Source organism: Rhyacophila brunnea, unplaced genomic scaffold, assembly GCF_057557595.1.
Source record: "Rhyacophila brunnea isolate RB1 unplaced genomic scaffold, BYU_Rbru_1.0 scaffold_15, whole genome shotgun sequence".
Lineage (NCBI taxonomy): Eukaryota > Metazoa > Arthropoda > Insecta > Trichoptera > Rhyacophilidae > Rhyacophila > Rhyacophila brunnea.
This window is the reverse complement of record NW_028232806.1, coordinates 30,338,692-30,482,870: the sequence shown is the minus strand read 5'-3', so window position 1 is coordinate 30,482,870 and position 144,179 is coordinate 30,338,692. Positions and strand designations below refer to the sequence as shown.

General features: G+C 31.3%; 1 protein-coding gene across 1 annotated transcript; it reads right to left on the bottom strand.

Moving 5' to 3' along the window:
• Nucleotides 1-82,204: 82,204 nt before the first annotated feature.
• LOC147075233 (uncharacterized) lies at nucleotides 82,205-130,019 on the bottom strand. Its single transcript, XM_085942900.1, has 4 exons — nucleotides 129,887-130,019; nucleotides 116,583-116,875; nucleotides 97,710-97,797; nucleotides 82,205-82,722 (listed from the first exon to the last, which is right to left on the bottom strand). The coding sequence occupies exons 1-4, from the start codon at nucleotides 130,017-130,019 to the stop codon at nucleotides 82,205-82,207; spliced, it is 1,032 nt and encodes a 343-aa protein (XP_085799026.1).
• Nucleotides 130,020-144,179: the final 14,160 nt, after the last annotated feature.

Sequence of the window (144,179 nt, the reverse complement as noted above, 5' to 3'; positions counted from 1 at the left end):
ACTAAGCTAGCGTTCACTATAATTTGAAATACCTAGTGTATAGTCTAATATTACGTTTCGTGTATCTTTGTGCTTTTAATAGTGGTAGAATAATTTTAGTGGTGTTAGGGTAAAACTGCATAGTCTTTTTTTATCGAAAATTAGCTCTAAAACCAAATTCATTCATTATATTATTTGCTATACGTTTAATTAAAAGTACGTAAATAATTGGTAAATTAAATGCTGTTGGTGCAAATAAAATAGAACGATTTTCATGTTTAGTATAAATCTACTTAATATTATATTGTTTCACACATTTCAAGTGAATAAAAATTGGAATAAGTGGTCAACGTAGATACGGACATTTTTAATTTAGCATTACGTATTAATTATGTAAAGTTTATTGTATTAAATATACTGGTACCATTAAGTGACATTAATATATATTTGGGAAATATGTAGATTTACCCAAACGTCAAAAAAGTATTGATATATAATTTTTAACCACCTTCTATCCTAAGTAGATCATTATGGACCTCCAAAAATTAGAGTGTATGAACAGATTTTTAATTTTTACGAGAAATTGATGTATGCAACTGGCTCGATTCTCTGGGTCTAAACACACATTGCATTTAAACCCACGACATTATAAGCCTAACAGCTAATTGCTTAGCCATCGTGAGTATATTAGGTGTCATTATTTCTATTCCATTTCTGCTAATTAGATGGAATATATGGATTCCAAAAACACCTTTGATCTTACGTTTTCCCATGTCAAGCCACCATCCCGTAGCTCTGTCGAAGATAGTATTTATTGTTTAGTCAATATGCCAAATTTTATTCAATTGTGAATAAGTTAATATACTATAAAACTTTTCGAATGTTTTATCAAAACCGTTAATGACTATTTAAAATGTTCCAATACAAATGTTCACGCTGCAGACGTAAAACATTGTTCATATATAACTCATGTTCATAGACTGGGCTAGGAAGAAAGAAGAGGCAGCCAAGTTGAGACAATCTTGAGGCATCCAAGTCAAGTCCAACTCTTAAATGATCCAATCTTTTATGTCTGAGTTAATACAACGTTATATTTATTTCGATCTTATTAAAAAAAACCTTTCTATATGTATCCATTACTGTATCATTTATATTGCATACCTAAGTAATATATCGTATACATTGCATGTCATCGTTTTGGCCACCCATTACAAAACTCTTCTACCCTTTGATGTAATAATGGATATTTATTCACTTTTCCTTGTGCAATATTGTATCCAGTCAACCACTTTCACTCCCCTTCCGGTCACTATAATTATAATTTGATTCATAAATTAATTAACTACATTAACATGACATAATTTGAAGAGATGAATGAATTTGCATTATAACAACAAAATGTACCTATTCCTTAAAGTATGTACAACTAAATGATATAATAAACCATTTCTTTTATTCAACGAATAATTTATAAGACTTTAGAATATAATATTCTATATTTTGAACATACATAATTTGAAAACATCTCATGCATATTTATAGCTACTAGAAAATAATTACAAGATAAAAAGAACTTTTTATATACCACGTTTTTAAATTTTCTGTTGAATCATATAAACTTGACGATTCTATGTATTAATAATTTAGAACACATAAGGCAATTGTCAACAAATCATTTTTTTGCTATTATGCAACAAACAAACAAATATAGAATACTGAAATTTCATTTTGATTTCCATAGTAACGCACGTATATATTAATAATTTAGTTGCTAGGACCACCCCCTTAGCAACCAATAATAGTGGATTGGATTACGGATTTCTTCCGAAATAACTTTTCATACAAAACAGAATTAACTGAAAATGAATTCAATTTTACTTAAATATGGCTAAAAGTATTAAAAGAATGCATTGACATCGTGTTCTGATATATTCTAAAAGTTTCAAATGTCTAGCTCATCGGGAAGTTTGTTGAAAATCGACTGCAAGATTTGTACTAGATAAACAACCACCGGACAAACAAGAATGCGAGTTAAGAAAAACGTGGTAAAATACGACATCTCTGATATCTCTTGATAATGGCCTCTGCAATGAATCCAAATCGTCGAGGAAAGAAGGAAGAAGTACACGCGATGAAAACCCAAGAATCTATTATGATAATACGATACCCGACAGGACTTGAACCTGTAACGGTTGGATTCGCGCCAGTGTGATATTGTATTACACGAAATGCTTATCAAATTGCATTAATAATCGGCTATCGGTTTTTGTATATTAAATCAAGGTAGGTATGTATCAATTAGATGCCTTAATTACTAACTGAGGTCACGGATAACTCCAACTATTTAGTATTTGAACACAAGTATTTTGAATTATTCGTTGAATAAAATAAGTAGTTTATTAAATTATTAGCAAGTGCAAGTACGTAAAAACTAAATATCTGGAGTGATCCGTTATTTTTATTTGTTTCATTTGACCTCAAAATATTGTTTAACTGACCAGACTGGTCTTCAAGTTTCACAATTTGGAAATTGTGAAATAATGTAATATAAGATAACTCTATTTGACCAATTTATTACATGGTTGGTATTATTAGGCTTATAAATCTGTTTTACCCCATGGTGGCTAATATAACTAATAATAGTTTACTCGAACGGGATTATAGAACCTGAATAGTCGCGTGCCGCAGCGCTGGCCATGCGTTACGTCCTATTTGTTTTGCAGAAAAATCAAAGGAAATCTGACACAAATGTAGGGAGGGTAGTTATTCCCCGATCGGTACTACCGGCTTATTAGCTTTGCCAGGGGTGAGAAACAGAATTATTTTTACAAAATTCTACTGCGATACCAAGTATATTGATTGTCTGCTAATTTTAAGTCAAAGTTTGTAGTTATACCTACATACTACACAGTCTATATAAGGAAGATATGAAAGCAAGAAGGCATTTAAAATTGTAAGAAATAATTTTGCAATGAAACATAAGTATGGGCACTCGTTGGAGATCGATTTGGTGCTATATTAAATCTATACTGATCCTTCTTTTCTTCTTTTGACCATATCCGATCTGAATAGAATCATATGGGCTTCCACAGAGTAGAGGTTTGTATTAACAGATTTTTGTTTTTACAAGAAATGGATGTTAGCCACTTGCTCAACCTATTAGGTCCATACTCTGACTCCAAATACAAATTGAAAAACAAAATGTGTATTTATCAGACCAAGGATTCGAACCTGGGACCCATGACATTGTAAGCCAACGTTTAAGCCGCTTGACCATCGTGGACATTTGCGGAGTCAAAACCCAACCGTAAGTATTGGGCTGATTACATTACCAATGCTTCTTCTTATCATGCCACCCTTTAACGGAGACAGCCACTATCACGATGATCTTCGCTTTATCATCTGCTACCCGGAAAAGTTCAGTGGAGCTGCACTCGTACCAATTAAGAAGCTTATTAAACCAAGAAATGCGGCGTCGTGCTCTGCTACGTTTACCATTGATTTTTCTTTGGATGACAAGATGGGAGGTGCTGTACTTTTTGTACTCTCATAACGTGGCCAAGATAATGTAGTTTTCTAGTTTTGTTACTACGCAAAACTCATCGGTCTTTCTTCATTAGATTGAGTACGTTAATATTAGTTACACAGACAGTCCAAGGAATTTTGAGGATGCGTCTATACAGCCATATCTCGAAAGCCTCAATCCTTAGTGACATTTCCTGTTTTAGCGCCTATACCTCGAAAGGAGAGAACATAAAAGCTAGGGTTTGCAATATCGGTATTTGAAAACCGGTATTTTAGTATTTATCAATACCGAAATACTGGTTTTAAAATTCCAAACTACCGGAATTTTCGGTATTAAGAAATCACACTAATTTACGTTTTTGAAAATGAATTATAAGTTATGTGCTGATAAAATGCAGATTTAATGCAACAGATGTGAAATAATGAAAAAAAAATGTATCAATAATATGATATTAATTATATAATTGTCGCGATGAATTATCATAATATTATTTCGAAATAGTAAACATCTGTGACAAATGTTGAATTATTCTATAATTATTAGTACAAGCGTTGAATTTAAGAAGCTTTTCTTGCAGCCTAACTTATTTGCACCTGATGAACACTAGCTTTTTTGAGGGCTTTAGTTAAAATTATCAATATCAATACAAAAACCACCACATCTACAATATTATGACCAATACATATTTTTAAATGTCAACATAATAACTGTAGGTATTATCAATAATGAATTATATTATTACACTTTACTATTATAAGTTTTATACAACTATAGATTATCTCGTTAAATGGTGTATATATTATTAAACTCAAAACGTCTAGAAAAAAAGAAGACTAAACAGCAATAATCGAAAAACCAAATGGAATATACTCAGCTTACATCTGGTATCCTGATATATTATAATATCTAAAAATGAAAGTTTCTTTTCAACTAAAAATCTTCTTTTGCGTACTCCTGAATGAACTACATAAATTAAAATAGGTATGCCTGGAATATGTGTTCTGTCAAAGTGTAATAGAATTTTATCTGCTTTTAATACGTTCGGTTTGTTAGCGTCGTTATTATTAGATCTGTTAGGGGGAGAAATTAGGAACATTAAATTCAATGGGTACATTTTCTGTCCCACATTATATTGTGTTATTTGTATTAAATATACTTTATATCATCATCAGTTTGTCGCAATCCACTGCTCGATGAAGGCCTCCTTAAAGTCTATCCACTGTCATAGGATTCTTGTTTTTTTCTGCCACGTAATTCCGCTAAACGTTTTTTTTTATCTATTCTATGTAACTTGGGAGCTTGAAGCCATCTTTAAGCTCTGTTATATCCCTTATAACATGTAAGAATTTGTTTATAATATATTATAATATATTTGATATAATTAAGTATGCCAAGCCCCTAGTAGATGGGTTGGACATATAGCTCATAAATAAGATAGCCGCCGCTGGACAGATCCAGTAATATCCACGCATCTATTTACAACGTATCGGCGGCTATCGAGGGTTGCTTATCATATTTATGCATGGAGGCAGTTCATTATTACAATAAGTTGACCGTCTGAACTGTCAAAAAGTGATGTTTTAACAGCACCTTTCTTGAATGTGTTAACTTTTAGAGCGAGATAGACAGTTTTGCCAGTTTAGACGGCTTATTGAAACTTATTGAAATAATTATAATACCTTATTGCATAAATATGATAAACTACCCTACTACTAAATAATTATAATTATTTCAATAAGTTTCAATAAGCCGTCTAAACTGGCAAAACTGTCTATCTCGCTCTAAAAGTTAACACATTCAAGAAAGGTGCTGTTAAAACATCACTTTTTGACAGTTCAGACGGTCAACTTACTGTAATAATGAACCGCCTCCATGCATAAATATGATAAGGAACCCTCGATAGCCGCCGATAGTAGCGTTGTAAATAGATGCGCGGATATTACTGGATCTGTCCAGCGGCTATCTTATTTATGCGTTATATCTCCAACCCATCTACTAGGGGCTTGGCATACTTAATTATATCAAATATATAATATATTATAAACAAATTCCTACATGTTCATGTTATTCATTCATATTCGTAATTGTCATGTCCATTTTATGCCTAGCTAGATACAAAATATGTATAAATTAAATTAAAAATAAATCTGCTTTCACACCTAATTTAATTATTTTCTTCAGTAAATATATGAACTACACATTATTTTTTATTCAACGAATAATTCACAATATGTAAGTATGTATCATTTTTATCGGATTTACGTAATTTTAAAATACTTTTGATAAATATTTAACCACTAGATAAAATATTTTTGAAATCAAATACGACACACAGCAGACGCTTCAGAGAGTTAAAAAACTTAGTTTACTTGATCGCAATTATAAAGTACACGACTATAGCTTAGTGCTCAGACATATGAGCGTGAATCCCGTTGAGTGCAGGTTTGAATCATGCTGAATGTCGTATTTAAAAAAAACCATGTATATTCAACATTAAACAAAACATTGCTTACTACTTGTGATGATTCAATTATAAATATGTAATTTTAAAATGGGGACTAAATGCGTTGGAAAATGTTGTATAAAAAATACACGTAAACACGATATCATCCAAAGCCACACCAGTCAATCATGGTATGACAGTGTCAACTTGTAACTGAGTATAATTTTTGTAATTGAATGTACATTTAATCTTGTAGATAGTTATGCGTAATATCTTCACATTGAAACCGAAGAATATTTTGAACAAATCAACAATATCTACAGAAACCTTTTCGTTGTTGAGGCCCGTGGCATCCGCAGGTATTCAGGATCTTAACAATTCATTACTGAACCTAGATAGTCAAAAATAAATTAACATTAATTTTGTTAAAACTGTGCTTTTCTATGTTAGAAAATTAGTAAAATCTTGGCATCCGTTTATTTTTTGCTCGGAAAAACCGGATCTTCAATATGATAATGCGTGAAAAACACCGATTGTGATCTAAAAATAACGAATTGAAAAGAAAACATACGGAAACGAATCTCCGAGCTAGTTGTGTGCTATTGCCCTCATTCGACGCGAATAATATGTGAGAATTTTATGATGTCATAAATTCAAAATAAAACGGTCAGATGGAAATATTTTGAAAGCACACTTTATTAGAATGAATTAATATTAAACATCCTTATGCATTTTTAATGATTGTATATTGAAGTTAATATCATCACCAAGTCACAACATCCCGCATCACACCCAGTCTTAATCGGGCATATCACTGGAGCATACATTTGTTGTGAAGCATATTTTTTTTTTATGACTGGGAATATCTCAGGAGCAGTTACCCTAAACTGAGGTCACCATGCATCAGTGGTGAGAGGTAGGCTGTTAAAATCAGACATAAATAGTGCAGACTAAACTTTATCAGTCATACGTATTTGTTTTAATTGAACTAAGAATACAATTTGCAGTTGGTGCTGGTTAGTTTTTAAAATTCAATGAAACCCTGTCGACTCCAAACCAAAATAATTTAGGTATTCTATAGGCGATCTGACAAAAATAGTGCGCACCTTTCCAGTCATACTTATTTGTTACTTGTTACAGCTGGTGATGGTTGGTTTTTTTTAAATTCATTAAGTCATGCCTATACCAAACCATACTAGATTTGATAGAAAATATTCTTGTAAGTATCTATAAAATATATAATATTAACATGTATGGTTTAATGCCATAATTTAATATATTTTATAGATAAATGAATATTTTTTGACTATTATCTACTATATGGCTAAAAACTAACAATCACTTTCTACACATTGTAGTCTTAGTTGAATGAAAATACATAAGTATGACTAAAGTTTAGTGTGCAATATTTATGTCGGATATTAACAGTCTTACTCCACCCTTCACCACTGTCATGCACTCACATGTGCTTTGACTAAATTTACATGACTTTAAGGTTAAGAGTATGTAGAGTTCATATTAAAAATTGTTTTCAGTAACAATATCTTATACAAAACTGCCTAACAATCTAAGTGAAGAGGTCTTTATGCAATTTTTTAAATGCAAGAAAATTTGCATTTTTGTGATGACTAGGCCAGACTGTCCGATAGCGCTTAAACAGCTGGTTCAACCAGTCATTATGAATTACATAATTCTCTTTTACCACTGTCGGTTTTAAATAATATTTACCTCAATCTCATCTACCAATTTACTTTTGAATATTATACTTGTAAGACAGTACCTACAAAGTCGCAATAACTGAATGATACTTTCGGATCATAAAGTTTTTTTTACTAATGATTTCAAAATATTTGTAAGTACAATATTCGAACATTTCTATCTGTTATTTTAAAGAATTATTTACTCACGCGCACACATCTGTTGAGATATATTATTTGTATAGGTATATACCCGGTGTGTTGCGGATATTGTGATGACCTATTTAGTAATTCGATTTAATAAAATATTTTAAAAACCTTTGATTGCTCCATACCACATTAATGAATAAATAGTTGGTTTAAAAACGCATCTAAATGTAAATATTTTACCAATTTTAACCAAACAAATACGTTTGGTTACTTTTAGATGAAAGATTTTTGAAGGGCCTATGAAAGTTTAAAATGTAAACACGACTTCCAACGGCAAAAAAATTGTATACAAACTTTATATTTTATAAGGTTATTATTTTTCAGTCTAAGCACTTATGTTTTTCCATTTGCCATTTATATAGGCATCGATTTTAAGACGCAACCTTATTTTTAAATACCATTAATAATAATACCCACCATGGCCGTGTGGTTTAAGCGTCGTGGGTCCCAGGTTCGAATCCTGGGTCTGGCAAATACACATATTGTTTTTCAATTCGTGTTTGAGTCAGGGTATGGACCTAATAGGTTGAGCAAGTGGCTGACATTCATTTCTCGTAAAAACAAAATCTGTTAATACAAACCTCCACCCTGTGGAGGCCCATATGATCTTATTAGCATCGTACATGGTCGAAAAAAAAAATCTGATGATGAACTTTATGGTTACGTGTAAATTGTATGTATTATATTAAGATTAAGCTATATAACAGTTCAGCATGAGCTATCTTACTGGAGTGAGGTGAAGATATCACGAGCTTTTTTCTTGCAAAAGCTCTCAGTATTGCAGAGTGCAGAAATTTCATAGGTCACATCAGCAGTGAATGAATAAAAGTGCAAAATAAATTGCCTTGTTCACCCCTAAAGAAAATAATATAGGTAGTAGAAGTTATATTAACACTGTTTTTTTACAATAAAAGGTCTTCAGCTATACGTCCAATCCATTAGATTCTTACAGTGGATCAAATAAGCATTAATTATTATTTATGTCAATTTATGGGATCGAATTTCTCTATCAACCAAGCTTCCGTAGGTTAAATTTATACATTATATTTTCTTTATTTCTTTGTTGGCAATATCGTTCCTCAGTTAGAACATATTGTGAATACCACACAACTTCTCCAATGATCCATGTCGATTGCCAGTCATCTTGCATCTTTCAAGGTAGTGTCAGCATTTCGTAGCTTTACCTTATACACTCGTGGAGACTATTTAGTGGATGTTCAGGTCGCCTGAAACCGTTGATTTGAAGAGCAGGTAGGCCAGCCTAAAATTATCTTGAATTATCCGTAACACTTAGTCCGTTCTCTTTTTTGTTATTTGTTCTTAAGACCCAGTACTTAATACCCAGTATCCACCAAAAACATCTATTCACAAAGTATGTAGTCATGACTACTGTAAAACAGTACTATCAAAATGCAAGCGTTGTATAGGCTGCGTTTGACTATAAGTATTATAACTCATTACAGTTGTGAGTCTAAGGGTCGTATGCATGAGATTCCTAAATACTTTATAGGCTAAATACTGCTCATTTGTATGCATGAGTTCAAATGTAATCCATTGTTTAGCGACGCCACGATGGGACGTCATAATGTATCATGGCGTCCATAGAATGGAAAACTTATAAAATTTCATTCCCCGACATTGATTTAAAATTTTGAAATTGTAAATGTGTCTGAAAGTGTGCGAACGGTACCATATAAATTTAATTATTATAAATGAATAATTATTATGAACTATAAATAATTTATCAGTTATTTTATCACATTTATTTTATAATTCTACTGTACGAAAGGATAGAGTATTCCCAGTAAATATTTCCATTTTGTGGCAATACATACAGTTATAATATAATGACTAACTTCACTTCAATCACTTTTATTATGAGATGTCAAAACGGAATAAGAATTAATTAATGACAGAAATGAAAATGGATTTAGATAATAAGTAATGATCTATGTATAATATTATCATTTAAACCAATCACCGTAATATGACGCTATAGATGTTACCAGTGTCATTGAGAGTTAGGCCTTGCTTATTACAGTTGTCTTACAATTAACTAGGTAGGTAGGTACCATAATATTTTGAAAAAATGCAGAATGCTTCCAATTGCATATTTCTATGCCAGATACAACAGTAGGTACATATCTTTGCGGTCTTTTAGCGGAGGTATTTTATTCTAATCTTACGTAAATCCATCTTATCTCTCCATAAGAAATACTGCGTTTTTGATGTAAGCAAAATACGAGAGCATTGTATCAGCTACCTACTATCTAGATTATAGACTATGGATCAAAATCATACGTATTTTGTAAACAGCACGATTAGGAACTGTTTTTAAAGTTCGCAGATGTTTTACAGAGTCTACAAACGAGGGCCTCAACCAAACGTTTGTTGTAATGAATGCATTATTAAAATGACATTTGAAAGTGACAGATGAAGCAGCCATTTTGAATGACGTGTGAAATTGCTTACGTCACAAAGAGTGCTATACGCTATATGGTGAAAAATCGGTTAACTAGTTCATAAAGAATTTGGGAACGTACGGCCCTAAGTATGCATAATATACATCATAGAAGTAGATTAAAATAATTTTTATTGTAATAATGAAACCATGATGAACACAGGTTATTAATTTTAATAATATTCCTAATTGACTAGATTGTTACCAGATTCATAGCTCGTGGCGCAAAGTAACATGTGGCATATCGCATGTGGCCACTGACAAATTGTAGCTCGAGATCACTGTGAAGCTGTGAATAACTATTTTTAGAAAAATTCACGTCACATAATATTGAGTATGAACTTTTTACACAGCTGTTCTTGCTACTAGGATAATATAAGTAATATTATTATGAAGTTTCCGCTTCTTTATGATTTTAATAATAAAAAAACAGTTATAAACTTTAAGGCGACGTGTAACGCAACTAGGAGTAGGTATCCTATTGGCAGAATACTATATAATATACAATTTAATATAGTACCTACCTATATTACTGACATTTTGTAACTAAAACTTTAGGTACAGTGAAACCTAGGAGTAGCAAGTTATATGAAAGTATGGTGAGGCAGGCTGGTAATCAATTTGCAGCTAAATTAACCTTAACACTATTAATTATATGGGTACGTTATAATGAAAAAAGTAAATCCTCCGTAATGCCCTGCATTTTTTTTATCCCGTCACTATTTCTCGTAAGTTGTCGGCTATTGTTGTCCTGCTTCATTCAGTTGTATGAGAAAGATACCTCTATGAGTGAAACATTTTAATGTTTTTTTTTTAAATATTAAAAACACAGATTGTTATAGAAAAACGACTAAGTATATTTGATTTGATATTCTTTGTATTTTCAATAAAATTGTATTGTTTTTAATTTAAAAAATGTATTTTTAAAACGATGAATTAGGTTTTCACAAATCTTGCCGGTACATCTGTGAAAACTTATCAAACGACGTTTTAAGGATTTGAATACCTACCCATTACTTCCGTATATTTTTTTAATGATGTTTCTGTTTACTTTTCTAATTACTCTGTTTTTGTATAAATATTTTTACATTGTTACACTTTGTCCTCCCCCATATTACATGTTGTGAACGTTTTGAATTTAGAGTTTGTAAAGTTCACAGTACGTGTAAATGTAAATAAATTTAAATTAGAATAAAATAAAATAAAATAATACGAGTATGCATGTAATCATAATTAATTATAAAGATGTTCAACGATCACGGACTTAAAACAGTTTTTTTTAATAACAAACAGAGAGTCTAATATTATAACACCCGATAAGTCACACATGCTAACAATAGCTAACAAAAAAAATATATCTATAAAATGGTAACCGGACAAAACAGAATAAACAACCAGGGGAAAAATGAAACATTAATTTTTGTGGAATCTATTTAGGTTAGGTTAGGCCATTATTTCGATGTACCTAGTCACCCAATCATTTTGAACATATTATATTGATTAATATGAGATATTATCCTAAGCTTGCCGGCAAATTCCCAATTATTTGAGGCTTTCTAGCGATTGAGAATGCAGAAATTAGGTATATAATTTGATTTATTATGGCATATTGAAAATCCGTAGTATTAAAAATCTATCAACATAATAGATGTAGGATAATCTCAATATTAAATTTATATTTTTCCTGAAAGGTCATAGTTATATTTATCGTTGTTCTGTGTTGTCACTGTTCTGTTTTGTCACTGTTCTGTTTTGTCACGGAACCCTATAAAATATATAATATGTACAATCATCTCACAACATGTAATGCACTCGCCAAAACCATGCAAAAAAAAATATTTGAAAACCTAACGATTTACAGAAACTGATTATTTAAAATATGCAAATAATTGTACACAAATACGCCCAAGATAGCCAACCTGTTACTGCGTCGGCTTATAATTTCGTGGGTCCATATTTAAATCCTGGTTTTGGAACCAGGTTGAGAAAGTAGCTAATATTCATTTCTCGTTAAAACGAAAACCTGTTAATACAACTTTAACTCTGTGAAGTCCCATATTACAATCTTCTTAGGATCGGACATATTGATATCTCAAATTGTATTAATTGGGTATTGCATGTATCGGAAGTGAGATGGAATAGGAAACCGGAAGGTAGTTTGGTTTGACTCCAATAATAAAAAGGTTGATGCGTGCATTAAACGAACCCTGGTTTTATTATCTCCTTCCAAATAAATATTAATTTAATTATTACAGATACGTTTACAGATTATAATTTAGCTGAGTGAATCTCGAGTACGCGTTCTGATGGATTACGAGTTCAACCGGGCGAAGCGCACGATAACCTTATGGTTGAATCTTTGATAACTGAATGACCATGTTACTTTCTTCTACTGAGTGTTTTATACTGATTCGATACTATAGAAAATGCTGCTATCAACTACTTGAATATTTTTGATAATCATGCTTATGAAGTTTATTGTGCAATGCATGATTCGTTTCGTAAATTATAATAAATTGATTTTAATTTGAACAATTATGCAGTTTTAATAATTGCGCAAGATTGATTTTCATACAAACAACTTGTGTGCATATCATGGTAAACTTACATAGCATTATTTCTTAATTTGCGATATTATTGATTAATTGAATTATTATATTATTTTGCTAAATTATCTTTCTGTTGAAATTTGATTGACTCACATAAATCGCTTGTTTTGCAATGTTAACAATATTATGTTGCAAGATACGTTGTAGTTATACATTAATGGTTTCCTGCCAAGTCATGCTGGATGGTAGGGTATTCACCCTACACATGTTTATAGTTGAAATAAAAAAGGATGTTTTTAGATAAGTACGTATCAATTATTTAAAAGACAAAATATTATGTATTATTAGTTCATAAATGAATACTCCATCGCACTTCGCCTAAAGTAGATTGACTAAAAATCTATTGAATGAAAACAAAAAAATTATGAAAGATTTTCCATAATCATCAATAATATTATACATAATAACAATAATAAACAAATCCTGATTAATCTATGGGGACCAAATCCCGTACCAATAAAAAAAAAAAAAATTTAGGGGAAATGAAAACAGGAAAATAGATTACTCATCATTAATTTTTTTTATATGGCTACATACATAAATACTCTTTCAAATGTCACATATATAATTTTTAAATTTAATGTAGATAGCTATCTAAATTTAGTATGCATCGCATAGATACTATTTAATTAGAGAACACATAAGCAGTAGGTACATTTAAAAAAAAAGGAAATTTCCTATTAATAATACATAACAGAATGTAACTGCTTTTATAATAGTTGTATTGTGAAATATTAGTGCATCGAATTCTTGTACTTCTATTTTGTAATCTGGAAGTGCATACGCATCGTGACTAATTTTGGACTTTCCTGATATAACTTTGTACAATAAAATAGAAACGAAAAGATACATTGCCTACCTCAAACTTTTGGATTCTCTATATCTCTATAATAATAGTACACTCACTCTATAGCGACTCCAAAAATAAGGCAGTTTAGTTATTTTTTTCTAACTGGTAATACAAAGAGCTTAAAATATTTCGGTAGCTAATGGCACTGAAAATTATTAAAAGTCCACAAACGTAAACAAGATTACACGGTTTATATAAATTTAATTAATTCAGTCACACTAAGCTTGACTGATTTTGCTTATTTTCACCACAGTGTTTATGTATCAACGATAAAGTGCCTCATTACTTGTATATAAATAAGTAAACTTCTCGAACTCTTTTATATCACCTCATAATATACAATCATTATTCATTGTATATATAATTTTTATCACAAAATAAATGATAACTTGTATTCTATTAATGAAATGAGTGTCTAATTTTTTTAATAATCTAAAGTTTTTTTATTTACCTGTCGAAGTGATAATTAAATTACATAATATATAAAACTGTTTCTTTTACTGTCGTAGTGTATTTAAACTCTATTATATATATATATATATTAAAAGATACATTGTATATTACACAATAAGACGGAGCTTATAGAAGAAATATGAAACATTAGCTATAAACCTTAGCTAAGTACTAAAACAATAGGTATTTCTTTAAGTAGCAAAGGCTGCGATAGCTGACTTATATCAAGGAAATATCAAATGGCAGGACACTTAAGATCCTGACTGGGCGGGTATCTCAGTAGATGCAAACTAAAAGCAGATTTTGAAAAAGATGAAGCGATGGTGTGGAAAATAATTTCAAAAGATTTCCAAGAAGACGTTTTTGAAAGAACCTAAATTCCGTTCTGGACCGACAAACCAGCAGTAAGTCAGTGACAGTCAATCTTGTCACTATCAAAGTACTATGCTTTTTTATTTTTCTTTACATTATTAAAAACTACTAGGTAAGTATAGGTGTATATAGTATTTTCAACTTGAAATGCGCATGTCAAATGTCACGTTAGATTAATTATAACGTAATAACATTAATTATATTCAAATAGACTACATTTTTTGTGTACACTAACATCACCATCCAATTCCGGCATGCGCCCATGTATAGTGCCAGCCCATGTAAGGCGGACGCATCAGGCGTACACAATCTAAACCCTCAATTAATACAGTGCTACTATATACGATTGCACGTTTTGATCCCGCTTACCGTCGATCTGTGGGCGAATACATAACATTGAAATCATCAATCGTAACGGTTACATCACGTAAGATTGTAGTTTTTGATTCTGTGGCAGCTCGTCCGACGTCTGGCGTCGCTCATTCGACGTCGATCTGGGGGCGTCGTGCATCTCTAGCGTCGCGTGACGTCACGGTGAGGGTATTTCAAGTCGCTGACTGCGGCCGTGAGGGAAAATAGAAGGACCGGGGTCAAAACTGTTAACCTTATATGACTTCGCGTCAGTAATAGTTTTTTCGTTGGGTCGACTTTCTTTTTTCATTATTTCAAAATAGTTACGTCTGTTTTGTAAAACGAACATTAAACATTTTGTTGAAAATAAATGATAATATTTCACAAATATTTTTATTAGTTTATGAAATACTGGGTCTAAAATATTAATATTAAGCAAAAATATTTTCCCCATCATTAAAAATATTAGTTTATGTATTATGAATAGGATATTTTAGACACATATTTATATATATACATTCTCAGTTTGTAGCAGGGACTGATTATTCCGGCTGATTGTGGGAGATGTTTTTTTTTATCTCAAATGGACTTCCCTCCAATATTCCAAATATTATAACCATGTCCCATCAAAGGGGGGGCTGACAGGGCTCAAGCCTGGGGGCCCGGGCTCAGGAAGGGCCCGGTGTGGCGAATCGACCAGATAAGTGATTTAAACACACATCACAAATTATCTCGAATAGTAAAAAAAATCGCCTGCGGCGCTATTTTTCTTCAATATTATTATAATTTAAAATTGTGTGGTTGTACAATAATAAAATTTTTAATTGTGTATCGATACTCGACAACTCCATGATTCAAATATACAAAAACACTAATTATAAAATATAGGTACACATTAATTTTACCGCGTACACCATTTGGAAAACGCTACTGTCGAGCATCGCACTGCCTTTATCTTTAGCGATAGGTAGGGGGCCCGTCAAAAATCGTAACCTAAGGGGCCGCTTCAGGATGTGGGGGCCATGATTATGACAATTATTGAATCTGCTGAATGAGAATTATAGCGACTTATGGTGCTGTGTTTATTACGTTTGTGTAGTTATCTAAGCAATTTAATATTCCACAATAGGTTTTAGTTTTAAACAAAAATTTGTTTTGACAAAAGTATTTTTTCAATAAAACACAAAGTTTTCAGAGTCGGGCGAAAGCCACTAATCATATTCAAGAAACTCAATATATGAGATTAAAACCGATCATTAAAACGATGTTTCTATCTAAAAATATATAAAATTAACCAACCAAAATTCTTATTGATTTGAATGTAAAGTATAAAATTTGAAGCCAGTACTATTATTATAAGTTAGGTACTATTTCTATATTAACTACGCAATGAATTAGATAAGTACCTACTTGGTTTTCTAATGGTTTAAAGATTTAATTCAAAGCTTTGTCAATTATAACGTGTAAGCTTCACAAAAAAAATGGACACAGTGGAAAACGAATATCATATCACTAAGCCACCGACATAAGTATTAAAAAATATTTAAATTATTCAATGAATATTAAATACACAATATTTAAGAATGAAAAACTCTTTATTGATTAAATTAATTATAAGAGTGGTGAGCTTTACCGATTTTGCTATCGATATAACTGCTAATCATTGGGAAAATTCGTAACAACTTTCATCTCATATCCAGTATTAAATAAATAATAACATAATTATTAAACGTTGTTGTAGTTTAAAAATTATTTGTTATGTTATAAATATGCAACTTGTTTCAATATTATCCAACAGCGATAAGTTTTATCTAAAAGCTTTGTCAATTATAGCTTTGAAAAATTAAACATAGTGGAAAACGAATATCATATGAATAAGCTAACAAATATTTTAATAATTATAAGATGACTATTTCACAGTATTTAAGAATGCAAAATTATTTATTGATTAAATTATAAAAGTGGTGAGCTTTACCGAGTAAGTTATCGATATAATTACTAATCATTGGCAAAATTCTCAACAACTTTCATCTCATATCCGGTCTTGAATAAATAATAATATAAAATTATTAATAACTGTTGTTGTTTAAATTATTTGTAATGTTATAAATATGCAAATTGTTAATTGTGATAAAAGACACGTATTAATTATCTTGCCTCCTATCCATTGACTCAAAACACAGGCAAATCATCTTCTGTTTATGTCTTCCTGTGGATTCATAATAACTCATCACGCGTTTAGGAAAACACTTTCCCTCGCACGTCCGGGTCCGCCGAAACGACGCTCAGTCGCCTTCTTATAAGGCCAGGCGTCGAATCGACGGACGGTTCGCCTCTCGACGTCCATCGGCCGGCGTCGCTGCCAAAAATCGACGTCGCTTTCCTTCACTCATAATAATAAACATTCAACAAGCTTACCGCAACACAATTTTGAAGAATCAACTTTACTTCAAACCTGTTTACCTGGATTTTACATCTGATGATTTTTAAGCCAAGACAATTGTGCATTTATAATAAAAAATAAATTAATCTTCTTCCATGACCGATGATCGTACGTTGGATAATTTAGCTACCTGACAGTCTTGGTTATACACATTTTAACATTAAGCAGCATTGATAACGTACACTATGCCAGTTAGTAGAAAGCCCATTGTATTTTTGTGATTTCGGCTGTATATTTGTACGGAAAAAGTCCTTTCTCTTCTTTTACGATCAACTCAACCAGTTTTTTCAGATTTTCGCCCTCCCTGTGGGAAAAAAACACAATATTTTAATTTACTTATTCACATCACTCATATTATTAACAGTTATACTCCATTATTTTTTATAAAAATAAAGGTTGGCTTTATTCACTTAGCAGTAAATCCTAATCTTTGTAACTACATTCCAATATACATCTCAGTCTTGTCTCAAAAGAGTTTTTGTCGCAGATGTTTAAATAAAAATGGTTAACCACTTGCAAAATGTATTAAGCCCATGATCTGAACGTAGATCTAATACTTATATTAAAAAACCACTTGTAAATTTGGAAGAAGTGTGATTCGAATCCACGACCTACAACTTCATAAATAAATACTGTACCACTCATTCATCGCGGGCGATATTCTCATCACAGTTAATACAATAAAAGAAATATTTTCATCAGTTATTTCAATTAGTATCTACAATGAATTTTCACCAATAACTGTCAATTCGCAATCCCCCCTCTGGGCGCCCGTGGATATCCCCCTGTGCGACGCGGACGCCATCGAGGAGTTAGTTCACCAGCACAACCTGGTCGTCCTCAACGACCCCACCAGCATGCCGACTTTCGTGTCGCACGCAAACTCCGGAAGCACCCACATCGACATCACCCTGGCCACTGAATCCGTTGCGAGACGAATCAGCGGCTGGAGAGTCCATGAGAGCGCTTCCATGAGTGATCACCGGTTGATCACTTTTGAGCTGGCCTCTGTCTCCTCGCACGATGGCGGCTCTGACGTTTCCCCAACTCCGCCCGCGCGGTTTAGAACCCGCGACGGGAATTGGGAAAAGTTTGAAGAGGCGCTTTCCAAAAAGCTTGACAGGACATCCAGAATCCGATTTCCAGACGTACACTCGGCCGCCTCACGACTGACTGCAGACATCACCGGATCAGCCGAAGCTTCACTCGGACGCTGCAAGCCCAAGCCACCAAGCCAGTCGCCGTGGTGGACGCAGCATGTTTCGCGCCTGCGTGATCTTTTCAGAAAAGCGCGCAAGGTCCATCAACGTGCACGCCTGCGCAAGCAACCACCTGCCTCCATCGATCCCCTTGCAACCATGGCCAAATTCACCCGAACGGAATACAAGAAAGCAATCACTCAAGCCAAGAAAGACTACTGGCGTAATTTCGTTACCATTGAGGGAGGTTCGGACCCCTGGGGTCCTCCATACCGTGCATTGAGGCTGGGACTCAGACCGACGAGCCTCCTGTGCGGCATCGAGAAACCGGGTGGCGGATTCACCAGTACCGAGTCTGAAACGGCTGCGGTCCTACTCGAGGCTCTCATCCCTCTGGATGATGAGTCCAGGGATGATGACGCCATGAGGACGACCCGCTTTGAGGCTTCTCTTCCAATCGACACGGATCATTCATCGTTGCCTTCCGAACAGGAGATCAACCAAATCATGCGCACGTTGACTGCTGGCAAGGCCCCGGGCCCGGACTGCATTGACAACTTACTTGTCAAACGCACATGGGCCATCGCCGCGCCAGAGATTACAGCCCTCTTCAGTGACTGCATCAGAAGCGGCACGTTCCCCGACTGCTGGAAGAGGGGCTTACTTAAGGTAATCCCCAAAGCTGGCAGCCGAGAACCGTCAAGCCCCAAAGCCTACCGCCCTCTAACACTCCTGCCCGCCCTGGGCAAAGTGCTGGAGAAGCTACTGTGCCACAGGATTGAAGCCCACCTGGAGACACACTCGCCGCTTTCCGATAAGCAATTTGGATTCAGAAGAGGCAAATCAACAGTCGACGCCATTAGGAACGTGATTGCCATCTCTGAAAATTCTCGCCGTAAATACGTCCTAGGAGTTTTCCTGGACATTGCAGGTGCGTTTGATAGTGCGTCCTGGCCTCTTATACTTCGAAAGCTTCGGCTGAAGAGACTACCAGGAAATTTGTTCGCGTCGATTCAAAGTTACTTCACGAATAGATCGATCGAGTTTCGAGTTGGATCAACAACAATAGAGAGAAACACCAGCATGGGATGTCCCCAGGGCTCAGTCCTCGGGCCCCTTCTCTGGAACGTACTCTTCGACGATCTCCTTAGAATTCCGCTTCCAACCGACTGTACTGTCATTGCCTACGCAGACGATGCGCTGCTGTTGGTCGAGGCCGACAGCAGGGCGAAGATTGAGAGCACTGTTGGCGAAGCCTTAGCATCAATTGAGGCTTGGGGTAAACTAAATAGACTATCATTCGCACCTTCCAAGACAGAAGCCATTGTCCTCAAAGGACCGAGACGACTGAACTGCTCGAGACCACCCACAGTCCGATTCAGTGACACGAGAGTGAAAGTGTCGAAGATCGTCACCTATCTAGGCGTCAAGATGGACACCATGCTAAATTTCCAACACCATGCCGAAACCCAAGTCCACAAGGCTGGGGTGGCCTTCCAGAGGGTCGGCCGCATGGCTGGTGAAGGATGGGGCTTAAGAGTAAGGGCGCTCAAGATCGCCTACGGCGCCATTTTTATGGGAATCGCGGCTTACGGCGCCAGCGCTTGGTGCCCGCGCATTCCCAAGAGTGTCAAACTTAGAGCCTCTCTTTTAAGAGGACAGCGCAGCGTGCTCCTGTCCATTACCAAGGCCTACCGTACAACCTCAACTGACGCGCTCCCGGTCCTGGCCGGTATTCTCCCACTTGACCTGCACATTCAGGTCAGCGGCGCTTCAATGCTGCTCCTCAAAGGTGAGGAGGCTGACGTTGGTGATTTTCATCTCGTCCCCCCCCCTCGACAAGCCGGCGAGGGATTAGCACTATTGAAGCGCAAAATTAGACTCATGTCGCTTGACGCGGCCATTAAGACCTGGCAGCGAAAGTGGGACGAATCTACTAAGGGCCGGCTCACATACGCGTTTTTTCCAGACATACAGTGGCGAATGGAGATAACCAAGTATTTGACTCCAGACCATTACACCAGTCAATTTGTGACTGGCCATGGTGGTTTCGCTGGCAGGCTCTTTGAGCTTGGACTTGCAAGCCGTCCGACATGTCCATGCGGAGGGGAAATACAGGATGCCAATCACATCCTGTGGGAGTGTCTGAGTATGTGCTCCGAACGGGAGGAGATGCTCAGGTCGGTCCAACCAGTTGTTGGACCCATCGGCCCGTCCGACCTGGTTGCTACTAAGGCCAACTATCTTGCATTCAAAAAATTTGCGGCGTCTTACTACGGGCGTGAAGATCTCTTCACATAAATTTTGCTGCCTGTATGATTAGCTTCGTTCTTTGATATAATAAATAAGTAGCTTCATTTTCTTTTAAGTAATTTCTATGTGCTTTTTCTCTCCCTGGCACTTTGAATTAGAGTAAACTCAGTAAACTCAGTCAGAGCTCACTCTGAGCGTAGCAACCTAAGTCTTGGGCACCTTCTCCCAGGACACTCCCAGGCCAATTTTTAGATGCTTCACATCACCAATTGACGGGTCCCGTGATACTCTCGATTAAGACCGAGTGTGGTGCGGGGCGGGTTTGGTGGAGGGAATTTAACTTCAATGTCAATAATTATATTATTAAAGATTGTATGATAATACAATTGATAATATTAAGTGTCCGCCTGTCAGTGTGTTTAGTTATAATTAAAAAAAATACTGCAAGACCAATTAAAATATTCCTATAGTACACTTTCAATAATTTCATTCTTTATATCTCACAAATAACTTGCACCAATATGAGGTAATCATTATACGAAATACTATTCTTATTATATATTTTAATCGTGTATGTCTAATTGTTATTTCTCTAAATCAATCTCCTTTCCAATTAACACTTAAATATGTAAACTAAGTACTATAGATTTGCTTCGTTAAATAATATTATATAGGTTAAAATATCTTTAAATAATTAACTGAAACCTGCATCCAAATAATTGTAATGCAGTTGAAATTCACTCCATTAAAAATATCTTACAATGTTTTTTTAGATTAATCGCTGCAATGTATGATTATGCTTTTTCAATCTTTATAGATAGTTTGGCTAGCGGCCAGTAGAATATTGCAACTAGTGTTTGGACGAATGTTTTGTGTTGACAGAAATTGTGCAGTCTATTTATCTCTTAGAATCAGTTTAAGAACGTATCTTCTCATTTATTGATATAGGTTAAGTAAGTACTGGTAAATTAATTTAATTGAAAAATACTTATTTAATTTTAACAGCACTTGTTTTACTCACATATACAATATAAACCAATACTTAATTTAACGTAAATGATTTTTGTTCTCAATTTTCAGTCAAAATAAAATGCTAGTTTGCTACATGAATCTTTATATTACTGTGGCCTTTGTTGTCATCTCAACCTTCAATAAAATGTCTTAAATAAGCGCCAGATAAACGTACCAGTAGATAGGATGTAACTGCTTATGTAAGACGTCGTCAAACTGATGATATCATATAGGAATATCTAAAGGGCACTTCGCAGTCACATGTCCCTTGTACAACTATTTAGATCGATTAACTAATCATGTTCCGCGAAAAGCTAATGATCGTTAAAAGTGGAGAGAGCTAGGAGAGACCTTTATCTGGCATATGATTAACACCAGCTGATAATGATGGTATAAAAATATTGTACACAATTAGGTACTTCATTATTTAAAAGAACACAAATCCAAAAATCTAAATTAGGCAAAATACAAAATACGTTATTACTTCGTATCTTGAGGTAGTTTAAAAAGTGAAGGATGCATTATGTCATTTAATCAAAAACCAAATTGGATAAAAAGATATTTTTTAAATATTCAAAATGGTCGTTAGATAATTATTGTACTTTTTGAAGTTATACTTCTTTAGGCGCGTTTGTAAAATCAGATCAGAGTGTATTTTTGGGGTGTGACATGTAACACATAATTTATTTTTTCACACGACAAAAATCTCTCTCGATTGGATTCGAACCACTGATTGTTCGGTTATCAGCCGAACGCACTGCCTTTACGCCACAGTATGATAATGCAATCGTGACGATTATACAGTATATAGTATAGAATTGTTCCGTTGCTAGGCAGCGAATTTATTATTGTCGGCCATTTGCAATTCATTACGTAAACGATCAAAAGTCGGATTGACATTTGGTACTTTAAAAATAAAAACAATTAGAAACCATTATATAATTTAAAAATATAAGTTAAAGTGTATAGAAATAAAGCAACGGCGTTCCAATAAGCGGTCCTTTTTCTTGAGTGTGCAATTTAACAAGATAATTAAGAGCTAGTCGAATAATCTAGGTTATCACAAGTTATATTTTTGTTTTGTTACGCCAAAGAAGTATAACTTCTAACACGCGTACATAAGTAGGTAGGTACATACATCGATTTTTTTTTATATTAAAGTTTTCAAATTATCAGCAAAAATAGTGAAATAACTTCATCCAGCAGCAGATATAAAACATTCGACTACAAATTACAGCTTTTTTGGTATATTTCACTGAAATTTCTATCCGATCAAATTGTCATAATATTTATAATAAAACTGATTTAACTTTAAACTAACCTATCCTTTATTTTAAAACTAATTTAGAATGATTCTTATCAGTCAGAGTGCATTTATAAATTCATTATTTCATATACCGACGAAGAACGTAGGCATCCCAAACACCTCTCCGTGTTTGGATAGCTACCACACCTAAATAGCATACACACCCCCTCCACGCCTGAACCAACTTCTTTAATCATGTCTTGCCACTGGTCCATCCGCTTTTTCGGCATTCCGTTGTAGACCATCGGACACGACGGAAGGCTTGAAGAAAATTTGCAAGAAAATCGCACGAGATTTTCTATTGTGGAAAAACTAGACTCTGTAAATTCCCGTGGGTAGATAGCTGATACACGATGTAAATATTGACTTTGGCTGAGTTGTGTTTTGTATGCCCGCGTCTCCCGGTTTAGTTATTTTTGTTTTATTCATCATCTAGCGTGTTTCTGTTTATCATCAGTTCAGTTTTCCATACACTTTTACGGTGTTATTGATCAATAATCAAACATACTCTTGTTTAAATTATTCTAATCAATTTTTTACAAAAATTTACAGCATCCCATATGAACGATTTAATTCATTATAATTTTGTTACATCAACTTTATGTATCAATGTATATAACTTATTGAACATTGATATAGGTATATCGAAAATATTAAAGTATAATCTTGTAATGCATACTTTCTTTTAATAAGCAACTTTTAAATGCAGCTCTTAGATGCAATTAAAAATAAATAAAACTAAATTTAATACACCCATATTTAAATAAAAGGTTGTTCCAAATATTACTATTTAATTAATGGATATGGTTAAAATAATCCTTTTAGCAATTTATGCTCAATGTAAAATGAGTATTTGTTTAACAGTTATTTAGTGAATAGACCATGGTATTGATAAATACTTATTTAAGCCGGCGCTATAAACCATTCGGGTCTAGAGTCTATTGTTGACAGTACAACAGTTGTCTAAGTATCTATATCCTGAGCTACGAGTATCTATCGCTCTATTCAATCAATCACATTCAGTCTTCCTGCATCCTTCGTGATGCTATCCGCTCTAAGCGAGATCCATCGTATCCAACCATATCTGAGTTCTGAGTCACATTGACTGCTGAATAGATAATTACTAATTATATCTAATGGCCACCTAATCGTTACGCGCCTAGCGCATCTTTAGCGCTGAAAGACTTAACTATATTATTTGATAAACTACGTATTTTATTGAACAAATAGTTGACAAGATTTGACAATGTAATATTTTATATATTGAACATACAGAATTTGAAAACACCTCATGCATATAACCAATTATGTATGTTTAATATATAGAAACGTTACATTCTCAAATCTTGTAAATTATTCTTTGAATATAATAAGTAGTTTATTAAATTATTAGCAAGTGTAATTACGTTATAAAAAACTAAACAATGGAGTGATCTGTGACGTCTATGATTAGGTACTTTGATTTAATATACAAAAACCAATAGCCAACATTGTAACGCAATTTGATAAGCATTTCGTATAAGAACTACTAGTTAAAATTGTCATAATTCAGTAGGATTGATTAATTCTAAAAGTACACGTGCGCGATTTTCAGCGGTTATAGGTTCAAGTCCCGTCGGGTTAGATGTTTTTAAATTATATATAATATAGTATTTAACTTAAAATTGTCTAAAAGCTTAGCATTCATACAGATACAGAGCTCATCTCAGCATTTGTATGGACTAAGAAATAACAAACACTATTTTTACAACGTTTTTCTTAGCTCGTATTCTTATTTGTCCGGTGGTTCTTTGTCCGGTACAAATCTTGCAATCAATTTTTAACTAACTTCCCGACTAGCTAGACGTTTTAAACTTTTAGAATATATCAGAACACGTTGCCAATGCATTCTTTTAATACTTTTAGCCATCTTTAAGTAGAATTGAATTCATTTTCAGTTAATTCTGTTTTGTATGAATAGTTATTTCGACACCATTATTAGTTGCTAGGGGTCTGGGATCCTAGCAACTAAATTAATAATATATACGTGCATTACTATGGAAATCAATGTGACATGTCAAAATGACATTTCAGTATTATTTCTATCAAGTACAAATTTTTTTGATCGTTTAAGCTAGTCAAGTCAAGTTTATATGATTCAACAGAAAATTTAAAAACGTTGTATATAAAAAGTTCTTTCTATCTTGTAATTATTTTTATTATTAATTGAAGATGGTTTAATTTTAACTTTAATTAATATTTTTGGAATATGTAACAACTAATACGATATTCACCTTTCCGAACACACAGCGACTTCAAGTTTATAAAGAATTATTCATTTAACTTCTCACAAATATTATGAAAATCTACCGCGTAAGTGCTTGTTCAGTCAATATAATTTTACTACAATGTTTTTATTATGAAAATTATCGAACCTTAATCTTAAAATCATTTCCGTCCAATGTCGTTTCCGGTAGAGTACCCACCTGGTCAGAATTGTTGGTGTCTTATTGTCTGGCATTCTGTCAATATGGCCCGCCCATCTAAAAACATGATAAATACTACAGATACCTACCTATATTAGTTTTTAGTTATTTTTGTGTGTAAAATTTTGTATTCTACAAAATCTGTTAATTAAAGTCAATAGTTGTCTTTAACTTTTACAGTGGTTTGCAAAACTTAAGTACCCATCGATTTAAACTAAATATTATTTAGAATTTAAATCAATATCAAGTATATTTATCCATCATATAATTATAAATGAAACCTGTTTTATATTTATACGTGAAAATTTTATTATCTTTAAATATTTCTATGCAGTTTTTGTGCTGTATTTACTGTGAAAAATAAATTATCTTTATTTAAAAAATAGATTTAGTAGGTGGATTTTATTAGAATAAAGCGATATACTTTGCAAATATAATTATATATCGTTCATCGTAGAAACGAATCATAATTTTCAATATAACTAAAAAATATTTTTTACACATACCCTGGATTTTTTTAAAATTTACTTTAAATATGATTATTTATTTTATTATATGCAAAATTATTCTAACTTGCATTTGATTTTTTTATGTGAGACTTCTTTGAATCAACTTACTGAAATTATATATTATTTTTATGGATAAATGTATGCATCATAATTTTTTTAGGATTATTGATGAATAAAATGGTGCATTTTTTTCGACCATGTCCAATCCTAATAGGATCATATGGGCCTCCACAGAGTAGAGGTTTGTATTAACAGATTTTGTTTTTTACGAGAAATGGATATCAGCCACTTGCTCAACCTATTAGGTCCATATTCTGACTCACACACAAATTTAAAAACAATATGTGTACTTGCCAGACCCAAGATTCGTGGGTATTACCCACGTTAGCCGCGCGGCTTAGGCGTTGGACTATCACGCCGTGAATTTCATGTTCGAATCCTGGGTCTGGCAAGTACACATATTGTTTTTCAATTTGTGTGTGAGTCAGGGTATGGACTTAATAGGTTGAGCAAGTGGCTGATATCCATTTCTCGTAAAAAACAAAATCTGTTAATACAAAATGGTGCATACATTTACTTATATATTTTAAACAAAGAAAATTCATAATATACGTCATTAGAGTAATTTTAATATTGTTATTAACAATATTTAAATGACTATTATAATCATTACCATCATCTCAACTGCTCTCATTCCATTACTTAGTGAAGACCTTCTCTGCTGTCTTCTCAGTTTCGCGTTACTACTACTTACTTCCGTTGAAACCTTATATAAAAACTATAAATTATTAATACTTATGGCTATTCCGACCTATAGTTTCAAATGTAGGAGGCCTCAATTTTGCGTTTGCACCCAAGCGGCAAGCACCTTTGACGCGACACTGTGTACACGTGACCTAGCTATCGTAATCTTTAAATTCTAATTGATTAAAGTAAACTGAAATATTCGTACATATTATATAAAAATCCTTCACTGTGCATTGGTAATACATTAATTTGTTACCATTTGGCATTTACATTTATTTCACTTTCATTCTTCTTTTGCTACTGTCTTCTAAAAAAGGTTAGCAATCAAATTGAAGTGTATCTTCCTCTCCTGGGCCAGTCGTTACAAATCACCAACGCCTTTGACTTGAGTCCTTTGCTAAGGTTGGACAGCCAGGAGAATCTCTTTTTACTTACGCTCACGGCAACCCTTTATCTTTCCCTGTATTCTTCTTCTTCTTGGTCGTACACTCATGACTGAGGACTACTTTTAAATTTTGTCATCCTTTGAGCGACTAAGACTTTCCATCCTTCTCGATTTTCCGCTTCCCGCAGGGCAGAATGAATGTCAGCTCTTTCACTTGGTCGCTTCAGCGCGCAGACACTCTTCCTCTACTTCGCCTGCCCTGGAGATCACCCAAAACCACCAGTCTCTCCAGGTTGTCCGGTCCTTACAAATTTTAAAGACTTACACTTATTATTGCGTAGCCAATAATACCGTAGTATGCAGATTTATGGTTCATAGAATTTATAGGGTTTATTTACCTGCTTGATACCTGCACGTTAATCTTAATATGCACAATGAGCATGCTAAAAAAAATATGATAAAAATTTTAATATAGTTTTAACATTGAATGAAAAAGCTCCATAAAAACTTTGCAGAGCATCTGTCATTGTTTATGAAACCTACCTCAAGAGAAATAAAGTTCCGTGCTTGCCAAGTTTACAGTATGAAAGTTTTCCTTTTTTTATAATATGGCAGCTTATTATTTTGGCTGGCCAACAGTCAAAAATGTCTACAAGATGAGTGAGTCACCCACACGAGAAAAGTTCAGATATTATGCATTGGTGCATTGCATATTATTATGTTTTTTTTTATTATGAAATAAAAAGCTACTGCGCTCATAAAGTTAAGTAACAGAGCTTTACACTTTAAATGTTGTCATGTATACACTTTACTAACTAAAATATTGATTTTAATTTCAAATAATTGTTTTATATTTTAAAATCAGAATCCATGTCGGGGTTTGTTGAAATGTTCTATTTTTCCTTATTCCCCATTAATCTTTATATTAGCATAAATCACCCAGAAAAGTCTTAAATATATTTACATCGTAGACACAATCAATATTATATATATTACATACTATTCGATATGATAAAATAGAAAATTTACAGGACAGACAAAAAACTGTTGTATTAGCATAACAAATAAAGTAGATAAAGTAATATTATATAAAAAATATTATAAAGATCATTTTAATATATAAAGATTTTGAATATATAAATATATAAAGATTATTTTATCTAAATGACTGCTGATGATCATCATTATTGAATGTTTGTAATAGCTACACATTATGACTACCTATATTGAATGTATCGTAGTCTTATTTAAATGAAATATATTTGGAAGCTTATGGTATATTTAATTTTGAGAGTATTACTTACCCAAACGAGTTAGGTTATTAATTAATTACTTTTTTTATTCAACGATTAATTCACAAGATTCAAGAATGGTAACATTCTAATTATTGAACATACATATTTTTAAAAACACTTCTGAGAAAATATATTATAACCACGCACATAGATCACTATGCTAAAGGTGCCATAATAAATTACGACAAATTTTAACTAATGGCTCTTATAATACTCTCTGAAGCGCTTTCTAAAGGTTAGGTTATATCAACGAACAGATAATAAGGAAAAATCATTTCGACAAAATTGTCACATCGGAGGTCTTAACAGCTCACATCTGGGGTCGTCAAATCATCATGGAGCTTAAGCCACGAGAAAGCTCTCGGAGACGATGGTATCAATTTAGAATTCCTACTCTGTATATTGAGCACCATATCATCAATGTTGTGCCAAATAATATATATATATACATCAAATTATCCAGCCAGAAATTGATTTCTGAACATTTTTAAATTACTAGTTATATAGTTGTGTACCAAGACTATTACTAAAGTATCGTAACTTGTTATTGTCATTATCAGCTGTGGTTATTCTACTGCCAGATGAAAGTTTTCTCTGGCTCTTTTAATTCATCTCAAAATTAATCTAACGTTAACGAAAGTGTTATTTTATGTGTGTTAACCTTCATATTATAATTATATCTGGCAGGAATGTTTATATTGAAACACTGTAATATTTTAGTTTAGGGTTATTCTATTGTTTGATGTCTACGGGCGTTTAGTTTCTGTTTAAGAGTAAAATTAATTTTCTACACATTAAAGTATTTTTGGTGTACATAATAATGCTCTGTCTAGACTCGAAAGCGTATATGGTTTAAAAATTAACAGACTGATTATGGTATACTTAAAAATTCCAGAATTTTTTATCTGACAATTGTTTGATTATTTATTTTCTCTTCGCAGATGATCTTTTTTTTATTAATGGTACCCAATATTATTATTATATCCTTGAAAACAGATTTTATGAATACTTCAAAATACACTTGATAATTATTATATTGTTATACGATAATTATTATATTGTTATATATATAATTATTTTCTTTTTAAAACTATTTGAATTTAATATTGAACATAAATCATTGCAAAAAGAAAAACAAAAAATACTTAGCGAAAGTAAATTTTATTTGCTAACCTCAAGGTTGGTGTATCTTTATTTTTGTTTTGCTTAAAACTTATTTTATTCAATCAATTCTCAAGTTTTTTAGAATTATATAACATCTAAAATAAAATTGATTGTTATATATTTTTCAAATTACTTTTTCTTTTATTTATATGTGATCAACATTACGTCTGGCGTGGTGATAAAATTCTTTAAATAATTTTCCCAATCAGAAATGCTCATTGATAATAAAATTATTATCATTATCTTAAATTAGATTGCATTCTCTAAATCAGAATGCAATCACTTGATGTAGTAAGTATCACATATATACAAACACACACACACATATATGTATATATAATAACAGAAGGTTGTAAACAGAAAACACTGCATTCATGGGAACTGAAATACCTAACGGGTGTGAAAGATTATGGGACGAACTTAAACACGTATTAATAAATCGTCATTCTGCGTTTATACTTCGTTCTGACAACTGCTCTCGGTTTATGTACTGAAGCTCATTCAATGTTGGTGTATTTGAAGGTTGCAACACGCATTATCTCACGTCTATAATGTGTGTTTCATTTTCGTCGGACACATTCAAAACCCTGCTTCACAATGTAGTGTATTGGCATATAGCCTATTGGAAATCTATTTATTTATTCTGTTCTGTGGTTGTTACAATAACATTATAATTTACAATAATTATATAATTGTTATACAAATATATAGCATTTATGTGTTATATAAATAAAAATGTCAATTTTATAAATTCTACAATAGGTATATCACTTATAGCTTCAAATATCAGAAAAAAAACACGTAATGTTGTCTACTCGAGCTTTTTTGGGTACAGAATATATAAAATGGGGAGAGTTCCAATGAATCGAGAAAACTTTCTTAATAGTATTCAGTATAATATATAATATTGAAAAAATGTAAAGTATGTGTCCTTGAGAGTGATATATTATTATCTCTACTGAAGTAAAAAGATGTCACGTCTGGTGGTTGATTTGTTGTCTCGCCTACTAACGGACTCGCGGAAAATTCTATAATCACTTCGTTTGGGTAAAACACTATCGATTCACTAATAAATTTAAAACATATATATATCAAATCATTACTAGTGTTATGTTCTGTCCGTGCGGATATATTCAGACGTTAATTGAATACACTATAAACTCTTCACAGCGAAGTAAAAAGTCAAAAAATTTAATTTCGTCTCTAATTTGGATGGCCTGGACTTGAATCCAACACGTTGAATGAAAATCATATGGGTACAAGTAGATTTTAAAATAAATGTATATGTATACATTTGTCGGGTATTTTTATATCTTTATCTCTATTAAAAGATGGCAGACAACCAATACTCTGCTTACAAACAAACGTCCACATTCCGGGATTCATATAGGTAACTGCTTCTAAATTGGCATTTTTTTTTAAATTTATTCACTGATTCTTAATAATGGTTTCATATACGGCCACGATGGCTAGGCGGCTTACGCGTCTGCTTATAATATCGTGAATCTCAGTTTCGAATCATGGGTCTGTCAAATAAAAATATTGTTTCTCTATTTGTGTTTGGAGTCGGATAATGGACCTAATGGGTTGAGCAAATGACTAACATTCTTTTTTTGTAAAAACAAAAATCTGTTGATACAAACCTTTGCCCTGCAGAGGCCAATTATATTATGGTCTTGTTAGAATCAGACATGGTCAAAAAAATAATATTAAAATGCTGAAGTGAGGCAGAGTGTGATCGACTGGAGAGAAAGAGCTTGGGATAGAAATACTTACCTGAACAATATGTAGCACCAGCTTAAGTAATTAATTAAGTACCTATATATTGAATTCATTAGAGGTATTATGAGGTGTACCCATTTTGTCACACTGAATATTTCAATATGAAAAATACAATACTTCTACTAAATACCCAATTACAGGTTTTCAAAATAAATCAATTAAGTAATAAATATACTGATATTTTTATTACAAACACGATTCAAGGTTAATAAAATAATATATTTTTTTATCTTATACAAACAGCGTTTAACAGCAAACCACGACTTATAACACCTGAAATTATGTAAGCAAACTGCTAAAAAAATTGAGACAACCACTACCAGTATAATTAATTAAAATCAATATACAATGATACACATAGTTGAAAATCATTCAAACGCGACGTTTGTTATAAAACGTGCATTTAAAAATTATTTTATTTCAGTATTTAAATTAGTTAATAATATAATTCTTATAAATATGACTTAGTGCGTAGATGGTAGCCATTTTTATAGTTTTCACTTTTTGAGCAGAGGAGTTACCTTTTCCGCTCCTCCCGTTGTTGTCTACGAATGACCTGTAATTGCCTGGCATTATTCTAAGAGTGCTCACACTGACGCATCTGTCGTGTTCACACAGGGAATGGTTTGCTTTGGATATATGAGTTACATGATAAATTATAATTCAATTTAAAACGAGAAAGGGCGAATCAATATGTCAAGCAATCTGGGATCTGATTTTGACAGTTGAACAGTGGATCCATGGCCCCCACAAGGAGGGGGGCTGACAGGGCTCTAGGCTGGGGGGCCGGGCTTAGAGGAAGCCCGGCGCGGCAAGTCGACTAGTTAAATGAGAAAAATATTTACCACAAATTTGCTCTAGTAGTAAAAAAAAAAAAGTCGACTGTGCGATGCAATTTGATGTGGTTTGATGATTGATATAATTAAAAAATAGTCCATGCGTTTAATTTTATTTTATAATTATTTTATGCGTGTTTCCTTACTTACAAAATGGCTTTTTATCCGATATGCCGAAAGATTCCATATTACTTGGGTACCACACAAGAAGGTCGCGATCAGTGCTTCATAATATTATACTGAGTGCTGACAACTCAACAAATCAACTGGATTTATTTAAAATCGCTAAAAATACACGGAATACTCTTAACCCTGGGTTTCCGTAGAAACCACTTGGGGAACACTACTGTAAAAATCACACTGCCCTTAACCTTAGCGATATTTACGGGGGCCCGCCATATATACTGACCTGGGGGCCCGCTTCAAGATTTGGGGCCCATGAGTTGGACCACTCGTTGCTTGTGCAAAAAGATATGCTCAGGCTTTATTAATCTAAAGATGGCGCTGGCCGCAATCGTGTTACCACGGATATAGTTAATAGTTTCTAGTGCAGTGATTATACGATAGAGTTTGCGTAGTGGTCGAGTTTATACTCTAGTTCTAGTAGAAGCGTCCCGCCCACCCGGCGTCCGCCCACGTTCAAAATAGCCCCTCAACAAGCGCGGCCGTGGATGCCAAATAAGGCAGCCGATACATAAAATTAACTTCAAGACTTCGTGGCTTACTGATAAATTTTTAAGTAAAACTTTTTTAGCCGCGTTGGTACAAATTCACTGAATAAAGGAATGTGAGACCAAAATTCGACATGGAATATCGTAAAGAGCGATGGTGTCGGCTCATACAGTAGTGGTCCTCGGGTTTGAATCTCCTTGTCTCAGGAATCTCCAGTCTGTCAAGATAACAATATGTTAATCTTTGAACACGGAGCATGGATGTCATAGGTTGAGTAAGTGGCTAATATTCATTTCACGTAAAACAAAACCCAAGATCCACATCGTTTTATAGAACCAAAAAAAAATCAGGGCAGCATGATGTGCCAAAACTGTGACTATACTAAAATTATATTTGATATAAACAAAAAGGATTTCAAGTTATAAACATTTTTTTTAAATAAAAATAGACGTTTAGTATAAAAAAAGCATTAAATATATGAATTCATCAAGAATCTTTTAAATACATTTGAAAAAAACTTGATAAAATAAAAATAATATGGACTTACTAATAAGAAGTTTATCTTTGACTCCATTAAAAAAATATTGTTATTACTAATGTTTCTAGATAGGTAGGTAACTAATCTATAATGGTATACAATCTAAAATTGTAATTTTCGTAATTTCTCCTAGGTGCCTCTGGTATTCACCTTAATGATCATTAACACGCTTTATAAAGGTAAAATTTATTTATTTATTTTACTTCCTTACCGAGTATAAGAAATTTAATATAAATATATTATAATACACCAATGAAAATCTAAATATTCTTCACAAAATAAATGAACAAATATTTTACATTACATAATATAGATAATAGTAAGTAGTTAGTGACTACACATTATATTTTTAGAAGATAAACACTTATTTATTGTAAAGAAATATTGCAATAATTATTTATAATTTTAATAGATAAGAAGTAAAATCAGAAATATTGACGCAAACCATACAATATTAGATATTTATGATAAAAAGTATGTATTTATTCATTTATAGTGTCCCATTGTTTATTTTTTTTTTGTTTATGCAACCAAAATCCTACTACTTACTGGCCATTGTATATTATTTTAGATTCAAGAAATATATTTCCTGTTATTTTTGAATTTTTGAACACCTTGGCTGTCAATAACGATTGAATTTTACATTATAAAATGTACCCTCACAATAAAAGCTTAGAACAAATGAAGCGTAAAACTGTATCCAAATAGTTTTCTTTTGTATACAGATTTTCTAGTCGATTAGAGCTAAGGATGTCCTCGATATGTCGAACTATTTACCTGTAAATACCTGTGACAAGATGAGCGTATTATTTATGGTTTCGTATTTAGCATAATAATAAATTCTATGAACGTTTTCTGGAAAAGAAAGATTTTATTTAAAATAAATTTTAATTCAATCTTCTGGAGAGGTATCGACTTCTGTATTTGAATATGAAAAGAAAGATTCTAGGTAAGCAATTTCCGGTTAGAAGAAGAACTTTCTGGCTGCAGAATCTCGGGGACAAGTAGGTATTAGCTTAGTACTACATCCTTAATCAGAGTAATATACTGGTAAAAGGTTTCTAGAAAGAAGAAGAGAAAAACACTGCTAAACTAATCGACTGGGTTCATATACATAATAATACTTAATTGAATTTAAATTCTAATTGAAAGTTTTATTTCTATTCCATAACAACCTGTTTTAGCGAGACAGGTTACGTTTTTCTGCGTCTACAGGCTGTGTTATTCAATTCTATGTCGACTAGTTTAAATACTAAATAAAACATAATACTTATTTTCCATGTAACCGCTGAATCGAGGATCGATGCTGGTGTCGCACATTCAATATTTAATTATGACCGGTTTCACATATTATTATTATCAAGCATTCGTCAGTTAAAAATCTTATTCAGTGCTCACTTGCCAAGATGTATGTATAAGACAAATCATCGTCTTAGGTATATCGCATTATATCTTATGATTTATTGTTTTTAAGAGAATCTACATTTATGTTGAAATCGATATTCATGTTCAAATCGACATTCATGTTGAAATCGACATTCTTTTTTAATTCGACATAATAAATGTGATATGGTTACGTAAATAATATTATAACCATGCTTATTGTAGAAAGATCAAATGGTTACTATCATAGAAATAGGGAGCATTAGTTGTTTATTCTCCCAAGGTGCAGAACCAACCTGTCACTGGAAATGCCAATTGGGAGGGCGATAACTATGTTCAACCAAATTGCTTCGGGTGTTGATATATTCCACTTGCGTGAGGTGAGTTTAGATGGACGCTATTTTATAAATTCTTAAAATAGGGTCCCCTTAGTAAACTCGGTGTACTTTTTTGAAGTTATATTTGTATTTTCACTGCTTTTGTATGTTTATATTATGTTCTCTTTTTATATTTTCATTTTTATCACTTTTTTTTCTTTTCTTTTTCTTTCTTCTTTATAATAATGTGTCATGTCATGTAGTGAGCGTCTTAAACTTATAATTTGTAGTGTCCACAATATGTTAAAAAATAAATAAATTTAAATTGAAAAAAAAACTATTAATTGTAATAAATCAAGAATTGAGATTTTCCTTTACGATAAATTAATTATGAATAATGACTTATTATTATAAAGCATAAAAATGTATTGTCGTACCTACACGTTTTCCTCAGAGCATTGAAAGTTGGCGAGTACAAACTTCATGAATACTTATGTTCTGATTATTATAGTAATGTAAAGTTCACCTATACCACTAAATGCAGGTATGAATGATGTTTTATTCTACATACATTTATATTATTTGTATATAAAGTTTATCTGTGAAATTGGATGACACCTGGGTACTATTATGTTTAAAATACAATAGAAGAATTCTCTACACAATAAATAATAGATAGATACAAACTGTCAATACATATACGAGTATTTTTTTATCGATACCTATCGATTATAATTTAAAAACGGAGGAGATATATTTTGTTCCGTTCGTTCATTCATGTGAATAAGCAATAACGAATGAACAAGACGGCGATACTTTGTCTATATATGGACCGTGTTTAATAGGGCATATTAATAATGACATTTGCTACGCTTAGTGTGTCAATAAAAAAAATGGCAAGTGCACTAACGCCTATGGGTTGAAGTATTTTCTTATTTGGTAAGTTTCTACTTAAATCATAAAAATAACATCATCAAATATTATTTATCTGGTTTTTAATTAATACGAATTATTTATTTTTATTATTACTTGTAAAAAATCATTAAAAGGGATGGACGTGGATTGTTAAGATTATACATAAAAAGTGCACAATCATCTTTGTCAGTTATATTTATTTTTCATTGAACTAATAATACAATTTGCAAATGTTGCTTGTAAATTTTAAAAGTTCAATTAAATTCTGCCAAACCTAACCATTATAGGTCGGGTACGCGATGGGCGATCCGACAAAAATAGTGCACACTTTTTAGGAATACTTATCTGTTTTCGTTGATGTAAGAATACATGTTACATATTATGCTGTTGGTTAGTATTTCTAATTCATTAATAAGGCCCTACCTAACCAAACCATAATCGATAAAAAATATTTTTCTATCAATAAAATATCTAAAAATATTTTGCAGATGCCATACATAATTTTGGATATATTATAGATGAACGAATATTTTTTGACTAGTATCTACTATGGTTGGGATTAGGCGTAATTGAATTTTAAAAACTAACAAACACTATCTACTCATTGTAGTCTACATCAATGACGACAAATTTCAAATCCTAGGTCTGGCAAATACACATACTTATTGTTTTTTTTCAATTTGTGTATGAGTCAGAGTATGGACCTAATAGGTTGAGCAAGGGGCTGACATCCATTTCTCGTAAAAATAAAAATCTGTTAATACAAACCTCTACTCTGTATAGGCCCATATAATTATGATCTTATTAGGATCGGACATGGTCAGATTCGGATTCATCTTAATAGCCTACCTCTACCCTTCGCCGCTGAACATGGAGAAATGCATGTTGGGCATAACAAACAGGAATCTAAAATAAGTGAGGGATCAAACAAAAGTGTTGGACATAACACAACCTAGCAGGTAAGTACCTAGTGAAAATCGGCAGCCATATCTCTCGAATAACATACCATGCCGACGACGCTTGACAAGGTGTTGAGTGCAAAGAAATTCAAACCACTGAGAATGACGTTGGTATTTATCTCTCGTATGCCTTCTCGAATCGCACTAATTGCTTTATTAGTGCCTTTCTAGTGAGAACTATTTCTGACAATATGATTTGGGTTTAATTTCATATATAAACACTGCCCTCATACAAGTGTAGGGTATGAATTTATTATAATAATTATACTGAATAATAAACAGTAATGTTTACTATAATTTTAAATAATAGAATATACTTAGCAGATATTCATAAATTAAAAATATTTTTAAATGTTCTGAATTCATCTCACATATTTCGATTCGCTATAAAATTGTTATTAAAAGCTTTACAATGCATTTACGATACATTACACTTTAAGTACCATTATTGTAATATAAATGTCCTGTTTACGATACACAGATTAGACCTCCCGTGGTTATTCATGAAAAGGTTTGCGTCCTAGCTAGCCGCAAAAAAATGAAATTAAAACATTACGAACCAGAATGCGGTACGAATTTTCCGTAGTCGGTTACAAACATAATAAACAAAGTTGAAAATGTCCCTCTGAGGCGGACGAAACCGGTCCTAATCTATTGATTAAAAGTGGAATAAGTAGGTACTACTTAAACTAAATTAAAACAACAATACAATGCAGTTCCACCGTGAATAGACAGTTAACAAAATAAAAGATAAAAGACAATAATCAAACTTGTCTCGACTATTACAATACGTCAAATTTATAGATGTGATTTTGTTATTATTCTCAAAACGCATGTAACCTAATGTATTGCCGCACAGTGTCTGCAAAATAACTGCTTATCGCATGTAACAAATTCCACTTGTCATTTTTCACGTTGTTAGTCATTTGTACCTGTGACAATTTCGCAACATTGCCGGCCGTTTTGATTTATGACAATGCTGCAGTCGAAACATTTTTTTATGTGCCACCAGACTTACAGGCTATGGTCATTTTACTAGGAGTATCTTGCTGCAGAAAATAAAACATGCTATTTAATAATATATTGCATTATAATTTACGTCTCAAATGTGCGTTTATCAAAGGGTCTCATCTTAGTATTTCACAGCTATGTTCATTAATAAAATTTTGCTATATAATTTCTTTTGAAGGACATAAAGAGATTTTTTATTAATGAATACTTTAACGTACTTATTTTATATTTTAATTAAAAAAAACAATCGATTTAAAAAAAAAAATCGTATATCTTGAAATCATTTTTACTTACCTATATCGAATTAAACTTCAGTATTGTGACCGTATCTTTATAATTATATACATACTTAATTGTACTGCTTTCATCTTGAAAATAAGTAGATATGTGCCGTTCAGGCGATTTCGTAAGATAGTGTAGGTAAATTTAACAGTGTACAATAATTAGTTTCAATATAAATTGTTAATTTGTAATGCAAAAAAATTATAAGTTAAATTGTTATAGTTTGTGTGATATAAATTGTTCATAATAGAACGTATAATAATATTATCACGAAAACACGAGAGTGAAGGTGTTAAGTGGTTGAATATTATGAAATCAAATTTCGTAACACGATATTGTTAGATACCTAGCAATTTTTCATATTGTGTCAAAAACACGCCCGAACGATTTAAATTTAAGGCTTTTTTGCTGATTGATTTTGCAATCACAATATAGTATGTATGTATTTACACAGCAGATGTACGCAAATATACACTGTCAAAGAGTATTATTATTGAAAAATAGTTTATCAATTTAGAATATTAATACTTTTAGATTTTCTGGGTATGTTTGTATTGATAAAAATAAATTACAATATTGAACATAAAATGAGAGGAAAACAGATAATAAATGAATCAGTACTTACAATAATTATTATTGTACCTACAGATCTGGATATCAACTACACTTTGATATGTAAAATTTTAATTCAACTATATCCGAATTATACCAATATGTACGCGATGATCAGAAAACTTGTATAATATAAATAAATATAACTAGGTATATTGAGTGGAAAATTCTAACTCAAATGGAATAGGACAAAACTTAAATCTATAAGAATTAAAATTAAAATTCCATAAAACACTCTCGGTCGATAGCATTAATATTATAAACATAACTATATTGTGTCAATCACGTTGCAAAAGCGTCAATCTGAGATCGAAGATCTTGTCATAATATTTGACTCATTGGCTTCAACTATATCATCGATGGTGCAGTTGGTTGCAACAAGTGGACAGATTTTTTTACGGTTTCCTCGGCATCACATTCGCAGTTTAACGCATTAGCTGCTGAGTAGATAATGATTTTTTAAATTAGCACATTTAAAATGCACGTTAATTACATCGATCGGCCGCCTGGTCATTACGCACATGTGCGTCTTCAGCGTCCAAAGTATTAAAGGATCATCGAGGTATCCCAACCATATTGTTTTTAGTTCTATTTTAGCCTGTTCGTATTCAATTTTTGCGTGCCCCATGAGCCTACACCTAGTGCCTCTGCAATGATAAAAATTATATACGCCTTAATTAAGTCTATACGAAATCAGCTAAAAGCTTATCGTAAATCTATATGTTGTCATCGATATGTTCGAAAGTCTTGCATTGAGCTGCTACTGCCATATCATTAGCGTGAATGAACCAGCTGGTACTTTACCAGTAACTAGATGAACAGATTCCGTTAGAAGAGCCGCGAAGTTAATTTGGATGCACAAGACAAGACAAATACAATGGACAGACATATTATAAGTCTATAAATGTATGTCCATCAGTAGACGTCTGCACTATATAGACAAAAACTTATAATTTCTAATAATAGATACAGCATAGCACTTTTGAGTATGCTAGAAACGAAAATGATTTTTTCAATTATAAATGTTCGAAATAACAGTATTCTTGTGGGTGACAACCAAAATTTTATGTAATAGAAAATAAAAATAATTACAAGATAAAAAGAAGTTTTTATATACTTGCCACCTTTTTAAATTATCTATTGAATCATATAAACTTTCTAAAATTTAAAAAATTCTATGTATTAATAAATATTTTTTTTGTACTTGATAGAAATACTGAATAAATATATAATACTGAAATGTCAATTTGACATTTCATATTGATTTTAATAGTAACGCACGTATATATTAATAATTTAGTTGCTAGGACCCCCTTAGCAACCAACAATAATAACTTTCCATACAAAACAGAATTAACTGAAAATGAATTCAATTCTGCTTAAAAATGGCTAAAAGTATTAAAAGAATGCATTGTCGCCGTGTTCCGATATAATCTAAAAGTTTCAAATGTTTAGCTAGTCGGGAAGTTAGTTAAAAATCTTCAATCGTCCAATACAAATCTTGGACTAACAAGAAAAAATTTATACTGGACACACAAGAAAAAATCTGTACCGGACAAACAGGAATACGAGCCAATAAAAACGTGGTAATAAAATAATATTGTGTATACTTTATGACGTGTGAGCATGTCACAATACTCACAACAAGAGTATATTTTGTGTGCTAACAATAATTAGCTATATTTTGATCCTTTTTGAGCTATTAAATTTCAATTTGTATTTATTTTCATACAGCCGAGACCACATGCTGAGATAATTGTCGGTAATGGTTGACACTTAACAATGTGTTCGCGTCCCATTCACACGAGTCTATTTTTATTCGGAGGAAGTGGGACAAAGCAGCGCGGTTGTAAGTGATTGTCACAGAATGCATTTCAAAGGTGTAAAGAATTGAGTTTCATTCAAGAAATAAATAGGTAGGTAAGGGAGCTTTGCTGTGGTAGGACAGGTGTGAGAAATATTGGTCTGTGATTTTTTTAATAACTAATAAATATGACAATAATAATTATTGTAATGTTTTAATATTTTGTATAATTTTACATTTTACTAATGAGACAATAAAATCGGTTAATTAAAAATTATTTGCAAGTTCAAGTAAATTACAATACAAAATATCTGGGAGTAACCCGTGACGTCTGTTAGTAATCAAAGTAATACCTACTTTGATTTAAAGTACAAATCCAATGTAGCTCAATTTTGAAAATCGCTTCAGAGAGTATCATAAGAACCATTAGTTAAAATTTGTCGCAATTAAGTAGGGCGCCTTTAACATTGTGATCAATGTGCACGAGCGCGAAACCCAAGAGATGCAGGTTAGATTCCTGCGAGGTGTGTTACTTTTTTCATTTTTTTTGTTCTATTGGTTATAAATATATTTTCTCAGAAGTGTTTTCAGAATTATGTATGTTCAATACTTCGAATCAGTGTATATTTTATAAAATTTATCACGTCTTGGCATTCACCAAATGTATTAAGTACTTATATAAAAAAAATATTAAAAATGTAAATTCGAAAATTTTACGTTTGAGTGTACACATATTACGTATAAGTTATATCAATGCTGTGAAAAAGAAATAAAAAGCTGTCCCTTTCTCAAATTTTATAGCTTCTAGTGTTGTCCAATGGTAACCAAGGGGTAAAAAAAACTTTCAAAAGACTGTCCTTGAGGTCACTAGATGAAGTAGGTACGTAGCAATGCCATACACAAAACTATGAAGAATTTTTCATCCAGGCTGATGACATGATAAAGCTTCTGTTAGAGAAAAGCTTTTTTTTTAATGTGGTGATAAATATTTTTTTATAAAATAATAAATTAACATGAATCACCGAACACTCTGTTGAAAAAGTGTGTGTGTCCTGTCCATAACAAACGACAGATTTTAATCAATAATTATACCTAGCATTTATTTATTATAAACTTTTCTTTCCGCTTTTCAAATTGTCAGTATGTAATATGAAAGAAACATACATAGACCTTTTACTCATTTTTAACAACCCCTGAACTAAATTCATTATTCTCAAAATAAACCTTAATAGACCAACTTATATTAAAGATGCATACCGCAAAACATACCGAAAAGCTTTGTGTCACTGGCTGAATAACCATGGGCGTAATGTGATACGAAAATATTGGCATTATTCTCACAGGCATTGAGCTTTCGGGACAGCTTTTGAGCTTTTACGAAAGCTTTTGCGACAATTAGGTGCCGGCGGAGACTGGAGCTAGGCGGGCGTAAATGTGAAACTTCAAACATATCGACATGGGAAAAGCATTATGATTACAATTAAAGAAATTGAAAATATGTATCTATTACAGTGTTAGATTTAAATTCATTTTATTTTGCTAAAATAATAATCATCGTATATACTTGTGGTGGAAATCTCGATCATTTAAAAACTTGAATATTATCTGTCTGACATAAAGTTGGTGAGATGCTTCTTATTGAGATAATAGAATATAACTTCTTCTTCACCTTCGTGAAGATGAATAAAAATTTGGCTGTCGCCCACCCTTCTGAACGGGTTGGCTACTCTTCCTTTGGCATGCTAAAATGACACGTAACGCATGTGTCAGCGGAAGACACATAGTACTCGTGAAATATATGTGCAACCATCTAAGCTAAGGTATCATAATAATAATTATGTTTGTTTTAATATTCTGACGCACCAAACTAAAAGTCAAGACAGCACGGACGACACAAACAGACTTTAAATATCCTAATAATTATGACCTTTAAGCCACACGCACTCGATAGCCACTTTCTGATGCGATACATTGCTATATCTTGTAGGTGAGCACTTAAATTATAGCTGCAGGCTAGGTGTTCATCGCTAGAATGTGTTTGGGTATGAGGAATGTACCCAAAAAAATAGCAGGAGAAGGAGGTTTACGACTGAAGCTAGTAGGTGGGGTAAATTTAGAAGTACTATAAGTTTATGTACGGTCCCAATATTGAAGCTCGATATTTTTACAAAAATCGATGTTTTTTTTTAAATAAATATAAAAAAATATTAAAACTATGAATTAGTCAAAAATCTTTTCATGACATTATATAAAACTTAATAAACTATTTTTTAATTAAACATTATGACCATAAAATAATATGTAATAATAAGATGAGATCCTTTAACATTTTTTTTTAATATTTTTAGTTTATTTTTTAAAATAAAAAATATTTTTATTTTTTTGTTTGTTTTCAGATACATATTTAATAATACAGTTTAAATTATAAATTATCAAAAAAAATTACTCAAATTGTAAACTTCGTATTTTTCCGCTAGGTGCCTCTGATAGGTAGAGAATTTGCCTTAATGAGTGGTTTGACCTTAGCACTCCATCCATATTTAGAGCAGCGATAGGTGAGGAAAAAATTGACCCAAACGAAAAACACAAAATGAGTGTGCATAGTGCCGAAAGAAAGAAAAAACTCGGTCTCAAAAATAATTTCCCTTACTTTTATAACACTATCTTTACTAAACCTACCTACATATGTATTTTTAAAACAAACCTGTTACTAAAATCACGAAATAAAACTTCAAAAATTCTACAATATAATATCATGATCTTCTTCACATTCAAATAATATTAGGTACATATTTTCATAATGACCTATTACCAGTCATTATTGTATAACCTTATATATTATTACGAAAAACGATTCTATGGACTCGATAGCTAAATATGTTTACGTGAATTGATTTTATCCATTATTAAAAATGTGTTATGAAGAAAAGTCTCCCTTTCCACGAACTAATTTATTCGTACCATTTTTCAAAGGATATTTTACAATGAAAAATATTACAGCATCCTTATATGACAAGGCAACTTCTTTCAAAGATACTATACAAGCGATATTACTGGAAATTTCTTTGAATATATTATAAAAATGAACGTAGACGCAACACTCGAAATACCTCAACAGTTATAAAATCAATCATTTTAATATGTTTTATTTTACTCATCACAAATAAAAAGTTTCAATAAAAAAACGTAATTCCATTATAATTGTTATATTCCTAGGCCGTCCTATTAATATAAGAGTCCTAGGGACATCTGTATGTATTATTATCGTCTGTTGTTTATTTTCTTACATTGACAATTTCATCACCCATCATTAAAATTATTCGATGATGCCATCTCTCTAAAGACTAAAGTCACCAGTCTTTTTCTAATACTTTGTTTTAACGGCTAAATTCCAACTATATTATATCTATTACAATTATACTGATATCTCATAGTATGTCATCAGACGTTTTTAACAATTACAGCATAGATTTCCATACTATTTTTCAATAGGGAAACAACTCAAAAATCCTTGTTCCAAGATGAGTTACAATAGCGTTTGAATTTTTAGCAGAAATTCTCATTTTAATTTTGAAGACTTGATTTTGAGGATATGGTATGATTTTTATATTTAGTTTAATGGAATTCAGCAATGCACAATAAAATTTTACAATTTAATAACCCATAAATTTCAGTATATAACTGAATTAATGATTAATCTCACAAAGGATTTTTCGATTTTATGACACATTGAAGAAATTGTTTACTCTTTTTTTGCTGAATTGTAAAGATGTGACCTTTCTACATCGAATGGTTTTAATAGCGCAAAACCTTAAAATTTATTTCTATATTATTTATTTATAAGTATGCAATATTGGCCTACCAATTAATTTTAGATTGACATTTTAAGATTAGTCCTGTATCAAATTTATGGGTTTAGGTATATATTAAAAATCCAAGATCATTTTAAGATGTATGCATTGAATATATACGAATTTAACAGTTATAAGTTTATTATATAATAAATGTACACGAAATTATAAAATAAATAATAATTACAAGATAAAAATAACTTTTTATATATCACGTTTTGAAATTTTCTGTTGAATCATATAAACTTGACCATTCTATGTATTAATAATTTAGGACAAATAAGGCAATTGTCAACAAATCATTTTTTGCTATTTTGTAACAAACAAACAAATAAAGAATACTGAAATGTCATTTTGATTTCCATAGTAACGCACGTATATATTAATAATTTAGTTGCTAGGACCACCGCCTTAGCAACCAATAATAGTGGATTAGATTACGGATTTCTTCTGAAATAACTTTTCATACAAAACAGAATTAACTGAAAATGAATTCAATTCTATTTAAAGATGGCGAAAAGTTTTAAAAGAATGCATTGGCATCGTGTTCTGATATATTCTAAAAGTTTCAAATATCTAGATAGTCGGGAAGTTAGTTAAAATCGATTGCAAGATTTGTACTGGATAAACAACCACCGAACAAATCGTCACTGTTCTGGCAGAAGACATTAATTTGAAAAAATGACGTATTGATTTAGTACCAAAATGTTCCTTATTTCAAACTTTACCGTCTGGAAACATTCTTAATAAATGAACAGTCTTTATTTTAAAGTCATCCTTTTTACGATTACTTAATAAACTCAGATGATAGACCATTATTTCAAACATTTTAACAACTTCAAAATCAAATTAAACAAGAATGCGAGCTAAGAAAAACGTGGTAATAAAATAGAATATTCTGACATTTTGACTGTGGGTAGGCAATTTAAATAAATAATAACTTTAAATAAAACTCTCATGAGTAGATAACATAACCGCTGATGAAAAGAATTATGTAAGTCCTTAATAAAGATTAAATTTGAATATGCTTTAAATTCAATACATCTAATCATGTCAGTATATACGCCAAGTACGAAAGTCATGTCAGATCTACTAAATACACGCGACATACAAGAGTAGTCAAAGCGTGTCGCTAATCGATGCATTGAACACTTAATCAATTAAGATTCACTTCGGATAGGTCGCCGTGTCAAATGAACAACGATTCTAGAGATGTTAGCTAGGGCAACTGGCCAACCAGTTAAATAGTTGTAAGCAGCGCTATAGATTGTTGCACTGTGCTTTGACTGTTATAATTTTGGTAATCTTTGAACCGTTCTGATGATGGGTTTGTAAGCAAGCAAGATAATAGATTTTTGGCACATAAACGACACATAAATTAATAAATTTTAAACTGTATGCTCTTTACAGATATTGTAGGGGTGATTTTTTAAAGTGTGTGTGATTTCGGAAACATATACGCATTCGGCGATCCCGTTGATTCATATCCAAATGCAAATTTATTTGCTTTTACATAATATAGTAAACTAATAAATTATTCGAAACCTTCACTGTATGGTATGGGAGGAAGGCAAAAAATATGTAAAAGAATTGACAATAAAACATCAATAAACGGCAAATAAATTCAGTATTCAGCCTTTTGGTGAGTGTACACAATGCCTGAAGAATTGCCCTGAAGAAGAGCCTTGTGAAACCCGGGTCGCAAAAACGACTCAAATGGAATAGTACAAAACTTAAATCCATTAGAATTTAAATTCAAAATCCATCAAGTACCTTCGGTCGATAGTATTAATATTAATAACATAAATATTTGTTTGGTGTAATCCTTTGGTACTGGGCACCTAGGTGCGTGTTAGAACCTTTATCCCTTTGACCTTTGGACTGTGGAGTGGTCTTCAACATGTTTCCAGTTATATAGTGGATACTTACGCATAGTTACGTGGGAGTAGGCAGGTCATATATTGTTTAGGGATGGTAAATAAATGATAAAAAGACAATAATACAGTTTTTCTTTTATTGTGTTACTGTTAATTATTAATGGTGGAAATGCATAGTATTATTAATTTTATTTAATAAAACGAAAAAAAATATCGCACGTCTTTCACTTTTATTTAATATCTTGACCGGGTTCGTCGCCTCATAAGGACATTTTTAACCAAGTTGATAAAAATTTGCGATATATTAAATTAAATTAATAATACAACCATACAGCTTACGGGAGTACACTCCAAAAACAACACAAACATAGACCCCTCCAAACCAACCCGCCCCGGATCACACTCGGTCTCAATTGAGCGTATCACGAGGCCCTACGTTTTTATGTAAAGCATCAGCAGTTTTTTACGCCTGGGAATGTTTCAGGAGCAGATGCCCAAGTTTTGGCTCTCAAGTGAGCTTTGGCTGAGTTTACTGAAATACGTTATATGATTTTGAAAAATTCCATGGGAGAGAAAAGCACGGAGACAACAGAAATAAATGAATTTAATGATAAAGATACAAAAAAACAAAGCTAAAACAATACGAACAAATAAAATTACGTGATGAGATCTTCACGTCCGCAATAAGACGCCGCAATTTTTTTAGGTGCAATATCAGTCAATACCTTCCAAAAATAATAGAATAGTTTAATTGAAAAAAGCACCTTCTTCAAAAATTCTTGTAATATATCTAACAGTTTACCATATAACTGCGCAGCTCGCTGACGCTCTTCCTTTGCTTCCTCTTTACCCAAAATCACAAGTCTCTCCAGGCTGTCCGGTCTGCACTGAACAATATATCCAAAAAACTTCAGAATGCGTCTCAGACAAATTAATTGTCGAAAGTATAGATAATTCGATATAATATATCTTGCTTAGTGTAAACCGTATTCTAATTAATTATTTTATAATATTATTTCTCAGACGCAATGTAATCTTTATTATCTATAAAGAAGCCAAACGAAACACTGTGGACATTATTTTCACTTCAGGCTTAAAGTCTACTATAAATTATTACTGACGATATCGTACTAGGTGTTAGCAGGTCTTAAAGTACACGTGTAGCGTGCCAAGTCCTATTTGTTTGTAACCAATCATCCTGAATAATCGATTTCTGATGCGGAAGAGCTTTCAGGAATTACGGTGCATTAGCAGTAGACTTTAAACTGGTAAGGCAGCCAGCTTTGATAATATCTCGCGATGCATTTTGGTATTAAACGTACATATTATTTATTTCAATCTACATTAGTGGCCAATAGAATTTGGTAAGTATATCTTAATATCAACGTTTTGTCAAGACTGTGCAACAACTTTATAAGCGTCGGTGGCATTTTAATTTTAAAAGCAAGGACATATCTTGAGGATAGGCAGATTATTCGTTGCTTAGGGGTGGAAAACTAAAGAACGAATACGATCATTACAACTTTTGAAAGCAGTGATAGTTTTCCATGAAACGGTTGCTTTCTTAGAAATTACCAACAATGCTTTAAAAAAAAAAAACAAGGAATTATCTAAACGTGTCAGCGCCTCAGACCTCCACGTACCTAAAACCACTGCTGTTTGTGAGTAAGTTTCGAAATAATACTCTAATTTTTAGTAGATTATTTATGTAGGTGTGTCAGAGTTTAAGGTATTAAAATAGGTAGGTAAGCACATAATAATTTTTCATTCAATTCTAGACTAAGAATGAAAAGAGACGACATTCTATGTCTGCCTAAATGCGACATTTTGCTTGGGGACGTCATTGTTTAAAGGTTTACATTTTTTAAGTGTCGTGAATTATTCATAGTTAAATTACGTTAATTATGATGTATGGATGTTACATATTACGTTAAAGATACGTACACACAATGTTAGATACGTTAAAAGACAGCATGTCCAATTTAGCTATCTGATTTTTAAAAACGGAAATACTATAATGTGATTTTTTTTTAATATAAATGAATCCATAATAATCCGAAATGTTTTTGAATAAAACGTCTCTTATTGTGAACGTATTATCTATAATATGTACTGTAAAATTGACCGTTTTAATGATAGTTTCAACCAGTGTTACCAACTGTCGTAGACAAACATATGCCAGACAGAGTACGAAAACAAACTATTTAGCAGGAAAAAACTCGAGATTTTTTGAAAATAAAAATGAAAGTAAATTTACTTATTTTACCAAGAACGAAGTCAATACCTTTCCTCTCCAGTATCAAAAAGGTGCGAAAATCGAAAAAAATCTCTACGTGTAAAAACACACATTTTAACAAAAATATATTTCATAATAATTGACAACAAATTTAATGCCTATATATTGTCGCACCGTGAGTGTAAAACCAACGCATCTACAAATTTTTCAATTTCGAGATTAAATGCAAAACAACTGCAAAAGTCGTGAACCTGATAATGTAAAAGTGAAGTAACTGAAAGAACATGCAATATAATGTAGATATAAACCAAATATTATGGTTTTTTTTAGAAACTCTATTATTTCTCCTAACAAAACGAAGACTTCAAACCCTAATATATCCAAAATATGTCTATTGCAGACAATGACATTAATATGAACGAAGCATCTGGAAAAAAATGACACTCACTTTTTTGTCAGGTCTGCCGAATGGCATAATCTGTTCTAACGCCATTACAATAAAGGTGATATTGCTATAAATTCCCGATGCTTTTTGTCGGGTCCGCCGAATGGTTCGGTTCGAATGGGTTCGCTCAAATGAACATTGACACTAGAAACACTGTTCTAACGCCATCACAATAAAGGTGATATTGCTATAAATTCCCGATGCATGATATCGCATAATGGAAATTGCGTGACGTCTACCTATACATGTGCAAATGTGGCTATGCGTGAATTTACTTGCTAGCTACTGTATTGAGTGCGTTGTCCATTAATAATGTCATTGATTGCAGATACCTTGGTTTTACACTCACGGTGCGTTGTGTCAACGGCGTTCAATTTTCGTGTCATGTCATTACGATAATTAATTGTCAAACTGATGCCACATACATAAGCACACATTAAATTATATGATACCATTTCACTATAATCCATGAATGCTCCTATTGTTTAAGTGTTAAATTATGTTTTATTTTTCACGCTACTAAAATAGGTACCTACCGACCTAACTGCAGTAAGTATGTATCTGAGAAATTTGATGCGCATGAAAAAAAATAAACTAAATATCTAGCGTATTATCAGCACATTTAAAACTGTTGGAGGCATTAATAATGCTATTAAAAACGCCACAAGTCAGATGCGTTTTTTGCAAGCTAGATGCCTATCAAAAAATGCTAGATCTGGCAAGAAAACGCTAAATTTGGCAATGCTGGTCTATATCTTCGTCAAGTCTACCAATTCTAATAAATGTTTAATTACTGTAGGTAAATAGTATTACAAGAATACTAAACTTATTGATACCTACTGCCATTTCTTTTATTGAGTAATCTTCACGTCACTTTTTAATCGTCAAGATTTGACATAATATTTAAATGCCAGAAATGCTTTAAATTCTTTCAAATAATCCAAAAACATTTTTTAGATTCTTCCAAGCATACTGCAAATTCTCCACATCGCAGTGTATTATTTTTCAAAGGCGCGTTGAATGCTATCCAATAATAAATTTCTTCATTATTACAGGAGGCAATCTAAATTTAGTTTGAAAAATAATACTCATTAGAGCTTTCAACGTGTTTATTTTAAATCTGTGACTCTTTATTTATATGCTTTGTTGTGAATACAATAATTGTTAGGAGTTGTTTGTAGTTGAAAATATGTCATTGAAAAGGGTTTTGATAACATGAGCATATTTTCAATTTTATATTATAATTAATTATATATAATTAATTTAAAATATAGTATACTATTATACATATCATATTAACGTAAGTAGACGCACACACAGAAAAATGGTAAGGAGAGAAGTCTATTTCTAAAAAAATATGCATAATAATTTTGATTGGGGTCTACTACTTAACTTATAGCTTCTCGTCGCTTACACCATGGACCTCCGCACTTTTTCGCGCACACTCCCCATACTTAGATACTCCTCACTTTGGGTCTAGCGATGAACATTAGCCTACACTCTACAGCTATAACTACGGGTACCCACCGACGAGTTACAAATGCGCGTGGCTTACAGGTCATAATTGTTAAAATATTTCGTGTCCGTTTGTGTCATCGGCGCTGTCTTATCTTTTAGAGATGCTGCAGCAGAATATTAAAGCAAACATTAGATACCTCGAATGCTTGCACTATTTTATGAGTGCCACGGGTCTTCCACTAACACATGCATGTGGTTTAATTCCGAAAGGAGAGGGGTCAACCCGTTGATAAGACTGTACGACAGCCAATTCTTGCAGGTCACGATCATCAGTCATGGGGTCCTGGTGAAGAAAAAGAAGAAGGAAAACTCTATTTACCTAAATTTGTATTTTTTGGTCCTAGTGGGATCCGGACCCGTAATCCCCCACCTCTTTTTGTGCGCGCCTGAGCGTAAGGTCTGTTAGTTTTGTAAAAAAAAAAAACAAGACGGTGCTATTTGAAAGTCATGAGTTTGAAAATTATAGAGATGGGAATGGTACAAATTTGGCCATATGGATTCCCAGTTAGTCATTGATACAATAGTGTACTTTCCAGACTTCTTATAATATATCTGATAATATACATATTGTATACATAGTGAATCTAAATCAGAAAAATGTCTATACTTGTTTTCAGGCGAATAAATAAATGCTTATAACCAACTCAAAGAAACAACATATTATCTTGCGAGACCTTTATTCAATGAATTGACGACGCAGGGCATTTTAGTGATCGATATTAATATGTTCTTCGTAATGGATACTGTTTACAATATAAACAAATCCAGACTAATAATATTTGATATAAGAAAATAGCAGTAATTTTCCAGCCTAGGTACAATGAAAACTCTTATGAAATATCATGCTCACGCGTGCCTACGACTTAGTATTGCTTCCGCCATCTGTGTGATGTTGGTTCAAATTCTAAAACAAAAGTCAGCTTCGAAATTCAAACGATTTAGCGGCACTCTAATGCCAACACACAAAATGTAAAACTTTATTTTCTCTACTCAAATACTAATAAATCCCATTATTATTTCGGATGACTTATTTTCGTTTGTTTTTTTTTATTCTTGTCGAATTTTCTTTCGTAACTTGGATTTGTAAATAATATTACAAGGGACAAATTATTAATTGTATGTATTCTATAATATATAGGTTGAACACAGCTAATATCTATTTCTCGTAAAATAAAAATCTGTTCAAAATTCATGAGATAAACCAGATCTAGCCTTTAAAGCCACAACTTTAATAAATTTACACTAAGCCAGAGCCAACGACATGCTACTCGTACCTGATCAATGCTTGCATTCTGACTAGGGCATCCAATTAACCGGAAGAACTACCCGGTTAGTGGTATTTTTATCAATAACTAACCATTTAATGGAATGGGATGGAAATTTCATTTGTATTCTAAAAAAAGTTTTATGAGTGGCCTTCTAAGCTAGACTAGCTCTAAGTAATTAGTACTAATAGTAAATTGTAGGATAGTAATAAATTTAGTGAGTAATATTTTATTTTTTGTCATGCCGAACAGTGCAGTTGTTGATGTGTCTTTTCATATTTCTTTGTTAGTACAAATATCTACTAAGAATTCGATGAGTTAACCATGTAAAATTACCTGATTTTCGGTTAGTTTTGAAATACGCAGTTATCCAGTTAACTGGTCTTGGTTTAAACTGGTTTGGGTGCTCTACACGGAAACCTTTTATGATAGAGATGAGCTGGAAATACTGTCGCCAGTTTGTGTACTCAGGTTTACTACCCATACTCAGTATCTGTGGCCCAATAAACTTATTACAAAAAACTTGTGATTATATCATCGCGAATCGCTGTTCTGTGCACTCGCCAGTTGGTAGACATTCAACACTATTGACATTAAATGCGCGCGAACGAGATAGCACTTGAATATAGGTATATTTTAATTTATTAGTCTACTGCGTTCGACTGTATGAATAATAGGTCATAAATTTTGTGTCACAGCACAGTGGTGAGATGACGCACAGGCTTAGGCTTGCTATATGACCGCTCAAAACATGTTTAAACCTCTTTGATAGGCTTGCGAGATCTATGTCGGATTTTAAAGACGACGATGATGAATTTATCAACACCATAATCATAATTATATTTTTTAACTTTCTTTGGTAGGTAATTAAATTTCGCAAGTATAAATGTTGATGAGTGTACCTTTACTGATAAACTATGTTACTAATTGTTTACCTTCCACCAACAAGAAAAAAGGTGTGATTATAAGACAACATATTAATTTACAAATCTTTCAAACTTTTTAGTTTGAGAATAACTGTGTTTGATTTATAAATAAGTAAAAGATTTAGTTGGCACGGAGTTCATTCTATTCTATCAGGCTACGAGAAAACATGTGTTAGGGTTTAGTCTCGACACAATTCTTTTAATAACATTGTTTTTATTAGTACTGCCGACAAGTTAATCAATTAGTTTTTGGTAGAGCTGACTTGGTAATATTAAATTGATACTTGAGCCAGTGGTTAATTAAGACATTAGTAATAATTATACATAAACTGAGTTTGAGACATACAGAAAAGTAGTCAATGCTCCAATCAGAGGCAGAATATTTTAAATATAATATAAGAAATTAATCCAGGTGCTGAGATACTTTTTTATGATTAGGTACATAATATGAGAGATGCAATTTCTGTTGTAATTCGTTTACCTGAAACAATGGCATATATATAAATTTATTTTCATAGAAGTATGAGTATTCAATGTAGGAAAGGTGCATCTTAGGTATATCGCGCAAAGATCACAAAAGAAACCAATGTATAAGGAAACAGATAAGAGTATGCAATGTGATAGAGGTCGCTAAGTAGATGAAATAGCAATGGACTGGAATGTTGCTCGGCGAGTGGATAACCGCTGGAGAAATGCCGTCATACAGTGGTACCCAAGGGGCACTAAACGCCCACAGGGACACTCTAGAGCTCGCTGGAACTCATAATGTTCGGTGAATGTACGTGGCAGCAAAGAACTATGAACCTAGAAGAGTGAAGAGAGATGGGGGGGGGGCTTCATCCAGCAGTGGATCGACCCCAACTGGTGATGATGATGATAAGTAGTCAATGCTTCAATCCTCCTATGGGCTTCTGATAACATTTTAAAAACCCTTTTATTTTTAAATTCAGCATCCCCAAAAATACATAATTTGTGACTTAACATGCAAATATTACTTATGAGAATTAAAATTTTTTTAGAGGGAAATTTGGAAATGAGGCAATTTTGTGGGGAGGGGGGGTGGGTAAATTTCAGGTGGCTTTTCATCTTAAACGTTGACGATGGGTGTGGACATGGTGTATACCAAGTTTGATGCTCTCTTCAAATAATGCAATTTCTTTACTCCTTTTACAAACACTATCTAGACATTGTAGTCTTAGTTCAATGAAAAAAATACGTTTGACTGACAAAGTTTAATGTCCACTATTTACATCGGATGACAAATTACCTCCACCCTTCGCCACTGCTAGTTTGTTTGATGTCATTGGTTGTCATCAATGAAATAAAATAAAAAAATGCTTTGGGTTTAATTTTTAAGTTAATGTTTTTGCGATATATTTTAATAATTCAGAATTTCATTAATATCTTATACCAATATTTGAATAATTACATCAGTGTTTGAAAATTATACTATTATTTTGGTTTACTGTATTAGATTAATGCAAAGTAAATAAAAAATATTACCACTTCTCCCATGAAAGTAGTGACCATTAACTTAAAGAAATCGAATTATAATTTTCGCATTCGCCAAGGCATGAAAAATCTTTCACTGGAAGTCATGTGCAATGAAACATACATACGATAAAGCGAGACAAATACAATTATTATTGACTTCACAATAAATACGACAAAGACAACAATACAATAAAGTAAAGGTATGACACGAATTACGCGAATTGAGGGAGAAAAGAGTATTGCGAATTGAATTAGGGTGAAAAGGATAGATTACATTCTCACGAAAATATATGAGTTCACTGAAACAGATGAACATTTATAAAAAAAACTTCTCAAATTAAAAAAAAATATTCTGATTTAATTTCGCGGAGGTTGGGAATTATTTTCTTATATCGTTAAATTGAATTAAAATTATCCTTTTTGTGTGTACCTATATTGTAAAACACTTTATTAATTTCGAAATACAACAATGGTTCAAAGTTAGTGATTTGAAAATAATTAAATCAATATTACTTAAGTAGTTCCTAAAAAAGGATGTCGGAGAAAAAAACATAAATCTTTTAGAAAATTATTTGCTTGTTGCTAATATATATATAATATATATAAAGCCTTTTTATTTCTTACAGATAAAAAGTAAATGACAGTAAATTGACTATATCTAATGTATATATAACCTCTAATTATAAATGTTATGTATATATATATATATATATATCTATCTATCTATCTATGATTTTTTATATTTTATCTAAGTATATTTTTATATTTTTGTACAATACATAATTATATATTAAGATTTTTATTTTGTATATAATACTGATAAATAATGTTTATATATTAAACAGTGCTATGTATCGTTTATATAATATATATTTTTTTATTTGTAACTTAAATAATATTTTGGTTTGTAAGAACCCCTCTTCGGGTGAAGGCCTCCTCCAAAGAAAGAAATCCCACTGGACTCTGGGATAGATGCAAGGTTTGTTGTATTGCGTGGTTGTATTTTCCTTTGGAAGGTTATGGTCATGATCTTCCTCGGTGACCAGCCGTATTGGAATATGGTTTTTGTTTCTAATTATAACATGTTCATGTATGAGATCTTCGTGGGAGGGGTGGGTTGGTTGCTATGTGTTCTTGTTTTTGTTGACTTGGTTGTTTGTTATAATGTTGATATTTTTGTTGACTACGAAGTTCGGCATACCCGGTTTCGGGGCTCCTTCTAATAGGCTATTTGATTTTCGAAACTATGTCTGTGGTTGGAGCGTTTTGTTCTTTTTGGTGGCTTGAATGTTTCTATCGTTCTGTTGAAGGGGGTTATTTTCAGGTAATATAAGGAGTGTTCTTTTATTGTTAGGTTTTACTATGATCAGTTTACCATATTTTTTTTGCTTGTTTGCTTGTTGCTATATCTAGGTACAATAATAAAATTATATATTTTTACCATGGTTTCAAACTATCTAGGTAGATATACTTTTTGGTAAGACAATTATTATACTAGTATACACAGTTATGGGGGAGATGCATAGAAATTTACTATCAAATTATTTTTTTTATTTCATAGAGAAAGCGACAAATTAGAAAAATCGCAGTAAATTATATTAATAGATTTATACAAATTTAACCGAGTAATTTATAAATCCGATACTATTTTATATATCCATTGAATATTAAATAAATAATTAGGTTAATAAATCGCTAAAATGTATGCAATAAAGCTAAAATGTGTATTTTTCCAAACTGGGTAAAAGATTACTGGAAATTAAATATTGAAAAAAAACATTATAGATACACCTGAAATTTAAAAAAAAGTTTGAAACATATTAACATACTTAATACTACTACAAAATACTATAATATCGCACACTGAGATTTATAGGGTCATTACTGCAAATAACATGATCTTGAGTTATTTGAGTTTGAATGTTAAATAATTACTAATTACTACTAAAAAACTACAATTTAATTAATTGCAGTAGACTGCTGAAAATAATATTAAAGAAAGAATATTTTTTAGGCAAAAAGGCCTCATCTAAGGTAATGCCTCTCTATATACAGCTCTAAATTAAAATTTAAAATATAAAATTACCATGGACACAATTGTGTAGGATGAGGCTACTGCTTCCAAGTAGTGCCATATATGTTAATGCATTAAAAAATAAAAAATAAATTCTATCGAACTGCATTCATAAGTCATTTTTGGGTTTTTTACAGTTATGACCATATAGAACTCAGTGTGCGATATGTTTGTGAGTAGAAAGCATTTAATTAATGTTACTTAAATGCGACTTTATTATGTTGCATCTATTTTAATGCGGACTTCCAACATGAGGTTCCCGACTCCTGGACATAGTAAACAGATTCAACCTGGGAACACAAAAGAAATGGGATATAGGTTACTTTCTGGGTGAGATTGTAAGATTTAAGTTTTGAGTATGGAAAAATATGGGGTAAACTTACACGTGTGATAAAGAAGATTTTATTTTCATTAATTACGTAGGTAGGTACCTACTTTGTTTCTTGCGTTTTAAGTAATGAACCAGCTCTGACTTTAACCTCTTAGTTCACAGCGACTGGCTTTCATAGTTATCTTTTTGATCCATTATGTGGATTCAACCAATCTTCATAAATAGTGTATATTATTATTATTCTCCATTTCTATCTAGAGGAGAGTGACGAGTGACCTTTTACCATAAACAATTAATTATATCAAATATTAATATAAAATGGTGACCAGCATTATTTAACTGTCCGTGAGTATTTATTATGATAATCTGTGATTGGTATTTGATAGTATAACTTTCTACGTACAACTGATAACAATAAAATTATCTGTAATATAATTATAATATGTTAATTATGGTTGTTAATGATATCACAATAATTCCGTTACCAACAATATCGAGGAAAACCCGTAAATAACGGAAATACCTGTTATATATATATAATAATAAATATTAGATATTATGACCAGCATTTATTTTACCAAAGTTTTAATTTCCAAAATTTATTACAAAAATTACCACTCGACCTAATCAAATGTGTACGTAGGTATGCAATTGGCCGTATCATAAGTTCACCGTGTAATAGATGGCCGTATAGCAGATATTGAGATCAAATTCATGTCTAAATAAAACACTTAAAAATACGCAATAAAACCATGCAACTTAAAGACAGAAGAAAATAGGTAGGTAAGTAAATTATATATACTTACAATCAAAATAATTTATATAAAATTCTTGTTGGTGCTAATAATTATCGGATTTTTGATATCAATGAATATTAAATTATTGCTTGTATTTAAACTAATAAAATTGGAACATTACTGTCTGCTATGCTCCTCGAACAACGGGTGTGTTTTTATTTTATCTCAGTGTCATACGGCCGTCTATCTCCGGTATGACATCTCACGGTGAACTGTGCTACGGCGAAATGTAATACGTACAGTTAACACGTAACCGGCCCACAAAACCAACAATAATGAAAATTGGAAGAATATTAATGTCCAAACTCCACATACAATAGGCATGTAGTTTTTAGAATTGATAGCTGCAACTAAATTGGTCGTCCAGTGAACTCAAAATAATGCCACTGAAAATGGTACAGTAACACAAAGTTATGTACTTCCAGACAAAATTTTTGAAAAAATATCAGCTGTATTATGCAACACATTTTACTCGACATGGGCCGCATAGCAAAATGTTGCAGCGGCGCATGCGCAGACGCTTCTCTTTGCAGTTAACTATTTGTTTCGGCTAGTCGCGTGACGTCACTATCCCAGCATGAGCCCACCTGTGTGCATGGAAGAGATTTGCAACATTGATTTGCTGGCAGTTTTGATTTACGATAATATCGCAGTCGAGACTTTTTTAATGTGCGTCCGCGCTGAGGTCCAGGAAGATAGCGCATTTCTCAGCCAAACCATAAATAGAGTCACTTTTCAGAACCATAATGAAAAGCTTAGAGATTAAGGGGGGGCTGAAGAGCGCGACATTCAAATATAATTTAGTATAAAAAGGACCTCGGCGTCGTAAGTACGTTAAGTTAAATCGATCTTTTCGCAAAAATCACTAATCATCGGAGATTTTATTTCAAGAAACATTATTATTATTATTGATATTGTCTGCCGCTGAACATTATTATTATTTTATAAACACCTGCAAGATGTACGCCGATCAGAAAACAGGGCTGTCAAAGTAATATTATGAATTAATAATTTTAAAATGTTAATTTCATCATAGTTTTTAATCAAACCTGTGCAAGTACGTACTAATAATTTGGGTAGATTTTGTAGCAAATATACTATTGATATATATACGGGTATATTATTATTATAACCCAATTCAAATTGAACATAGGTTGATACTCAAATACTATTATAATAGTATGTTTATGATTTCGAGAAAAAAATACAATGGTATAATTAATCCATATCAATTATTTAAAACATTACATTCGCACTTTGTAAGATAACATCAAAATGTGTATATACTTATCTAAATGACGAATGACATTCATGAGTGAGCACGGCTGAAAGCTTGGAAATGTGTTTTTTTCTATTTCAAAATCTTTTAATTGTGTATTATTTAATTACAGATTCAAGGCCAACTTCATATAACTAATAAAAAATACTGTTTGTTTCTACGAATAAAAAAAGACAAGAAGGAAGATGTATACAAATCACGGCAATCAGAAAGGCCCGAAAATATGGCCGACAATGCGTGCAAACATAAAATACACAAAATTACAAACACATTCGAAGTTTGCAGCACACGTACAGACCACGTGATATTTGTTTACGCAAAATCGTCGCTTTTCAAAATGGCGAATTTGATTGCCAGATTTTACTGCGATGAATCAGTATGTTCCTTCTTGTCTTTTTTTATTCGTAGGTTTGTTTACTATGGACACCGAGAAATTTCCATTTATAAAATCGGAAACGATTTTTACAGAAGAGTTTTGGAATATAATGCAACCAAAACTGGAAAAAATTCTATCATGGGTGTTGACTTCCTGAATTAGTTAACCCCAGGTCCATGCCACTACGTGAACCACAGTGGATATTAAGCCATTTCCACACTGGCAACAAGTTACTGGCAACCTCATTAAATTTTACGATACTTACCATAATTGCTTAAGAAATTTTACGATAATCATCATAATTATCGTAAAATCTAACGAGGTTGCCAGTGTGGACCCGGCATTAGATGCACAAAACTTAAAAAATATACATTATAAATAAAAATTATAAATTATAAATATTTATGATTTATGTCTTCGACAGCCCCGATGAAATATGAGTCGGATCGAGTCATAGAGCAAATTTATTGACACAAACAACTTTGACGCGACCTTTTTATATTAACTAGTAGACCAGATATTATGGACCACATGTTAAGAAATCATATTTTCAATTCTCAAGGCCAATTCTGTAGAATGTACCCTTAACACAAATTAATGGTAATAACAGCATAAATGAAGGAATATTAAATTTTATTTTTATTAACGTTTAAAAAATTCTCACAGTTCTTTAAAAATATTTGAGACTGATCCATTATGAACAACAAAACGCGTGTCTCAGTTATATTAGTTTAATCTAATCTCTAGTGATTTTATAACGGGTGACACTTTGAATACCTATTAATATTCCGGTTCATTTAATCATAAGGGGTTCTAATATTGGTAAAAGGTAAAATGATCACTGATAGTGCTTTATTGTAAATTGTAACTGTTGTTTTATTTTGTCGTTTGCTTGTTAATTGTAAAAGAATATTTCTAATTATTTTCTGTCCAATCTAATTACATACATAAATTGAAAACATCTCATGCATATACACACCAAAAAAATCTTTTTGCAGATAGAAAAAAAATACTACACCCGACGGGACTTGAAAATATATCCGCTGGATTCGCGCCAGTGTGCTTTTCCTATCGACGTTGGTCAGTGATTAAGAAATTAATCGATACCTACTTTAATTTAATATACTTAAACCAATAGTTAACATTATAACGTAATTCGATAATCATGTCATGTATGTAACAACTACTGGTTTAAACGTCGTAATTAAGTAGGGTACATGTAGCTTAATTGTAAAAGCACACTGGCGCAAATCCAGCGGATACAAGTTCAAGTCCCGTCCGGTGTAGTATTTTTTTCAACAAACAGATTTCTTCTAGTGTGTATATGCATGAGATTATTTCAAATTTAATTATGTATGTTCAATATATTATAATATTACATAAATCTATTTATAATATTATAGTTTATTAATAGAAGCTTAATTCGATATAAATAAAGAAGATTTTAAATTAATCATATATTAAAACTGAAGTATGCAAGAATCTTTTGATCTTGTCGGTTTAAGGGAAGCCAGAGGCCAACATTTTTTTTTTTAAATAGCCGACGTACTAGATTATTTGTTAGGTTCGGTTAGGTTAGGTTAGGTTAGGTTGGGTTGTCATTCTTGAATTCATGAATTTTGCCAAAATCGGCTATGAAAATTGGCGCGGTTCCCGCCTGGCTTCCCGTAAACTGACTTGAACCGAATATTTTTATGGTCGTCTAAACACTCTAAGCCAGGGGTAATCAACCTGGTCCCTACCGCCGACTAGTGGGCGTTCCAGCTTTCATGGTGGGCGGTAGGGGTTTTAAAAACATTTTCATTATGCTTTCATATTTAGTTTCTCAGCATCAGCCTCAGGGATCTCATTAATAATTTAATTAATTAAATGTAATTTCATCACATTTCATGCTTCTACGTATGCAAAGTATAAAATATAAAAAGATAGATTTAACTACAGTTTTTATAAAGATTTATTCTTCCAAACTTAGCGAAAATCAGACATAAAGTATTCGGTAAGTAATTATTATTATATGCTTAAACTTGCTTTATAAATTTTATAAAGTAAAGTTACTTCCCTATTTTATAAAACACCATTACTGTGGAACCGGCAGGCAGGCATTTTACTACTAACAGAGATACAAAAGTGGGCGGTAGGTATAAAAAGGTTGACTACCTCTGCTCTAAATCATTTATTAAAATAGGTATATTTTAATTACAGAGTAATCATACAGTATACGTGACAACGTGGCATTGACGATAAGGTTAGTAAAAATAAATAATTTAATTACTTACCTACGTAAAATTTAAAATATATCCGAAAAATAGTTCTGCGTACATTCGACCCTCTTTACTCCTAACAATGTATAATGCTGTGGGTATCCATTTACCCCAACTATAAGCAAACTGGTATGTACTACTGAGCACTGTGTAATCAACCCCTCATCGGTTATCGAATCGGTAAATTTCAATAAAGCTGTCAAGTGATTTGCAGAACGGTTTTTTTACATCAAGCGGGTATTAATTGCTCAATTTCGTATTTGATTCTCACAAGTGCCCACTTGCACACGTGGACATGCTTGCAACGAACACGTGGAACCGGTACTTCGTCGGAGGGTGTCTCCCAGCGCCACTGCTAATGCAATGACGTCATTTTAATTTAATATTCATTAATTTCAACGAGATGGAAAGTCAATCTATGAAATTAAATTAAATAAAAATCAAGTGGCATATAATTCACACAATTTAATTTAACAACAATCAGTTAAAAATGTCCCGCATACCAGAACAAAATCGCACTTACTGGGTTTTTGTTTTATTTTATTTAATTCCATAATAATTTTAGACATTAGGCACCCACAATATACAGTAGAACTTTCCAACTGGTGTGTCTACTAAATTCACATAATACTCGTAGATAACAAAGCGAAATTAAATTTATTCCATATATTCATCAAAATAATAGCTTTAATTTTTATTATTCTACTGTTTAAAAAAAAATAGCAAAGATGCGCGTCCGAATTTCACCACTTCTTGATTGAAGTTATTATCCTCCATGCAGGTGAACTCTTTGATATAGTTATTTGTTTTCCGCGTTTTTTTAATATCTATCTCACCTGACTATATAACAGTGGCGAAGGGTGGAGGCAGACTGTTAAGATCCGACATAAATAGTCCAAAATAATTTTTGTCAGTCATTCAACTAAGTCTACAATTTACAGTGTTTCTTAGTTTTTAAAATTCAATTAAAGCTTGCCTAACCCAAGCCATAGTAGATAATAGTCAACAAATATTTTATAGATAGAAGATTTTTTTATTAATCATGACTTGGTTAAGGCAGGGGTTAATTAATATTTGCAAAACTAACCGACATCATCTGTAATATGTATTCTTAATTCAACGAAAAAAAGTAAGTATGAATGAAAAAGTGTGTACTATTTCGTCGAATCACCCACATACCAAAACTATAAGGCTAAGGCCAAATAAGCAGGTGCTTCGCTAGTCCTGAGCTAGATGCTATGTTTGTCACATTGCAGGCTACGTGATTAGGTACAAATTCATTTGACATTTGGGAGCGCTCAAGTCAACATCGATATGTCACTCTCAAAACTAACCACAAGGCTACTTCTCACAGAGAATTTAAGTTTAAAATTTCGAAACTCGCAAATTCGAAGTTGTTGGGTGAACAATGTCAATGCATCTCGGTGTACTCTTGGAGAGTTTCAACTGCTCTATGAAGAATTACGGCAGTACGATGAAATGTTTTTTGGTTATTTCAGGATGAACCAAAAACATTTGATATATTGTTTAATATATTAAAAAAGACGTTTCAAAAGGTAGATACGCATTTCAGATGCTCAATAACACTTGAGGAATAACTGGTTGTAACATTAAGGTATGTAAATCCTTTTGCACCTCTCTGCCTCGCAATATTTTGTCATCTATGAGCATACTACAAAATACGTTGTTTGACGTTTGTCATACTAAAGAAACATCCGCCATTTTGAAAAATCAATAGACAGTGGCAAAATCACCACACAGTAAAAATAACCAACACGTTGGTTCGCCGGGAGACTCAGGTAGCGAGGCGCGAAGCGTGCAGTGTGGCCATTGCGATAGAATAGTGTGCTTTCATTTATTAGGATATTCCACCTAGCACGTAGCCACCAAGCAAGCACCTGCCTATTTGGCCGTAGCCTAATGGTTTGGTGAGGTAAGTTTTAATTAATTTTTCTAAAACTAACCAACACCATCTGTAAATAATTGTAGTCTTAGTTCAATAAAAACAAATACTTATAAATTACTGACAAAGTTTAATGTGTACTGTCGGATCTTAACAACCTACTTCCCCATATATAGTAATTATATTAGCATGATTAATATTTTTCAAAGAGATAATACATTCGTTAATTCGATAATTTTACTTCGATACGACGACATTACTACAATTACAAAATAATATACCTACATATTATAGTAAAAATTTGTTTATTGCTATTCTTTAATCTTGTACTTATCTTCCCATAAAAATATATATAAGGCATAGGAAACAATGATTTTAGTCGCAATTATCTCAAGTTCGCTCCGCAAAAACTTGTAAATTGACCAACCATGTTCCTACTGTGGTTATAGAGTCATCAGAATATACCTACGCTTAATATAAAAAGCAAACTTTATTAACTTTTCTAGCTTGAATGGAAACAATGGCGACTTAAATCCGGCAAGAGCTTAATCCGGACTTTGCTTAACATATTAGCGAGGCTGTGGTTGAACTAAAGTCCTGTAAACAGATTATCCGAATGATCCTCATTGATTCTAGGTAAATCTAACAATTTACTAAATTAAACGAGTCATTCTAAAAATAAAAGCTTTTATTTTTAGAATGACTTACTTAAGCACTTGCCCAAAGTAATATTTTAGTAATCCATTGTCAACGATAATATGTAATGAAATTAATAATGCTATTTTTATAATATGTAGATAATTGCAATATAAGCAATATACGTTACAAATCACACGAAGGGTGTACACAGTGACGTCCCATGGGGGTAGACAGATTGAGCATTGCTTGGGGGTGGCAGTCACTCGAAGGGCGGAAAATCGAAGAGAATCATTTGGTGTTTATAGGAATAGCTACCTAAACTTAGTAATTTCAATTTTCAATTTCAATTTATTTTACATATTGTGGACATTACAAATTATAAGTTTAAGACGTTCACAACATGACATTTATAAACAAAGAAATATTATTAAATTAGTATTATGTAATACTATAATTATGTAATATTAAGTTATTCTACAGTATAAATGTGTAAATATAAAAAATATTAAGTATATAGGTACAAGGAAATACACCGGATGAGTTAAACAGACCCTATTTTAAGAATTTATAAAATAACATCCACCTATACTCATCCTCACGTAGATGGAATATATCAACATCCGAAGCGATTTGGTTGAACAGAGTTATTGCCCTCCCAATTGGCATCACCAATGGCAGGTTAGTTCTGTTCCTCGGGAGAACAAACAACTGATGCTCCCGATTTCTAAGATAGTTATCAGGGACACACAAGTCAATACTACCAAGAATGGCAGAGTCAGTAATAACGAAAATATCTTTCCATTGAAAAAATAAGCTCACTGGTTGGAAACAAAATGTATAAATATACATAAAAGATTTATTAGGGCCGTAATTGTTTGTCGGGTTCGCGATGTCTAGTTTACTTCCGTTGCCTTTCGACCTTCTTAGTGACCAGAAACGATAGTGTAGATTTGCGAATAATTACAGTTTGACTTTGGAAGTTGCGTTGGCCGTCTAAACTAAATATATAAGTACCCCCTCTTACAGAGCGTCCAACCTACCGCTCCTGTTCCACGATTTTAGTCTGTATCGAAGAATCGCGCCCTCATTATATCGATTATCGATTTAATAATGATTAAAACTTTGATAAAAATATCATTACAAATTTTGCCAAGTTTTGTGAAGAAGAGAAGCGACACGAATCGCCCTTAATTCCTCAAGACAGAGCAAATTAATGTATTGCAAGAATTACATGTAAGAAGCCACTGTATCCCCAATTTTAAAAAAATATTTATAAATAAATTTTTGTTAGTAATGTATCCATACAACACGTTTCTTAGATATTTGAGTCATTAATGGATGTTAAAAATACTGTATAAAAAATGGGGCGGTATTTTGGCGCTGCCTAGGGGCGGCATTTTGTCTAGGGTTGTTACTGGGTGTACACAATAGTACCAAAAACTCTACACTTAGCTTTATTGTTCAAGCGTTACTATAACTCATAAAAACAATTTTAATGCCAGATTTTTCTTATAATTCCTACCACGCAATTACTAGCAAAAACGTTATATTATTATCAAATTTCATCGGTAAGTAATGAAATCTCTAACGGCACTTTAAATGATTGGGTCTATAATATTTGTATACATAAGATGTGAGAAATATCCAGTTAATTCTGATATTTTTTAATTAGGTAGAATTTGATAAAAGTAACAAATTTATTTCTCGTATACTTGGCGGTAGGTAATCCGTTAGGCTAGACACGTCTCGTCTCGTCACAATCTTTAAAATTCGTAGTGTCAATTCAAATTAGTAAAATTACAAGATAAAAAGAACTTTCTATATACCACGTTTTTAATTTTTCTGTTGAATCATATAAACTTGACAATTCCATGTATTAATGAAAACTTTTTATTGTACTTGATAGAGATACTGAATAAATATTATAGAATACAGAAATATCATTTTGACATTTCATATTTATTTCCATAGTAACGCACGTATATATTAATAATTTAGTTGCTAGGACCCACTTAGCAAACCAATAATAGTGAGTAGTAAATATTACTTTTAACAATTTTTTTTTCCGAAACATACAAAACAGAATTAACTTTAAATAAATTCAATTCTGCTTAAAGATGGTCAAAAGTATTAAAAGAATGCATTGTCGTCGTGTTCTGATATATTCTAAAAGTTTCAAATATCTAGCTAGTCGGGAAGTTAGTTAAAAATCTTGGACAAACAAGAAAAAATCTGTACCGGATATACAAGAATACGAGCTAATAAAAACGTGGTAAAATACAAGAAAATATAAGATTATTATTCAGTGTAGCCTCCAACCCGACTAGAAGATATTTTTTGATATCCTACCGACTTTGAAACTAATATCATCATCTGTGACCAATGCATTCGAATGTGCCGAGCAAATGGTCGACAATCAGTCCTCAAAATTTTAATATCCATCATTAACATACTTTTGATTTGAAAACACTTCTGAGAAATATGTAACCAATAGAAAAAATCTTTTTGAAAAAAATACGACACCCAGCAGGATTGTAAGAACATTAGTTAAAATTCGTCGCAATTAGATAAGATACTTAACTCATTCGCTGCTGACTATATAATTATTTTTTAATTAGCTCCTTTAAAATGCACGTTAATTACATCGATCGGCCGCCTGGTCATTACGCGCATGTGCGTCTTCAGCGTCCAAAGTATTTATAGCGATTCCCGAGAGACGCATATTCGTCAAATTCAATAAAAAGAATGTTGCATTCTTAAATCTTGTGAATTATTCGTTGAATAAAAAAAATTAATACTTTAGATTGGTTATTATTATTTTTATAATATTACATTATTTATTTTCATTCTTAATTCTGTTGAATTGTTGCTTACTGAATAATATTAAAAATCAATAAAACGCATTCTAAAGAATTAAAACAAGAGAAAGTTCCCCCTTCTTTCATTTGAAACTCGGAACCCTAATTTTTATTATACTTGGGGTGCACTTTGCAAATTGACCATGTTTTAATTGCAATTTAAGAGGCTTTGAAAATAAAGGGTCATTAGACAGCTTATAAAGAGTAAACTCTTTGGCAGGTGAAAGTAAAAGTTTATCAATTAATATAATTATTTTGTATAATTCAGTAGGTACCTAAATATCTTGTTTTATAATGGAACATAACATACATACTATAACGAAGAATATAAATGTAATAATTCGACGTGTAAATCCCATCGAAAGACAACAACCTAAATACTTGATAGGTACCTACCACAGATAATAAATGGAATACCGATAGGCTATATTCAATACGCCGCATTGTGAAGCAGGTTTTTGAATGTGTGAGTGTCCTACGAAAATGAATCACGCACTATGCAGGTGCAATAGTGTGTGTAATACACCAACATTAAATGTGCGTAAATGCATAAACCGAGATCAGTTTTCAGTATTCGACGTAAAACGTATTCTAGACCCGTGTGTAAGTTTAACCCGGATTCTTCCTTACTCGAGTCAGTTACCTGATATCGCCTTACCCGTTGTGTATTTCAGTTCCCATTATTTCTGAGTTCCCTGGTACCTACCTATAATATAATAGTACTGGGAAATGAGCACCTTAAAACTGAACATATGTGTTCGCGTCGATGTCTCGTTCTTAGTGATTAGGTCATTCGAGTCACAACTAACAAAAATTCTCACCGATCGCATTCATTTGCTCCTATCTTCAGGGTTACATGTAAGTTGTACGTATGCAGTTCATCGTGGGACACTTATTCGTGCGCCTCAGTACGTTAAACATGAGTTCGTATAAGATTTTATCAAATGACGACTTGTTCGTTGAACATTTCACCGTGGAATACATTTGTACGTATCTTACAAAATGCTGTAATGGCTGGATGGAATATGCCACTATATGTTCCGGTGTTTTGTCATCGTCGTATTGACAGTTGCGTAGGATCATCAGTGTATTCCCAATTCATTATAATAACATGGTTAAATGTAAATTTTACGTATTACATTTTACGTGTATTTTAAAATATATCGCACCCGGGGAATAATAGTGTCACAAGTCCAAATTTGTCATTTTTTTAGTTAAGTATACAGAAATGTTCCAAGATATCATTTCTATCCGCACAAATAGCGGCACAATTCTTAAAAATATAATGGTAGCCTTAAAAGTATTTTTGTTATTATCACATTATAATATTTTACTTGAATTCAAGCAGAAATAGTGGCACAATGATCATTGTACCATTATTATTGCGGATAACATTCAAAATGAGATTAAAAAAAAAACTGATTTAACCAAGGCCTGAACAAAAACGATGCATGAGTGCGAGTGAGAAAGTATTCGGCACCCTTATAATCTCTGCGACACGCGCTAGAGTATGATAAAAGGTCTACATATTTTTGAGTCAGTTTCCAAAAGTATCGCTGGCAAATTGTGGTGAATCGCTCCACGTAGCATCGATTATCTGCAAGTTCGTGTTGCTAAATTTGCTATTTTTGTGTTAAACATAAAGTCAGTGGTATATATTTTTAGTTAATTAAGTAGGAAAAGTAGTTCTGCGTGTTGTATTAAAATATGGTAGCCGTACTGATAAGCAAGAAGATGGTATTACATTTCATAGGTAATTTGATACAATATATTCGTGACAATTTATTTGTATATTATTATTTATTTTAATATCAGTGACCTAGTGTTTCTTTAAAATAACTTAAATTATGGATATCTTTACCTAATGGTTGCATTTTGACCGCTTAAAAATACTATATAACGTAAAAAAATAGAAAATTATATTTTAATTCTGAGCGTCTAGTGCGAGCACTTTGGGCGAGCACTAGCGAAATGGTCTATGGTCTCGAGCATTTGTAGGCGAATGCGTTCGCTCGCCCACAAACCAAACGCACGGCACGTAGCTTCATTTAGCAATGCAACGGGTGGCGTCTAGATGTATCTAGAGTCTATGGATTTAACATACCAAAATACAATATTCAAACTGCTTTCCGGCAAAAACAAGTATTTCCATTTGTGTCTCTTAAACATTAGATCGAGAGGTTTAAAAGAATACTATTTTATGTAATAAAAATACTTTATGCAGTCATCAAATGTTTAAAATAAATATAAAGGACAATAAGGCTTCCAAATTATATAAATAGATTACCGACAACGTTTAAGGAATGTCCAGGCTTATGCTCTGAAAACAACTGCATTTTGACCGAAGTGACGCATATTGTCTTCTGTTATATTATATTGTGAATATGCTATATGCTATTGTGAATATTTTATTGAAAATGAACCCCCTTGTGCGCTTATTGAATACCCATTAATACTATGAGTATAATAAACATAAAACTTAATCTATTTTTTATTGATAATATTATTGATTGATGATGTGAAATCAACATGTTATTTCATTACATTATAAGATTATGAACTAAGTACACTATAGATTGTTAATATAATATTTTTATTAACTGTGGCTATATTATCATAATATTTAATATAATGTAGACTGTAATTAATTAGATCGCTGTCAAGGTGTAATTTATATAACTGAGTAAATTGACGAGAAAAACATGAACATTATTAAAATGCCGGTGAATTTTTGTAGATAATGAGGAACAGGTGTTGGTAATTTCTCGATAACCATTCTAATGAAATCGGTCATGTTTATTCAGGAATACCAAACCATAAAAAGCCACGTAGAATATATTATATTGAGTGAAATAAAGTGGGATGGTACTGTTCGGTTATCAGGAATACAGCGGAAAACACATTTTAAAAATAACCAATAAACTGGATTATTTGTTAGGTTAACCGAACAAAACCTAACCCAACCTAACCTAACCTAAACCAACCCAAACTAACAAATAATCCAGTATATCAGGTATTTTCAAAATGTGTTTTCCGTTGTATTCCTGATAACCGAACAGTACCATATAATTATAATGTCGCGTGTCTCGGGCTCGAATCCCAGTTCTAGAAAATTCGCTTATTATTTACCAGACTTTTCTTAGCTCGTATTGTTTGTCCGGTGGTTGTTTATCCTGTACAAATCTTGCAATCAATTTTTGACTAACTTCCCGACTAGCTAGACTTTTGAAACTTTTAGAATATATCAGAACACGGTGCCAATGCATTCTTCTAATACTTTTAGCCATCTTTAAGTAGAATTGAATTCATTTTCAGTTAATTCTGTTTTGTATGAAAATTTATTTCAGAAAAATCCGTAAAAATAAATATACGTGCGTTACTATGGAAATCAAAATGACATTTCAGTATTCTATATTTTTTTGTTGCAAAATAGCAAAAAAAAATGATTTTTTGACAATAATTGCCTTATTTTTCCTAAATTATTAATACATAGAATTGTCAAGTTTATATGATTCAACAGAAAATTTTAAAACATGGTATAAAAAAGTTATTTTTATCTTGTAACTATTTATTTTTATTGTGTGTTTGGACCAGAGTATGGGTTGAGCAAGTAGCTAACATCCATTTCTCGTAAAAAAATCTGAAAAATAGAAACCTCCACTCTGTGGAAGCCCATATGATCTTGAAAAGTTTATTTTCAAGTGAGATAATATTATATCTAAGTGTATGCATGTATAACTGCTGATAACTGTCTTTTAAATCGAGAGTATCAGTTATTATTATGTTCTCCCAAGGTATATGAATAATCTGCCACTGGCAATGCTAATTGGGAAGGCAATAACTGTGTTCAAAAAAATCACTTTGGATATTGATATAATCCACTTGCATGAGTGAGTTTAGGTGAACATTGCTCTATGTATATTTTTTTTAATATAGTCGTATTCACTCATTTTAAGTAGGTTATTCCATCATTCCATGTACTTTGTTGTGATGTTTCAATTTACTCTTATAATTACTTAAAAAAATATATATTACGTTTTTTTTATGAATATTGTTAACACTGTTAGATACTCGTACATTGTCTTTGTTTTCTTGGCCATGTCATGTGTCACGTTTTAAAATTATAATTTGTAAAATTCACTATAGTTATCTAAAAGTAACAAATTCACATGTGAATTTGAATTTAAGTAGTAAGTTATGCATTTCTTTTTCTTTCTCAACGTTTCAACGTTTCAACGTCCATTCTCAAGAAAATTGACATTCGAAATTCACATATTATGTTTGCTCAACCTAGGTATATAGCCCATACTCTGACTCCAAACGTGTATTGAAAAAATGTATATTTACCAGACCCAGGATTCGAATCTGGGACCCACAATATTACACATCAATAAATACTAATAATACATAGTAAGCGCACTGCGTATGGTACGTTGTTATGTGCTCTCAATTCTTTTCTATGGTATGGAAGTATGGACGCTAAACCAAGAGATGTCACGGAGACTTGAAGCTTTCGAGATGTGGCTGTATAGACGCATCCTCAAAATTCCTTGGACTGACCGGGTGACAAATGTTGAAGTTCTCAATCGAATGGGGAAGGACTGAGAAGTTCTACGTAGTATCAAAACCAGAAAACTACAATACCTCGGCCACATTATGAGAGGAAAAAAATACAGCATTCCCCAACTCGTCATTCAAGGAAAGATCAATAGGAAGCGTAGCAGAGGACGGCGCCGCATTTCGTGGCTTAAAAACCTCCGTGATTGGTACAAGTGCAGCTTCACCGAACTATCCTGGGTAGCAGACGACAAAGATAAGATCGCCTTGATGGTGGCCGACCTTCGCTAGGGGATGGTACAATAAGAAGAAGCCGATCCAAACATATAAACATGACAAGTAAGCAAGTTAGTGACCCGGAATGCATGAGTACGACAAAAATCAATGAATATTTTCCCTACCTAGTACCTACCATAAAAAAGGTTAGTTTTCAGAGTCCCTCCATCTACCTTACTTCACCAAACCCAACGTCAAAATATACAGTCCATTAAAAATAGCACTATACAATATCATAAGACGTAGTGCTTTAATAATATTTTGATCATGTGTTCACGACCGATGGTCATATTTTTTTTCTCATATCAACGCAATTAACCGGGTAAGTTCACGTCATTCTGCTTAGTAATTATTGTATTTCGTATTATTACGTTTTAATAATATCCACTTGTATTTATCATCTATAAAGAGTTCAATATGATAAGGTAATAATATCTAATGTATCTTTTGATAAGAAGAATTAATCTATTTTTCCACCATTAAATCGTGCCCGAAGCAATATTAATTTACTCTAGTAGGAGGTACCTACGTAAAATACATACATTTTAATACAAACACCGTTAATGATAGTATATAGAGGTTGTGAACAATGTCTCTCGAGAACTAATTAGAAAATTGATTTTCGTTTCTCGAGACTGTTCCAGAAATTTGAGAAATCATTTAGAATCTAAGAGTTTGAGAAATTTGTACTAGCGCATCTACTCTATACACAAGGTTATAAAGACTATACCGATATTTCGTTATTACAACGTTTTTATTAGCTCGTATTCTTATTTGTCTGGTGGTTGTTTATACAGTACAAATCTTGCAATCGATTTTTAACTAACTTACCAACTAGCTAGACATTTGAAACTTTTAGAATATATCAAAACACGATGTCAATGCATTCTTTTAATACTTCTAGCCATCTTTAAGTAGAATTGAATTCATTATCAGTTAATTGTGTTTCGTATAAAAAGTTATTTCGGAAGAAATCCGTAATCCAATCCACAAAATTATTAATATATACGTGCGTTACTATGGAAATCAAAATGACATTTCAGTATTTTATATTTTGTTTGTTACAAAATAGCAAAAAAATGATTTGTTGACAATGCCTTATTTGTCCTAAATTATTGATACATAGAATTGTCAAGTTTATATGATTCAACAGAAAATTTAAAAACTTGGTATATGAAAAGTTTTTTTTTATTTTGTAATTATTTTTATAAATGCGTTTAGCATATTTTAACACGGTACAAGTCAAGTAAATTATATATGTACGTTGCAATGATAATAATAAATATATTTTTTAAACAGAAATTGATAATGTGTATTAATTTCGATGTCACTAATTGAATATTTTTTTATATAAAGCAGTTAATTAATATATGTAGTCCTGGAAAATTTAATTAAATAATAGATATTGGAACAAAACACTTGATAAACCACTATTGTATATTATAACATAAGGAATTTATTTCAGGTAGCTATTCAATTTCTTCATTTAAAATACCACGGAACAGTATATGCCTCTGCGCATATATTCTATACACAAGGCTGCTATCGGCGGCTGTTGAGGGTATTTTATCATATTTTTATGTATTGAAGTGTTTTAATTGTTACAATAAGTTAGCTGTCTAAACTCTCAAAACTGTCTCGCTCTAAGAGTTAAAATAACTGCTGTTAAAATATAGCATTTATTGCAATAATTACAACTAATTTATTTTTATTGTATATATTATAATACCTCAACACAAAAATTCTCAAAAAATGAAACGTAACAATAATTAAATAATTGTTGCAACTCTCCGCAATTATTGTCGCCTATTAGTAACTCGCCTCACCCGTAATATGCGCGTGACCGCGTTTTGGCCTCATTGAGCCGTCCATAAACCCTCGCGCCATGACGACTGTCGCGCGCGGTTGAAATACAGGTGACTTCATTGAATTGTCCACATGCACTCGCGGCTAATCGCAGGAGACACGCGCATGTGGACAAGGTCTAAGCGATTGGGTGCAGCACGCATGAGAGGGATGCAATGTAAAGTTTCTATTTGTACAATCGCCCAACAAAGACACAAATTCTTTTTCTCTGCAGAAAGAGTTCTTGCTTCACAGATATACAGACTAATAAATCAAGACATAATACACTATACAATGTTATATTGATGATTTTCTTCCTGACTTCCTGAATTGGTGTTCAATTGAAATATGAATACATAGTATTATCAATAATCACCTATATTAATTCTACAAATTCATTTATTTTTTACCACAATGTTTCATATAACCCTTGTATATTATATTTAATTAGCCCTAAAAATAAATATGAAATAATATTCTCCCCTTGAATAAATATTGACAGTGATACATTTTAATATGACACAATATAAGTAGAGAATTAGTTCGATTTTATTATTAACTTTGCTCAAATTACAACAATAATATTAGTTACCTAGACATAATAATATTTCATTGTATATAAAAATGCACTCGATGGATAGAATACGTAACGTCCATACTCACGGGAAGGTATATTTAAAAATTATTCGTATGGATATTCATTCTTGAACAAATTATTATACTTATGTTGTCAAAGAAAGCCACTTGCTTTGTCACAAAGTCAATACGTCATTTATAATCACTTAAAAATATATAAAACTGTGGAAAATGGGGGCAACTTTACTATAATCAGATACGCTAGATGGAGGGCGTTAAAGGCAAGAAAAACTGAAACCAGAGCTTTTAAAGTGTTTTGCTGAGGCTGAATGTCAAATCTTATAAACGGCCATACTAGTCCATATACAGCAATCGAGCCCAATTTTTGAAACAAGCGGTATCTAAGCAGGCTATTGAAGCGCTTTGTTTTGATTTTATATGAGAATTTCTATTTCTGCTTCGATTTATACAACTTCATCTAAAAGCCGCGGAGGTTTTTGAGTTCTACACGCTTGCCAGTAGAGGCGCTAGTTTGTCAAGTGGTGATCGCAAGGAAGATGACAACCTGGAAAAGTCGTATTATTAATTAAAAATGTTGTCCAAAAAACTAAAATTTGCTTGATTGACATTATATTATTGCCGATTCTTCATTAAAATAATGTTTATGTACAATAAATTTAGTTTACAATATGCAAAAATAATCATCGTTGAATTAGTATGTTAATTGTTGTAGGGTCATGAGGCCCAATGATAGTAGTGTAGTAGTAGGAGTAAAGCAATTGCATAAATGCCCAAGCTTTGAGAATATCACACAAATCTGTGACCGTATCGGGAATAGAACCCTAGCCCCAGAATTAGCAGCCGGTTCCTTATGCATTGGTATATTATATACGGTCTCACTGAAATCAGATACCATACATTTTTAATGAAGATATATCATTGCAATCGTGGATTATTACTCAATACTGAGTAAACGGGATTTAAGAATGTAGCATTATTTTTATTTAAAATACCAAGTTTCGAATGTAGTATGACATGTTTTGTTGTAAACTGTTTGTAGAACATTATAATCTTCATTTAGGTACTGCGAATCGGTTACCGCATTGCATTATAAGATAATCAACAACAAGCTTCTTCTTTCGACCATGTCCGATCCTAATAGGATCATATGGGCCTCCACAAAGTGGAGGTTTGTATTGACAGATTTTTGTTTTTACGAGAAATGGATGTCAGCCACTTGCTCAACCTATTACGTCCATACTCTGACTCATACACAAATTGAAAAACAATATGTTTACTTGCCAGACCCAGGATTCGAACCTGGGACCCTCGACTCTATAGGCCGGCATTTAAGCCACTCGGCCAGCGTGGGAGAAACGTTTAAGATATTTTCACTAAACTATAGAATAACAATAACGTAAAACAATATCATTAAAAGAATTTAAAATGAGATTACTTCATCAAAGGTAAGATACGTATACGTGCAAGTTGTAACATCAACAAAATCTAACAACGTAAAAATGAGAACCTCGTTTCAATTTAATTGAGACAATGTAAAAATTTTGATAGCCAGATTAATTAAAATTAAAAACAAATTAAAAGAAATCCAGTCTTATTAGAGGGTTACCTGCAAATAATTCTCTTAAAGAGGTTACTTTATTATTACTGGTTTCTAGCACTATGCAGTATTGTCTTTAGGGGTATAATTTCTAGCTAATATGACCAAACTAAAGCTGCATTACACTTTAAACAAACACGAAAGAAAAATGAGATTTTTTTTTATACCATTTGCAAACTCGCAGTCCTGGGATATGTCATGAATTATTGTCATGAAATACTGTGTTCTTCAGAGGACGAAAAGAAAAGTTTAAACCATTCGCGTGTTACGTTACATTTATATTATAAGAGTATTAAACAGAAATCAGATTCAATTATAGAAAACATAAGATTCAAATCAAAAATAAATCGTACGAAAACTACATACTAACTAACTAATGTGAAAATGATTTTTTTAAATAAGAATGACAGAAAAAAAGACATGATTTGACTAATATGACGAATGAGCTGAATGTGGAAATTTTCTCGCCCGTGTTACATCACACTGTTCAGTTATTTGTCGATCCGATCACTCAAGACTGCGGTGCAAACAAACGAAAGATTTCAAAAGTCGAGAACTATATAACAACAAGCACTACCATCGTAATCCGCTATTAAGTATTTAGTGACCCGGCCTGACTATAGTCGGCTATGCAAAATGCATACTTGAGTCGGTAACTTAATCGGTTAAGAAACCTGGATCGCGAAATAAATGTGTTCGAATCCCACTCGGTCCAAGATTTTTTCTAGGAGTTTTCTAAATAAAGCCTGAAAAGATTATGTTATGATACTAACCTTCTCATTAAAATATATTTGATGACAGAAATTTCATATTGTTATTAGGAGTACCTAGAGTATATGCTTTATGACTTTGCACTCCGGCGCTGGGATTAAAATCATGCATTATATTCCAAAAATATTTTTTTTACATAATATATAATGTATCTCTTTAATTATTTATTAGTAGATAATATTATAGTCATACAAGATATATAAAATTTTATGCGAGGTAATCAGGCAGGCGTATCAGTGTAGTAAACAGTGCAAAATTATAAAACGTATACTATTCTACTTAATGAAAAAATAATATAGTATTTTATATTAAAGAATACTGACTTTGTGCATTATGTAACGCACCGAAAAGGACTTGTGTTAAAAACGCAAAGGGTCGATTTGGGAATTGAACAGGTGTTACCCAGTTCAAAAGACCCTTCCGATGTTACGCCCCAACACCTGCTGTTATCACTAAATATTATTTCATTATTACCATTATTATTAAATAATAATAAATAATTTCAGGTAACTTGTCAGGAAATATTACTAATGGTACTTAACCCATCAAAGGTACTTCTCAATATTTGTATAATAACAACGAAAATCAAATAGATGTGTTTCTAATGTGTTCGGAAAAGGGTATTTTACAACGTTTTTATTAGTTCGTATTCTTATTTGTCCGATGGTTGTTTATACAGTACAAATCTTGCAATCGATTTTTAACTAACTTCCTGACTAGCTAGATATTTGAAACTATTAGAATATATCAGAACACGACGCCAATGCATTCTTTTAATACTTTTAGCCATCTTTAAGTATAATTGAATTCATTTTCAGTTAATTCTGTTTTGTATGAAAAGTTATTTCGGAAGAAATCCGTTAAAAGTATCCGTAATCCAATCCACTATTATTGGTTGCTAAGAGGGTGGTCCTAGCATCAAAATTATTAATATATACGTGCGTTACTATGGAAATCAATATGAAATTTCAAAATGACATTTCAGTATTCTATATTTATTCAGTATTTCTATCAAGTACCATTTTTTTTTGATCGTTTAAGCTAGTCATGTCAAGTTTATATGATTCAAGGGAAAATTTAAAAACGTTGCATATAAAAAGTTCTTTTTATCTTGTAATTATTTATTATCTAGCACTTATTAATTTTAATTCGGAACAGTTGAATTTGAAAATTATTTACAATTGCAAGAACATTAAAAAGTAAAAGTCGGAGATTCTGACGCCGTCTAGGAATAAAGAACTATTGTTAATAATTACCTTTACTCTAAACTACAAAAGATGGTCGCCAATATTATTTATCCTGAATGAATGGAATTAGAAATAACAGTCAACAAATTACAGCAATAAGTTAAAGGAAAATTCAATAATAAGCAAGTAGGTACTTAATACCCCGTTTACATGTGCATGGATTTACTGCTGACAGTGTGCATTATCGCGGTCATAACAAGAAAATGCACGTGTAGACATGTATTATCGTGCAAGTTGCAACATTGCATGCATGAATCAAAGAAGTTCGGAAGCTTCTGAATTTTCACGCCCCAGTTGAGGTTTGCGTCTGCGCAGTAAAACGATAGTGGCGAACCTGCTGGAAAAAAACGAACTACACCGTGCAGACTCATTTTGAGGTTAACTGATGTTTACTACCTGTCAAATGTTACCATACAATGACAACATCGCGTCTTGCTTACTCTTGAAGGATGAGATTGGCGACTTCAGTACTTTTACGTGTAAATATTTATTATCACGATAGTTTAAAATATACCCTATTGGTGCAAGTAAATCTACGCACGTGTACAGGCGCTATAATGTGATCGACAAGTAATCCACAACTCCTGGATTTCAATGCATGTGGATTTAATGTTTGCTTGTGAGTCCTTTTCGTTGTAAATATATTTATATTAATCTTATAATACATACTGTGTATTTTTTATGAAATATTACGAAATCTGATATTGGTAAGTATATATTTTTCATGTTCTAAATAACATAATTGTTTTACAAATCATTTCAATTTTTAGGACGCATTTTTATTTAAACGTGTTATATTTTTTTGTTTCCTTGTATAGTTTTGCAACACATGCATATTATTATATACCTTTTCGAGAGCCACGATGTTACTTGCTCTCATACACCAGAAGAGCTCAAAGTTATATCTAAGCTCGATACCAATTATTAACCAAACATTTTTGTTATTTACAAGGCTCTTCGATTACTTTCTCATCACAATAAATATTGTTTACGTAGTTTACGTAGTAATATTAATTATATGAGATTGTCTTGTCCTCTTGGGAAGTCTTTTTTTGGTGGATGGCCACACTTTATACCTATTTTCAGCCCGTCCGATAAGACCAGGCATTATTTTATTACTTAGCCTTCTTACTCCGGAGCATGGCGTTGGGTAATTTTTAATGATCGTTGTTTATTCTGTTACAAATTACAACTATAGAACGATAATAAAAAACCAAAGACAAACATTGTTCCAAATTTATAACATTGTTTTTTTATTTTTAACTGGTTTTGCGTGTAACTACTTTTACCATGCGTCGTAAAAAATAATGCAAAATGGCGCATGACAATACGTACCAGAAATAAATGAGGCAATAAAATGACAGAAAGGTCAAATCGAGATAATATCTGATTTAAAATGAATAAAAAAAAATATTGGATAACTAAAATTGACAAAAGATAAATGATCATTGCTGTCAGCTATTTTTGTATAAAAGTATTGTCAGGTGTAAAATACCGAATTTCATAGAAAAATATTTACTGGAAAATAAATTTCCTCATTATGTTGTTTCGATTCTGGGTTTTGTCAGTTATATATTATTAATTTTTAAATTACCGTGTTAGTACCCACACACTTGAAAATTAAATTAAATAAAACAAGAATAATTGGATATTTTCAATTTATTTAATGTATTTGAACACGGTTTTCACAATAATTTTCATTATAAAATAATCATACACTAAAACAAAATAACAAAACATAATATAATTAATTATTACTATAAGACATTTTAATATTATTATGATCAAAACAAAATTTAATATTATTTAAATTGATAAAATAATCATCAACCATTCTTTACATAAAAAACAAACAAACAAAAGTAGATATCTATTTATTCAGATAATAAATTTATACCGATATGGCATTATTGCATCAAGCAATTTTTTTTATCAATTTATTAACCATTTTATTATTATGTTGGTATTGTCAAGAAAATATTTATTTGAACTATATATAGATAAAGCATAATATATTATAATTTATTGTAATGGTGAGTAGTTTTAAATTATAAACATAGAATTTGTTTATATTATATTGTTGTCATTTTAATGTTAATTAAATTTATAATAAACTTAATTCATTATAACGTTACAGGAATGTTGCTGAAAAATAAATATATTTTGTGATTAATTGTTACTCTGTATTATGAAGTCTATAGTCATGAATATAAATTATATAATATAATGAAAGAGTCTATTGTAGATATGGTTTAAGGAAATTTATTCAAAGCCTACGTTTGCCTATTTACAATTACATAATATTATATTATAGCTTGTCTATGTCTTTTGAAATGTATTTATATTATTATTTAATTTCATATTAATAATGACTGTTTCTTAAATTAGCGAGATCGATAATTGTTTACGACAGGGTTCGGCAAATGGCGGTCCACGAAGGTCCATCCACGATTGGATAATAATTGCATCATGGTTTTTTTCGTAAAATATATTATTAAAGGTAAAATATTATATTTGTATGTAAGTAAAAACTGAAGATGAAACTAAATTTAAATTTAAGTGCCATAAATATAATTATCTTAATATTTTTTCGGTTAGGTTAGACGCAGCCCTTGCTATTTATAAAACTAACCTCACACTTATTCAGTCCAGAGCAGACATAGCCAATACTAGATGTATGTTGGAAAGCCTAGAAATAAGGACACTCAGATGCATTGGACGTAAAATCCTACTACAAATTACAAGCAATCATTTAAAAAATAAACGGCCGAGAATTTGTTTCTGGTGGGGAACATAAAAAATAAATCTTAGAAACGAACACGTGGAAAAGATGAGCGAAACTAGGATTCCACAACCATGGTACACGGAAGACCAGCTGGCTATCATCCTCGGCAGACCTTCCAACAGATTAAAGCATAGATGTGACTCTACTTTGAAAAATTCTGTATTAAATATGCCTAAATATCTTTACCATGAAGAAGTAAAAGTTTTGAGTGAATTACATTCAATGGCAAATATAAATATTAAGTACATAAATATACATTTTATAATTCCAGATAGAAAAACTTTAACCAATGGGCAAAATATAATATTGCCAATTGTTTTTTTTTCTATACAAGATAGAAATACAATGATGAATTATAATTATACAATATAAATCAATCCTAGTGTGTGAGTATAACCACGATTTGCCGAGCCCTGGTATACAATTTTTAATAATTAATACTATTATAAAGATTACAATATGTCTACATATTATTATTAGGTTATTTTAATTACAATATTATATTGTCGTGTTTTAATTTTAGTCAAATTTACATCAGAGAATTTTTGGACATAGAATGATATCCACTTATATTAATTTTATACTACTGTGATAATAATCAAACATTAAGTTTTACTTATGTGCATCTCAGATCACAACAAACGTATACATACGTTGATATTAAAGCGCGTAATGATGACACTGTATGATATATGTAATTACGTATATATAAACCAAGACATAATGTTAACTAATGTAAAAATATTATAATATCGTACATAGGTTACAGTTACATTTTCAGAAGTGAAGTAAATTGCTCAACTAACTTGTGATAGGTACTATCTACTGACCACATACGCATTGAAACTCACTTTAAGAGATATACGAAATGTTTTTAAAATATAAATGCCATCAAAATAAAAATGAGTGTGGGACGATTTGGCGCAGGGACAAAAGGGCGCCAAACAATCGAATGAAATTCGGAAATAAATAGACGTTCGTGTATTATATTATGTACTTTTAAAATATATATTTCATATTATTATTTAATACTTGATGAGAATTTAAATATTCATACGTACCTAAATAATGATTTAATTGTACATTTATGTTTAAGTTTCAACTAGAAGATAGTTATTTTATTTTTATATAAAGCCTCAGGCATGATAATTCTCAATCCGTAATAAAAAAAATTATGTTAATAATTAAAACTTCTTAGTAGATAGAAACTGATTAAAATCCTAAGTCGATAAAATCGTAACGAACGTATATGTATTTCATTCGACAGTGCAGTGCCCAATTGTCCTGGTGCCCAGTTGTCCCAGTCCCAATTTATTATATACTCATAAAGCAACGGTGGTGACAATATAGATGATTTTATACATATTTATGTTTGTCTCTCTTGGTTTATATATATTCTAACTAGCAATGTCATTACAATTACTGATTAGACACATTTACTGTTGCATATTATGTATATATATTATTTTATGCTTATGTCTCTAGAAGCCAAGATATTAATTAATATATTACTTATATATTATACTGTTAATTTAATGTCACATTTTCACATAATCTATTTTAGGTCTGAACTTTAGATTTTGGTATCAATAGATGTTGCCCACCACTCATCATCAGATGTTCTTGCGCTCGGATCCTTAAAGCATCAACACTATTTTTTCTTGACTCTTCACCAGAATCCATATTTGGAGACCTTCCTCCGTCATCACTTCTCATCGGAGACCTTGGACTTCTAGAACCGTCTCCAACATCATCGGGCGAAACACTACGTGAAGGTTCTTCTGGGTTCATTCTTCCAGGAGTATGCTGCTGGAAGTTGGGGAAACCAGGGAAACCAGGTGGTATCGGTAAGCCTCCGCCAAGCATATACTGGGATAGAAGCGCGTGGAAAGATGGCACTGCAAAGTGTGGCGGGCCTTTGTTTTCTTGGTGTGGTGGACCCCATGGTAGGCCTAAGGCGTTAGCGTGTCCTGGATGGAGACCGGCTAAGACGTGCGGAAAACCAAGTCCAGGCCAGAATGGATCTGCAGCTACTGGAGGCATTGCTAGTTGAGCATGTAAGGCGAAGTCTGGTACACCTGAAACAAAGTAGAAAGGGCTGGTTAAAAATAGTTAAAATAGTCAAATTTAAAATTCGTTGTAAAAAAAGTTGAACGACAGATAGTAAGCAATCAGTCAACATATATGTAGTTGTTTTCTTGTTAGATACGTCTACTTTACATTATAATAAATCGTATAATATACAAAATTAATGTATTAGCTTAGTAAACTAACAAGTACATACATTAACCATTAACTTGTACAGAGTGAGCATATCTAAAATCAAATAATGCATTATTATTAATTTACTCATGATCATTACATCTGACCCTAAATATTTTCACGTAGTGTATTTGAATTTAAATTTAAAGTTTTCTTGGCAATCATTGACAATAGTTATAAACCACCATGTCGCATAGTAGGTTTAATAGTATTCGGTAGCATAAACACGCACTGCTTAACATTTAATTAAAAAAAACATTGTTAATGCCAATTGGGAGAGCAATAATTCCAAATTGATCTTCTATTTGGCGATCGGGTTTTGTATTTTAAATCAAAGTAGGTATGTTGGAAAGCGCTTCAGAGAAGTTAAAATTTGTCGCAATTAAGTATGACGCCTTAAGCATAGTGGTCTATGTGCATGGGCGCGATACCCGAGAGATGCAGGCTCGATTCCTGCGGGGTGTCCTACTTTTTCAACAAGATTTTTTCTATTGGTAATAACATATTTTCTCAGAAGTGTTTTCAAAATTATGTACGTTTAACATAATATATAAAAACGAGTTAGGCCGCAAAAATGTTTAATTGACAGTGGTATTATAGACAAATGTATGTAGATATCACTTTTAAAGCAAAAAATCGGATGAATATTTACCGTATCACGAAAGTTTACAAACCGCATATTAATAACACGAATAACACTTTTATCTGATCCATTAGTTTATCTGGTTTTGCGATATTAGTAAGTTGTATTGGACTAGTGATTGAACTGCATGTTTCATTTAAAAATGCATGTTTTGTGCAAGCTTTAAGTCAATTATTGGTAATTGCTTGAAAAACAATGTACGCTAAAGCTCTGCATGAATAAATGTTTTGATGAAAATATTCAGATAACGGGAAAACATTACAAACATTTATTAATTGTTGTAAAATATTTTATTTTTACGTTATATTTGTATTATAATATTTGATTGATATTAGGTATATTTGTTGATCTTTTACTACAGTATTTTTTATAAACTCTCCTGTACCTACCCAGTATTGGTATATATCTAATAACTATGGGTTTTCAGCAAAGAAGAGGAGATGGAAACGGGTATATTTCTGAGAACAATCTATTAGACTATTGTATCATGTACCTAATGTACGATGAGGAACTAACTGTACACACTTTGAGGGGGCAAAAGTATTACGTGGCATATGAATATTCAGGTTCTGCACCAATTTCTCACATGCATAGAAACTCGGAGAAATTTTCACCAATGTGGGTTATGCATATATCACTTGAGGTCAAGACAAACTTAAGAAGCCGAAATTGGGTTGGCTGGACTCCGCCATAGATGACATATAAATGCTCGGTAAAATCCACTGGAAAGTGTCAGCATATGTTGCTATGTTGATACTAGGTATGTTTGGTTCTGTCAGCTGCATATTGCATTGTCTATGAAATGTGTCAAAGAACTACAATTTATAAACCACATCCTCTGGGAATGTTCAAAAATGTGCTTTGAAAGAGATGGGATGCTCAAGTTGTTGGGCGAATCGGGCTGTCCGACCTGGTTGCCATAATGGCCATTTTTTGCGGCGTCTTATTGCGGATGTAAATATCTCTTCACGTAGTTTGTTTTTTTAAACTATATATCTATTAATTATAAGCATTTATTAGTTCACCGTGTTCCCCTCTTCTTTGGGCAGGTTTTATCAAATTGAGTTTCTGTAAACTAGTCAAAGCATACTTGAGTGCGTGCTGACCATAGTTTTGGGTATCTGCTCTTGAGAAATTTTTCGAACATGTTCGATTCTAATAACATCATATGGGGTTTGTATTAACAATTTTTTTTTTTTTTTTTCGAGAAATGTGTGCCAGTCACTTGCTCAACCTATTAGGTACGTACTCTGACTCATAGACAAATTGAAAAATAATATGCGTACTTGCCAGACCCAAGATTCAAACCTGGGACCCACGGCGCGCGGCCATCGTGGATGTAAACATTATGGGTGTGACAATACTGAGCGTAAACAATTACTGACGCTTCACAGCCAAACGTCGGGCCTCGTGATATACTTACTCAATTTAGACCTAATGTGGTGCAGGGCGGTTTGATTCAAAGGGTCCATCTTTTTGTTGGCTATGCAATGACCAACGTAATATCCATGTTTATGGCGCGAACGCGACAATTCCCAGCGCCGTGTGACGTAACCTTAAGATAGAACAATGTTTTCCAGGAGACCTACCTCCGACAAACGTTGTAGTGAAGTTATATGAAAACCTTTTCATCATTTAATAAAGTTGCTTTCCACTAAGAAGTTACAACCAATACATTCACAGTGGACTAGTGATTTCATTAAAGACTTGGTTCCTACAATAGAATGGTGACAATTTATAATTCATTTTCAATCACAAATGATCATTTAAACATAATACTTGTATTCTATATTAGTATAGTAATGATACAAAACACATTTTGCTATCTAACATAATCTACATATTCAATAAATGATTAGCTTGCACTAATGCATGCTGGCAAATAAAGATAGTTTTGTCCAGCGATATACTAAATAAAATACTCATTTGATTATAATACAGGATGACTACAAATTCACTTAAAATGACTATATTATCTAACTTTTTTTTTATTTAAAAAAATAATTCACAAGATTAAGAAACGTAATATTATTCATTGAACATATATAATTGGTAAACACCTTAGAACTTTGGTAAATTTGACAAGTTTGAAAATTGGTAAACATCACTCTATTTACCTGGCAGTACTAGAAATGGAAAACGCTCGATAATTTTCCGAAAATATTAATATATCGGATATGTTTAATTTTCCTTTAACCTATCATGCGTATCATAATAAACTTTAAGATAAAATATGTGATGTAAACGAATCTAATATTTCCTAATAATTCACAAACCATTACACTTCTAACTGTTGAACAAAATAGTCTTGTCCACGTGTTAAAATTGTGAATTAACAAGCTCCTCTTTAGTTAAACGCACTTCCGTTTTCAAATGAGGAACGCCCCTAAATTTATCATTTCATTTTACGCTTCCGTGGTGTACAGATCTATAAATTTACGTAAATTGATGCTTTTTATAATAAAAATATGTCTAAAACGATCAGGAAAAATATTTTAATTATTATTAGTAAATTTTTTGTTTATGCGAAGAAGAAAAGGAGTCGTCCCTAAAAAGAGAGCCGATACATTATTTAAACACGCGTTGCCGCCATGACAGGTATGTCACTGAGAGGTTTTCTATATGTGACTACAGCGACTTCCGGTTATCGACGAGACGACTTGTTGTCGGTCAGTATTTATAAATTTCCATCGAAACGGAGCGCTAGTCTTGAAGATTTTCGACACAAAAATCTCTATGGTCTCTGTTACTGAACAACAAACGAGTAAAAAAAGTCGAATTTTGACAGTTGTGATTATTAAACATATCGTAATGTCTTCCAATAATTTTGAATTGTTGTATTACTTACATGTTGATTTGCATAAAATAATATGTATGAAAACAACACAAATTTGACGCTGTCTTTTAAGAATTTCTTAAATTCAAATAAAAAATAATAAATAATTACGAATAACGAATCATTTTATAAAAATTACAATTACACGTTTTTTCGGTCCGTATGATTGCTTATTAACATCAGCGCATCTATGCCATACACAACACTGCTTTCAGTCGCTACAACAGCTATCTAGGGCAGGAAAGTATCGAAGTATTAGCACGTATTGCAACAATTACAATCAATTAGTTGTAATTGTTACAATAAGTGCTATGTTTTAACACCACCTCTCTTGGCTATACTAAATTTCAGAGTGAGATAGTCAGTTTTGACTATTTAGACGGCTAACTTAGGGTGATTGTTGTAATACGTGCTATTACTTTGATGCTTTTCTACCCTAGATAGCTGCCGAAGTGGGCCGAAAGCAATCTTGTGTATAGAATAGATGCGTAGATTGAACTAATACAGTGTTTGATATACGAATTCTGGCAACTCGGAGAGTAAAATGTCAAAATGTTTAAAATCAATCAAAACTGGTCTACGGAAGTAAAGGTCCGCAAAAGACTGTAAATCGTCTGACTTGTGCATCAATGGAACAGGAGCTTTAATCCCATTCCATGCCACTCAGTGTGAACAAACTAAAATTATAATATTTAATAATATATTGTATTAATAACAACATTATAATTGATTTTTAACGACCCCGTTGATGTGCAATTTATACTTTAACAAACCAGTCACTAATGTTCATAAGTCGAATGCGCACCGTCAGATGGCAGAGATAAATTAATCGCAAAATCAATATTATGTTGTAGCTATTTTGTCTGGTGTGAAATATGTATTGATGCCATGTTTTCCCTATATTAAGATTGTCGCAATTTGATGCACGCGCATCCACCACCCTACGTTACAATATCAGCAATTTACATCATTTGTATCGGATCTGTTTTTATTTTATTTATTGCTGTACGTATTATTAGGTTAGGACCATCATCAGCCTCAATTACTTTGTTTTTTGTCTATTAGCATAATTCCCAGTATGCACTTTCCATTCATGTGTAACATTACAATAACTGTGGAGATGAAGATCAAAAAAATAAAATCGAACATAATTAAAAAAAAAATTAGAAACAGTTTTTGCATGAAAAACTAAAATCAGTCCTGCGTATCTATTCCATACACAAGGCTGCTATTGGCGGCTATCGACGATAGTTTATTATAGTTTTAATGAATTTTGTGACATATGCAATTAAGATCCTTTTAATCCTCATCTTCTGAATTCATTATATTTCATAGACAATACCATTATAATTGATTGTATTTAGTAAGGTTAAGTATACGCTTCATTATTTTGCACTCCGGCTCCAGGATGGATATGATGATTTATTTTTTTATTACTATATATATTATTAATACAGGTAAATATTATTCGATCTAATTTTATGCGAGGTAATCAGGCAAAGAGGCGTATCAGTGTAGTAAAAAGTGTAAAAAAGGTGCAAAGTTATAAAACTTATACTCTATTAATTTTACCTACCCACTTTCAAGGAAAAATGTATTCTTTTCGAATTGTCAATCAATAAAATATAACAGGTATTTAACTTGCCCTAATATATTTATACGAACAAATCTAAAATAACAACGAAGGGTAAGTTATTAAAAAAATGACTAAAGCCGGTATTGTTCTAAATCGTGGCAATATATTATAACATTTTTTAAGGATAGCAAACGTGTAAATAGAAACGTGTTTTTGATTTTATCTTTTAAAATTGTAATGCGACAATAATGACTGGGACATGTTGTTAAGGGGGGTAGTGGTGGAATACTGAATTTATCAAACGGCATTAGTTTATTATTTAAAAAATATTTAAATAACGAAAAAAGGTTGTACCTATTATAAAGCAGTCATGACACTTTTTTTGATTGCCAATCTAAACTACGTAGGTACTTAATATTTTTTTCGTAAATTTCTATTTAATGTTGCATAGATTCAACTGGTTTTCAAATATTTGAATGTGTAGTGTTCGATGTGTGGGTTATGGTGTTGAGGTTGATGATGAATAAGTCGAAGATGTATGCAGGAGCGAGTTTTATTTCCAGCGACTCATTTACCGGTAAACAACTGTTTACCTGTGTCAGCAGATTTATTGGCGATATTAAATACGGTATCGCAATGAAAAATTATTCTAATATCCATTCCCATAGTATTATATTATATTATGACTGTAATAATAAAAAAAAATCACAGCTACTCGTATTTAAACCGCTGACTCGTTCAATATAATTATGTACTGGGATATAATGTTTAGGTATTACTTTTGACTGTATAAATTACGAATACTGATTTATCAAAATGTCACTCAAATCTAAGTACCTGGCTTGTAACTATCTCAGTACATAACATGTGCTCTCATTGTATTTATACTATCGTACCTACCGTTACGCTGCAAATAAAACTCGCTCCTGTATACATCTTCGACTTCTTCATCGTCATCCTCAACACCATAACCCACACATCGAACACAACAGTGGTGACCCCGACGTGATATGAACACGCATCGAAGACTACAGTGGTGACCTCTGCCGCAATCTCCTACCGGCAAGTTCAGCAAGGCACGAATGTAAAAATCGAGAAAAGAAGAAAATTATATTTATTTTCTATTATTACTATGGCAAGACACACTATATTTGAGATATGAAACTGTGAATTTTGAACATAGTGCTAAATATTGCTTATTCTTTGAATAAAATTATGTACATGAACTTTTTATGGATAATTACGATTATTTCACATTGAAAAAAATACTAATAGGTACCTACATTAATTAATATGAAAAACATTTTCAATTATTGATAATCTTCATTTAATGCTAGTATGTTAGCATATTACATTTGAAAGTACTCAATTACTAGCACTGCCTGATTTAAAACAGCCTTATTATGTACTTTTTGTACAACAAAACTACTAAAGTTACTATTTTAATATATTTAGCTTATTTTTACTCCTGTTTTTTTAAGTATGTGATGGAGAGACAGTTTCGAGTTGGATAACATACGAGTATTAGGATCAGAAAACTGAAAGGTACGAGTATTAGCTTTACACAGACCTGGATGGAAGATACAAAGACTCATATAAAGGTTGTCGTACGAGAAAGAAGATAATAAGGAAATAGTTAATAGTGGAAGTTCAATGCGTTTACAAAGTACAATGAAACCTTTAGAAAAATAATCAATCAATGAAAAAATTGAAGTAATAAATATACATGAATATAAAAAAATGTGATAAAAGATAATATCCAATATTATACAAGTACAAGTCAGCGCATTGAATGTGTTGAATATACGTATTTTAAAAAGGTATAGTATTCATTTAAATCCACTTTCGCGTAAATGGAATACATCAATATCCTAAGAGATTTTTAGTTAGTTAATTAATAATTTCTTAACAAGTTAATCTTAAGTTCATATTAACATGTCAAGTTGCATTCCAAACTTTTTAATCTGTATCATAGCTATGATAATTTTATAAAGTCGTGTAATAAAAAGTTTGAGATTCATTGATTTCTCCACAAATAAATTTGAAATATCAGTGGCGCGCAACCAAGTGTCCCTTTTTACAATATGTCAACCACTAATGAGTTTTCCCTGATACGATAAATTATGGTGGACATTTAAAAACAAGCACGATGTACAATAAAAATGAACGAAATAAACAGTCGCGGCGGTAATTTCTGTAATGATTAACATTAATTGCAACTTCCTACACTTTTAACGACTCCAGTGGCGTAGGGGTAGGGTATTAATTGTTAGTTTTTTCGGTTCATTTTATTAAAAGCTTTTTTTGTGTAAAGTACTTCAAATTGTTGCTTTGATATAATACATGTTGTAATGAACCGTTTTATTTGTCTAATTGCTATTTTAAATAATTTCTTCATTATTGTCTCTGGAATAATAATGTTTTTTTGTTAATTACCTATCGAAACTATCGATTATAAACACATTACTTAAATGAACTTATTGCGTAATGTAAGGTTACTTCAATACGTTTTTTTTTATTATGAGTTTATAATGAATATATCATTGTATGTGGATTTTTCCTGGATGTATTGAGAAAGAAAATCTTCATAAAGCATTACAATTTTGTTTTCAATTCTTTAGTTACTCTTTTTCATAAAAATCATACTTTGACCACTGCCAATGTATGGTCATAAATGGGATAAGCACGACTTTGTATCGATACGCCAATTAATTAGAAGCACGTGTTATGTATATTAAATGATAAACTAATTAATCTAATGATATTGCGTAAATCATGCTTGTTGAAAATAAAACAAATTTATAATGATACGAAACCAGTTTCACACGAATATAAACAGTAAAATTAATATTTATAAATATATTGTCAGTTTTTAGAAGTATCCAATATCAAAAATGACCTGCACCGGAGTGAAGTTATTTCAAATTAAGGCGAATCCTCTACTTACCAAAGACGCCCAGCGGAAAAATACAAAGTTTGCAATTTGAGACATTTTTTTGATAATTTACATTAATTTAAACTGTACTTATTAATTAATAAATATGTATATGAAAATATTAAAAAGAAAAATATTTTTTATTTAAAGTCAAAGATAAACTGAGCTTCAATTTTGGGACCATACCTAAATAAGATTTGAGGTAAATAAAAACGATTTCAAGTTATACCTACGCATTATATTTTGATAAAAATCGGTGTTTTTTTTTAAATAAATATTAAAAATATTAAAACTATGATATAGTCAAAAACCTCTTCATATAACACTATAAAAAACTTGGTAAACTAAATTTTAATAATAAATATGACGATAAAATAATATGTTATAATAAGATGGCATCTTTTAACAAATTAACATTTTAAACAATTTTTTTTCAAATTGTAAGTTTATCTTTGATTTAAAATAAAAAATATTTTTCTTTTTAATGTTTTAAAACATTAAAATATATATTTATTAATTAATACAGTTTAAATTGTAAAGTATCAAAAAAATGTCTCAAATCGCAAGCTCCGTATTTTTCCGTTAGGTGCCTCTGGTAGGTAGAGGATTCGCTTTAATGGCGTTCTACGGCTAAAACGTACATAATATAATTACATAATAACGACAAAACTGTATAATAATTTTATTCACCTTATTACACCTTATTCATTAGCTACCTAATTCCACCAAATTCTGACAGTTAAAGTTTTCATATTTAAATAAGTATGCATTAACAACCAATTCAAAAATATTAATTATAAAATTATCAGGCCTTTAAAAAAGTAATGATAAATGAAAAGAATGGGTACAAAAGAGCATTTTTAATAGATGTCGTCAAAAGTAATGAAAAAATCAAAATGCATCAATTTTTCAAAGAGGACAATCGATGCACTCACTATCCAGGTTCCCCTCGGATTGGCAATTACTGTGCATTATAACCCCTTTGTGACATCCACGTCAATGTACAATATTTTTTAGTAGTAAGTACCTACGTTTGGCGTTCACGATGACCAAGTTTTCGGCTTATAATGTCGTAGGTCCACTGCACATTGTGTGTTTGGAGTCGTTGATTATGGACCAAGTAATAAATGTTGAACAAGAAGCTAACATCAATTTCTCGTAAAAACAAAAATCTTTTAATACAACCTCCATTCTGTGGATGCCCATAATATATGATCCTCGAGCATGGTAATACATAGGTAATATTCGTAGGTTTTAAAATTTTATATTTAAGAGATTTGCACTAGCCTATTAGTTTTTATTCTATAGTATTTTAATATCATGTTTGAATAATATAATTATTATAAGTAATATTTTCAAATGTGACTTCACATTATGCCTGAAGCTTAAAGCGAAAAGTATTCAACCCAATGTGTGTTACCAATGGAATACAAAATAAGCGAACTACTTATATTACATTCTGAGTGAAGCTGTAAGAAGGTATTATTCTCTAGTGTGCAGATATATCGGAGAAACTTAATCACATGGAAGATTGTTTTTATTTTTAATATTTTTTAATATAATAATATTATGTATTAAAGTTTGTCACGTAAACGTGCATTTAATATTGGTATTATTTGAGGACACTTGGGGGTCTTTGTATTCTGTGGTTCAAATAAATGATGGACCATTTATATAAAAGACATCCAAAAATTTTAAGTATATTAACGTGGCATAGAAAGTTGTTTGATAGATACAACGCGAAAAACCACACAATGCAACAATGGACAATAAGATAAGGTGAAAATAATATCTACATATCGTAAGTTGATTAGATGGTAGCCTTCACGTATCGCTCGAAGATTAGATAACCGCTGCACACTATATAATTACGGGACAGTCCCAAAATTCTTTAGCTCGGTCCACTTCATCTCATTCGGCAGAAGTGCATAGAATAAGGGAAATACATAACAGAAATTGTTGGCGTGAGAAAATCATATTTAATGATCACCATTGTGATAACGATATTGTTATGCAAGTAACATATTATACTATACCCGTAGGGCTGAATCTGTATATGTTTTGTATGTTTGAGGGTTAAAGGTTGACTAGCTCGGTTTTTTCGTTACAACATCGGCCAAAATTCACCCCGAGGCCACAATATTCATGCAAATTGGTCTTTTTTCGATTTAATATCGCAGAATACGAAGATAATTACCAATCTAGTGCATTTTTTCAGTTTATTTTGCAAGTGGACGTATAACTTACTTATATTCAACTGCATTGGTTTGTACCTACTTTATTATTATATTACTATTCGATGTCTAAGGTTTTCTGGATTCTGATGGTTTTAAACATTATTTTAAGTGCCTAATCATATAATTTTATAATTTACGTTTTTTTACCATTTGATATTTGTAAAGGTATGTACCTTTACAAATATCAAATGGTAAAAAAACGAGGATATTAAATATTTTTCCAAAACTTTTATCAAAAACTATTTTTAGTAGTTGGTTGAGCTTTATAAGTGGACTGTAATTATTTTGTGGGAAGATGAAGAGGTTGGATCTAGGGGTGGGGGCGATGGAACAGAATGCCAGACACTGACCTTTGTAATGATGTATGATCGCTCCGTGGTCTGGTTTCAACTTTCGCTCGCGCGGTATTGTTGTTTTGGGTCACCCGGTTCGTACACTCACGCACTTTGTGACACAGTTTTATGGATTATATGTGAGGGTGTATGAATGATGATAGATTCTGAATGAGTCTGTATCTATTCAGTCAATCACTTAAGCGACGGAAAGCTATTAGAAGCCCCGTCACGCCCGCTATCGAGATGCAACTGAATATTCTTTGTAACACCGTCTCTCATGACCCGTAATTGCTTATTGATTGTCTGGTGACAATAACACTGGGGATTAGGAGGTGGGTGAGGAGATAAGGAGTGGAATGAGAATATAAATGGCCCAACCAGTAGTAAAATATATTTTTTATTGACTCTACACAGTGACGTACATAGGAAGAGTGCCGTTAGGTACATATTTACATATTTAATTTTTAATTTTCGAATATTTTAAACTGTCAAATACATCAAAAATCTTAAATTTACATAAACACCATCTACTAAAAATTGGAGCATTTCCACGAACGTACTCTAAAATAATGGTAGATTTAGGTACCTTTGTCTAGAATCTAGATCTTTGGAGCTGACAGGCTTAAAGGCACTCTTCTGAAAAATATACCTGTTCAATAAACCACCTTAACGACATGTATGACAATGGGTATTAGATACAATACAAAAAAAGTTATGTTATTAAGATTTTTTATGCATGCAAGGGTCAAAATGGACCGGAATGCATTGTAGCGCCGTTCCGGTTCATAAAATCCCCAAAATTATCGCTCCGTCTTGTGAAAATATTAATTTAATATGTCATATAATATAAAATCTAATACACTTATTTTTATAAAATACATATACCTACAATTCGCTCCGGTTCGTAAAATTTTCTATTTCGAGCGCTGAATTGCATTGTAATGAATCGTCAGCATCATTTGCTTTATATAAAACGACCACTACTCTCAAAATTTGTAATATTTGTACCCTTTCAATGCAACGCTAGAAATGCCTACCGCCACGGGACGTTACTGATTCTACAATCTGACATAGATCACGATCGCCTCCCGAAGATGTTTCTTAACAGATTATTTTGTACATGTAATAGATTATAGCTACTTGCTAAATCTAATATGTCCATAGTTCGACTCGAATCAAACACTAAAAGACAACATGTGAATTTTATAGACCCAATATTCAAACCAGAGATCTGCGACTTTATAAATTGAGCTCTATTATATTTCGTATCCGGAAATTTGTATGTAAACAGTTCATCGCAAGACACTTATACGTGCGCCGCAGTACGTGGAACATGAGTTCGTGTAACATTTAATCAAATGACGAGTTCTTCGTTGAACATTTCACCATGGAGTATATTTGTACGTATGCTACAACATGTGGCGAATTTTATGAAATGTCTTTACTAGTTTAGGTTGGGTTAGGTTAGATTTAATCTAATTGGAACAGCACTATTTGCAAACTATCGCCGCATTTTTTAAGATACGTACAAATGTATTCCACGGTGAAATTTTCAACGAAGAACTCGTCATTTGATAAAATGTTATACGAACCCATGTTTCACGTACTGCGGCGCACGAATAAGTGTCCTACGATGAGCTGCATACGTACAACTTACATGTAACCATTATAATTCACCAAAGCGGGAGCCATATTTATTCAATAGTCAAATAATATACCTGCACCATGGTGTACTCGTGTATATTATAAGTTATCTAATAATATCTGAACCTAAATAAAACGAGAATTGATTGTAACTGATGGTAATAGTTAGACATTGTTCGATATTACGTCAAACTACCTAATTCGAATCATTTGCCACCCTTATTTGAAAATAGAATGCTAATCAAAACATGGCGATCGTTCCAAAAACAAATATCATTAGCGCTCGGACGCTGTTGATTTATTAATGAACCGCAATAAAATGGACGCTTAAAATAATTACGTTTTATCGCACGATCTGCCGGATTGTTGGATAACTAACTGAGAAATCCATTTTTAGTCGCTAAACAGAATTACTAATGAAATTGTTTCGAAAAATGTCGAAAAACAAAAACGAAAAGTCGCGGTAAATACCCGGTAATAATATTTTAATTTGGTTCGCGATTGCTGTGACCACACATTCAAATATGACCTAGGTTCCTACCTAACAAATATGTTTAAAACCCCCTTTCATCTATACAGATAGACCTTATATGTTAAAGTAAAAACAAGATATTTCTCGTTTATAATTTATTTGTATCAATGTTTTTTCATTATTTATCATCAAGCATCTCTTCTTGATTATTTCAATCACCGAGGGCTGCCTAATTCTGTATAAGAACCGGGCGTGCACACAGAAAATGATATATAGAGGGTTAGGTACCTATATTTTGTAAAAATATGATCCCACAGATTTCCGGGTACATTCCACACACTCAGACACTCCAATATTTGACTTTATGAGAGAAATAAATTAAATTACGACTAGATACTAGATTGCGAGAGAAAATAAGATTCTAATATTAAATTGATAGTTTGAAGTATTGTATTGGCCCTGGTTGAAAGCCCTGATGATGTTCAATTTAGTAATTCAGAGACTCGACTCATTTTTTTTCTTATTTACGCAATTATGTGGGGTGATTATGGTTATTTTTTTATATTTTAAGATATCTCCCCTTGTCGTACTCACACAGAATAAGTTCGTATAAGAATAGTTCGTTATTGTAAATTGTCAGATAGGCTTGACCGACACACACAGTGGCAGTTTTATGAGCATCGAAACCTTTCCCGTGTTTTAAGATTTAATAATAATTGCTTTTAAAGCCAAGATTTTTTGACAATTTATTGATTGATTTTTTACAATCAAAAAGTGACGACTTCGTCTACTATATAGACAACTCTCACTGGATACCTATTAAATAATAATATTATGTGTAAGTAATGTCTGTAAAATAATGATATTTTTGCAATTAAAATTGTATAAAATCAACTGAACCTTCGCTTAAATCCATCCCGAATATTTTCCCCAAATAGTGGTCGCGATATAAACCAAATCTCTTTTTAATTACCAGTCGGGCTTATATTTTTCATATCGCGTTGTAAATGAATACATCAAACTGTCGAATGTGTGATAGGGATAGGGTAGCCATTGTCAACGTGACAAATGCGCGCCAATTGTGGCCCGGTTTTATTTCCTAGTACGATAATTATTATGACATATTACTAAATGATACACCACAAAATGATCATATACATTCAATCAAGTGAATATATTAATATTTTTATTTCAGAAACTTGAATAAATTCGTATTACTCGTAAATTTTAGCCATATTTTTTTTTTTTGTAGTAAAACTTTTTTTCTATCGTTATACATGTAGGTGTGGTCCCAGAAAGTGTGAGGCTCTATTGGACAATTTTTTTCTAAGTATAATATTATATTGAACATACATAATTTGAAAAAGCTTTAGATATATGCCAGGCCCACTCGCACTCGCATCCATAGGATTAAAATAAATGTACTTTACCAATTGAGCAACCTGCGTCCTACTTAATTACAATACATTTAACTAGTATTCATTATGTACATCTGAAGCGTTCCACAAATTGCTTTAATTCTTGCAATCGGCTTTTGTGATGTCAATAAAGTACCACGAATACCTAGATTCCTATCCGATTCCATGATCTTTTAAAATTTAATTTATATCGTAATTACCATAAGATTTCAGAATGTATTTATATAGAATACCAATACAATAATAATTACATTCTTTAATATTAAAAGGCTCCAAATTATTCGGTATGTATATATAATATGCAAAAATAGCTAGTATTTTATTAAAAAAGTGACAATTATTTAATGTCTACCGCAAGTAAAAAATAATTATTGGTAAGTATTAAAATAATCAATATAAAAGTATTTAAATAAGCATGAGGAATTATTTAAATATTTAATGGTAGGTAAGTATAAATATCAATTTGTCAGAGTCAAACAAAAGAAAGAAAAATCGATTCCAAAATGATATGCAACTTTATTTTTCTGTCGTGAAAATTTTAAATTAGAATAGGCAGAAATGTAATCTGAACAAACATTGTATTTTTATATTATAAAGATCTCAGTTGAGGCCAAGTAGGAAAAGGAAATCAAACAAACATATTATGTATTTTAACTTATTTAGTATAATTAAAGGGAATATATTTCCTTTATAAGGAGTGTATTTACCTTGATCTGGATGCATAAAAGCTGTCGTATCTCTTCCCATCGCCTTTTCACGTTTCCGCCACTTTGCACGTCTGTTTTGAAACCACACCTAAAATTAAAAAAAATATATATTATTATTTTTACAACAATAATATAATCATTAACTATGTACTTTCTTAAAAATCACATATATAAATATCAAACCTTAAAGCTAATAATGAGATTTTACTACGATTATATCTCTTTTTACTAAGTGAAAACTATTTCTTCTGATTATATCTCCTTTTACTACGTGATAAACATGATAAATAGACGTGTGAAATAAATTTATGTGGTAAGTATACTTTTTATGTGGTAATTATATTTTGTTTGGTTTCAAAATGTCTACAGATCAATAATATCAAAAATTTGAAAATGAATGCTTATATCTTATATAATATGCTAAAACATAATATGGTGGTGTAATATATTTTTAATTCAATAAATAATTAACACAATAGCTGGATATTTAACCAGGTGTGAATAAGTAGGTCATTAGATAGGAATAGACTAAACAATATTTTGATACACATTACACTAACAGTTTTATTTAGAAAGTTACTGTCTGTTAATAAAATAATGAAAATTTTGCTTTAACATACAAAATTTTTTTAATATATAATAAATATATGTGATCATCATATAGGTACAACTACATAATTCAATGTTAATTTTATTTTTTTTCTTTTTCATTATGCAAGTTTATGAGTATTTTTTTAGCTGATAAAAATGAATGTGAAACACTGTATTAGTAAAATAGAGCTAGTTTTACGTTCAGTATAATTCGCTATATGTTTTTACATTTTTTTTATTATTTTGTAATGGGAAGACTTAAAAATTGCTTAAGTTCTCTCCCAAATTAACATGTTCGACTAACATAATAAATAATTAATTAAATTAATATAATCGACCGAGGTACTTGATGGAATTGAAATCTAATTTCTAAGTTTTGTACTCCAAACACAGAATTAATGGGAACAGAAATACCTAACGGATGTGGAGTAACAAGCAACCGATCTCGAGTGTGAAAGAATATGGGATAAACTTAAACACGTCTCAAGAATACGTCATTCTAAGCTTTCCTTCGTTTTGACAACTGCTTTCGGCTTATGCACTGACGCTCGTTCAATTTTGGTGTATTTGAAGTATGCAACATACACTGTTGCACGTATAAAATGTGTGTGTTTCATTTTCGTAGGACACACACACATTCAAACCCCTGCTTCAAAATGTAGTGTACTGGGATATAGCCTATCTGAATTATATTTATTAATCTGTTCTGTGTTTGTACTATTCCACTTGAGACTTTTTTGCGACCCGGGTTTTTTACATTAATTTTTCATCTTCAGGCAGTATGAGCACTTGTTTACCGATTATGGATTATACTTTAACATTGTTTATTTTTTATTTAATATGTAGGTATATAAAGTGACATTTCTTATAATAATTTTATTATATTTCTAACAAATTTTCCGTTCCGTTGTTTACGAATAATGACAATTTAATGTCTGAGTCTATTTGTACCTACTAGAAGTATTATTCAAACATTCAAAAAATAGTAGGTAATAAGGTTTTTACCATCTTTTATTGTATTAATTTATAATAATTAATTATAATTAATATAAACGAGAATTAACTGTAGGTATTCGTTATCAGTATGCATCTACAATTAGTAAGTACCGGAAGATGCCGAAAGGTTAAACCCGTATCGCAAAAATAACTGAAATAGAATAGTACAAAAGTTAAATCAATTCGAATAATATAATGTAATACTCATTTTACATGATTTAATATTGATTAGGGAGGATTTCGTGTTTTAATTAACACAGTGTGTCACCTACCAACAAGAATTGAAAGTTCAAAAAGCAATAATATTTAAAACAGCGATTAATGGTTTTACTACACCAACACTAAGGTTGAAAAGATTAGGTAATATGTACTCTTTATGACTACTAGTAATTATTCATTCATTCACATTGTGTCAAATAAGTAATCCAGGAAAACAATATTCTTTAAAATATAATTATTATCTATAAAGTCTGTCCTGAAAGCTTTCATGTAAAGTAATGACTCAAATGTGTAGAATAGACCTTTTACATTATAAGCTTTTAATGCTAGCCATTTCCAGTTGGCCACTCTACTCACGGCGAAAACATTTAAATTGCAAAGTTGGCGTTAATTGCAAAAAATTAAGCTTTTAATTCTCTACGCTCGAAAGCCTCTTGAAATGTATGAAGCCTTTTCTTCGCCGAGCGCCTGCACTTTGGGCCAATTGCATTCGCAAATGCAGGCAAATTGCACTTTTTATTCGTTTTTAATAACTCTACTTCTTGTAAAATTTTAATACTTTTCACAGAGAGCCTAATGAGTTTAATAAAAGACTTCTAGCAGAATAATCTTCAATATTATATAACATATTATTAAACTATCAAAAGGAAAGTATACGATGTCTCACTCTACTATTTTTCGAAATACAGCAAAACCTCTTTGACTAATATGTTTGTTAACTACAGTAATTTTTAACAATCTCTACGTGGAATTATTTAACTTGTTCACACATTGCATTAGTCTTGTTATAAAATGAATATCAATAAATTACATACTTAGCCGAAATGTGTAACATAAAAAATGCTACAAAGTTAATATTGTTATTCTAATAAATTTTTATTACAAAACATGAATTAACCATATAAAAAAGGTATAATATATTTAAAACTTTTAACCATTTATAAGAAAATAAATATTTTAGTATTATAAATTTTAATTTATACAACAATAAATACCATTCAAGCATTTTTAAAATATAGTGCGTAATAGGTATCCGGTAGCGTCATTTCTGTGATGTAGATGACGCGATCGATTCGTCAGAATATTTAAAAAGCGGCCTCAAAACAGTTCAAACCGGTCATATTATAATCATGAAATTATACAAAAATAAAAAAATTAGTATTTTTTACCAATTTAGTTTACAATTATTACCCAAATCTTGATAAAATCTTTGCAACAACATAAAGAGAGTCTACAGATAGTCATGTAGCTGTATCTACATAAAAGGATGTGATTCTAGGAAAGAAGTAGTTAGAAAGTTAGTAGTTTGGCGTCATACAAATAATAAATTACATATACCAAAACTCTAAAAAAATGCACATAAAATATTACCTAAAGAATAATAAATTTTTTGCTAATAACACTAAAGGTGCCCGCAATATAACCAATCAAACAAGTACCTACGTACAAATACTATTTATATCATTAAGTAGCATCACTAACTTCCTAAATAATAATTATTTTTATTTAAGGATGTGCTTTATGGTTTTATTTATTTTTATCAGTCAAAATCAGTTGATGCGTTGGGCTTCCACGTCCCTAAGCTCGGAACTATAGGTATAAACTAAGGTATGTTTTACTTTAACACGTTTTTTCCAAGGCAAAGAATAATAATGAAAGCTTTCTTTTGGGCTATTATACTATTCATAATGCTTAATGGCTTCTTCTTGTGATTGTTTTCGACCAAGTATTAAATGTATCAATTAATATTGTATTATTTTATTATAAATCTCTGTATAAATTAAAACAGAAAATTTATATTTAAAAATTCAAATTTTAATCTTAATGTTCTGAATACATTGCCAAATTTATGTTATGCATAGTATAGCGTAGCTAATGTTTGTTACTTATAAAAACGGTTTCTTCAATAACCCCTATTTAACAGTTTTAAATAAAATTTTGTGTATGTTGTATTGAAATATAGTATTATAAAGTAATTTCTTTATTTCCGCTGGAATGCATAATATGTTCTTGACAAAAAATTCGGCCTCAATGTAAAATTTAAATAAGATTTTACTAATGACTTTCATAAGACGTGAATTAACATTCTAATAGTATTTATACACACATATTATTATAATCTATTTTGACTATATAAATACCGACAAGTATTTTTTTATTTTATATTCTATTTTAAGTTTCTATTGACCACATTTAAAATAAGATATCTTTATAAATAATTTAATATTATATTATGTTATGCAGTTACCTCAAATTTAATATGTACACTACTGAGACAAAGCTTTGGTTGGTATTTACTATAAAAGCGACGCAAAGCTGTCAAAATCATGTATCTACAATTTTAATAGTACGATATCTACAGTTGTCATAAAAATATACAAACGGTATTTTTTTTACAATATATAACAATATACTGATACCAGAATCAATATATTTGTTTGTTACTTCTTATAATTATTGTTGAAAAATCAATGAGCAAAGACCAATCGAAAATTGCCAGAGTACTCTAATTATTAGAATACATAATTATATCAATGGTTTTAATATAATTAGTATTAATTTATTTTTATTTAGTACCTACCTAATTTTACTTATGACTCCCTGTAGATTGGTAAACACTATGGGACACAAATGATAAGCGCCCATCTTTGAGTTGTAGGTAAAGATTTAAATAGCTCATCTGTATAAATGTTGCTTTTGCAATGTGTCTTTGATTCACAGTAAAAATCAATACGTAGTGTAGTGGACAGTGGTATTCATCATCCCTCGCAAAAAATATGTTAACAATATAACTGATGGAGGTCAATATGCTTCACATAGGCGCGACAATGGTAAAAATTGGGTTATTGAAATGAAAATTGGTTGAAAATATGCCAATCAAAATATTTTATAACGAAAATTATCTTGTGGTTTTTTTAATGTGGAAATTGCACCGCAGAAAATTTTTTTACTATCCTAATGACTGTAATTTAAATTTTCGCTGAAATATTTGATGCGTCTCACTAAAACTTCGAGAGAATGCTGTTCATTATATTGTTATATAACTATATTATATTACGTCATTACTATATTGGTACGTAATCACAGAATTAGTATTGTGTACCAATCTTTAAATATATTTGAATAAGTTTCACCCTTCGTTAGTGTCCAGTAATTAGGCATTATCTGAAGACATTTTGGTTTTGCATAAATTACGGGTTATAGATTTTAAACAAGAGGTGAACAATATAAAAACATTTTGATTTGATACTATAATAATAAAATTGTAGTATCAAAAATTATAGATATATGTACATAAAATGTTTCTTGTTTCTACAGTATTCCATACAGCTGGTACCATTAGGTTACAGTTTCGGCTTAGTGACATTCTACTATACCTTTTAATTGAATTTAAAGCTTTTTAAATAAACTAACAAAATCATTGATATTTATATGTGAATAATATTGAATCGTAGATTCAATTATGTGATTCTAATCACACTACTCCAATAGTCAACCAAATTCGATGCAGTTTCATTCAAAATTAATGATATTTATACGCTGCGATAGAATTGGTCACCAATTTAGAGGTGGTCGTATTATTATAATATGATGAATTGGTGACCAGAGGAAAATGATTCTCTGATTCATATGTTAATAGGCGGGAAGTGACGGCTCACCGTTCAGAAATTCGAATGAATCGATTCAATGCATGTTACGCATAGAATCGTATTAGACATTTTATATATAAATTGAAGCAGTATTTAAATTGCTAACAGAAGAAAATAACTAAATAAATAATTATTAAACAAGTCGCACGATATAGCTAAAAGCCATAATATCGTGTGACATCGTGGAAAAATATCTTTCGATGTCATAGTGGAATATCTAAATTAAAGACTTAACCATCTAAGATAATAATATTGATTGAATGTGTAGTAGCACTTTAATATTTAAGAGTTATAATTTCAACTACATTTATTTGTTATAATTTAACTGGCAATATAATATATAATATATCAATATTTATTTGATATTATTTATAATAATCATTTATATCGATTCAAATTCGGCTAAAATCTTGGGTTTCTTCACAATTATCTATATATTTATTATTTTATCTAAATTTGCAATGGTCAATACGTTAAGTTGAGACTCAAACCACACGAAGAACGATATAATGACGTCTCTTCCCGTTGGCGCTATGCAACGTGCTAATTGAGCAATTAGCCACAATGGCGCGGCAGTCGCTCGGATGAATTCAAATTACGGAAATTCAATTACGTATCTATTGTCGCGCTGACAGTCCATCATAGAAAAATCTACATTCAAATACAAAGCAATGCATAGAAGGAGTGGTTTAAATGTAGATTGTCATTTGGAAAAGATAAAATAGACAAACATTGAATGCAGACACTATTTGTATGTTAAATTATTTTACATTTTAATTAAATATAAACCGACGCACAGATAATTTTCGGATTTTGGAAGATATTCTGAAATCTGATTGAGAGAATTAAGAATGTTATCACGTCATGTAAATGCCGATATTTCTTAACAACTGTGTATTTGTGTTTTTTTCACGTTCAGTCAATAATGGCAACCATCTTTATAGCATTAGTAACTGTGATTTATGGATGACGACATGATTACTGCACTAATTGTTAATATATATTTAGTTCTTCATAATGGGATTAAATTGTAATAGAGTAAACCTCATTTTTATGTCTTACTAGAGGAATAAAAAATGTTATGTTTAATGTTTTCATTAATTACATTAATTTAGGTAATTGCAGTGACGTCCCGTAGGGGTAGACAGATTGAGCGTCGCTTAGAGGCGGAAGTTACTTGAAAGGCGGCAAATCGAGGAGAATCGTTAGGCACGAGTATATTATATAGAAATAGAAACCCAAACTTACTAATAACGGAAAAATCTTTCCATTAAAAAATTCAGCTGACTGGTTGGAAATAAAATGTATTAATAATTAACATAGAAGGTTTAACAGGACTGTAATTTTTTTGTCGGTTTAACGATGTCTAGTTTACTTCTGTTGTCATTGATGACCAGCAATGACACGTGTAGATTTGCGAATTATATTTGAATTATAGGTAGGTTCATACTTACCTAATTAATGCATCTAAATATTTTTGCCGGTCACTCGAGAGTTTTGAAAGTAAATTTATCTGAAACCGTTAACTCGCAATACTGTCTATTGAAGTAGAGATGGCATTTAAAATAGATTTAGTTACATATATGTTGTTAGTAATGTATCCATACAACAAATTTATTTTCTTGGATATTGGAGTCATAAAAGGATGATAAAAAATATTGTATACAAAATTGTGCACCATTTTGGCGTTGCTTAGGGGCGGCATTTTGTCTAGGGACGTCACTGAATAATTGATATTATAGAATATAATGTAGATACTTTAATTATATTTATTGCATGGCAAGTATTTTTAATATGATTTTCTTTTTCGCTAAATGACAATATTATCTCTTGAATCTTAAAAAGGGGTCATTTCGTTGCAACGGTTGAAAAAAAATCTGCTGAATTTTAATAACATCATCAATAACTATTTATATCTGACGATTCCATAAGTAAAAATATGAAAATATTAATCAAAATCTAATATATTATGTTTTCAAAACTATAAATTATAACACATACCTAAATTGTATTATTATGTCACGTGTATGAACGCAATTTATAGACTTTTTATATGTTATATGATAACCTAAACCTAAACCTAAAGAGACATAGTATCTACATACAAAAGTAACGATTCCAGGGGAAAAGAATCGTCTTTCTACTCTTAAAACCAGCCTCGCGGTTTTTAAGGGGTAGGCATTAGCAACTTTTAGCTGCAATTATACTGAGCTACCGTGTTTCCCACTAACTTGCTAACAATACACACAATTAGCCAGTAAGGGTTGCTCAACAGTATCCGCAATTAAATTATTAAACAATGTAGTTCTACAATTCAATCATTGATTAAATTAACGAATCACTAAGTCTTTATTTACTCGTTATATAGAAAATTGAATAAAAAATGTAAAAAAAACATATTTTCATATTAGTTGATTACTTTTTTATCCAAGACTGTATTTATAATATAAATACACAAAAATTTGAGACGGTAACATTTTTTATTGGACTAAGACTTCAATATACATCTTTGTTTGTATGTCATAATGATACCATTATTAATAATTACAAGATAAAAAGAACTTTTTATATACTTACGAATTTCCTGTTGAAACATATAAACTTGACTTGACTAGTTTAAACGATCAAAAAAATTGTACATGATAGAAATAATACTGAAATGTCATTTTTACACTCGTTGATTTCCATAGTAATGCACGTATATATTAATAATTTAGTTGTTAGGACCCTAGCGACCAATAATAGTGGATTGGATTACGGATTTCTTCCGAAATAACTTTTCATACAAAACAGAATTAACTGAAAATGAATTCAATTCTACTTAAAGATGGCTAAAAGTATTTAAAAAAATGCATTGGCATTGTGTGCTGATATATTTTTAAAGTTTCAAATGTCTAGCTAGTCGGGAAGTTAGTTAAAAATCGATTGCAAGAATTGTACTGGATAAACAACCACCAGACAAATAAGAATACGACCAAATAAAAACGTTGTAAAATAGATTTATTGATGGCCTCAGTATCCCGCAATATATATGCTGTAAATAATTATTAATTTACGAGGATTTTCTCAAGGCCAACTGCGGAGATGACCATGTTAAGTAAACCATAACTAAAACGTTATTCTAATAATAATGACACGTCGCTTGTTTCTCACTTCCAAAACGTCACCGATTTTGACAGCGAAAATTTAATTATTTCTATCGAGCACATTGGTACGTAAGTATGACTATGCATTTTGTATTTAGTTCCTAGTCAAAAATCAATCAAAATACGAACGAATCAAAAAAATGTATTGATTTCAATGATCTACATTTCCAGGTAAATTTCAAAGTGAAAAATACGTGAAATATCATCAGCTTGGATTCAAACTTTAGAACGCGGTCGGATTATTTGATGCTTATTCACTAGCGATGTAAGGAATCACGAAAAAGTTAGGTTACCTATAATATTTTTTTATTTAAATCAAGGCAAATATATCTAAAAACAATAAAAATAGAAATTAATATTTTTATTACAGTATCAGTTTTAATTTAATATTACTTACTTATTTTTACAACGTTTTCATTAGCTCGTATTCTTGTTTATCGTGTGTTTATCCAGTACAAATCTTGCATTCGATTTTTAACTATCTTTCCGACTATCTAGACATTTGAAACATTTAGAATATATCAGAACACGATGCCAATGCATTCTTTTAATACTTTTAGCCATCTTTAAGGAGAATTCATTTTCAGTTAATTCTGTTTTGTATGGAAAGTTATTTCAGAAAAATCCGTAAAAAGTAAGAGACTATTATTGTTTGCTAAGGGTGTGGTCCTAGGTACTAAATTATTAATATATTCGTGTGTTACTATGAAAATCAAAATGAAATGTCAAAATGACATTTCAGTATTCTATATTTGTTTGTTTGTTTTTTTTTATTTACTTCATAATATCAAGTACAAGTTTGAGCATATTGAGTATAATAATTCAACATAAAATTTTAAAACGTTGTACATAAAAAGTTCTTTTTATCTTGTAATTATTTCTAATTACTTTTGATATTGAAATGTAGTTATATATTATTCTTGATTTAGGTACCTACAAGAAAATAAATCACAAAATGCGATCCGTTTTTTATATACTTTACCACGTAATTCAATAATATTATGTAATTTACAAGCTTCATCTTAAATGCTTGCCAGTCCTATCAGACCATTTTCAATAATTCGTTGTAATTTAGTAAAATTTAATTGTCTATTAAATATTTTTTGTACCCCTTGCTCGTCTCACAGCGCAAATTCGCTCCATTTTCAGTACTGGATGATTGCTATACTTCCCAACACGAGTTTTCAATGTTACCTACATGCACTGTGCAGTGATTTTCAAGCCAATAAAATAATATTAAAAAAATGTAGCAAAGCGTAGGTTTATAGCTCTCTCTTTTTTCACATCATTGTGAATACTTGATCTTCAAAATAGCGTGACAAAAGAACAGCCATCAACAAAAAAAAGAATATAATATAGATTGTCGTTTATGTAGATGCGAATATAATTTAACCAATGATTATGACGTACCCAATTCAGTATTTCCATAGATCAGTCTTTCTCAAAGTGGGCGGTGGAGGCTTTCAGGTGGGCAGTAGAAGGCTCAAAGAAAATTAGGGAGCGTTAAGGAAATCTAGAGGGACAACGGCAGATAAATTATAGAAATAAGAACTTATAGAACTCAAAGAAGAACTTATAAAACTGACAACAAACGAAGAATTAAAAATTAAATTCAAAACTGGCTACCAAGAATGTTGGCTGCAGAATGGAATCTTTAACTGTACCCTGGGTTATGGTCGGTTGTTGAACAATTTCTGATAGCATTCTTATCGTCGTATTTGTGTGAACGTAGATTTAGTGCTGTAGCAACGTTGCTAACTAAAAAAAGAAATCGGTTGCACGTTACTGAAAGCGGCGACTTTCGGCTGTTTTTCATGTAAATTCGAGCCTGATATTAACAAACTCGTCGAAATGAATCAGATTCATCCTTCATATAGGATAATTTTTAAATTCAAAGCATTCTTTTAATGTTAATAAAAATACTTCTAAATATGATTAAGTATGAGTTTTATTTCCTCTCATTGAAATATTCTTTGATCTCAGAAATAGGATATGGGTCACACCCTATCTATCCTATCCATAGAATAATGCATTTTTATGAATTATATTTGCAAAAACTGTTTTTAAAGTACGCAACAGATGGTAATGTAAAAAGGTAAGTTAAAAAATATGGAGGCACTAGATTTTTTTTCTAGAAAGTGGGCGGTGGTCGAAATAAGTTTGAGAACCTGTGCCATAGATGATGATTTAGTAGTTATATTATAAAAATAACAAGATATAAAACAATATTGTTTCAGGCGCTTAATATTATGGTGTTTATAGTTTTAGGAATGTCGTTTTTCTGTTATGAATTTACTCAAAGGATAAATTAGGTTTCACATATACTTATTTTAGGTAAACAATCGGTAGTTAACTATTTTTCATCTAAATCAGACATAACATACGCATTCTTGTAGACATAACGCGTAATGCGATGTTTAATAAAAATAATTAAAAGATAAAAATAACTTTTTAAATACCACGTTTATAAATTTTCTGTTGAATCATATAAACTTGACAATTCTATGTTTTAATAATTTAGGACAAATAAGGCAATTGTCAACAAATCATTTTTTTGCTATTTTGCAACAAACAAATATAGAATACTGAAATATCATTTTGATTTCCATAGTAACGCACGTATATATTATCAATTTAGTTGCTAGGACCACCCACTTAGCAACCAATAATAGTGGATTGGATTACGGATTTCTTCCGAAATAACTTTTCATACAAAACAGAATTAACTGAAAATGAATTCAATTCTACTTAAAGATGGCTGAAAGTATTAAAAAAATGCATTGGCATCGTGTTCTGATATATTCTAAAAGTTTCAAATGTTTAGCTAGTCGGAAAGTTAGTTAAAAATCGATTGCAAGATTTGTAATTGATAAACAACCACCGGACAAACAAAAATATGAGCTAAGAAAAAGGGAATGACGACTGGCCTCCGGACAATTGGACGCCGCGCTGTCGTAGACACGTGTAGACGAGGTATTTTAATCAGTTTCTATCTACTACTTAGTAGTTTGAATTTATTTTACTCTTCGCATAATGTAATCTTTATCGCGGATTGAAAATTACCATGCCTAAGGCGTTATATAAAATAAAAAACTCTTTTTTTCGTTGGAACTTAAACATATTCACGATTAAATCATTGTTTACGTATGCATATTTACATTCTCACTAACTATTAAATCATATTATAATCATTGAAATATAAATAATATTATTGAGTATTTTTTTAAAGTACCTATAAGTACCTAACATCTATTTATTTTTGAATTCCGTGGCGTCCAGTTGTCCGGTGCCAAATCATCCTAGACCCAAGAAAACGTGGTAACATGAATAGTTTTTTTCAAAGTTTCTGAGCGAAAGCGCATTAGAGACATTTTGGTGAAAACAAATGAAATCGGATTGTTTAGAATGCCCAAAAAAACTCATCTGCAAGAATTTGTAGGTGAAGAAGTTATTATTTATTTGTATAAGATAGTAGGTATACTACATCCAAATTAGAATGACATATATTATATTATATATTATGGAATATACAATATACATGCTACCCCGTTTTGACTTTTCTCTCGCCGCACAGTTGGCAATATAATTGTAGCACCATCAGCATTACTAATTATTGTCGATACTATTTAGTATTTTACAAACATCGGTGGCATTTTATTTTAATGGTTTTTATTTTTAATTTTTAGTCTTATCGAGCTGTTATCGATATCAATTAACAAAAAAAAAATTTTATTAAGGAACAGGGTCTTTAAATTTATAATTAAAGTACGTAATCGACTGTTTTACCGAAGTTACAAACGTCAAAAATATGTAGATACAATGTTACATAAATTACATTTAAAAATAGGAACAATAATATGTCTTAGATATCTTACGACGGATGATATCAATAAAATTCTTATTTCAAATTTATTGCTTTTTTGTGAAATTTCAATTTACATGCTCATTTGGACAAGAAATCTCTTATATAAATAATTATAATATAAAGTTATTAAATACTATAATACATTCATAGAACATTATAATAATTAATGTAATAAAGTCATGCTTTGCCCATTTGAATTATTGGCAATTACTGACACGATTAGGTAGCATGTAACATGTTATACTGTGCTTTTAAAATGAGAGGAGGGATGAATTCTAGTTTCGTAGGTTGGGTACGGGGTGCAGGCTTATGCGCGTTGAGAGACCATGGAAACTGGTGGTGAGAATACGTGGTTCTGGAGTGGCGTACGTTAAAAGGGTACCTTATTTGAAATATAATTTATATTGGAAGAAGTAGTGAGTCTCTTGAAAATATTGTTCAAGTCCCGCATGGATTTTTTAAAGATTTTTCCGCATAAGATGCCACAATCATAAAGATAATTTTATTAATTTGGAGCGTTTTCAAAAATCAAAGTGGGGAGAAGATGTATACTTTTCTATAATATATAAAATCCATTTCATTAAATGTTATTATTTATTGTAAAATGCACTACGTTGGAGTACGAAAGTGAGTTCAAATCCACCATCTGACAAAAAATGCATTTTGTTATTTTTTCCCACGTGTAATTTGATAATAATTAATAGCAAACATATTTTACAGTAAAGAAATGGGCAAATGACTTACTACTTTTCTTACTAAATATTAACCTCCACTTTTGTGTAGGCCTGATTTTTTTATTTATGAGTGAAAATGCTAAGTAAGAATTTAAAAATTATATTGTCATATCATAAAATACGAATACAAACATTTTTTTGAGTTATCATTGCAGTTAACTTAATGGTTAAATTGGTGCTAAATACATTTAGCTCTTGAAACGGTTCACTGCAACAAACTTTTAGAATAAAAAAACTTAGATAGATTTTAATATACATACATTATATTTTTACCTATTGACATACTCCTGGACTTCCCTTCTTCAATGGGAGCCGGAATAAAGTTTTGTAGGCCTAAAAGTGCAGCTTGGCCACATAGTCAATTAACAGAATAGAAAAGACTTATGACATATCACTTGGCTATCTGGATAAAAAGGAAAATGTTAAATTTAGAGTGCTTATTATAATATGTACCTAGATATAAAATTTCAAACCAATAGCTTTAAGTATTACATTAAGATTCATAGCATTAAAATTGTAATTAATTTTGTAATAGGAATAGCTTAAAATCTATATAAGATTTTTTTATGAGTTTAAAAGAGATAGATGTAAAAGATGCAAGAGTGGAAGAGAGATAGCATGAGGTTTCTTTGCAATAACTGTACACGCTGTTTGAGAATTCGAGAAAAACACGCGCATTCGAGAAAAATACGAGTCGTGAGCGGATGCGAAAATGAGTCAGCGAACTCTCGCGCCAAAAATAAAACGAATGTCGGCGATTAATAATTAGAATATAGGTGATATTAAGATACAGTTAATTAAGGAACTATAGAAACGATAATAATAAATACCTTTGTCACTGTTTAACATAAGTTTCTTTCTTGTAAAAAAAATAACCATTGAAAATACAAAGCCACGTGCTCACCAAAAAAAAGAGACTGTTTTATTTAACTTATTTTTGTGGATCCTGAGTTCAACCAAAACACTGAGCTAGCACAGAATTCGGGATATCTCACTATGTTAACATCTTGTTTAAAAAGCAGTTATTTTTATTTCAACTTTATCACATCGGAGATTTCAACAGCTCAACGACTATGCACGAAAGAAAATCATCCCCTTTATAGCATCGCCACTGCTACCAACCTACAATCTGTACTCACGCCTGCCAGTTTAAGGGTGGTTGGCGTGTGTAATTAGGGGTGTATGTGTGACAACAATAGCGCCCAATCGGAAATAAATTAGCGGACGACACCCTTATGTTAGCGGCTGCAGCGCGAGCTGGTGTTGGTGTGTATCTACATCCACAACTACCTCTACTACTTTACCATTCTCAACCACTTTCAAATGTACGTATTTATACATGTAACTACGAACTCTAGAGAATACAGATAGATAATTAATACAGTAAATTTGACGATAAAATTTCGTTTTCTAGTTGGAGACTTTATAACGTACTTTATATACAATCGAACTCGGTTATTAAGACCACGGACATAGCGAGATCTCGGATATAATGAGGAAACATTCGTTGACATTTTAGTTTATGATTTTCTCCATATAGTTATTAACTTTTATAACGAGCTACTTATCGAAAATACCGAGAAAAAATATCGTCAAAAATTTTCTTAAAACTGTTAATGTGTCGATCGTTTAAAAACATTTTCGACCCTAAGCAATAAAATCCGACAGTAGACTGATGCGGCCGGGATCGGATCACGTTTATGAAGTCACTAGTTAAGTATCTAAGTACCTAATTGGTGTTTTCCTCGACAAAATTGAAAAAGTATCCACGCATATGGTTGAAATTTCATTTAAAAAATCCAAGCTGAAGTCAGTAGGTACCTACCAGCATTCATTACAATAAACAACTTCTTTTGTAGTTTATGAATGCCATGCTTGTTTCGGGGTGAAATTCTAATAGTGTATTTTTGTTTGAATTGCGACTAATTATATTATAAATTTACTATTTACTTATTATTATTACTACTTTACTAAAAATTGTTTTTTTCCGTTAAAAAAGTCGAAAAAATAATATAATAATTCGAAAAAATATTTAAAATTTTGCTTTCGTTGAACATTCATTTTCTTATTACATATTATTTTATTGTTATGTTTATCAATAAAATTTAGTTTTTTAATTTGTCTAGAATTTATTAAAAAGGTTTATATTAATTCATAGTTTGAATATATATTTTTTTATATCAATTTTTCTGGAAAATAATGTGTAGAACTTAAAATCGTTTTAATATAATATTATAAATCATGTTTTCATATCATATTTTTTTAGCCTTGACGGTTTTGCCAGGAACAGTTATTTGCTTCCAGGCACACGTTGATAAAAACATCACGTGAATTAATATAGTTACAGGATTCGAACATGTTATCAACCGATTTAAAAATGGGCGTTCTGATCACTACGCCGCCGCAAACCGTTAGAAACTCGCTAATTTCTTTACATTATCAAAAATACGCAATAACATTTTCATTAATTGCATTCATTGACAAATCGGTTTTTAACAAACTGACAGCTGATTTTATCAATTTAAAACAATTATCAAATAAAACTGTCAAAATGTTTCCTAAGGGTAATTGAAATTATTTTAATTACCAAACTGTGACGTTTTTGTATTTGATTAATGGAAATTACCCAGTAATTAAAATTTAATGTTGTCAGAATTTCGAATCAAATCATCAGTTAATTAATTTATTTATGTCGAACATAGATGCAAAATTATAACCTCATTTCAATTTCGGATGACTATTAAATTTAACAAATAATACGTCATGGCTTGTGATTACCTATTTGTTGACTCACTAGTCTAAATAAAAGTCGGTTCTCTAACCATCCTCTCACTTTATTATTTTCAATGGTATTATGAGTGGTAAATGAAATGTAAATGTCACAGAGAAATTTGGCTAAAAAGACCCACACATCTCATATTGCTGCCAAATGCATAACCATGCTGACAGTATATTACAAGAATCACTTGAGAGACATAATTATGTAGGGGTCACCATCTTTGGGAACACGGCAAGGAAGAAACAGGTACCTACCTACAAAATAAATTGTTCCATCTCACTAAAAAGTTTTAGAATACTAATACCATGGCCCCCATAAGGAGGGAGGGTGACAGGGCCCTAGCCTAGGGGCCCGGGCAGAGGGGGGCCTGGCGTGGCGGTCGACCAGATAAACGAGATAAACACACATCTTAAATTTGCTCTAATAAGTAGTAAAAAAGTCGCCTGTGGGACTATTTTATTTGGTACTGTTCGATTATCAGGAATACAGCGAAAAACACATTTTGAAAATACCCGATATACTGGATTATTTGTTAGTTTGGGTTAGTTTAGATTAGGTTAGGTTGGGTTAAGTTAGATTAGGTTAGGTTAGGTTAACCTAACAAATAATCCAGTTTATCGGCTATTTTCAAAATGTGTTTTCCGCTGTATTCCTGATAACCGAACAGTACCTTTTATTTTATTTTTTTATAAAATATATGGTTGTGCGACACAATTTTTGGTTGTTGTGTGTTAAAAAATCTGCACTGAATTTTATTTGACCTCGAAAACCATTTGGAAAACGCCACTGTAGAGCATCAGACTGCCTTTAACCTTAGCGATAGGTAGGGGGGGCACCAATGATCCTGGCTTGGGGGCCCGCTTCAGGATGTGGGGGCCATGACTAATACTAATACCATTTTTTATACGTCGCCAGCAAATATGATGTATTAATAAAGTAGATATTACAATACATAATATTTAACATTTCCAACCATAGACTATAGATACATCTAGACGCCACCCGTTGCATTGCTAAATGAAGCCGCGTGTATTGCGTTTGGTTTGTGGGCGAGCGAACGCATTCGTCTACAAATGTTCGAGACCATAAACCATTTCGCTAGTGCTCGCCCAACGTGCTCGCACTAGACGCTCAGAATTAAAATATAATTTTCTATTTTTTTACGTTATATAGTATTTTTAAGCGGTCAAAATGCAACTTTTAGATAAAGATATCCATAATTTAAGTTATTTTAAAGAAACGCTAGGTCACTGATATTAAAATATATAATAATATACAAATAAATTATCACGAACATGTATCAACTTACCTATGAAACGTAATACTATCTTCTTGCTTATCAGTACGGCTACCACATTTTAAGACAACACACGGAACCATCTTTTCTACTTAATTAACTAAAAATATTTGCCACTGACTTTATGTTTAATACAAAAAATAGCAATTTTAGCAACACGAGCTCGCAGGTTATCGACGCTATGTGAAGCGTTTCACCACGATTTGCTGGCGACACTTTTGGAAACTAGCCCACACATATGTATACCTTTTATCTTACTCTGGCGCGTGTCGCAGAGATTGTAAGGGTGCCGAATACTTTCTCACTTGCACTCAAGCATCGTTTTTGTTCAGGGCTTGTTTCCAACTCATTTTTAATATTAAACAAATAAATGAAATATCTTCATTAATAAAATTAATAGGATAGTATCTTTTTATAAAAAAAAACAATCATTTTGAATAAACTCCGTTTTTAAATATTGGTTAAATTTGTGACATATTGTCACTTCATGATGAATATTAATTTCCATGACGAAATTACCTTATATAATAATTAATTACCAATATGTGAGTACCTGATTCCTTATGTTTATACCATGATGTGGTTTGATATAAATATACAGATATTATAATTTATTTACCTTGTAATAATTATTAGAATACAAGCATAAATTGAAATTCGACAAATTGATAATTTAAAACTTTCTAGAATTGTTAAGTGAGATTTAATCAACTACTTATGAATTCAGTAATAATTTTATAGGTGAGTACATGTTTAAAATGAACCGGAAGTTATTGAGGAAGTGATAAGTACCTACCTGGAATTGATTTTACCTTTCCCGAAATTAGTTTTTGATTTAATCTATGATTAATTTTTCGATTACGATTCAGTAAATGATAGCCACATAATTAAAATTTAACTGACTGACTAACTGTGCATATAATTTCTCCAATTAATTATACATAATATATAGTTATAATACTAAATAACAATAATTCAAATAGTATATCCTCAGAAAATAAAAACCTCAGAAAAATACCTATTGTAAAATAAATCTTTAAAATGTCCGATCGACTGTGTTATGATTGGTTACGTGTATATTGTACGTAAAATATTTCACAGTGGCACAGTTCGCTTCTCCAGTTTTATTAGATTCAATATGAACATTAATTCAATTTTTTAAGAATGAAAACATTACCTAACCTAACATAATCCAACTTAACCTAACAAAATATAATCCATAATATCAGCTATTTTTTAAATATTTCTTTGCTGCTGACTTCCTGTAAAGTGTAAACCGACAAGAACCGTGTTTTATTTAGACATACAGGTACTATACGACCCAAAGTTAATACACGGCATGTATTTCCATTACAAAATTTCAGGGTGACGTGTGATACGGCGAACTGCATACGTACAAGTTTCCGGACACGGTTATGAATATGCTCGTATAATTTTAAACTATCGATCCGTCGGAGAATTAATCCTAACAATTACGTTATCCCAGGTATTTCAAATAAATAAAAAAAACTATTTCCTACTGTCTTTTAGCATCGTGACCTGTTGTAATGTTAAAAAAATGTAGAAATGCAATTGATATTAACAAATAACACATACCTGAACTCTTGCTTCGCTCAAATCCAGACGCATGGCTAACTCTTCCCTGGTGAAAACATCAGGATACTGCGTCTTCTCAAACGCCCGTTCCAGCTGGTGCAGCTGGTACGTCGTGAAGGTGGTCCTGGACCTCCTTACTTTGCGAGGTCTGTCGTCTCGGTCTGCAGTCAGTTCCGCCAATAGGGGGATCCCACTATCGTCTCCGGCGTCCGTTTCAGGGTCTGATGCAGCGCCCGCGTCCATCTGTGGGCCTCCAGCTAAGTCTGACGGAGGGCGCGATGAGTGGAGAGATTCTGAGGAAAACGGAGAAAAGTCTGCTTCAGTTATTAGAGTATGTATGATAAATCTGATAAAGTCACGTTAAATAACTCAATTTCACTCAGAAACAATTTCTCGTATCCAATATTCAACTCATCTAATTATTATTATAATATAATCACAGTCATTCATCTTAAATACAAAATTAAAAATTTCCATTATTCAAAAGTTTAATTTCTTCACCAAATAATAACACACTTCTTATGCTCCCTTTATCAGGCAACTATTAATTTATATTAAAACAATACTGAGCATTTTCATATTATATGCATGTAACCTTTCTTGTAACTCCGGATATACAAACTTTGAAATTTATTTATTTAGAAAAAAATAGTATAACTGCATTACAAAGATGCGCCATAATACCTACATAATGAATACAAAATATAAAAATGATTTAATTACAAATAATAACTAACATAACAATAAAGTAGAAGAGAAAGTAGGATTCTTCTGTAAATATTAGTAAAATGATAAAAACTATAAGTTACAATACTTAAGTATATTTTTTCTACCTAATACTCGATGTAAGTTGATTTTCACAACAAATGAATCTAGCATTACCGTCATTGCTTGTATATAGAGTGTGCAAGCTCAATTTTATTAAGTTATTTAGGAATAATTTATTAAAAGTGATGTAAAAATTATAATGGATTGAAGTTCTATTCCATTTGAGTCGTTTTTTGCGACCCGGGTTTCACCGTTCGGTATCTTCAGGCAATATGCGCACCGTATATAATATATCACAATACAGTCAGTGTGTATTTACTATTGGTGGGTGCGCATATAAACGACTCAAATGGAATAGTACAAAACTTAAATCCATTAGAATTTTAATTCAAATTTTATCAAGTAGGTACCCTCGGTCGATAGTTTTAATATTAAAAGTGATATATTATCATGATACTATTTCAAGTTAATTTAATATTAAATTTATTAACAAATAGTAGTACCCACACCTCACTACATTTACTCACATAGGCAGCAGTATAATATAACAGTTATGATGTAATGAACTTTAGAACTATACAGCAGTATTATAATACTAAATAATTTTGTTGCGTTGATTCATCCAGGCTTTGAGGTACCTATTCTTATTATTTATAGGTAGTTAGTGAAATTTACAAGGCGGTATACGTTCAAGACACATAGGTACAAATACAACATGGAGAAAAATGAAGCATAGAACTAGGTAATATTTATTTATAGAAAAATAGTGTATTTAAGAGTATGTTTTTTAAAAAAATCCTAAAAAAAAGTACACCAAATGACATTTTGTTTAGGTACCGTATTTAAACGAGATCTATATTATAAACTCAGAGATATTATAATGCCTACTGCCTATACCTACTGCCAATATTAGCACATGAGTCGTCATGACGAAAATGATATAAACTGTTTGTGACACTTTAGGCAAGACATCATTATGCTTTTACTTATAAAATTTAAAAAAATATATATTTCGATGGTACACAAAAGCATTTTATAATCAGGCTTTAAAATAAATAGATATTATAGTTTAAAATCTGAATATTATAGGTTTCGCACCCCAACTGCAACCGAGATCGTCAGAAATATAGCAGGTTTTACAACCGACTGGATTTTTCAAACATAATTTTATAAGGTTTATGCAGTGGTTTGCAGCTCTCAGCTCATTTGTGTAGCCTGTAGCCCATATACGTGTCGCCTGAGACGAGCAGAATCCAAGGGTACCAAAACCTCAAAATCGAAAATTTATGTGGATAGCAAGTTTTGCACCTGGACAACTCATATTATACTATTACTTTTTAATGTGTATAATACGAGATGATACTTAACTTCGGATGTATCAGTTTAACTAGGTACCCACCAGTCAAAATAATGATATCCTGGGAACCATTTCAACGACCCTCTTGATGCATGCAATGTTTACTATTCATTTAACAAATTATTCAAATCCGATTACCAAAACGAGCGAGGATTAAATAAACAGTTACGTGATCCCTCTTTTATTTTATTGTGTTATTATTTTATTCGTCTGCCGAATTGCGAACGTTACAAATGGATTACACGTTGTGCTGCTATGATACGTCTACCCTTAAAAGAGGAATTTGAATAGGGGATGTAAAATACGAATGTTAGTAGTTTTTGGTAAAATTAACAAGCATACAGTTTAATTTGTAATATTAATACTTGTTATAATAAGATACGACTTAATATTAAAATTTAATTAATAATAATATTGATATTATATACATTAATGCTATCTTTCTTTGACTTATTGATTTAAAATACAAGTTCATACTAAATAATTACAAGATAAAAAGAATTTTTAATATACCACGTTTTAAAATTTTCTGTTGAATCATATAAACTTCTATGTATTAATAATTTAGTACAAATAAGGCAATTGTCAATAAATCATTTTTTTGCTATTTTGCAACAAACAAACAAATATAGAATACTGAAATGTTATTTTGATTTCCATAGTATCGCACGTATATATTAATAATTTAGTTGCTAGGACCACCCCCTTAGCAATCAATAATAGTGGATTGGATTACGGATTTCTTCCGAAATAACTTTTCATACAAAACAGAATTAACTGAAAATGAATTCAATTCTACTTAAAGATGGTTAAAAGTATTAAAATAATGCGTTGGCGTCGTGTTCTGATATATTCTAAAAGTTTCAAATGTCTAGCTAGTCGGGAAGTTAGTTAAAAATCGATTGCAAGATTTTTACTGGATAAATAACCACCGGACAAACAAGAATATGAGCTAATAAAAACGTGGTAAAATATACATAGGTAATGAATAATAAAAATCAATTCATTTTAACATCGTAAAAACCAATGAAGCAGCAACTGTTGTACAAAATTTCCGACCCGAAAATAATAACACGAGTATTTCATCACTTCACTTTTTATAATACGAAGGGGCACTTAATCCTTTTCGCAAAAAGACTTCACAAACAGGGGGGCTTTTGGGGGGACGTGGCGACGCGCTATTTAATTCCACTTATACAAGAATGATTTCATTGTATGAGGATTTACCGTTTGAGAGACTTTTGTTTTTTTTATTATTTATTTTATTTTTATTTTTATTTTACCGGTCATGACGAATTTATTGGGGATATTATATTGTTATTGTACATCATACGTGGGTGAAATATTTTATTAGTGTACAAATTGATTTTTTATACTAGCCAGATATGTATTGGAAAAATTAACGTTGAACCTTTGACTGAAACAGAAATAAATGATTTTATATCTAACTCGAGCGGCAGATATATTATGGGGACGCAAAAAAAAAAGATAAACAGCTGGCCAAAAAGCTACCGATCGATGAATTGATGATTCACTGGAGATATGCGCAGACGTATCTGGAAATTAGTGTTCGTGCAATTGGCCGTATAACAGATTACAGGGAGGTGTACTTGTATAATATAATTGTTTTTTATTGACAATTTTAAATCACGTAATTTTCTGTAAATGCATATTTTTGTGAATTAGATATGTTAAAAATGAATGACGGTTCTATGAATCAGCTAACTTCGCGGAAAATTCTACACGAACCAATGTATAAACCAGTAATTGTGAATGATTTTTTCTGACCAGAACGCTTGGAACATTCTTGATATTCGGTAACCCCTACTTTACCGAGATTAAGGTAAATGTGCCGCAGAGGTGGACATGAGATTTTACAACTTTATTTTTAAACCAAACCTAACATAACCTAACCTAATCTAACCTACCCCAACCTAATATTACCTCATATAATCTTATTTGTGATAATGGTGTATCAAAATGTATGAAAATTTCAAATTTTCCATTAACGATTATTGGATCAAAAAGCCGATGCGTCGACAGAAAAAGGTATTTATTATAATTTTCTACATGGAATAAACTGTTTTTGTAAACAAAAAAAAATGTAAAAGCTCGTGTCCACCTCTGCGGCACAATTACCAAGATTAATATTAAGATCCGGGTATGAAATTTATAAAAAAAATTATAAAAATGTTTATATATATATGTATATACAATTACAATTTTTTAAAGCACAGCTAGAATTATTACATTATCGTCAGCTATTTTTAATATAACATATATTAATTCAGCATCTCTTATTAGTACTTTTTTATTTTATCTCTTTATAAGGGTTGGGGGGATTAAAATGAATACAAGGTAAAACATGTCTACATTATTATTGTGCCTAAATGACAACCTAATTTGGTCAAATAATGATCAAGTATCAGAATTGAAATGCATAAAAAGCGTTTAGGGGAACCTATAAAAGGGGTGAATAAATAGATATTTTTACAGGGGTAACTATAATCATGCTTGCCGGTATGAACTTTGCCATTCGACATGCATTAAATGCACTATTTCATACTGCATCAAAAACTGTATAATGCAAAACAGATTTCCTAATATACTATTTATTTAATTGCATATAACTTGGAACACCTCAGAAATACACGAGACAATATTTCTGATTTTTTTAAACACGGTGTTCCAAATGGTTATATGTAAATTGTACGTAAAACTTCAATTCTCATAGCTGATTTTGGCAAAATTCATTAATTCAAGAATGAAAACCTAACCTCACCTAACAAATAATCCAGTATATCGGCTATTTTCAAAATGGCCATATATTTCCGATACAACATTTCACGGTGAAGTGTGATACGGCGAACTGCATACGTACAAGTTTCCGGACACGGTTCCAAATTATGTGGTTGAACATAATGAATTCTATATTCCTAATAAAATCACAAAACTTAGATATCACTTGGTATTTCCCACATATTAAAAATATTATTTAATTCCTACTTGGCGGCTTTTGTCAGCATGGTTCATATTATTATCTATGTGAACAAAACATATTATGTGTCGTATTCGTGATTTGAATGTTCGGTGCCTGCCAAACGATCGATTAATTAGGTAAAATTGACTTGATTTTCCTACGATTTAATCATACCTATAGATATGTATATAACTTCAGGCCGCATGCAAGTGCAACCACTAATCATAACTATGCAGGTAATGACTACACGCCATAGACTACATTTTCCATATTGTTTATACGAGACGTTCAAATCATAAGAGCAATCGGCGTCACAGCATTTCGATGCGACTGGCTTCCATTGTTACCCCGCACACTTTCTTCCTCACGACTTCCACCGCTGAGGTATTTTATCCCAAGATTACTTCAGCAGTAGATTTTTCATGCCGAGACTATGTTTAGTTTGTATATGAGGCATCATCAGTAGTTTTCCAAGCCTGGGATTTACCCAAAATCAAAGTATGCATTTACGGAATTTACTTGATTTTAAGCTACGTGTGCCCATGGCAGAGAGGTGTACAAGGAAACAAACAAAATAAGATAATAATACTTATAAAACAAAAATCAGAATCTGCACATGCACCGATGCCACATTTTGCTATCCTGTCTGCGGCTAAAATTTGTTATATGCGACAAACAATTTTTTTTATAACAAAAACGTCGCAGTGACGCTATGTGCGGCAGCCAATGACATTAATATGGACGAAGCATCTGGAAAAAAAATGATACTCACTTTTTTGTCGGGTCTGCCGAATGGCATAGTCTGTTCTAACGCCATTACAATAAAGATGATATTGCTATAAATTCCCGATGCTTTTTGTCGGGTCTGCCGAATGGTTCGGTTCGAACGGGTTCGCTCAAATGAACATTGAGACTAGAAACAGTTTTCTAACGCCATTGCAATAAAGGTGATATTGCTATAAATTCCCGATGCGTGATATCGTATAATGGGAATTGCGTGACGTCTACCTATACATGTGCGAATATCGTTATGCGCGAATTTACTTGCTAGCTACTGTATTGAGTGCGTTGTCCATTCATAATGTCATTGGCGGCAGCACAATAAGTTACATGTGTTTTGTGAAGAAAAAACCACATTGACATATTCGAGGTGTTGTAGTCGAAACGAGTCTGTATATTGTATCATAAGGCTTAGTAGTTATGTAGTGTTATCGCCTGAATAAAACAGTCACCTAAGCATATTAATCTATTATTGTAACCGTGCATCAGTGCATTTACATAAGATTGTCTATTTTTTTTAAAACTACATGTTTCACCTCAATGCAATGGATTGTAATTCCACTGGCTTAAGCCATACCATTATAATTATGAATTGTCTACGGTATAGTACCTATCTGCCAATTTAAATGGACTTTATTATAAGATTTCTAAAACTAAGCATTTGAGTGGGTATTTAGAATGGTTCATAGACCACGGCTAATATGCAAATTATAAAGCAGAATATGCAACATTTTGGCTCAAAATTCAATTTAAATCTCCGAAAATATTAACACCACAAAGAAATGTCTAGCTGGCGTCCCTTTGAAAATGTTCATACAATCCAATTAAATCTCTTGACCATAGAGTATGGACATCGTATGCTTTATGAAGCATGTATGGCGTAACGCATTTAAATTTATAATACACCTGCATTATTCTTTGATATTCATAATATTATTATTTATGCATATCCAAAAAGTAACATAATTTTCTTTGTGTAGGAATATATTGCTATAATGTTCATAAATGCGCTGCTTTTGCTAGAGATTGCAGTACCTACTGGTATTTCATAACCGGTATCCCAGTATTTTTTAATATTTACCAAAATACCGGTTTTAAAAATCAGACAACACCGATATATTCGGTATTGACAGAGGGAACAACATGTATTAATATACATAAAAGGCTTAACAAGACTATAATTTTTTTTATGGATACGCGATGTTTGGTTTACTTCCGTGGCCCCTCATCATTAAAATACATTAAAACCACGAATTCTTAAAACTTATCTACACTGACGAGAAATCATGACAAAATACATTTTAACAATAATAAAATATATACCATTATAAATAACTACCCAGTTAATTGGAACCTTCGTTCAAGGAACGCTCATTTTATAACAGTAGGTATGTTTTAAATTGAAAATATACCTCATTTTCATATAGTTTTTGACAGGTGTTGATAAATTAAATTGCTAATTGATTGCATGTTTCGTAACTTCATTTCATTCCCCCAGTGGCACTACATCCCACCTTAAAATATCCCAGAATCCCTTATTTATTATTCAGTTCCTTTATTGAGTTACTATTTATTGTCCACGGTGACTAAAATTTTACAGGCAGTACATTGTAACAGCTATATAGTCATCTCCAAAATGAAATTATTGATAAACTAATTAATGTACTATTTACATTTTCTAAAACTCATCACCTTTGTGTTGAAAATCCGACGCCAGATGTCAGCACAAAACAAGCAACTGTTATGTTTTCACTGACGCATTGTTTTCCCACAAAAGCGCTGCGGGTGTCTCGCCAAAATCTTTCATAAACTCTGTTCTTTCATTCGCGGTTTATTTAAACAAATATAAATATTCCTTTGTGTCTGTTAGCCGAGGCGCGAACCACGGCGGGGTGAATCCGGGCTAATAATGTCTGGAGCTCAATATTTTTAAAACGCCAATTTCCACCGCTAGGATGATAATTGGAGAGGTGCAACATTATAATGAAACCTTTAGTACATATTGTAACTCTACTGAGTAATATTGTGTAACATTTTGTATTAAAAGGTGTCCACTTGAAATATAAAAGAGAATTGTAAAAAAAATCGAGTGGTTTAACTCTTTTAAACCCTTTTTGGATTTTAGACATGTTCATGAGAATGTTTATAATGCAAAATTTATTATTTTTAAATCTTTATCTCTTTATTTTTGTCTTCTCTATATTATCTCTCCATATGATATACAATATTTTATGCATGTAATAGTAAATATATCTTTATCCATTTTATCGAACAATTGTGATATATATTATATGGATGCGGGGATGAGAAACAAGCAATTCAGCACACTTCAATAGGCATTCACATGATCTGGACAAACCTTAAAATTTAATAAATAAAAATATTAAAACACAATAAGTTATTTCGCTATTTTATAACGAGTCAGTTTAGCGACTCAGTGTTTCCCAAAGTGGGCAATCTCGGTCTCTAGGTGGAGTGGTCTTTAAGTAAGATAAAATGGAAGTAATAATTGAAAGACGTTGAAAGCAAATTTTAAGCAGAGAAAGAGCACACTAACCGCAATGAACGATTTGATGATATTCTTAAAATGATAGTACCCAATCAAGTATAAAGTCAGAATGATTTCTAAAATTACAGTAATAGCTTATATAAGTACCTAACAACAAAAATGAAAAATCTGCATTTAAATTCAAACGCAGCTATCAGCTACCAAACGCTATGATTACGAAGACATACGCCAAGACTATAGAATGAAAAATTATAATTTGAAGAAGTACAATTAATTAGAAGGTGGTCACAAATCTCTTAAGTATCTAAAAAAGAAACTTACTAAAAACAACTACTCTTGTTGATTTAATAATGCTACTTTATTTTTCTATGTAAAATTGTATGTTTTTTGTTGTCAAAATTTTTATTTTTCTGTATTAAATTGTACTTAAGTATGTTTTGATTTTATTTTATTTTTTCTATACTCTCTTCTTATCTATTGTGAGGGTGATATTTTTTTTAATGTAAATCTCATGTTGTGTACGTCTTGAATTGAGATTTGTTATGTCCACAATGCTTTGTATTCTTAAATAAATAAATAAATAAATAAATAAAATAGAGCCAAACAACGAATTGTTAATATTTCACCAGATTAATCCTTCTCATTAGATTATACTCGTTTTTTTTATTCTAATTATGTTTTGTTATCTTAATATTCTATATTATATACAATGCAAATGTTACAATGGTAAATTTTAATAAATTTAATCAATAACGAAAATCAGTTATTTCATCTTTTAGTTTGTTCACCTAAAAAAATTGATTTCCAGGAAGGGGTTGATTATTTTAGTCTAAAAAGGAGGCAATGAACCAAATAAGTTTCGAAATTTCTGATGTAAACAAATAACATTTGAAATAATATGCTGTCTTGACACAAACTTGCCTGTATTAGTTACTTTTACTTCTTAGCGACCCTATTAATGCTACCTTCTTAGACGTAATGCTAGTGATTTACATTATAACATTAATTTATATGATCTAGTCAATACAAATGTTTAGACATCATGTTTCTATTATTTCTAAATAACATTTGAATTAATATAAGATGAACAAGCAATTATTTTAAAAATAGTTTAAATCTACGCTCTAAAAAAAATATTGCATGACAATACATTGCGAATGAAGAAATAAAAAAATAGTAATATTTATATGCACCCTCAAAGTGTTAAAGCCCGCCAATAACCCTTTCGGGCTCAATCATAAGCCATTAAACACTCGAGACGTTCAATAGAATTCGTAAAAGAATATAATGGTTACGTCGAGGCTAAATGCAATGCACTTTAATAGCTGTACCCAATATATGAGCATTAAAAGACCCGATAATCTGCGATCAAGGGGAAGATAGGTTTCTTTCCAGCGGTTGAGCGATAATTCTACAAATCGGTTCAAAGGTAAATTATTGAAATTCTTAAAACTTTAAATAATGGATGGATAGAGTCTATCTATAATGTAAATAAACCTAATACAGTTTTCATTGAACTATTATTAATTATTAAATGAACAAAACAGGGTTTTCAATATTATTGTAATTTGAAATAATATATCGAATGAATAATTGTCAGTATATTTTGGCGTGATAAGTATGGTACAGATTTTTTGTGAAGCATTTGTTTCAAAAATATTTATTTCTAATTGGTATCTATGTTTCTTAGGTATTCCAAACTATACATTATATAGTTTAATTCTGCAATTCGCGTGACATAAAAACGCAGAAACTGCGCTGATCGGCTAGGTGCATAGTATACTGGAGGAGTTAACAGCAGGGCGGGCTATGTACGAGATAAAAGACCTGGACAGCCGAAACTGTAATAGCTGAACTTCGCCATTTGAGATTAAAAAGTGCTCGGCCAAAGCAACTGGAGACCATCGATACTGATTCGTCCAGGATGCAGGAGATTTTGAATGAACGTCAAGACACGCAAAAGATTCTAGTACCAAAAAGTCTATGAAATTTTTTTAATGATCCTGGTTACAACAAAAATTGCCACAGATTGTTTTGTCTTTAATCTAATGTTTTATATTATTCATAGTAAAATTATATTTAAATATTTTTTTTATCAAACCCGTCAAATAAATATTAAGTGTTTTTCTTTACCCTGTATCTTTTGGTTAAGTGACGAGTATTACAAAATTTGTGTAGTTTTTGCATATATTTAGACAAAATTTTTGAATAAATTGATATAAAATCTTGTTTCACTAAATTATTTTTCTATGTAGTATCTTAATTAATGCCATATATTGTTTCTATAATAATAACTAAATTTTATTTACAACTGCAAGAATTCAATAAAGTCGATAATTTTCATTATTAATTTTTAAAATTCAGAATTATTTAGGTACTACATAAATAAAAACTTTTAAAATGTCTGTAGGGACTTTTCAGATCAACAGCGTCCGTTGAATATTGTCTATATTAAAATATTCAATCAAATAATTATATTCTGCATGTCATACTGCAATGTAAACAGTATATAAATCGTTCATCTATCGCTAACTTACCTATAATGCAAGAACAAAACTCTCAAGTACGGCTTTGTCATGAAATAGAATCAAGCTTTTAGGGTTTTAGCTCAACATCTTATATTGATATAGAGAATTTTCTATTCCTATTATTTCTGATTCTTTTATAGGCTTTATATATTTAAATCTAAAAATACACAGGTAACCCACTACACCAGACTACTAGAGGAACTATAATAGATATAGTAACATTATGTTTAAAATGATAAATTAGAATGAATCCGCGTAATGCTGTTGAGCACTTGTCACAATTTATTTTTAAACAGATGATATCGCAGATATTTAACGATCAGGATTGATTTAATTTTCTGACAAGGTCCATCTACGCCAGGGTTGGCGAACCTTTTTACCTAGGCGTGCCAATATTTCCCAAATATAATTTTTTGACTGTCTGACGTGGCGAGATGATTTGATAATGGCCTCTGCAACGAGCCCAAAACGTTGAGAAAAGAAGGAACGCGGTCAGGGCACGAAATCGACCGGAGCGCACTGGAGCGCCGTTCCTGTTCCTGAAATCGGTAAAATTATCGCTCCGTCTCGTGACAAAAATAATTTGACCGTCTGAGCTAGATAGGCCATATAATAAAAAATCTAACATACTTAGTTTTATAAAATACACAAAAAATTGATAACTATGTCTTCTAACTATGCTAACTATGTATGTTCTTCAGAGAACTGTCGTGCGCTCCGGTTCGTAAACTTTTCCATATCGAGCGCTGAACGCGGTGGCAACCCAAGAATCTATTACGATAAAAAAAACAACCGCGAAAGTCTCAAACATTATATAATAATATAATTATTAATAAAAAATAATACGCATTTTCAAATATGCAGGTATTGTTTCCTTAGTGTAAGTGTAAAATATTACATTTGGTGACATTCTTATACGCCGATCCATGATCGATATATAAGTTATTGTTCTTAACATAATAAATAAAAATACCATTTCGAGATATTTAAATACTTAATCATTTTCAGTGGATGTTGTTTACGAAACATGTGACGCAGGTGTTTTGACAAAATGTACATAAATATTCAAAAGATGTTTAGGTACTGTTCGGTTAAAGCGGATACAGCGGAAAACGCATTTTGAAAATAGCCGATAAACTGGATTATTTGTTAGTTTGGGTTAGTTTAGGATAGGTTAGGTTGGGTTGGGTTAGGTTAGGTTTGGTTAGGTTAACCTAACAAATAATCCAGTTTATCGGCTATTTTCAAAATGCGTTTTCCGCTGTATCCGCTTTAACCGAACAGTACCGATGTTTATTTTTCACAATCTGAGTGTCGGTAAAATCTATCGAAGTATAAACAGCCAACAACAATTACACTTGAATTATACTATTTTGTCAATAGTCAATAGCTGGGTATCGTGTAAGTATTTTTTTTGCAAGGAGACTTCTAAAACTACTATTAATCAATTTATCAATGACTTACCTGCCTATATAATAACTAATACCATGATATACCGCTCAAAAGTTTTCACGTTTCTAAGGTTAAATAAGTAAGTGAAATTAACCATTTATATTATATTGATACACGAAAATGATATAAGTTTAAATCAGTTTAGTTAAGTAACGGATATGGAAAATATAACTATTAAAATAAGTATACATAAACTAACAAAACAACTAAACCTTACTAAATAATAACACATTACGAGAACGTTCAATAAATATACACAAATAGATACTGCAAGATGAAGATCTTACCGTTTGTAGGTATTTATTTACCTGCTACAACGAATTAAAACTTTTATGAACAATATTTATACACATACATGTAATATTATTACGGATAAATGGATATTATAAACATAACTAAATCAGAAATAATTACAAGATAAAAAGAACTTCTTATATACAACGTTTTTAAATTTTCTGTTGAATTATTATGCTCAATATGCTCAAACTTGTACTTGCTATGAAGTAAATAAAAAACAAAAAAATATAGATATACTGAATACTGAAATTTCATTTTGATTATATAATATGATATATTAATAATTTAGCTGCTACGACCACCCACCTAGCAACCAATAATAGTAAATTGGATTACAGATTTCTTCTAAAATAACTTTTCATACAAAACAGAATTAGCTGAAAATGAATTCAATTCTACTTAAAGATGGCTAAAAGTATTAAAAGAGTGCATTGGCATCGTGTTCTGATATATTATTCTAAAAGTTGCAAATGTCTAGCTAGTCGGGAAGTTAGTTAAAAATCAATTGCAAGATTTGTACTGGACAAACAACCACCGGACAAACAAGAATACGAGCTATTAAAGACGTTGTATAATAGCAATAAACATTTATAATTAATTAAATCAAATTATATAATTAGTCAAATAATTTACCTTCATGCTTTCTATACATGTCATCCGAAGGCTGCTGGATATTGTTTCCAAGGATCTGGTCAATGCTGTAAAGAGCTCTTGGCCTCATCGCTGGTGCTCCTGTAGCTCTGCCCACACCTTGTCTTGAAATCATGGCGGTTAAGTCCTTTATCACACAGAACAGTTGTTTTTTTACTTATTCACTTATAATGAAAGCACGACATTAAGTTTGTATTTACCAATATTAATTTATTGACTGTTTTGTAATTGAATTAATAATTAATCAATAAGCTGTGTCACTTTGTCTTAATATTATTAGAAAATATCACAGTAGTTTTTATAAACGTCACTTTTTTATACTCAAATTTTAACTGTCACTTGTTTTATTTTTGGTATGTAAACACTTGATGGTTTATTCCTAAATATTAGTTGTTAATACTGAAAATTTGTTTATTGTTCATTGAATAACTTCACAACACTGAATGACCGCCGGATTACAAATGTAGCGATCAAATTAATGTCTAATTTCAAAATGTCATTACTCACTACGCATCATAGTCTGTGATTTGTGTTTCATTAAAGAACGATTACGAAAGACTCGTTTAATTTCTATTATTATTGTCGATATTAAAATTAGAAATTTTCTATCAGTCTTGTATTATAAACTGTTAACTGATAAGGCGAAGTCTCGGAGTCATCTCCTACAATCAATAATAGTTTTAAAAAACATTAGATATTTACCTGAAACATTTCACTCAATAAATAAATAATTATCCACATGCAATCAACATAACTTGTATCAATTTACCACTTTCATTTTGAGATAAATTTCTTCTGATATTTAAATATATTAACAATAATCAATAATTTGATTTCGGTATGTAACTGTAAAATGTATTATGAGTAAGTAATAAAATAACACGTTGCACAAGCATTAATATATTATTAAATAAAAATACCTACCTAACTGCATTCTGTACCTACATCTAAAGTTATTATTGAATTTATTTAGTTATACAAAGAGTGTAACAGAACATTTCTATCAGTTAATTATTAATAATTGGTTTATAAAAAATAATCAAGGACATTCAATTGTATGTTTAACATTAAATTACTGTAATTTTATTGAAATCAATTACTATTCAATTTTATATACATATACAATGTTAATAAGTCATTTTTACAAATCTTGATATAAAACCATTAATAATTGGATTGAAATTAATTTAGCAGAAATTAACAATACCTAATATTATTTAAATCTCTCATATTTTAGTCCTTTCTATATTTAATTCAATGTATTTGTAATAATATTAAGCATATTAGATAAATATGTAAATTAATATTATTAAAATAGGACACAATACACTTATTTTACAATATTTTTAATAAATTTTAGTATCAGAATAAAATATATTGTCAACATATCACATCAATCTTGATTTATATATTGGATTTTATGTTAATAGTTAATGCAAAGCCTTATTACAAAAAAATAACAGTAACAGGTAATTAATTTTAAGTAAAAATCATGGTTAAGAATATTTGCTACCTATTTTTTTAAATACAAAATAAACAATAGTAGCTGAGTACTCAGTGAGTAGTTATAATAAATTAATAAAGTTTCAAACAATATCAATTGATAATTAAATTTATTTATTTATTACATATTATTTAAATAAATTATCTGAGATTATTAAATCGAAAACGTATATATTTTTTAATTATGATTATAAAATATCTTAAAATTACCTTAAAAATATACTTAATAAACTGTCAAAATAATCCTTCGATTTAGTCACTTTGGTTATTCCGTAGCACTGTTCAATCTTTCCGTAGCACATCCGGTCTAAAAAGCTGCGAGTGACGTATCAATTCGGCCGAAGCTTTGCTACGGTCGTAGAGGGTAGATAATGTCGCTGCGGTGCACTCTCTACGAGCGCCAAGCTATGACTGAGCCTTCGGAAGGATAATGTTTAATCTCGCCCCTCGCGAATAGGTACCGCCCCTATATGGAAGTGTGGTTCCACTATCGACAGACGATTAAAATGCTCGGCTCCATACTATGACATACATCTCGTATTTTAAGTATTATTGCAATTAAACATGATAAAGGCTATTCGATTATCTTTAGTGTGATAGATGGTATGGCATATAATATACATTTTTTTTAAGTAGGTACTATTTTATTAAATTATTTACAGCCATGTCACAATTTGCGGTGTTCAGGTACAATAATAACCTTCATAACAATTTTGTTTTGATGATAAATTTATGCAAAACGATATAATATTATATTCTACTCTCAGTGTCTATTTTTTATCCTTTCTTTGTTTACTTTATGAATTCAGCATCGTTTATTTATGTATATACAAAAAGAAAAATTATTGGTCTAAATCATTTATCAAATAATGTAACTTCGAATTATTCTAAATTATCTATACAGCCCTGCTAAGTAAAAAGAAAGTGTTTTTTTACTTAGCAGAGCAGTATGGCGAAAAGGGTAGTTAGTGCATAATTGTTTTTATGCATAGTGAGTATATATAGATACAAATAGGTATTTGTATTATTTAATACTACAACTATTATCTAATAGTAGTTATGTAAATAAGTTCAATAAATTATTAGGGTACACAATTTTGCCTTTATCATTCATTGCATAATTGATTTTATTTTTACAACGTTTTTATTAGCTCGTATTCTTATTTGTCCGGTACAAATCTTGCAATCATTTTTTAACTAACTTCCCGACTAGCTATACATTTGAACTTTTAGAATATATCAGAACACGATTCAAATGCATTCTTTTAATACTTTTGGCCATCTTTAAGTGGAATTGAATTCATTTTCAGTTAATTCTGTTTTGTATGAAAAGTTATTTCGGAAGAAATCCGTAAACCAATCCACTATTATTGGTTGCTAGGGGAGGGGTCTGGGGTCCAAGCAACTAAATTATTAATATATACGTGCGTTACTATAGAAATCAAAATGACATTTCAGTATTCAGTATATCTATATTTGTTTGTTTGTTAGTTTTTTATTTACTTCATATCAAGTACAAGTTTGAGCATATTGAGCATAATAAGATCAACAGAAAATTTAAAAACGTTGTAAGTATATAAAAAGTTCTTTTTATCCTCTAATTATTATTTTTAATATATTAATATCAACATTTATTTTGTTTTGTGCTTATCTAATTACATTCACAAAAAATAATAAAAAACCAATGAATTAAAAAATATAAGTACTTAGTCACTAGTCACCTACATATTTTTTAATGAATATCATAATTGGACAGGTCGAATATCTCTTTTTTATAAAATAAATACAACTTTATTGTAAGCCATCTACCTAAATAGTTGTATTATTTTAGTGATATTATTTTCAAATTATTTCATAATTTGAATCAGTTTAAAGTTCTATAACGGCAATTTCTTGAGGCCACAAAGACTCAGGTGGGCCGGTCACATTATTGTATGCGATAAATCATGTTGTGGACGTCTTGAATTTAGATTTTTTATGTCCACAATGTTTTCTTTTCTTAAATAAATAAGAAGAAGAAGAGCTTGGGATAGAGATCCTAGAGAACAAATTAAATGATTTGTACCAATAACTTCGTACGTAAGTAAGTAAAAGCTCTGTAGTTAATTTAAACAGATACTTAATTCCTAGTAAATTATATAATCGTTTTTTCAGTGATTAGTTTATTTTAAATGACAAAAAAATCAAAAGATATATTTTTACTATTTTTGTCAACTTGAAATTATTCAAATTACCTACACTGCTTTATAAAGCAACACGTTTCAGGTTTTATTAATCGATTATTTTTATTTAAACAATGTCAAAATTGAATCTATTGTAATTTGCTTGTCGAAAAATATTTTTTTTGAACCTCAGGTAATGATAGTTTACCTAATACGGTCGATCTACCTCGGTACCTGGAGTATAAATATCCCTAACCGTTATTCTAAAATTAAAGGTTAGTATGTAAAAACTGTTAAGAACCTATTTTACTTTTGCCTCACTGCGTTAGTATAGCATTTTTAATAACAAAATAAAATATCGTAGGCACTTTGAATAATGGGTCATAATATTTTTCATTGTTTACCCTTTGTCCGAAGATGACTGCAGGTGAAGTAATTACTCTTAGTTTTTATAAGCTTTCTACTTGTATTTTTACCTGTGCAGAAAGCATTTTTATGAATGGAACACAGGTACTTTTATGGAATAATAAATTAATAATAACTTTACTGCCACTGTATTGATACATACACGTTTCAAGTTCAGTTGCTTTAAACCTTTTTATAAAATATTATTTTTATTATAAATTTAAAGTGGATACTTGTTATAGTTATCAATAACATATTTTTATTAATGACATATTGTTTTGTAGATTTTTTAACTTACTTGCTGAATTTCTTCTTAAATCAAATCAATGACAAAAATTGTAGACAACAAATATTGAAATATTTTTTAATTATTTTAAATACGTATACACACAGACCTGATGTATACTTTTATTATCTACTAGTGGTAGTTTTTCATAAGGCAATGGCTCGGTAATTTTTTTTAAATATACATATTTTAATACACAATTGTAACATCTTATGGCACAAGCAACATTTTTGCAACGGGATTTCATACCTTTCAGTGCATCGGGCCTCCACATACCTAAAACTAATATTGTCTACTCCATGAAGTATTTTTTAGAAGATTTATTATATTATTTTGTAATTAGGTGAATTTTCATAATTTTTGTATAACTATTTTAAACATTTCGTATATTATATTCATTGTGGTTTTTTATCTTACTAAATGTTTTTATATTTTATTATTTTATAACAGATAAAACTTAAGTACTTAATTGTCGTACTTCACAGATTTCTTTAATTGTAAAATGTGTAAAACATATTTTAATTACAAAACAAAATTACTTATTTATAAAAAAATAAAAAATCTTCTTATTGCCTAATAGACCTTAAATATATTAAACGCAGTCAAATATTAAAGGGCTGCTAATATTAATAAATGAATTAGCCACATACTATCATTTCACATAGAAGATTCAGTACTTAAACCAAAACACTTAAAAATACAATTAATTAGCTACTAATTCAACCATACTACATATCTTATGAAATGGTCAAAAGGTGTTGTAATACATACAGTTTAAAAAAAGTAAGTAGGCATAGTACCTAGTATAATATGTTTATATTTTATGAACTCTTGCTACCTATACCTACCGATACCTAGGTATGTATTTTTTTTATTAAATAACAATTTCAATTTTATCAGATATATTATAGAGATTTTAATAAGGCAAAGTTCGCCACCACTGCCCTTTCAGCAGTTCATATTTTTAACTTGAATGTGGGTTTTTTTTGTTAAATTTACCATTCTTAAATATATTTTAATGGCACACGTCCTTTATTCTTTGTAAATGATATAAAACCTATGTTTAGTATATTATGTTTTTCAGCAATATTAGTATTATTATTTTGGTTTATCTATAAAGACACTTTCTAATCGTTTTAAATGCAAATAGTCAATTAATAAGACTTTATAAATTTAAAATATTCCCTTTGAGGTTTTGCCCTCCATTGTAAAAAAAGTTAATTGAAAAATTAACCCAACAATCGGTCGAAATTCACACCTTTTAAGGATCTTTACAACGTATTGACATAAAAGATATACAGTTAACTTATTACAAGTCATTATTTTATAAAATGATGTTAAATGTAAAAGAGAAAGTTTCTTGTTTTACAAGTATAAACATAATCTAGGAGAAATATAACTTAATTGCTATTTTTTGACTAAAAGAAAAAGTGTCATAAGTATTTTTTTTCGTTTATTTTGTCAGTTATACCATATAGTAGGTTCAATGTTAATGTTTTTCTAGAACATGTCGTATGTAGTATCGTATTATGGGCCTCCACATGGTGAATGTTAGCCACTTGCTCAATCTATTAGGTCCATACTTTGACTCAAACACGAATTAAAAAAACAATATCTGTATTTGTCAGAACCAGGATTCAAACCTGGGACTTACGACATTATAGGCCGACGTTTAAGTCGCTCGTGGGGCCGTTAAATTTTGCTAATTTACTAATTTTCATTCTGAATATATTATGACACTACAGAATTAAAATTTTAATAAGTATACTTATCCTAATTTATATTAGGTACTGCAATCACTCTTTATATCTGAAAGGCATGAATCATTTGTAGGTACTCGTCATCATTTCTTATTTTGACTCTTTCAATTATATAAATACAGAAATTAAAAAGCTCTGGCCGCGTTTGCCATAGTCCCCAGATGGTCTGAAATGTCCGCATCTGCTATCTGTAACGAAAATTTTAGGTTGTGTCATCTCTTTGTCGATAAAATCGACAATTGAGGAATAAATGTAGGACTTACTACTGTCCAACAAGATCTTCTTGGCTACGTGTTAAAACTGTGGACTAACAAGCTCCTCCTACTTTTAACCGCACTAGCGACTTCCGGTTATTGCCTAGATCTATTTGTCGGACAATAGTCGCTTCCGTCGCCGCAAAGACAATTTTGGCAAACATACCACGTAACGCACGTAACCGTAAAATTCGATAGTTTTGACAGAAAATATGACGTAGTTAGAGCGATGCCCAGCTAGAGAAAACCGTGCAATGGGCTCCATATAAGAACAATCGGAAATAGTCACGGTGACAATAATTGAATCTATCCTGTATAATTCGTGAATCGTAGAAGAAATCGCTATCTGTGCAATTTGAAGGTTAAGTTGTTCCACTATATAGAAGGTATACCTACTTAGTTGAAAATTTTCGATTACCCACTTCATGGCCCTAGCCTAGGGGCCCGGCGAGGCGAGTCGACCAGATAAGTGGGATAAACACACATCACAAATTTGCTTCACTAGTCAAATAAGGCGCTATTTTCCTTCAATAATATTATTACGGCTACGATGGCCGCGCGGCTTAAGCGCTGGACTCTAACGCCGTGGGTCCCAGGTTCGATTCCTGGGTATGGCAAGTACACATATTGTTTTTCAATCTGTGAGTATGTCAGGGAATGGACCTAATAGGTTGAGGAAGTGGCTGACATCATTTCTCGTAAAAAACAAAATCTGTTAATACAAACCTATGCTCTGTGGAGGCCTATATGATCCTATTAGGATCGGACATGGTCGAAAAAAAAATATTATTAAGTATTTAAAATTATGTGGTTGTACGACATAATTTTTAATTGTGTCTCAATACTCGACAACTCCATAATTTAAAAAAATAATAAATATACACATTATTTTACCGCATACACCATTTATTTTGAAAAACACTACTGTACAGCATCACACTGCCTTTATCCTAAGCGATAGGTAGGGGGGCCGCCAAAGATCCTATACTGGAGGCCCGCTTCAGGATGTGGGGGCCATGACCTACTTGTCCAATTTTTGATTTTCTATATTTAATTTTATTTATAATTTGTTTCTTTTTAAATAAGTATCTAGGCTCTTTTTTCGAATCAATTTTGACATTCATAGACAATTCTACTATAACCCAAATATTTATTATTATTGTGATGTTTAATTACGGTAATTTAAATTTATATATTAAGTAATTGCAAAAAAATCCCAGAATCCGGGCATCTTATCCCCACTCCGGGCAGAGAAAAATCTTACAGGCATACCAAAATAACTGTAGACCTCTCAATATAGGTGGGTAAGTTATCGCGTAATTGAATTAAGCAATGCCCTCCGTATAAAAGGTTATACGCTGTTCGTACGAAGTGCTTGCCCTGAGTTAGCGGGGCGCACTGCGATTGGACGACCAGGCCACGTGACTTCGTTAGGATACGCCCAATGGCATTGCCTTTGAATTGAAGCTGATTATTAAATTTGAAAAAATCTGGTTTGTTCTTTTTGACAGCTGATGAGCTTTTATATTTAATTGAAAGTATTTTTTCGTTGACTGTAAAAATATATGTACTATATTTCCTCCGTCGAATATCGTAACATAAAGTAACTATCCTAAAAGAACATTCGAAACCGTGAATGATTTTTATATAACGCACCATGAGTAGGTACTTTTGTGTATTAACTCCAAAAGTATAGTTTAGAGATATCAACGTTTAAAGTTACTAATCATTTATATCTGTAATATTGCGGTAAGTTTAAGAACTTCGTATGAGCTTAATACTTAAGTATATCAAATCAAAATAATACACTAATGCACAAAAATATACCTACATCACATTGATTCCAGTGGCGAAGGGTGGAGGTAGGCTGTTAAGATCCGACATAACTATTGCACATTAAACTTTATTAGTCATCGGTATTTGTTTTTATTGAACTAAAACTACAATTTACAAATAAATGGTGATGGCAAGTTTTTAAAAATCAATTAAACCCTGCGAAATCAAAGCCATAATAGATAATAGTCAAAAATTACTCGTCTGTATATAAATAGATAAAATTATGCAATTAAATCATACATAACTTTGGATATTTTAAAGATAGAATAATATTTGTATCTATTATAGTTTGGTTCAGGCAGGGTTTAATGAATTTTAAAAAATAACCAACAATAATATGTGTAATAATAACGAAAACGTATGCATAAAACGAGTCCAAAATTTTGTCGTATCGCTTAAAATATACCAAAATTATTAGGGTTTGGTTTAGGTAGGGTTTAATTGATTTTTAAAAACTAAACAACACCATAATATATTAATTGTAGTCTTAGTTCAATAAAAACAAATACGTATGACTGACAACGTTTAATGTGAACTATTTATGGCGGATCTTAATAGCCTACCTCCACCCTTCGCCACTGATTGATGCATTACCATAACACCAAAAATATACATCACATTAATGCATTACCTACCATAGTATATCATAATAATATAGTAAAGCAGTCAACTTCTTAAAATATTTTCAAATTACTTTAGTGAAGTAACTCAATTACAACGCATTTCACATTTTGTTTTAGTTACTACGTTAAAGCAGTAAATCAAGGAATTCTGAATACAACTGCATTATTAACTACAGAAGATAATTTTTGACTTAATACACTAAAGTAGGTACTCATGGTGCAAAAGTACTAAATAGGGTTGAAACCAGAGACGTTTCCTTTCGGAGCGAAAATGATCATTTCCATAGATGTTAAAGAAACCCTAACACAATTAGGCATATTATCATTATTTTCTTCTTATTATTCTTCTTACTATTATAGACCACTTGACTGGCGAAGATTGGAGGCGGGCTGTTAAGATCCAACATAAACAGTGCATACTAAACTTTATCAGTCGAACGTATTTGTTTTCATTGAACTAAGACTACACTATGTAGATAGTTTTTGTCAGTTTTAAAAATTCAATTAAATCTTGCCTAATCCAAGCCATATTATCAGTGACGTCCCGTGGGGGTAGGCAGATTGAGCGTTGCTTGGAGGCGGCAGTTACCCAAAGGGCGGCAAATCGAGGAGAATCATTAGGTATATATATAAATAGCTACCCAAACATAGTAATAACAGAAATATCTTTCCATTAAAAAAATCAGCTCACTGGTTGGAAACAAAATGTATTTATTAGGTACCTACTATAAAAGTTTTTTTTTTGTCGGGTTCGCGATGTCTAGTTTACTTCCGTTGTCCTTGGACGTCACGTTCTTGGTGAACAGCAATGACACGTGCATACTTAATTTTAAATTTATGCAAATATGTACCGACCTATCTGAAACCGTAGACTCGCAATATTATCTATTGAAGCAGAGGTGGCATTTAAATTAGATTTAGTGGTATAAGTATATCTTGTTAGTAATGTATCCATACAACACATTTCTTAGATATAGGAGTCACGAAAGGATGACAAAAAGTAGGTATAAAAAATATGGTGGCATTTTGGCACTGCCTAGGGGCGGCATTTGTTCTAGGGACGTCACTGCATATTATTAGATAATAATCAAAAATATTCGTTTATATATAAAATATCTAAAATGATGTCAATAAACCATACATAATTTTAGATATTAGAAAAATCTTTTGTAATTTAAAAAACTAACCGACACCATCTGTAATATAATAATATTATATTCTTAATTCCACGAAAACAAATAAGTATGACTGAAAAAGTGTGCACTATTTTTGTCAGATCGCCCATTCATAGCATACCTGAACTATCATAACTTGGTTTAGGCAGAGTTTACTTGATATTTTTACACTAGCCAAAACCATCTGCAAATTATTGTATTCTTAGTTCAACGAAAAAAAAAGTATGACTGACAAAGTTTAGTGAGCACCATTTATGTCGTATCTTAATACCTTACCTCCACCCCTCGCCACTGCTACAGACTGACGTAGGTCATTTTGGCGCAAGTGGATTCATTCACACTAACCGATAATTCACTTTACAGTCGATGACTCCTAACGCTTGCAAGTTTCTTTGTATTCCATCAAGCCACCGAAGTCACGGTCTGTGATAAATCTGACGACGTCAGGCTAATCAAAAAACTTGTAAAGCTAATGGTTTTTTTTTTCTTCTAAATTTTAAACTGAAAATTTGACATGCTAATTATAAGTAGATAATATTGCATTCCAGTTTCATTTGTTGAAAATTTTATAAATAGGTACTATTATCGTCTGTATACCCAATTTAAACAAAAACAAAACAAAGATTTCAATACAATTGTATATTCTATCAATCAACTAATTTTATTATATTTTATTAATTAATTATTCAGCTAATGCCAATTTAAACCATGTAGAATTTGATAACAACTTAAACAATTTGTAAATGCAAAATAACTATTAATAATTAAATCCTTGATTGAAAATATAAAAAAAAAACTATTGAAGAAGTAGGTGGACATCTACAAAAAAATATGCATGATTATTTAATTCGGTACCTACTTACCTCCGATAACGTGTAGGTTTCATTTTAATATGTATTGTGTTAAGTATATAGGTAGGTACCTGCAGTAAATATTTATTAAATATAATTATTATATTTAAATAATTGCAACGATTTTTTACCAAATCGATTAAATTTCTCGGTATCAGTGTTGATTGGGAAATCCTATCATTCATAAAATTTTATGACAAATTTAATGTAAATACTTTTACTAATGAATTCATTCAATAAGTCAGGTGTAGTTAATTTGCGATCCGCAGCAGATACCTACTCATAGTAAGTATAAAGTTTTTTTTTTTAGAATTATTAATAACCATGTCCTTGCTTTTTCGTACTAGGTGGTTGTGCCTTACCCACTGCACCACGAGATCCGCTGTATAAAGCCAGTATAAAGCTTTACTAATATTACTAAGTGTAATGGCATAATTTTAGATATTTTATAGATAAACGAATATTTTTTTTTTAATATTGACTATGGCTTGGATTATGTAAGTTGTAAAGTAAGGTTTAATTGAATTTTAAAAACTAACACACACTTTCTACAAATCGTAGTCTTCAATGAAAACAAATATGTTTGACTGACAATGTTTAGTGTACACTATTTATGTCGGATCTTAAAAGCCTACCTCCACCCTTCACCACCTGTAGATATATATAATTTATTTTACCGATTAAGCATTACTCACTTGGCCATGACCCCCACATGCTGAAGCGGGTCCCCAGGCTAGGATCTTAGGCGGACCCCCTACCTATCGCTAAGGATAAAGGCACACGCTCTACAGTAGCGTTTTCCAAATGGTGTACACGGTAAAATTAATGTGTGTTAGTGTTGTTTGTATATTTTAATACATCCATTTGAATTATGGAGTTGTCGAGTATCTTATTAATTATTAATAATTTTATCGTATAACAACATCATTTTAAATAATAACATTAATGAAGGAAAATAGCGCGTTTTTAACCGTTAAAGCAAATTTGTGATGTGTGTTTATCTCACTTATCTGATCGACTCGCCTCGCCAGGCCCCCAGGCTAGAGCCCTGTTGGCCCCCCTTGTGGCGGCCATGCACTTGGCATACGATATAATATGTGCGTTTAAGCCACATTCTGTTATATATTTTCTATTAGGTAAGCTTCTGAGACTGTTCAAAGTTATGATATGCATACGTAAGTGTTGATATAAGTAGATAAAATTAATCATTGATTATTTAACAAGTCCTCATAGACAGTAAATTGGTTACCTGCTCTACTGAAGCGGTTAATCATTAAAGCAATTAATTTTAATGAGAGTGATAATCTATTTATTAAAATATTAAACTAATCCTGATTATAAGTCATTATCTATAGATTATCGATCGTACATAGCCGGGGGCATATAAGGTGTGAATTTCCAAATTTGCCAATTTATCCGTAAGTAGATACTTATACACCTACATACATAATAATAATTTTATTATTTATTACAAAGGTTATAATATGAAATATAATACATATACCTACTATATTATTTATATAATAATATAATAAACAGTCAAATTCTTAACAATAAAATTACAGTAGGTACATGGTACCTACATTTTTTACCATGCTTTTATTACCTCGTATTCTTGTTTGTCCCGTAAAGATTTTATCTTGTTTGTCCAAGATTTTTAACTAACTTCCCGACTAGCTACACATTTGAAACTTTTAGTATATATCAGAACACGACGGAAATGCATTTTTTTAATACTTTTGGCCATATTTAAGCAGAATTGAATTGATTTTCAGTTAATTCTGTTTTGTATGTTTCGGAAAAAATCGTTAAAAGTAATATTTACTACTCACTATTATTGGTTGCTTAGTGGGTCCTAGCAACTAAATTATTAATATATACGTGCGTTACTGTACTAATGTCATTTTGACATTTCAGTATTCCATATTTTTATTAATACTTACATAAAATTGTCAAGTTTATATGATTCAACAGAAAATTTAAAAACGTGGTATATAAAAAGCTCTTTTTTATCTTGTAATTATTTTGAACTTACGTCAATGAATTCATAATAAATTATTCAGATTGACTGACTAGATTGACAGCTGACTGGAAAAAATACATATTTTCGATTATTAGGTACTAAAATTAATTACCAAATCAGATACTAAACACGACTTAATAAATCGAAAAAATATATTATTTTATTCATTACGAAGTAGAGAAAATAAATGAATACACCTACAATTAATTTAAATAATTTTAAATAACATATATACCTATATATATATATTTGTAATTTATATTGTTATATACGTAGTTTATATATTGTTTTGATAAAAATGCACTTAATGGAATAGTTAAAGTAGGTATGTATTTAGATACTTGAATAAGATATAATGTAGCTTTCAAATACATAATCTCTATATATATAAAAATCTCGTGTCACGATGTTTGTGGTCGAACTCCTCCGAAATGGCTCGACCGATTTTTATGAATTTTTTTTATGTATATTTGTTAGGTATGAGAATAGGTCAACAAGTATATTTCATACCGCTAGGTGATTAGGGTATCTCTATCCAGAAAAATTTTCTTTTATTTTTTTGACAATTTTTTTTTTGTATTTTTTTTATTATTTGGCATATAAAAATACCTATAACCTTAAATTTTTACTTTCCTACCCCCATCCTCCCATTTTTTAATCGCGATTATATTATTTTTGTATGAACAAAAATTTAACCGTCGTTCGTATTTCAAACAGAACGAAATTATTTATGTTGTTGAATGACAGATGGCACTACGTCCGAGAAGAATTCAAGAGAAGTGTCTCGTCATTTTGACATTTCATTCGGCAAATCACAACGCAGTGCGTGCAAAATTTTGTACGATTTATTTTAATTTATCTATTTTTATGTGCATGTATTACAGTGCATAATGCCAGCAAGACGCAAGGGGGGCCATTTGGGCCGTCGAACGAATAAAGCAACAAACATGCGAAATAGTAGAGTAGAAAGAACAGACGAACAAATCCAACAAGATAACAAAAACGTGCGTGTAAGCATGTCGCAATTGCGTGCATCTCAATCACAAGAGGCACGAGCTGAACGAAATCAACAACGACAATTGGAACGGAGCCAAGCGCGCCGGTTCGTAGTTAACACACGCAGAGCAAATGACCGACAACGCCAACAAGTACATCGAACATTTACATCCGCTTCGTTCCTTCGTCTCGCATTCGAGTACGAGCCAGATATTGAATATTCCGCTCATCCGAAAGTGCTGATTGGTGCTATGGACAAAGAATGTCCCCATTGTCATGCGCTCAAATTCAAACATGAGTCAGCCGGGATGTGTTGCGCATCAGGAAAAGTGCAACTATCAGAAATTGAGATACCACGAGAACCATTGAACAGCTTGCTCATTGGCACGGTTCCAGATTCA

Excerpts from the sequence above, each read along its gene's own strand:
- LOC147075233 (XM_085942900.1), bottom strand. The coding sequence starts at position 130,019 with ATGATTTCAAGACAAGGTGTGGGCAGAGCTACAGGAGCACCAGCGATG. Across the intron at positions 116,876-129,886 it reads CATGTATAGAAAGCATGAAG|AATCTCTCCACTCATCGCGC; the intron begins GTAAATTATTTG and ends CGTTTTCCTCAG. Across the intron at positions 97,798-116,582 it reads TGAGCGAAGCAAGAGTTCAG|GTGTGGTTTCAAAACAGACG; the intron begins GTATGTGTTATT and ends TTTTAATTTTAG.